Source organism: Poecile atricapillus, chromosome 11, assembly GCF_030490865.1.
Source record: "Poecile atricapillus isolate bPoeAtr1 chromosome 11, bPoeAtr1.hap1, whole genome shotgun sequence".
NCBI lineage: Eukaryota > Metazoa > Chordata > Aves > Passeriformes > Paridae > Poecile > Poecile atricapillus.
In genome coordinates, this window is record NC_081259.1 from 3,168,790 (window position 1) to 3,276,662 (window position 107,873).

At 41.0% G+C, this 107,873-nt stretch overlaps 3 protein-coding genes across 8 annotated transcripts; 2 read left to right on the top strand and 1 right to left on the bottom strand.

Moving 5' to 3' along the window:
• Positions 1-5,545: 5,545 nt before the first annotated feature.
• Positions 5,546-49,645, bottom strand: ASB7 (ankyrin repeat and SOCS box containing 7). 5 transcript variants are annotated; one of them, XR_009278470.1, is made up of 7 exons: positions 49,555-49,645; positions 48,753-48,847; positions 43,232-43,330; positions 39,842-40,102; positions 32,884-33,489; positions 20,222-23,697; positions 5,546-5,628 (listed from the first exon to the last, which is right to left on the bottom strand). XR_009278470.1 is itself a non-coding variant. In XM_058847130.1 (6 exons), the coding sequence occupies exons 4-6, from the start codon at positions 40,050-40,052 to the stop codon at positions 23,558-23,560; spliced, it is 957 nt and encodes a 318-aa protein (XP_058703113.1). In that variant the 5' UTR covers positions 40,053-40,102; positions 43,232-43,330; positions 48,753-48,847; positions 49,555-49,645; the 3' UTR covers positions 20,083-23,557. The 5 variants fall into 5 exon arrangements, 2 of the variants coding, with proteins under 2 accessions (XP_058703113.1, XP_058703115.1); XR_009278472.1 differs by lacking the exon at positions 5,546-5,628 and adding an exon at positions 30,436-30,602 and having other exon boundaries at positions 23,576-23,697; XR_009278471.1 differs by lacking the exons at positions 5,546-5,628; positions 20,222-23,697 and adding exons at positions 27,984-29,668; positions 30,436-30,602.
• A 254-nt stretch (positions 49,646-49,899) lies between these two features.
• Positions 49,900-61,340, top strand: LINS1 (lines homolog 1). 2 transcript variants are annotated; one of them, XM_058847118.1, is made up of 7 exons: positions 49,900-50,007; positions 53,711-54,242; positions 54,336-54,425; positions 55,260-55,401; positions 55,649-56,239; positions 58,848-59,028; positions 60,014-61,340. In XM_058847118.1, the coding sequence occupies exons 2-7, from the start codon at positions 53,838-53,840 to the stop codon at positions 60,912-60,914; spliced, it is 2,310 nt and encodes a 769-aa protein (XP_058703101.1). In that variant the 5' UTR covers positions 49,900-50,007; positions 53,711-53,837; the 3' UTR covers positions 60,915-61,340. The 2 variants fall into 2 exon arrangements, with proteins under 2 accessions (XP_058703101.1, XP_058703100.1); XM_058847117.1 differs by lacking the exon at positions 49,900-50,007 and adding an exon at positions 50,220-50,680.
• Positions 61,341-61,455: 115 nt separating this feature from the next.
• Positions 61,456-104,690, top strand: CERS3 (ceramide synthase 3). Its single transcript, XM_058847119.1, has 11 exons — positions 61,456-61,935; positions 76,004-76,186; positions 77,684-77,801; positions 79,716-79,834; positions 83,356-83,413; positions 84,248-84,298; positions 85,187-85,279; positions 85,477-85,605; positions 87,154-87,260; positions 88,555-88,711; positions 101,154-104,690. The coding sequence occupies exons 2-11, from the start codon at positions 76,005-76,007 to the stop codon at positions 101,283-101,285; spliced, it is 1,146 nt and encodes a 381-aa protein (XP_058703102.1). The 5' UTR covers positions 61,456-61,935; position 76,004; the 3' UTR covers positions 101,286-104,690.
• Positions 104,691-107,873: the final 3,183 nt, after the last annotated feature.

Sequence of the window (107,873 nt, forward strand, 5' to 3'; positions counted from 1 at the left end):
TACTGAACAACCATTTAAATATATCAGAACAGCCAGAAAAGAGTGTTTTTCTATGACACAGCCCAGAGGTTGTCTGGTGCTGAAGGTCACTTCCATCAGCACTACAGCTGGAGCCCCTTGCTTATTTTCAGATTGTCCCAATGCTGCCTCCTGTCACCTCCTGGCCTCACATCCTCCCTCCCTCCAGCCAGCACCAGCCCTGGCACAGTCAGCCCCAGAAAACCAAGCCCAGTACCAGCCCTCCAATGACTTCAGAGATTTTGGTGCTGTCATGAGAGCACAAGTGGCAACCCACAAGCGGGAGGAAGAGGGGATGTGAAACCTTTCTTTTGGCAGCATCTCCATTGCATCAGCTTGGACTGCTCACAAAACACCACCTGAGGGACTGAAGTCAGCATCTGTTTTTTGTGAACTCAACCTTCTGCAAAGTTATGCAAACAAGAAAAGACTTTGAGTGGGGATGTAACAAACAAGTTCATTTTTCCAAGCCTCAAAATAAACAAAAATTTGCTTCTTTTTCTTCATGTTCCAAACCAAGATTCAAAGAGATCCTCTTTCATCCATCATCCAGTTAATCCATCCTTGTTGCTAATGTGAGGAGATACGTCCTATGGGAAAGCACATGCAGCTTTTTAAAAACATTGTGCTTTTTAAAATTTGTTTTTGAACTAAATCAGAGATTCCTGAGCATTTCTATGGTGACCTGGGCAGCTTTGCTCATGGCTGCATGGCTTCCATCAACATTCCCAGCAGCTTTAGACTGGAAAGAAGATACAAAGCTATTCCCTTTCTCCACTGAACATTGCCTAAAAGTTACCTGCTTAGTTAAACCAATTCTGACAATTCCAGTGGATAAAAATCCTTTTCAGTTTCTGCACCAACATAAGTTTGTTAAAGTTTGTCTTAAAACCAGAAGACTTTGTAGAACACCAATCACAGAAATATCTCAACACTTGAGCCCACGACACCACATCTATTATTAATATAACCATCATTTAGAGCTACAATCAGACATGGTAACAAAAATGTATCACAGTAGTTGTTCATCTGCAAATCATATGTATTCCTCCAAAATAAACGAAGCGTACTCCTCTCTCTCCTTTCCAGCCCCCTGTCACAACCCCCACAACCAACCTCAAGCAGAACAAGCCATAATGCAGAACAAAAACAAAATAAAATTGAAACCTGGTAAGGCCACATTCTTGGGGAGAAGCCATGTGTGAGATATTTTTGCTTAATTATTTCAAGCAATGTATGGCCCCTTGGCTGTCACCAAGGTTGGCCTGTCAGGGTAATGTCATGAGGAACTATTGTGCAGAGAATCACTAGATACTTCAAGTCTTTGAGACCCTGCTAATCAGCTCATGTTTCATATTCTTTTACCAACTTTTACACTGAAATAGAGCCCTTACTGGTTTGTATCAAGCCCTTTTTCTCCTCTTGTAGGTGTCAGAGAGAAGGTTGGGAGCAGAGATGTGACCCTTTGCCAGTTTGTACGTACAGGCATCGCTGCTGCCACTGGTTCAAAAGCAGGCTTTCAGTCTCACCAGACCCACAGAAAATGCAGTGTAAAGTCAGATTGCAGATAAACAGTGACTGCTGATTATGGCTAAAGAAATAACTCAGCAGGAGGGAATTCCAGTGCCTGGGCTCCAGCCCGTCACGCCTCAGTGCCTCGTGGATCTGGCTGGGAAGACAGGTGCTTTCAGCCCTAAATTATACAGGATATTGAAAAAGCACCCACTGATGATACTAGAAAGGGAGCTGTTTGCTTTCCAAATAGTTCCCCTTTGAGCTGAGCTGGGGTTTATTATCTGGAGGGAATAATGACACGATTTTTCCTCCGTTACACAGTGGAGTACATAATGCACATTGTGTAAGGAACCTGCTAGATGATGTAACTCTGCTTCCATGAGAGCTCCAGCACTGGAGAAGGCAAAGGAAAGTCTAACTCTAACATACCAGAACACCTTGCTGGCTAGGAAGTTTCCAAATAACTTTTTAAGTGCATTAGCAAGAACAAAAAAAATCCTAACCCCAAGGCAGAGCTCATTAATGAGGTTTAATGTTTCTAAATGAAAGAAATGAGAAAGGTAAGGATAGGGCTGGTGTCCTGAGTGCTGCAATACAAGGACAAACCACTTTATAGAACATAAACAGAAGCTGCAGAGGGTCACACAGAAACCCCACAAGTAAGAACTGAAGAACTTCAGGCGAGCACAGAAATCTGGCAGTTCTTTAAGATGGAGAAACAGAACAGCAGAATGGAGCTTCAGGTGGCACAAAGACCCATCCTAAGGAAAGAGAAAAGAAACCCAGAGCAACCCTCACTGCTAGGGCTGATTTCAGACAGTCCATTTTGGGGAGGAAAGTGCTGGCAAAGGGAAGCAGGGAATCTACAGTATTTACAAACACCATGTGAAGAGGTAGAGAGTGTAATGGGAGCAGAGCAGAACATCCCCTGTGGAAAGGGAGGGGGTGGGAAATGAAGAAATTTGCTAACTTCCTGGAATAAAGCTTTTTAAATGTCTTAACAAGGCATAGATCATGACTTGTAAAATGTGGAAATAATGCCTCTGAGAGTAAAGGGAATATGAGCATCAGTCTCATTCCTCCTGTGAAGTGCTATGGCAGCGATGCAGCAGCTGCCCGGGGAGCTGCACGCACTTGAAAACAAAGCCAAACACAGCTGCCCTGGGTAAAAACTGCATCCTGTGTTGTATTTTCAAACCAAACATTTAAAGAGGTTGCTCCCTTTGGAAGTATTTCATTTCCTTTGCAACACGGTAGCAATACCAGCATTCCCAACTGATACAAACAAGAAGTCATGATCACAGAATGGTTGGTAAAAAGCCCATCTCATTCCACCCCCTGCCATGGGCAGGGACACTTTCCACTATCCCAGGCTGATCCAAGCCCTGTTTTATCTGGCCTTGGACACTTCCAGAGGTGGGGCAGGCACCAGCTTCTCTGGGCAGCCTCAAATTAAAACTAATAAATGGATCTTGTAGTTAACCAAAGAAGAGAAGAGTGTCTCAGGTAACAAGTCTAAAGCTTAGCAGCAAGGGTAACCAAATCCAAGCTTCGGCAGCTGCTTCAGCTCTGCCTGTGTCAGTGTCCCTCCTGCAGGCACAGGCAAGACCCCACAAGCTCATGTGCAAAGGGAATATCCCTCATTATTTTCCAGCTACTGAAAAATCCAAGATGTGCAATACCCAGTCCGTTTCCTTTCCAGTATAAAGTCTAAAATTCTTCTGTGTTGAAGCATCCAGCTACTGGTCTTACTCTTACTACTAGGAGTTGGAATAGGGGTATGATGACTACTTTTTTTTTGGAGACTTCTTCATCCCTCAAGTTGTGACTTTCGAACCACTTAAATCCCACAAATATTCCCATTAAAATGTTTATCCAAGACAAAGATTAATCAGTTGTTTCTTCACTTTGTTTTTAGGGCTCCTCTTGCATAGATTCTTGTCTACCACTCTTCTATCAGCTCAAGTGGTCATCCAGAGGGGACTGGACATGCAGGCACTTACATTCCAAGCTTCACTCCTCATTCCATGTACATGTCCTTTCCTTGTTTATATCTCAAAAGATGAATTTCTACCCCAATGTACATTTAGTTTGTTTATGGGAAGTTGCTTCTGTCTGCATGAATTTCCTAGTAGAAGTTTAGAAGAGTCCTGCTGTAACTGCTGAACTGTGAGGGGTTTGAGATGAAATGACCAAACCCATTAAACTTTAATTGACTGAAAGCAAAACACCCCACTGGAACAGCAGCAATAGTGCTTGAAGGAGCAGACAGAGCCCCTGGAGTAAGAAAATATCTCAACCTTGCGACTCCAGTGGCTGACTACATCTGATGGAGTGAGAAACTAAAAGAAGACAGTCAGGTATATTTGTCACCAAATAGTCCTGTTTCTGCCCCTTTCCCCAAGAAGTGAGCCACTCATTTCTGGCTGAAAACACCTCCTTCATCCCCGATTCCCTCCTACATCTGCTTGTTCGGAGGCTGAAGTCTCATCTCCACTCTGATTTCTCGTAATTTGTCAGCCCATTCCTTTAGCTCTTACCAAATTGTGAGAAGAGCTCAAGTCTTGGCATTCCCCATCCTCAGACACTGTGGATGGTCCATATTCATAACTGGCTCATAAAAATGAATACAAAAGGAATTCTTTTACCAACAGTGCAAAATCCTTCAGGGCATTCAAAACTGGAACTGTGGAGTGTTGCAAGAACAGGCTGCCAGGGAGTCCCCATCCCTGGAGGGTTTTAAAAGCTGTGTGGATGTGGCACTTGGGGACATGGGTTAGTGGTGGCCTTGGCAGTGGTGGGTCAATGGGTGAACTTGATGACCTCAAAGGCCTTTTCCAACCTAAGTTCTTGTGTGATTCTGTGAAAATGACACCGTGAATTTCATTGGTCTTTGAGCCATGGTGGTAACACGAGGTAACTCACAAAACTCACAGCTCACCCATGCTCTGAGCATGGCATCCAGCTCTGGAATTGCCCTTCCACATCTCAAGAGTTTATAATTAAACCAGAAGAGTGATAAAAATAGGCTGTATGCATAGAAAAGTGCACATGAATGACAACTGGAGGGTAAAGCATGAAGACTAATTGAATGGAAAAGCTGAAGAGTCAATTCACTCCTTTCTCATTACATCAACAAATTAGGGTAAAACTATTGAAATAATCAGTCAGAGAAGGAAAGTGTGTTTCCTGCACAAGAGTAATTTCATTGTGAAACTCATTGTCTGGGATGTTCCAGATCCCAGATTATGAGGGATTTGCAAAGAGCAGAAGCAATGGCAGATGCTGCAGTCAGGGCTGTGGGATGGAGCCACAACAAACCAGCAGCAGCCAGCAGGAGGGATCAGATATCCTGATGCAGGCCCTCATCTTAAACTCCTCTAAGCAGCTACTGTGAGTAGCTGCAAAGTGAGATGTCTATTATGATTAAAAATACATGCTAAGGGAGAGAACAGGATGTCCATGTTCCCTGTGCTTGATCCAAACCCATGGTAGATGGTGCCTGGGAGTCCCACAACCACCCCCTTCCTTCCAATGGGAAAACACACAAACTACTGTCATTTTTCCAGGTTCTGGGGAGGTTTAGTCTCTGTGTTGTCCTGCTCAGCACAAAAGGCTTTGCAGACCTGCTTTTGTTTATTAACCAACTTAAAAGATCAAGGAGCACCTGCATGACAAGGTTTTTTCACCAGTATTTTGCTACTTGCATGCATTTGCACTGTCTGAAATCTACAGACTAACCCACTCAACTTATCTTCTTTGTTTCTTTTCAATAATTTGTAAGACTTCAAAACAACTCTATTATAAAAACTATTAGCCCCATAATCAGGTGGTCTTGTTCTTGGCTTTCTACTTAGTATATTTCAGAAAACAACAGAAGACATTTCCAAAGGTGTTCTCATGGAATTTAAGTGCCATGTATAGAACTCCATGTATTTATATGTTCAGTGTATGACTTCAGGTTTTGCTTCCTACCTGCTACTTTTTATAGGGCAATAGAAGCATTATTTACCTTGAGTTTCTTCAAGGCTTTGGCCACAGCTCCTTACTCCTTCTCAGAGTGCTGCTCTGCTCCACCTCCATTCCTGCCTCCACCTTGTTTAACAAGAACATCATGTCATTTAATATTTCTGGATTCAAGGAAAAGAAAAGCACATTTCCTAAGATCCCACATGACAACACAGCTAATTTAGTGATAATGAAGATGACGCACGATGAAGGAGGTTGGAGGGGGCCAGGAGGTTCCATCTGCCAGGCAACTGCTCAGACTGACAAAGAGCTGCTGGTTTGAAATGAAGTGTTGAACACTTTTTAGAAGGATCCACTTTATTCACACCTGCTGAACCCAGAAAATTCCATAAAAAACCAGAAGCAGAGCGTGTTGCACATAGCAGCCATCCCCAGCCAAGCTGGGATCTCATTACCAAATACTCCACTGGGATTCTCCTGTGGGCAGCTCTCCATCCTTTAGGACTGATTTCCTTTGACATTTAGAAATCACTCAATATGGATCACAGGGCTCCACTTTCACAAAGGTATTAATTTCCTAAAAACCAGAATATGGATTTTACTCAGTCCCAGCCATCTCTCTGCCCATCCACCCACACTCCATGTCTCCTCCTAGGAGACAGCCTGTAAACACCAAGTCGAAACAGTCAATAAATATCAAGATAATTAGATACTCAGGATAGAGATAATTGGACACTGTTGACCAACTGATCTTACAAGAATGAGAAAGGACAAGCTCACATTTGCCAGACATGCTGAGCAGAGACTGCTGTGAATGTGACACACATCACAGGGTGGGTGGGAGCATTTTTGTCTTTTAAAGAGCCTCCCAAGCACAATTACCTGTGAGCAGCCCAGACAGGCAGGTCCTGTCTAAACATACCAGCACCTGGATTTCAGCAGTGGGATGAGGCATGTACAGCCCTTGCTTACATTTATGGTTCTGAAGATTTTGATGGAAAGTTGTTGGATGTGCTAAAAAGGTTTATTTATGTTGATATTGTATGTCCTTTTTGTCTCTAACTCTCCAGGTTTTCTTGGTTTGTTTAGAGGAACTCAAAACAGATTGCCCTTCTGGGAGGACCTGCTTCAACAAGAGAGATCCAGGTGTGTCTGCTCATGAGCATCCTCATCTCAGTGCTGGAGCAGCACCTCCATCCTCCCACCCCAAGGTACCAAACCCTGTGTTGCATCTTTCTTATATTCATCACCAAGGAAATACATATACAAATTCTTTGTCCAATATTTGCTTAATTTTAAATTTGGAATCAAACAACTGGCAAGTAAAACCCCTCTTGGTCTTGAGCTGTCTTCAACATCCAGTGAGTCTTTTTCCACTTTCCAGCACTGAGGCTGAGCCTCTCTTTAAGGTTTCTACTCTTGTGTTAGAACTGGACATAAACATCCACAGAAGGTAACTGCAATGAGTAACCAAAAATCATCTTCCCCACTGTGCAAAATGCAAGAATTGCCTTTTCCAAAATCTCAGCAATGCTGTCTTCTTCCAAACTATGGAAGCTCTCTGCTGTTCCCTAACCTTCACCTCCCTCATGGAATATTTGGGTGTTCTGGGTGTTTCAATATTTCCAATTAATGAGTCTTCCTATAGAGTGGGAAAAAAAGTCTTATTTAGAACTCTCTACTCTCAGTTGAAAAAGGTTAAATGACCTACATTTTTCTCACATCTTGGCCATCTCTCAGCCTCCCTCTCTCTCCTTGTCTGTGATTTTCACTGGCCTACAGAAGAGTTACCAGAAATCCTCATCTTGACTCATATCTTGCTGTTACTCATCCTTAATCACATTACACCTAGACTACTGATATATCTGCTTAAAATATTCCAGGAACTCTCCAGCTCACTTAAGCACTAGGGGTCTGGAATAATTTGGCCAGAAATGTCTCATTTTCCAGGAAATGGATGATGTCACCCCATTATCTGTCAGCTGCACTGCACTGCCCATCATCCTGGCCTTCACAGCTCTCTGCTGATTTACTCTCCTCATCCACCCACTTCAGTCCAGCAGACACAAGAAGTTACGACAGTTTGGATGAAATTTTACCATTTTCAGGTATTTTGCTAAAGCCATCAAAATGTACCCCTGTAGATTATCTTTGTTTTCCCTGGAGTGGAGGAAGAGTCAGAACTGACCTCCTTTGGGACTCTGGAAAGGTTGTGACCCTCCCAATCTCTTTGATTGGTCGATGCATCCAAGAAGTTTGTGCCAAGAAGGGCTTTGCTAAGGCACAATTCACTTCTGAAAATCCAATTGTGAGAAAGGCAAGGACATGGGAACAGATCAGCAACAGCAGGAAGAGGGGTCCTAACTCCTTATCTCACAAGGTTCTGGTTTTTTGGGAATAAGTAACTAACTAGAGTTTACTCACTGAATTCAGGACAACTAAACCACAGTATTACTCACAAGGAAGCCAGATGTTCTGGGCCTTCCTTACCTAGTAATAGCAGCAACATCTGGATTCTTGCAAATACACAAAATGACAGGGAATAGTGGGGAAGCCTGGATGATTTTTTTTTAAATTTGTAGGGTTTTTTCTCTACAGTAGTGTGTGTATATGGAGAGAAATAGATACCCTTTGATTAGGACAAGAAAGCATGACATGCTCAGGCAATGAAGAGATCCTGAACTGTGGTTTTAGCAGAGATGAAATTAAAATATAGCAAAATATCACCAGAGAAGTAAGAACAAAAGGAAGCATCACCAGGCAACCACACTGGGTCAGTGGGGCTGCTGCACCAACCCTACTGCTGTTCTTGCAGAGAGCCTACACAGAACAGAAGGAAAATCTTGGGAAAGCCCTGAGGAAGGGCCAGAATGGAATAATTCATTAAAAAAACATACACTGCAAGCACACAATGATCAAGTGTAGTGAGTTCCATCGGTCATTGCTGCAGTCCCTGACAGCCAAGCTCGGAGGGAACCAGCTCCAACACACGTGGCAATGGGATTACCAATGTTTCCTTAAAAATCCTGTTTAAGACAACTGCACAACAACTATCAACAAACACAGCATCACCATATTTCTGACTACACCTAAGGCTTGCATTAGGACAAGCTACCCAGCAGCTGTGCTTCAGGACAGCGTGCCTAAATAATTATTTCTGGGTGTATTGCAGACTTCAGTTTTTTTGTTTCACCCTTTTGGACCAAATTCCTTATTTATCCTCCTACTGTCCACAGCTTCTCTGGAAAGCTCCCCTGCCACTTGAAGCCAGCTGGTGTGACTGTGAGCAAAACACAATGACTCCTATTCTGGATCAGCTTTTACAGTCCCGCCCTGGAGGTCTTTCTCCTTTATCTCCAACTCTTCCTTACTTCTTTTCAACATCTGGGTAGCTCTCCTGAGGCTCCAGAAATAAGCACACACTATACATCCTGTTCCTCCACCCCCCAAGACATATTGTAATGAATACAGAAAACACATGCTCCAGGATAATTTGTTATCTCATGCAGAGCCATTAGCATCAGCTTCCTTCCCTGGATGGAGTCAAGTCAAGCTCAGAGACAAGTTTTCCAGGTTGCACACGCCACATGTCTCCTTGTTCCTTCCTTCCCTCTCCTCCCAGCAGGGACTATCCTTCCTGATTATCAAGCCCATGGAAAAAGAGCCAGACTTAGGAGGTCTCCCGAGATACTGATCTGCCTGTCCTATAATGCAAAGCAGCTTATTGGAGTCATTGGAACAACTCAAAAGCCGTAGAAAACCAACACAGATTTCACTCATTCCCAGCAGCACAACAGCACCTTGCAATTCCTGGTAATAAAAAGGTAACAGCACTGGTGGGACAGAGTTTGGGAGAGCTCCAGCTTGTCTCAGCTGAGGAACAGAGGGATTTCTCAGGGCTCTCACAGCTTACACCAGACACTGCAGACACAAGGGATGGGGGAGAAGGATGGAAATCACCTACTCTGAAAACCTCAGGGATAACTTTACAGTGAACCCAACAGACTGATAGGCTGTACACATGAAACTGAGGTCTGACACACTGGTCAACAGGCTTCCTGTCCTCTTTTTTTTGGGCCAGAAGCTACAAAAACCGCTAATCTCTCCCAGTTCCAGCTTGAGGAGCTGCTGTCTGTCTTGTGCAGGCACAACAGGCTCAATGCTTTCAGCTCTTGAGGTCACCAGATCAAGCCAGTGGCCAATACAGGTGACAACAAAAATTTCCAAAAGCTGGACAATTCTTCTTGTGAGTTTTATTGCAAGCACAGGAAAATCTTTCCTAATACAGGGAAGCTCCTGGCAAAATCAGAGTGCCTGGTAACAATTTGCTTCTTTCCTTTCTCAGACCTAAGTCCAAAGCCCACCAGTGGTGGTGGGAAGCCCCACTGACTTCACCAGGCTTTGGCACGAAGCCTCAGCACAAAGAGCTGATGGGGATGAAGTTCTGGAAGCGTAGAGGTGGCTAACAGATCCCAGAACATGACAAAGCACTTGGAGCATTTGCATACAAATGCTCTTTGCTTGTTTATTGCTTCATCTGCTCCTTGTAAGTCTTTTTAACACACCCTCTAATTCTGTTATTACAAAAAAGAGTGCATGCAAATAACTGCCTGAAGTGAACTCAAGCAGAGAACAATCCATTAACCACTGTGCTTATATTCAAAAAAGTGTTAGAAACCATCAATAAGGCATGGTGGTTTGAGGGGAAAACCCTCGGTATTCAGGCAACTGCTGCAAACACACAGCCTTGAGTTACACGAGCTGCAAGGCAGAATTCAAAATGCAAATGTTCATATTAAAACAAACTGCTAATTAAGAGCAGGCTTCATTATAGAGATTATGCATCTTTAAAGGCTCTACCAGACACGCATATTCCCAGCACAAACCAGGAGGATACACAGAAATACTCCCAGGCTGAGCCCGTTTGCTTCTTGTCCTTCCTGACCCTCAAACGGCCATTCCACATCTCGAATGTTTAGTCTGGAAAATTCGGGGTCAGCTTTTGTGGGGAGCCATGAGAAAGGAGCGGCCGTGGCAGGGCCAAGTGACACCGTGCCCTGTCCCCTGCCTGGGCGAGGACCGCGGGAGCGGCTGCCAGCAGCGATCCAGCGCCGATTCCCAGGCCTCTGACGGGCTCTGTGGGCTATTGAGCAAAAACAACTCACTCAAAAAATACCAGAGGTGACCCTGTCCAAGGATTATCTGCAAAATCTCCCTTGCTCCTTGTATTTTTAATGAAATAAAAGTATTTTCAATAGTAGAAATGTCAGGGTTTGGGCCAGATAAACAAGTTATAGAGAGCGAGTGCTGAGTTTCAGGGATGCAGACTGGAATAAAATTAGGAAAAAAGTGCAGAAGTCACTTGTCAGATTTTAATTTTGGAGAAATAAACTCAAATGTTGATGGAAGAAAAAAGTCTTTCTCAAGGCATGGCCTCATACAATTTCCATTATTTGCCTTCCTATTGCCACCTGTTATTTTGAGAACTGCTTAAATAAAAGAAACACAGAACCAGACCTATTATACATTATATTATTTCTCTAAATATGGCTCTAAAAATGGCTTTTAAAAACATACAGTTAATTCAGTGTAGAGAAACTTGATTTACTGAAATAACTTGACAGCCTGAACTCTGAGAGATTTTTCCAAACTTCAGAGATTTCTCTGCTGTTGAACATTGAGTCCAACACCTCCATACTCATGCCCAAAAGCAGGTGAACATCTTTTAAAGATACATTAGGTTGCTCTTTAGAAATTGTGCTTCAAGACAATCAATCCAAAATGAAAAATTGAAGATTTGCCACTTTTTTTTTTTTTTTTTTTTTTTTTTTTGAGTTGTATTAACCAGAAAAAACTGTTGGTATCAGCAACAGTTGAGCAGAATGAATTATGGAGAGCAAAGTTTGAATAACTGAATTCAGAACAGTACTTGCAAATCTGATGGCAACTCAAATGTTAACTTTTGACAAGGGCAGCCAGAGTTTCTTTTGGCATAAAGAGCCCATTGATGCACTGTCAGTTTATTCACGCAGATGCACCTATTCTACATCCATAACGTAGCGATAAAACTGCTCTTGTTTTCAACACCCTGCATGTTTTCACATCATGCTGAGAACAGAGAATGACCATTTTGCTCCTGAAACACACATTCAGGACTGAGAACAGGCATGTTTTCACCTCTGTATCTGCTGGAGACTTCTGTTTCAAAGAAGAGAAAATAAGTATTTCTTCTGAATGCATACAATCATCATTGAACACATTATCAAAAATGAAGGCTGAATCCAAATTCTTACTTAGAAGAACTGTAGAAATTTTGAAAAGGCACAGGGAAATAGGTCATAGCATTGAGGCAGTTCCTTCTTCCCTCACCTCCAAACAGAAGAAAAGTAGATTTGTGCTGGGTTTTTTTTTGAGATTAGCTAACAGTGATTTTTCCTTGTATGGTAGAGATTTCTACTATTACAGCTCCTGAAGACTTGGATCCCACAGCAAACCCCCAAGAATGAGTAATGGTCTCATTTTCCATCTGCAATACTGAGCAAGAGCCAAGGGCAACCCATTGACACCAGAGGATTTGGACCATGGGTTTCGGTTTTGCCTCCTGCTCTTGTCAAAGGCCACTGCTGAAAGCCTCCAAACAGGACTTTATAAAAGCGGCTTTTCAAGGTTCCATAGAAATTCAAATGAACTTATTTCCTTTGTCATGGATTTCTGAGTCATCTTTTCCAAGGGAGGGGAGAGGAAATATAATCAGAAAAGGGAATTATTCCTATTTTACAAGAGGGAGCAGATCTACCCTAGTCATCCTTTATCTTGTCATCTTCCTGACCACAGTATTGTGAAAAGCCCACAAGCAGAAATGGCAACAAACATCAATGAAATACTGTGTTCTTTATATCATTAAGTCCTGCCATGAGGAGGAAGGGAACCCATGGCATCTTTCAACCCTGCCTTTGTTACTCACACCACGCCTTCTGGAAAGCACAGTACACAAAATGTTATGCAAAACCAAGCCATTCCTGGTAGCTTAGCAAGAAGCATTCATTACATGGCAGAAAACTTTCATTTCAGTGCGTCCTTGTTGTCCGAGCTGACAAAATCTGAAAAAATCTGTCACAAGGCCAGAGCTGTCCTGTGGTGGAGGCATCAAACAGTCCTGCTCCCCTTTCCCACCAATTTCTTCACTGGGATACACCATAATTCCCAAAACCAGAAAGTTGGAAGCATGGGGAGATGGGTAGAATTGGGAGAAGGTTGTACCTAACTCTGGGTCCTACTAACACGTCAAAATGTGGGCACGTCAAAGGCTGAAGCCACAACCTCCAAAACATGCTGGTGTCCCTCTGCAACAGGTGGTGAAGCTGCTGAAACAGGGGTTATGGTTGCAGCTTTTGAACTCTTCCCTTTAAGAAACATTTTATGAGAAATTGTGTTTGTGGGAGCTGGCTATCATTACACCAGATCTTGGAAAAGCATAGTGCCTTCTAGTGAAAGCTTAAGCAAATATCTAAACCCCCAAAGCCCCCCCTTTTTCCAGTAACTGAAAGGAATTTGAATTTCTAGTCTGCACATTTCCTTCACTTTCCATCTAAAAGAGCATTTAGATACAAGGGTGTCAAGTGATATGAATCATCTTTAAAGCATTCAGTTTAATTAGACAAGGATAAGGAGGTTTAAACAAAGTCACTGAAATCTAATTCTCTGTATGAACTCCCATTATACAGAAGGATGAAATCAGTAAAAGTGAAAAAGCAAGGGTTTAGCTGAGCTTATTTGTTACAGCCACTACTCTTGAACAAAGTGGTTTTTATGGCCGTGAACCTCCACGGGAGCAGAAGTCAAGGTCGCAGTGACAATCCATCATTTTGGGGAAGAACCCTACTGTAACCTCACATCTGTGCGTGGCAGCAATAAGAGGCAGCTGTGAGTAGCCACTCTGAGAATAAATCCTACTCCAAACCCATGACATATCTATGCTGGGCTATGTTCTGGTAAGGCAGATGAGTCAAGGGAACTTCACCGAGCGTCAGCTCATCTCCTGCCTTCGGAACAGACGCCACCACCCCAAGATGGACAGCCAGCTGTGGGGCCAGACTTCATTTAAACACTACAATAAAACCCCTAAGTTTCTTAATAGTACACTAAACAGGCAGTCAAGGTTTCAATTCCAAGCAGATTTTTTTGGATGCAGAATAGTTGACTTTGCTGATTCTGTAATAGATTCGGGAAAAGGAGATAGGAGAGGATACAGATGAGGACAGGAAACTCTAAGAGACATGAGGCTTCAAGCTGTGCATTTTTCTCTGCATGGACAGAAAAAGACAGCACCTAATCGCTACCTCAATTCAGTATCAGTCCAGATTTGTTTCAACAAGAGTGTTTCCTCCAGCACCAGCTCTGAGTATGCAAGGAAGAATTTAATACAACTAGAGCAACCACCAAGGTTTCTGCCAACAGGGGCACTTCTGCTTGGAGCACTTGATGGTCTCTTGACCCTGAAGATCAGGGGAGAACAAGAATCCAAACAAACACCCCCAATCAAAGTCCACACATTTTTTATGCTCTTCTCTGGGCAACCAAGTGGCACTGCTTCTTTGTTACTTCACAACCACGAGAATCCTCCAGAGAAGGCTCTGTAGTGCCTTATCAGAATCAAAACAGCCTCAGGGAAGACCTGGTGGGTCTGTACCAGTAAAGAGCGTGGCATCAATACAGCAAAACCTCTGTGGGGAGTGAGGGAATCTCCAAGTCTGATTTTAAAGAGGAAGTCTGAATAGGAATCATTTACTACCCCCATGATTATACAAGAAAATGATATCATCAGCAAGATGAAAGACTGTACAGAGAGACAGCAACATTCATTACTTCCCAGCTGAAATCGGGACTCAACCTGGAAACAAAAGCTTCAGCTCCTCTGCGGTTGGGTAATTAAACACAGAGGGGGCTGAAGAGAAAAGGCTTTTCATTCACCATCATACAGACCTTAAAGGTGCATTCAGACTTCTTTCCTGTAGCTGAACTTTCCTCCAGCTACCAGGATAAAGTATTTGGCTCAAGTAGATGGAAGTCTGACCTTCCATCACCCACCGAAGAAACAGAACTTGTCCACATGGAGGTCAGCACTCCTGTAATACTTTGGGCTGTTAAGAGTTAGGGTCATTTCAGTCTTGGAGGTTTAGAACAACATTTTTGTCCGTCCAACAGCACAGCAGAAAGGCCTGGGGAGGTGAATTGTGGCACTTTTGCCAGAGGAAAGAGCTATTCCAACTCACTGGTGAGGTACAGTTCTGACTGAGCCACGGGCAAAGACTCTTTGTAGTGCAACACATGAAGCATTACACAGTCCAGATGTAGCTCTTAACAATGACAACCAAATTCTCACTGGAGGGATAGTTTTGCATGGCATAATTCACTACAAGTGAAAACTATGCGAGCCAAGAGAAAGATATAATCTAATTATTTCTGGTTTCTCAGGGCTGAAGGTGAGAGGGAAATTTAAAAGCAAACAAAGCTGCATTGCTCAATATGGAATGCTGCAATATAAAGAAGTGAAAATTAAGGCCCTGCACAAAACATGTCAATTTTCGATAGATATGGCACTAACATATATTAATATTTCTGACAAGCCAAAAATGTCAGATTTCTAAGCACAATATGAATCACATAAGAATTAAGAACAGCTGAGCCTGCACAACAGATTATACAAGTATTTATGAAGCACAGGAAATACTCAAAGCCAGAAAATTCAGCTGTATACCAATACAGCTAATAACTGTTATGCTCCATTATTGACAAGATAACTACAAATTAACAAAGCACTGGATAAAATATTGAACATCCAGCCAAAATATAGGGGGCATTAAAAATGCCCTTTAAAACAAGGAGTCTGTTCTCATTAAAAGTTGTTCTCTTACCAAGACTGAAGGAAGATCAAGGAATCATGAAAGCAATTCAAGTGGAGCAAAGTTCTTCTTTGCTCAAAATGGCAGATTTCAAAAATTCTGGCAAAATGGCTTGAGAAGAAAAATAATCAGTGTGCCCAAACTCGGGAAGAAGAAAACACAAACCACAAGATTCAATTTGTAGCAAAGATTATCTGAAGCTATTTATCAGATAAGATTGAAACTGCCCCTATCTGGGCACCTTTCAAAGAACTCTTATTTGGAATCATTAAAGTGTTTTCTACTATTGGCTGAAAACAACTGATGAGACTCCTAAAACACCCCCTTAATTTAATTTATTTGGACACAAACAAATTAAAAGCAGTTACAGGATATAGTATTAATAATGCAGATATGTCACTGTAACATTTTTTTGTGTCCTTAATCAGTTTGATTCATTAAAATAGTAACTGGTTGTGATGTGAAAGAACTTTGCTAAGTGTCAGAGTCTTAAAAAAACATAAGATAAATCAGTGATCTGGAATGAAACACTGGAATTGAAGTCAATGAAAATGCAGGGTAAAATGTTTTGGTTTTATGAAAAAAAAGTATTGAGTCTTTAGCCAAGATAGCAAAGTCCTGAGCAATATCACAAAAACTGACATCATGTTAGATTTTTTTCACTTAAGACACCTTTCAATCCACCTGCTGGGATGGTCTCCTTTGGAACAAGCAATGTCTCATTCCCCATCGTCCTCAGTGAGGTGTGGAACACAAGTTGTGAAGAGGGAAAGTCAGCATTGATAGCAAAGACAAGAACTGGAAGGAGGTGGGTGCCCACAGAAGCACAGACTGGTTTGGGTTGGGAGGGACCTGAGAGCTCATCTCATTCCAACCCCTGCCATGAGCAGGGGCACCTTCCACTATCCCAGGCTGCTCCAAGCCATCCAGCCTGGCCTTGAAAACCTCCACGGACGTGACACCCGCACACAAACACACCAGAGCTCAAGGTGAGGTGCTCAGGGAACCAGAAGAGGCCTGGGTTAATTTTCTCAGGTGGATTACAGATAAGCAGGGACAAAAAGGCCGCATGAGCCTCAGTCGTTTGTTCACAAGAGCAGGAGACATCAGGACTGGACTCCATCCAGCTGGGAACCTGCTCTGAATGACCTTTTGGGGTCAGCCTTGGAGATTGTGTAACAGTTTTGTTATTTTCTCTCTCTGTGGCACAATTTTAACAAACCTGTAATCACAGCACTAAAAGCTGGGAATGCGAGTACAAATCCCCATCCTTAATTGCTTTGCCTGGTTCAGAGTGGGAATTTTTAATTCAAGTCTTCCACACATCAGGAGGGTGCCTGAACCATCAGAAAACACAGTGATTTTTTTCTGGCTCACTAACCATTAAATAACTCACACAAAGTTGAAAAGGAACAGACTCAAATACTCACACAGATTATTTTATATTAAGGACGTTCAAACTTCTAAGCCCAACAACCCACATACCAAACATTTCTGTAAGATCAAAAGGCACATTTTCTGCTCTCTCCCTCACACAATCCCACACACATCTAAACTTCATCCTCTTACCAAACATCCTGGGCACTTTATTTTCAGACTGACTGCTCTCTAAAAATTATTTGGTTTTGCTTCCTAGCAGCTATATTAAAACCCATTATGAGATGAGAGCCAGGGAATGGATCTCAAGTTGGGCTGCTCGAGACAGACACAGCTTGGAAGTCATTTTCAGTAACCCACATCCTGCAGTGGGGTACTCTGAGGTTTGAAAATCAACCATTAGATGAAGCTGCATCTAAATTTCTATTACTCCATGCAAATGCTATAATTGGGTAGGAACAGATGAGAACCTAAAAATCCCACTTAGACTGGCTTGTAGGTGCACAAGACATAGACAGTGATTTTTTCCAGCATTACCTTTGGCTTTTCATGGACAAGGGAAGATCTGACAGCTCCAGACCCACAGCATCCAGAGATGCTATTCAAACTCACCACCTTGTATTTTAAACACACCGTGAACACAGACTGCAAGCAACCACACACTCAGCAAAGAACATAAGAACCTGCTGTTATGCTAATGTATATAAAATTCAATCTCTAATGGCTTCAAAATTAATTAAGCCTTTAAAATAAAATTAATTTACATTTCATTGCAGATCTACTCCAATCTGCTGTACTGGAGAAAAAGAAGACCTGTTAAGTTTCTCAAGATATGGAATGGAACATCAAACTGAAATTATCTCACCAACTCAGAACTAGATATCAGAGTTTAAGTAACTCTAGCAAAACAGGCAATGTTTTCAGGAGAAAAATAAAATTGTCTGCTGGTTGCTTATAAAGTTGGCTTGAACTACAGAATCCCTCCTAGTGCTCCTTCACAAAGTGTTTTGCAAATACCTTCCAAAAATACTCTCCTTGTTAGGCCATAAAACAAGCAGGACTGCAAGCTAACCATCCAAAGCAATTATTTGCTCTTTCACAGCAGATTAAATGTTGAGTAACCACCACCTTCAATGGAGTTACAATGGTCCAAAGTCAGAAGTGGGGAGAGAATTTAGAGGAACACTTCCATTAACTTCCCATTATTTCTGACAGAACAGGAGATGATCTATTTGGAGTCCATAAAGACCACAAATAAACTCTGCTTTTGCAAGTCAGAATAGAAGAGTTATGGCCAATGTTGTGGTCTTTAAGAAAGAATAGATGGTTCTGCTGTAGTTTCTTACAGACCTACATTTTCTCCTCAAAGTATTTACTCTTGTACAACCCACTGCCTTATAAGCTTCTTTTCCTTCACCTTTCTCACTCCTTTCAGGACTATTTAATGGATGCTGAGGGGTCTGTAAAAACATTGCAACAGATCAAATCAAGAGTGAGGGAAATACAGACCCTGTAGCACCCACCACTCTCAGACCCACTTGTTTTAAGTCTACACCAACTCTACCACATGAGAAACCTGCAAGTCTGAAGAAGGCTCAGAAATGCTTCCAGACCCTTTACAAGCACCTCTGCAGATGGTCAAATATCCTTCTTTCAAACATGACAACATTCAGAACTTACCTGGGACCTCACAAACAGCAGCTAGCAGCACTAGAGAGCCCAGATGTGGAGGAAACAGCTGGAGCTCTGACTTCTTCACTAGACAGCTGAAGACTTCCCAATAAAAGTCAGCATAGCTTTCAATTCCAGCTTTTTGCTGTTCCAGCTGCACGTTGTGGCTCCCTGGGGAATGCTCTGGCTGAAGAACTCCTGGTAGCATGGTTTCATAAAGAAGTGAATATACCTGCTTTGTTTCTTACTGCCCTGGGATTAAATCACATGCTGAGCTTTACTTTGGCTAGTAAGTCAAGGAGTAGAATCCTACAGCAGAGACTCAGTGTGCCAGTGACAAAGGAAAAAGCAAACTTTAGCCTATTCCAATTTCCAAGAACAGGATAAAATCTCTGAGGTAGTGGTAGCCCCAACCAAAGCAGAGGGGAGAGACTTGAGCAAAGAGAATTTAAATGCCTCACTCCAGCCTGTCTGGGAAAAGACAAGCAGAGTCTGTTCTTTCCTCTGATAATTTTTCTTTCAAAGGTTCTAATTTTTTGCTATTCATTAAGGGGAAAAAAACCCCAGGTTTTGCCATATGAAATAAGTACACTTCTCTATCACCCACTTCTACCAATATACATAAAGATTGTATATTCTAAACACATCATTTGTCAACAGCTTGTAAATCAGGTTTTTCCAAGCAGTAATATTAGCCATTAATTGTTTTAAACTTCACAAGTGAACACTCAAACAGGAAACATGATACATAAACAGGAACAAAGTCTTTAGCACAGCATTCAGTAAAGTCAGCCAATGCCTGGCCAGTGTGTTAGAAACCAGCAGCAGCAGCTCTAAACATAACTGCTGGTTGAACAGTGAATGTTCTCCCAGTGATGTTTGTGCAGCTTGCTACTCAGCAATGGAAACAGCATTTTTTCCCCTACTACCCTTTAGCAGTAATGTCTTGAAATCTAGTCTCCTTCCTCTCCAAATTTGCAGAGTCCAAAACCTTTCTGCAACTTTTGGTTGTACATTTTTCTCATGACTGAACCCAAACGTTCCCGTTTCCATTTGTGTGTCAGGAATATTCATATGCATCCCCCTTTTTTATTAGCAGTAAATAGACCATAAAATGCAGCCTCTGTTGGTTATTTTTGTATCTTAGTCAGGGCATGAGCTTGAGGAGGAAAGGTGAACCTGTCAGAAAACCCTGAAGTGGCTGTGCTGGAATCTGAGCAGGGAAAACCCAACCACTCACAGTTTGGGACCAGTTTGTTCCCCCTTCCAAAGCCCAGCTCTAGAGTGAGTTTTGTTTCCCAGTGAGGGTGGGGAGGCCCTGGCACAGGGTGCCCCTGGATCCCTGGAAGTATCCAAGGCCAGGTTGGATGGGGCTTGGAGCACCCTGGGAGAATGGAAGTTGTCCCTGCCCATGGCAGGGGGTGGGACAAGATGAGTTTTAAGGCCACTTCCACCCCAAACTATTCTATGAGGGTTTTGTCCACATTTACTGGTAAAAAAATCACATTATAACTCATGAGACATCTGAACTCCCATTTGTGGGGGCATTTTGAGTCCCAAATGCATTACAGAATCATGTACCCCAGAGAAGGAACAGGAGTATAAGAGACAGACAAACATTGAGAGAAGATGTGTAAAGTGGTATTATGTTATTAAAACATTACATTAGAAATAAACAGAACATAAACCAAAAATAGGTTTTAACCAGGTTTAACTTTTTTTTTTTTTTTCTTTTTTTAAATTCAAATTGACCCAACGCAAAAACTTACATTGCAAAGGAAGAACAAAATACATGATGGTATTGGTACCACAGCATTGCATGGAAGCTGCACTTGTGGGCAGGTTTTTTCCTCCAAACCAGCCCATCCTGGTAAAGATGCCACATCTTTTCTTTTGCCTCTGGATATTTATCTGAAGAGTTTGTCCAGATGTGTTCTCCTATGATTGCCAACCACAGCCAGAAAACCGAATTTTCCACGCTATTCCAAGGAAGCCAGAGTTATTCCAAGCATGAGTGATAGTGAATTTAAAAAAAAAAAAAAAAAAAAAAAAAAAAAGAAAACAAACCCAAAACAAAACAAAAAACCCACTTGAGCTTTTCAAACTAACAAGTATTGTCTATAATGTAAATAGTTTAGAAATATGGTAATTAAATAATCTAAAAAACACTCTTACTCTGCTGTACATTTATAAACATAAATATTTACAAAAACTTTCTGCTTTGTTTTAAAGGATGAGGTTTGCAGTTTGTTAATGATCAGAGTCTTTTACTCATATTGATTCTTTGGTGTGTTTGCCAATTTTTTAAGGTTTATTAAAAGTGTTCAACCGTGAATTTTAAGGTAACGAAATGAGGCTACATCACAAGTCTCTATTATGCACTTCTCCTTCCACATTCTAGTCCAAATGAAAAACAAAGGTCAGTTTGTTCTTCAAAGTATTTGTGCACAATATTGAAAATAATAAAAGAAAGGCCAAATTCCCCCTTACTGAAATTTGGGTAGGATTATCAATGAATAATTGATATTAATTGAATTAAGGTAAGAAACCAGCTACAAGAGATGGCTTAGCATTGCAATAAAAGGGTGAGGGCTTCCCTCCACCCTGGGGAGAGGAAAGGATGAAAATTAATTTAAGAAAGGCTTTTTACTGGCCTGAAACATATGTGTGTTCCCTTTTAGATGTCAGTTACTTAAAAGAAATAACCAAAAAACAAACCTCAAACAATAAATAATGGAATTACACATTTCTTCATTAAATAGCATTCTTGTTACCAACAAAGTCTTTCATAATTCTCTTCAGTCACAGCAACAGACAGAACAAATAATTTGCCTTAATATAGATTGCAACTAAAATATACTCTAGATTACCTTAGAAAATATTACTGTAAAAATTCAGTGGGGAAGGACATTGGTTTAGACCAACTTACAAGTGTAGTGAACAATACTAATTCTCTTTTGTTTTTTTATAAAGAAAACAGTTTTGAGATCCTGATTTCATGTCAGAAAACGGAAGATTTATGTTAAAACCTGCCAGTCTGCCCTGTCTCAACACTGGAGAGCTCAAAGATTGGAATGGCTGATCTTCCCTCCACAGGGGCCAAGAGACTCGAGCTCCTGCTCACACCCCACAGCTTGTCCCTACTCCACAGATACAACCAGGAGGAAGCACTACAAGCTCTACAACCCAGTGCAGGGTGTTAGGCTGGACTTGCTCACATTACTGAGATGTGAACTTTTGGTCACTGCTCCAGCAGCTGGACTTGAACCGGTACAAGCTGGAGATAAAAAGGTTCAACACCCCATTCCCAACCCTCTGAGCCATGAATCTCCAAAATCCCTTATTGTTTGGAAACCTGATGCAATGCCAGGCACAATAGGGACAGATAATCCTCCTTGCCTGCCATGGTTCCGGTGCATCCATTAGCAGCAATAAAGTTCATTCTCAAGGAGCTGCAGTCCAGGCTTATCAAATATTAAAAGGAACTAGCAGAGTTAAATATTATGAGTTTACCTGCCTTACCTTGCTTTTCCTATTTTTAATACTAAGTGTTTTGAAAGTGACAGTGTGAAAGTTAAAAGCCATCATCATTCCTTTCATCTCCCACTTCGGTTGGTGCAATTGGTACAAAAGCATTCCTACTATCAGAGGGGCTCTTTTGGAGCCAGGCAGATGCCAAAATAAAAGTAGAGAACACTGGCAAGAATCTTATGCTGAGGCTGCAATGTCTTGAAAATAAAGAGAGGGAAACAACTGCACATTTTGGCCCAATCTTTTGATCAAGAAATTAATTTTTTCCTATGATCAGAAGCAAAACTCTGCAACAGATCTTTTAATACCTGGTTTGAAAGACACATTCAGTAGCCAGATTTCAGCACTCCTCTCAGTTTCTGCTTTCAGATTAATGGTAAAAATAGAACTTTCAATGTCAGTGGGGCTTTTCTTCTCAGTTAATAACTTATGTGCACTTCCCACTCTCTAACCTGAAACAAACGTAATTTCAGAGCAATCAAAACAACCCCTGCACTGCTTTTAAAACAGAAGAGTTTGGCCAATTTACTTTGTTTTCTTTTAAGTGGACACAATTTGGCTGAGAACCCGTAGATAAAATCCAACTGAAAGTGAAATAAAGCAGGTTATACATTCATGAAATTCAGGGAGTAATAATGAACAGCAACTGCTGCATCATTTCTGTAATATCACATCAACACTACAGTGACGCAGCAGCTCCTGCTCTCACAAATAATGCACTGAGCCTAAATGAGGAACAGTGGGGGGAATCACACATCAAGGGAAAATACATCAGAGAGATTATTGCACAGGAGGCACTGTATGAGCAACAGAATACACTGGCTTCAAAAAATCTAAATTTGTTTCCTCTTAATGTAAAAAATACAGAGGCTACGCCTCTCTGTAGTGTACTGTCACTGGTAAAAACAGACTTACAAACAGCCCATTCAACAGGGAACGTTGGGAAAGAGGGCCTGGATTTTCTGGGCATCCCAACTACAGTAATTAGGAAAAGGAAAATACAAAAAAGCCAATGTATAGACCCTCAAATTGAACAGGGTAACTGCATTTTTTTCCTCAATTTCCAAATTCATACAGTACCCGAGGACAGGTCGATTATCCACTCTTCCTTCTGTCCTGCAAAAACAAACACCTGGCAGAGACAGGGGTCCTAACAAACGGGGCTCTGGAGGTATATCTGTATCCTTTTGCAGGACTGGTGCCTTGATTTCCAAACTTTTATGTTCTTGCATCATTGCTCAGCATGCCAACTCAAACCAACCACTTCCCTCGAGGGGCTGCCTTCCATCTCCACGGCAAGTCTGCACACATAATGTGAAAACAAACAGAAAACCAACAGCAGTTTTTAAAATGCAATATTGTATAGAAAGCTTGGACCTTGTAAACTTGGACCAAGAAACCAAAAATTAAGACCTTCTAGCGTGTGGTATAAAAAACCCAAGGAAGTGTATACCTGCCTTCTGACTTCACAGAAAAATCAGAATTTGCATAGGATATACTTAATGCAAGGCAACAAGCCTCTTCAGTAACTGGAATAGAACTAAACTTGCTCAGAGTTCCTCTCTTCATGGATATCAGATATCATCAAATTTGTGTTTTAAGTAGTCTTTCATGACCTTGGCAATGGGTAGTTCATCAAGTAGTTTGAGGTTTTGAAGGCCTATACACTGACGGATTTTAATTCGGCATAGATCTTGCAAGTTTCTGGGCTGTCCTGAAAAGACAAAAGGAACACATAAAAATAAAATGATCACATTTCAAATGTATTTTAAGACATCATTTACTCTGTAAAATGACAGGGGTTTGCTATTTCCTAAGAGGAAAAGGGAAAAATTACAAAATAATTACAAGTTAATACCTTTTTAATGAACTCAATGAAATCAAGGGATGAATCCTAAATACATTTTTACATGCACATAATTTTACTGATGCCAATGCAAAGAGATTTCATCCATGTGAGGATTCCCACCAGGTGGCAACATATGCTTATGCATTACAGAACAGCAGAACTCCTCCATTTAACTTTTTGTGGAGTTTTTTTCTATCTTGGGGGGAAAAACCCCTCAGTCTTGCTTTTCTTTCAAACAATGAGACAGAAACTTCTAAGTTCAGCTGTAACAGGACTAGGAAGTTTCCTTAGAAAGTGAGGATTTATAAAAGTTATTCCAGGATTGTGTGGCAGAGTTAAAGATTGGGGTTTTCTTTCCCTTCTAACGAAAAGATAAAGCCTTCAGGCTTTGGATGCAGACAAACCCTCATCAAACAGAAAGGGATGAAAATGTGAATTAACCACTGTCCACAGAGGAAAAGTTTTACTGATACCACACAAACTTCAGCATTCCTGGCAAGGACTTTCCAAAATAATCAATTCTCTTTCAAGCTCATTCCTACCAGGAAACTACTCAAAATCAAACACCTTAAGTAACAGCTGGGGTTTGGCCCCTCCACCCAAAATAATCTCAGAAAATTTAATCAAGTCATATATCTGAATGCACCCAGCAATGGATCCCAAGGAAGAAAGAAAAAGAGAACAACAGAAATTGAGAAATCCTGCCCCAATAAACCCTTCTAGCTTTCAGCACTGCTGCCTTTGGGCTTTCCTAGCCCAGAGATTGCACACAGATCTATGTCTTTAATAGCTGTGAATAGCTTGCCCTTTGTAAATCTGTCTAGTGTTTTTTGAACCCATTCATACTTTCAGTATCCAAAACATCCTGTGGCAACAAATTTCACAATATAATTAGGCGTTGGCTGGAAAACTACAAAGTAATTTTATTTATTTTAGATCTGCTTCCTGATGGCTTTGTTGCATGCCTGCCATTCTTTGAGTTATAAGGAAAATAATGAATAATTGTTCCCACGCCAGTCATGATTTTACATACCTTTATATAAACCTCCATCCTCCACTCTAGCTTGGTACCTCTTCCCAAAGCTGAAATCTCCAGTTAATAACCCCCAACATGGGAACCACTCCAAACCTCTGAACAAACTGCCTGCCTTTGTGCATTTTCCTCATTCTGCTACAGCTTTTTTGGAGTTATTCCAGTAACACATCAAAGCTGTGCTAATCAATATTTTGATCATCGACTTAACTGCGTAAGCCTCTTTTTCTTTATTTCTTTTTTCCTCCAAGCCAAGACTTGGTTATGAGACCTGATGACTGTCAAATTCAAAATACTCAGCACCCTGAACAATGTAGGTGCTTCTGTTGGTATCTATAGAAATGGGCTGACAGACAGGTAGGGATTTTTAGACACTGGGATTTATCTTAAGCACTAAAATTATCCAGGGCAAGCCAGCAGAAGTAATGCATGAAAATAGTCTCAGTCTGCTTTTAAAGAAATTAGGTTTGAAATTAAAAAACCATGAAAATTTGAGTTTCCTTTATGTAAGTTGGAAATACTTTTATTATACTTATCACCACCTAAATGTCAATTTATTTTTAGCTAAATCTTTCATCCATGACTTAGAACACAAACCAATGGTTATTTTGTCCACCAGTGGTTTCTTCCTGGCATTTTTTTTTTTTCTACCTGAAGGAAAGAATTTAGGCAACCTGGACAACAGCAGAATGTTCAAATTTCAGGGAAAGGAAAGTTATTTTGGTAAGAAAGCAAGCAATCTTACTGATGATAAAGAAATAGTTCTGATGCTTTCAAACAGGGTTCAGAAAGGATTCACTGTTTCAAAAGTTCACTGCAAACAGCAGCAATAGGAAAGATAAAGGACTAGAGGTCTTTGTGTATTTTCTGTAGTAGAGTACACAATAAATCAGCTATGAGACACTGATTTCTGGTTTCAGAAATAAATGCCTTTTAATTAACATCCTACGTGGTTTTCGAGAACATAAAGGAACAGACAACTTAAAATACCCAGAAGAAATTGGTCATCAGTTAATTCAAAAAGACCCGATTATCAAATGTATGACATTTTCCCCTGATAAGCCTAAAAAATATTTCCTGGGAATGTGTTAACAATGGACATTTCCAGTGTTAAGCACCAGTTGCTACATCTAGTGGCTGCTGGTGTCTTAGGTCACGCCTTGCAAATTCCAGGGTTATTAATGCATTTGTGATTTATTAGAAACGGTGTCTGGAACACTTACTCATTCTTGGTTGCATCTGAATGAAAAAGAAAAAAAATAAAGGATTACGGACCGATGTCAGTGAACCTTAGTTTGGCAAATGAAAAATGTTATTAGTAACTTGGCAAAGACAAGTTAAATGATGAATAAAGTTCTCTTTAAAAACGATTAGGAAGTAGCAACTTTGGCTATATCCTGCATCACAAGTTTGGGAAGTTATTTAGGTAAATAAGCTGGAAAAGAAGATAATTAAAAGAGAAAGAAACAAAAAACCCCACAAACATGAAAGGTACAATTGGCCTAATTACCACTATCATGCAAAACAGCCACATAAAACTACTGATCACCTTAAAAACATCCAGCACATCCCTGAAGGGCCACCTTGTTGCTGTTATTCTGGATTTGCTCATGTGTTCACCAAATTATTACATACTGCAGTCAATTTATTTTTAAAGCTTTAAAGCAGTCATCAAATAAATAAGAAGTATTAATTAATACTTCTTAATACACGAAAAAGAGGCATAGTTCATCTTTTGCCTTCCAGAGCTTGTGCTCTGTGCTGGAAGGGAAAGCAGAAATCTACCAATGCAATTCTTGTGTACAGTGTCCCAAACCTGTCAGAAAAGCTTCTTCCAAACAAAAGAAATGTAAACCATGAGCTTAAAGAATTGAGAGGAATTGCTTTTAGATTTTTTTTAATCTAGATGCAGCAGACTTCAGTATGTATAAAATGAAAGCATTTTCCTAAATCAGTTCTTTAGCTGCTAACAAGTAAGTTTTGAGCTTTCCCCCACTTAAATAATTATTTTACTTAAATAATGAAATGAGCCTTTTAAATTATTTTTAAAAGAATCAACCTTTGCTGAAGAGGAAAGGGAAAAAAACATGTTTTAACAGCAAGAAATTATTGCAATTTATCTGAATTTCCACTCAAAACTCCATTCCTTTTCTTTTTGCAGTTTCAAGATTTTTCTGGTATGATATCTGAGAGTTTGCTGTTCTATCCCAGAGGCAGACAAAATTTCCATTTAGGATTTACTGCCTGGCCAAAGAACTGTGTCACTGTTAAAACTGCTCTGCATTTATACCTGTGCCTTCCCTCTGCAGACAATGTTTCCCAAGAAATAAATCACTAACTCACCCAGTAACTCTGTATTTAAGGACCATTAAGGCATATTTGTGATGCCTCTGACAACACTGTTCTTTGGGGACTTTCATCCAGTACTGTAAAGCTGGAAAAGGGGAATCCCTACCCATTTCCTCCACTGCAGATTCAGAGCAAAAAAAATGCATGTAAAAATACAATGCAAAAATCATGAATTGACCTTTCTGTTACCCAAGAGAAAACTTGGGAATAACTGAAATGAATAAATTTTAGGCTGCAAGAAGATCCCCTCTGATGTATTGTTCTAACTACTAAAAGAAAAGTATTTTAAAGCAAACAAGCAATGTTACTGGTTTGAAGTGGATAAGCTGTTTCTGAAGAAATTAAAAAATGAAAAATAACATCAGTGACATATTTCAGAAGCCGCCCACAGTTTTCTCTACAATATTAATGCATCTCTCTGAAAAACCTTAGAGTGGTATTTCTCAGACTGAGCCTCTGCCCCTCCTGGGAATTCTGAAAGGCTGAAAACAGTAGCAAGAAACCATTTGGTAATTTCTTTTTAGCTACAAAGGGAACTTAAAAATAAAAATCTTCAGAAACATTTTACAGAATATGTTGAAACCAAGCTGATGTATGCTGGCAACAGCTCAGTTCCTCTAGAATATCAGGAAAAGTATTTCTTTCTGCAGCAAACCCTTAAATCTATCCCTTATTTCACAGCAGTGAAGGAATGCAGCTACTGCCAGCAATTAAACTGAGTTCTGAATTTGTTGGCTTTTTTGAGGTGGGGGGGGGGGGGAAAGAAAAAGATAATTGAACTTATCAACTGGAAACTCACACCCACCAGCCACAAAACACACTGGGAAGGATGCACAAAACCAGGATCATAGGGAAAGGTTGGGATCACCTAGGAAATGACTGAGGCTGAGCCGAACGGGAACTCGGCTGCTCAGTGCAAGAGGTCTCAAGTTTAGGAAATGCACTGGCTTGTACTCTGTAAAAAACAACAGCAGAATAATTGGAGAGGATATCTGGTTTTCCAGCATTCAAAACATTAGAAAAAGGTAGCATCAAAAATCTATAGGTCTAAAATATTAATATCAGGCATGCAGGGATGAGTGTAAAATTACACAGAGTTCATTGAGAGCGTGAAAAGATTCCTCCAGCTCGACAGGACATGGAGAGCTTTGATTCTTTCTAACTGGATATCATACAAGTTATTTTAAAAGTTCTAATTTAATTTTGTGTTCAGTATGCCTCTGCTAGAATGTCTGAGCCTGACATATGTTTTCATTGGTCTCTGAAAAATAATTCCCCACAATGAGTTTTAGATGCCTATTAAATTTCAGTCTATCTGGCACAGAAATTATGTGCTATTTTGGACTGAAAAGTCCTATATGAAAAAGAAGAATGTCAGTAAGGCTCAATGTTACACTTAACAGGTGTTTTTAGCAATGAAATTAGGATTTGATATGCTCACAAAGGTATTTTTAAAAAAATTTTTGTGCCATCTCTGTAAATTCACTGAAATTGCTATGGAAATTCAGCTGAGAATGTCAACACCATAATGTTTATCTATTTTTAGGAGACAGTAAGTAAAGTACTCTGAACATCAAGACAGGCTTAAGATGCATTGTTATGCTGTTTTAAAATTATTTTTGCAGAGTACAGCACAGGTGTACAAATGGGATTAGAGCACGGCTGTACCTTAAATGCCACATACAAAAACAGTCTTGAATTATTTTTTTTTTTACATAGGCCTCTTAAAATATTCTTTTAGAGTAAATAACTGTATATAGCTACACTGTATGATTCAACTATTTCAACTGTAGAGTAGAAAATTATAAAATAATCCCTTATCCTAGTTCCCTGTGTAACTGGGTGACAAAGCAGACTTCAATCATCACTGCAAGATTTCCAGCAGCACCCAAGGAAACAAGTAAAGCCTGAGATTCCAGTAAAGATCTTCTATGTTATTACAAACATGAAAATACCATTTCCTTTGCAATTATCCATGAAATAAAATATGTAGAAATCTACTTAATTCACTATGACACTCCTGTATTCATAAAAGTGAAAACTACGCAGAGAGAAACTTTTTAAAATCTTCTTCCAGTTAAAAAAGCAATTCTAGTGAAAAGCTATCTCAATTTAGCCAAGGGATAGAAACAAAAGATGTATAAGAATTTCCTTAACAGAACTTCTGTCTCACTTATTCTGCACATTTACAGCGCTATATAAATTTAAACACAAAATTACACTCTCTAGTCAAAGCCAAAGATCTGCCCTTTGAAAAATTAGAAAAAGGAATGCAGCTGAAACACTTGTAGTTAAATTCACTGGGTGACCTTTAGATGTTGTTCCAGAAATGAAGTGAGTTCTTGGATACCTGTTGCCACACCAGCCACATCACACTGCTCTGGCCAGATCATTTCCTGAGCTCTCTGCCTCGACACAGAGCAGCAGCTCCTCACAGCCTCTCCTGCTCCTGAGCTGAACACAGATTCAGTTAAAGGAGGGCACTGAGGAGGGGGAAGTTTCCAGGCTTTTTTAAAATTCCCTTCCTTAGAGATTCTGTTTGAAATTTCTAATATCTTGAAGTCTATTTACGCCCTTATGTATTTTTCTAACACTTGCATTTTTTCTAATTCCCACATACATTTTATAAGTTTTAATATTCTCAAATCCCAATTTCAACTTCAAAACAATTTCATCCAGGGCTGTGATTGCACACTAATTTTATAAATATGTACACTACCAATAAAAGTCGCTATCTATCTCTATCTTATATATATATCTCATATGCACTCACCTCTATTTTAATTTGCATTAGTGCATTCCAAGCTTAACACATTAACAGTCCTGAAGAGGCAGGTTCAGACCAGGTGAAAGTTGAAACATTTACACTGCTCTAAAACAACTCTTTATCAAATGATCTTAGGTATTATGGTGGCTGCCAATAAATGTTTTTTGAAACAGGAAAGTGTAATACAGATAAGGAGAAGGAAGGTGATTAATAAAATCATTGAGCAGTTCTCATCTCCAATTTTTTTTTTCCCCAGAGAGACTTTGCTTATTTTTGTATTGTAAAAAAGAGAAAGGGGAAAAAGAAAAACACACAAGTCTGAACACCAAGTCAACAGCAGACTCATGGTCAAAAACTCTGTTGTTCCTAACTTCCAGCTCTGTGCTTAAATACTGAAACACAACTATAGAATAACTTCCTCTTGGAATTATTCTAGGAGCAAAGGAATCTCTACCTGTAACCAGGAAGAATATCAGACCTTCAGGGTCAAACCCCAAAATCCAATATCTTCTTGCAGACTCTCAGGGCCAATACTGAGTATTTCTGAGAGCTTGGTTTCTTGCCTGTTACTCCCAACCGGGGACCTGGGCTAAAGGCTGCCATTATTACCGATTACAATACCTACCAAAACAAAAAGAAATTCACAAATGATGTTTTCTGAGAAATTGAAACTGTACAAATACGTTTTCCAAGTATAAAAAAAACCAGCTATTCACATCTTATACGAAGATTACTAAATAGTACCCCATTTATATGCAGCATGCAACTGCTTTCACTTGAAGACGCAGATCGGTTTGTTAACTTTGATAATTTATATCTATTAATCTTTAGTCATAAAAATGTTACTCTACTGTAAAAATAAAAACTATTTCCTGTTTTACTATCAAATATACTCTTCGAAACTTCAGATGCAGATATAAAACTTACAGCTATGGATTTCTACATAAAGCACTTAGTCTAAGATTCAAATAAACTGAAATTCCCATTAAGCCCCACAAACAAGGCACTGTTGCCTACCTCAGAAAAGTTTCAGGAAGAATTCCAATAGAAGAATTGTCCAAAAATTTTGTAAGTTTTTTTTTTTTTCTAGGAAATACATTTTGCAGTAGGCTCATAAACAAGATTCTTCCCCAAAGTGCTACAGCACGAGATCTCAACAATTCCCTGTACAGTCAGATTTAACTGGGAACTCCACTACCAAAATGCCAGCTTGCTCTTTATCCATCTCATTTCTTATACAGCATCTTATTAAAGTAATTATTCATGAAAAGCAGGGAAGACAGTGTTTGGATATTTATAAAAAGGGCAGCAGAGTTTGTTTACAGTGGTTTGTAAACATACATTGATAATTATTTTGCTCAGAAGCACAGAGCTGAAGTGTTTTTGTCAGCACTGCTTTCCCAGTTCTCCCTCCAACAGCACAAAACTGGGATAGTTCCAACACTGTTACACTGGCCACAAATTAAAGCTATTTTTTTTTGTAGCAGAATTTACTTCTCACTTAACAACCCTTAAGGTATGAAATCTGCAAGCTGAAAGTTACAGCAGCTGTTTCCACTGGTCTTCAGACACTGAGGAAACACGGGAGCAGCCTAAGCTTTCATGCTTACTTATACATCCAAAGACTGGAAAACTGCAAGTCTGGATATTATATCATCTGCTGAAATCCCTGACTCTGCAACTATACAGTGAGAGGCTTCCAAAAAGGAAACCAGAAAGAAATGTGTTTGAATGAGAAGGGACATGCAAATTAAACCAAAATTACTTAATTGCTTGTATTTCTTATTATCAACTTCCACCTTTCCGGAAATTCTCTTTCAATTTCAGATATGAACAAAAACAACACCACAAATCATGTAGAAAAAGAAAGGAAATTCCAAATGCTTATTTGTGTCAGCTACTGACAACAGATCTCAGCTGATTCACTTCCAGCCCACACTGACTTTCAGTTTCTTTCCAGAGTATATAGCTCATCTAATTCTCATTAAAAAATTACCACATTAAAAAAAAATAAATAAAAGGAGCTGTAGGAGACAAAAAAAAAAGATATATGAAATACCCCATCCCCTGTAGTGTAGAGATCATTCTAGTTGGGTGATCATTTACCAGGCCATCTTAACATGTTTGAATTGGCAAACTCTGCTAAATGCTTATCAGTAATTCCTAAATGCTTCAGGCAACACTATGATTATGAAACATTAGTACAGCATTCCATGTTGAGAGAGGAAAACTTTCAGTAGATCTAGTACACCAAAAAGTGGTAATCAAAAGTGATCTGGATATTAGGAGCCCAATACTTTTTCTAAATATCAGAAGTCACGACGAGTTAAAATCTCTCGTATTTCAAAGACATCAACAAAATCAAATCAAAGCTACACAGCACATGAAACCCCTTCAAGTTGCAGGAATGAACTGTGGCATTTTGTTGTCTGGTTTAGGGGAGGGAAGGAGGGAATGTGGGAGAACACAAAGCAGCCAAAGCTCTTTTCTGCCCTAGTTGTAGTGCAGATGAAAAAGCCATCAACTGCCGAGGATTTGCATGGCAGTAAAAAAGTAAAAGAAAAGACACTAAAAAAACCCCTAAACAAACAACAAAACCAAACTCAAAAATCTTTTGTGCTAAGGCCAAAAATAAAATGAGATTTTACAGTTCACTCTTAAAATGAATGCTTCCCGTAAATATTTAAACAAAACTAATTTAAATGAAGTACACTTAACATTAGCACCTTTGCCGAGTAAGAGATTCCCAGTATCACAATCCCTTCAACTTCCCAGAAATTTTCTAGTGCATTTAAATAGCATCAAGGGGCAGAAAGGAAGAATTTTTTTTTTCTGGGGCTAAATTCAAAGAAGGCTTTTAGAGGACATTATGTCCTGTGATTAACTTCTCTTACATACATACTTGTCACTTCTTGTAAGAAATCCAGACAGGGTCGGCTACTTCCAGAAATACTTATTGAAACAGCCAGTGGGGTCTGTCCTTCATAGTTCCTTGTGTTAGTGTCTGCTCCGTAATTATACAACATTTGTGCACAAAGCACATCATCTCTAAGAGCAGACAAGTGTAAGGGTGTCTGTCCATCTTCCAAGCGCCCCAAGTTTGTATCGGCCCCTCTCTGGAGGAACATTCGGCAGTACGAGTGATTGCTTTTGATCACAGCGTATCGTAACAGGAAACCATTCTGAATGTCGATGTTGGCATTGTGGTCCAGGAGGATTTTCACACAGCTCGACCTCTCCCGGATAATGGCCAGCTGGAGTGGTGTAGTACCTTTATCACTGAGCGGATCAACCTCAGCCTTGAACTCCAGGAGGAGCCTGACAAAGGAGTCTCTGCCGTAGTGAGCAGCGACGTGCAGGGGAGTCCAGCCGTCGTTGCTCTTGGCGTTAATAATGTCACTTCTGTAGTCAGATTCCAGCATCAGGCGTGCAATCCTCGCCCGGCCATGCATGGCTGCGTAATGCAGAGCGGTGAAGCCTCCAATTAAGTCCTTAACTGTGGGATCAGCTGAAGTTAAAATAAAATTTAAAAAATAATTAAAAGGCGTTACGGTAATCTGGTGCTGAAAAAAATATTAAAAAAATATTCAAACGGTAATTGCTAGTCTTTCCAGGCATAGCATGACAGGATTTTTTGTACTTCAAGCTAATTCTTGCTTTCATGAACATGCTATTTTTAAGACAAAGTTAAAATTGTATTTAAGAACGAGTTACAAAAAAAAAAATATTTTTCTTTCACATACATATGTTTCCATTTGACAAATACTTTTCTACATCTTCCTAGCACTCTTAGGAATTAATTACTAATTACTCAAATCTCTCTGTCCATCCAGTTTTCCCCCAGCTCTACAATATTACATTTCTTTCTCAATGTTCAACTTTTTATTTTCCCTTGTGTTGCTTCTTGGTCTTAAAAAGAAGCATGTGTAGAAACATCTGCTGACCCAAATTGCGGATGTTTTGTGGTCTGGCAGCATTGTATTGTTTTTAGGGTGTAATGCTGTATTAGGTAAAATGTTTCTCTGTGGTCTGCAGGATTTCCAAAGCATGTAGGATATAAGTTATTTTAGATTATCTTGATAAAGTCTCTTTCCATACATGATGTATCTGTTCTGAATTTATAGTTTCACAAAAATTGAACATAAAAACCCACTTCTTAAAGGAGTCAGATAAACTGTTAGTGCAGAGTACAGGTAATACAGATTTATTTCCCCTTCACACAGCACAAACACTCAGACTGATTTATTAATTTAAAAATTAAAATAATCCAACCAATTTGCCTAATTTCCTCAGGACACCCAAACTTGTATAGCAAATGACTAATTAATTACCCAAGGCAAAGTGCCATTTCTCAGCTAGAGAACAAGCCAAGCTGTGAGGTTTCTCCTTCCACCACCCATGGGTGCTGCTGTTGGACACTAAAAGGTACAAAATACAGCGTGGAAATTTGAATGCTTTCCCAACCCATGCTAGATACCATCTTCACCACAAGACCTGCTCTAAGTTAAGTTCAAAATACAACATTAATTGCAGGCTACCCTAGACTGAGCACACCTGAACTCCCAAAGGTACAAGCACAAAACAGGAATGAGCTTCCCAACCCACTGTGCTCATATCCAAATAGCACCAAGCCAGATATTATACCAAAACGAAAAGACTGGAAGGAAGGAGTAGAGAATACAGCTGCAAAGATGATCCAGCAACTTTAAGGATATTTCTAAATGGAAAGAGAAGATGGAGAGGAAGGAAACAAATTAACTAACATAAAAAATTCCAACATACAAATGAATGCAGCCTGGCTACACAGAGAAATAAGATTCAAGATCTGCCTCTAGTGCACAGAATAGGAATAAACACAGAAGTAAGGGGTATATTAAGGAAAGTTAAGTTCCTTGCTAGTGACAGCTTTCCTCATCTCTTTTGAAAAGCAGAAGTTTCAGTGCTTTGAAAAGTCACACTAACCTGAGCTAAAGGAAAGAATGAAGCACCCACAGCCCAGCAGGAAAATGCAGCCAGTGACTGAATAGTGTTCCTAACCTGCACTGTGATCATGTCCAAAATGCAGCAAAGAATCAGCACAACCCACACAAAGATAGTATTTCAAAGTGATGCTGCTCCCAGGGTCTCTTTCTTCACACTGCTCAGACTATCCTACATTGACTTCTGAGTGGTGATAAATAAAGTGGGTAACAGGCATGAGAACAGGCAGAGGGATGATACAATCTGAAGGGCAGAACTGGGGGGGAAGATGGATATAATGGGAAGGAGACAGCAGCAGGCAGAGTCTTTCTCCACAAAAAAAGATTTTTGAAAGAAATAATGTTGGAGTTGTACCTTCTCTCTCCCATACTATGTAAGGCATAGAAGGCATCATTTCCACCCCCAGATGAGGTGCAGGTCACTGCCACAAGCAGTTTAATCAATGCCATTTCCAAATTCAAGCAGATATGGCCCAACTTTTATATGTGCATCTATATGCACTTTATACTGGTTGTAATCCAAAACAAACAATTTCCTGGCAACATAAGGATGCCTTTTCCCTATAGTTTTAAGCACCTTTCTATACCTTCCTTATTCCCAAAATATCATTGCTTTTGACCACTAAAGTGAACCAAAAACTTACTAAATCATGTAAGAGAAGTTTCTTAAGAAGGATAGGAAAAAAAGCCTCACAGTTGGGCAACCAAGCAACACAAACAACCAACCTTTCCATAACAAACCCCCTAGGAAAACCTCGTGAAAAATATACTGTAATTCCCATTAAGATTATGGATTTCTAGTGAGTCAACAGTCTGCCTCTGGATTAGAGAAACTATTTTAACAGGGTTGAAACTTCTTTTGCTATTCCATTAATGTCCTGCTGCCACCTCCTGGAAAACTTCCGAACTTCACAAGGGCTTTTAGCAGAGGCTGGACCTGCATGAAATTGCAAACAAATTCCATCCACTCAGTCCCTGTATTAGTAAAAGTAACACCCCAAAGTTGATGGTGCCTAAAGAAATTGTGCTGCTGTGGGGGTTTTGTCTGTCTGTGTTTTTTTAAAAGATTCAGTATTGGTACCATGTTGTAAAGTAACTCTCTCCCCCTGGAACATGAGCAAGGTAAACATTAATTTGGAATGACTCTCAGATTACCTTTTAGAATCTTCAGAGGGGCAAAAACTACCTGCCAGTTTTAGCTAGAAAGGGATCCAGCCAGCACTTGCCAATGGTCCTCTATCTCATCTCCATCCTGTCAAACAGTTTGTTCATTCCAAGCTTCCCATTAATATGGGGAGAGCAGAATGTAGAAACATGAACAACTGCATTTGGTCACTTCTAATGTTCTTAAATATAAAGCAGAATATAATGGCAGAAACCTTGAACAGCTTATCAAGGGTACCAAATACTGCAATCAAGCTCAGTCGAGATGGAAAATTTGTAGCACTGAATGATATTGAGATTATTTTATTTCATGTGAAAGTTGGGTACCTAAGCTAGTTATTTAAAGTCCACTGCTAATAAAACTCTTTCTAATACTGTAATCTAGAGGATATATAGATTCATAAATAGAAGACTCATATTTCAGAGTTTCAATTTACAGCTCAGTGGGACAGTTTTCCTTTTTCCTTGACACCTTCCTTAGGTCACTCTATCACAGTAACTTGGGAAGCCAAGAAAGCAATGCTTAAGCAATGCTTCTGGCTTCATTGAGTACTTCTATTATTTCAAGCTTATTTCCCTCAGCTAGGGCTTAAATCTAACCACAAGGTTTAGAAGCATGGCTACATGCAGCTTCTGTTTCAAATTTCCTAAGATAACACTGATACAGAAGATGTCCAGGAGAGCATTACTGTTCAGAGACAGAAATGCTTTAGGAGCTTAGGGGGAGTGAGCCTTTGGCATTCTCTAGATCCTCCCAGATTCCGCTTGACCTTACTAAAATTTAGATACCTTGAAGCCAAGACTAAAAATAAATAAATACGGCTGCTTGGCTACTTTCTCTTACTATTTCATTTCTAGGAGCTTTAGTGAATTATTTCTTCATTTTGAGTAACCAGAAATTGCTCTGTTAATACTGAGAAGGTATCACCAGCAGACAGCTAACTAGACACTTTCAAGATTTTAACTTGTTGTAACATTAATAGTGATGATTTGAAATTAATAAAACATATTTCTTGGCCAGTGTTGGATTGTCTGTCTCTATACAACATATTAAAAATTTACAAAGTACACTAAAGGGAAAAAAGGCTTGTTACACAAAAATCCAAGATTATTAAAAACTACACTCCCTGTTTTGGTGCTGCTTTGTGACTCCAGGGATGGGTAGGTGATGGCTTCACAGAATCTTTACTTCAATAAAATCAGACAAATGCACTAAGAAAGTCAAATTCACTATTTCTTATGAAAACTAAGTTTCTCCATGGTTATGATGAACTTCTGCATTTCACCAGTTGCTAAGTAATATTTGTTATGTGACCTATCCCCTCTGTATGTAGTTGGTATTTCTGCTGGCTTCATCATTTAGCCTGGACTGTTTTTTCTGCATTTTCCCCATCTATGTGTGCTCTTTCCTCAGCAGATAATAAAAAGCTTCCTGCTGTTCCACCACCTCCACTCAAATCAGCCAATCTGCATGCACAACACTGTCCTCTGGCTCTTTTCTTTGCTGGTGAGCAATGATGGAAGAGAAAAAGCAAAAGCAGGAGGCGGACAGGTCATGACTCCCATAAGAATCTACTTCTTATTTCCAGGTCAGTGACCAGATTCCTTCTCAGCCTTTATTAGCCCAACTCACCCTCCATCCCACTAGCAGGCTATGCTGGGAGCCTTCCAGCATGTCAGATCTGAGGCACAGCACTCTACCCTCAGCAACAGCCCACTGTGGTTTTCCCAGTCCTATTTTCCCCATGAAGATATTCCCAGCTCTGCTAAGCTCCATCATCCCTCGAGACAGCCACAACCACCACCAGCCACCCCTTCCTTCCCATCTCAATTCCCTCTTTCCCCCAGAACTCCACAGGCTCCCTATCACTGTCAATTTATTACCAATATGTAGTTAAATACTCTCTATTTTACCATAAGATTCAAAACAGAAAAGGACTCTTTCCTTCACCCCAGTATCTTTGTTTTTGTTCCACAGTGATTAAGCACCAGCAGCTAAAAAAAAATCCACTCCAGAAGGAGAAAAGCAGAGACCACATGAAGAAAGGTAGACACAAACCTCTCCCTAATGAGGGTGGCATGATTAACTCAGCTTGTAAGAGTCAACTCACTCACTGCTTAATAACTCATTTGTGACATTATTATCTGATAAATACTCATTATTTTTATGCCTCTGTTTTGAGGGAAAACGAGGCAATGCACCAGGCAGTGCCAATTTTCGGGAGCGAGGCTCAGCTGCAGGGAAGCTGCTGTGGATGACTAAACCTCACACTATTTGTTACTCAACTTTCTCATCCCGGTGATTCAACTCGAAGCTGCCTGAGGACAAAGGTGTTTCATTACAGGCAGTTTTCATGAGGCATCACATTCAGCTGGTACTTTGTATGGGAAAGAGTAACAACAAAAATAAAAACAAACCACTGCATCAGCAGCTATGTAATATGAAAATACATAGGAATACAGAAGGGATTTGCAGTTTTTTATCATCTTTAAACTTACAGATAGAAAATTAAAAGCAATGTATGTGACTTAAAGCCTTAAACTTTTGAACTATCAAACTGAGAGCTCGAGATTATCCACATATATTACTTTTAAAAAGTAGAATTTGAAGTTATATATTAGTAGCTTTTTTCCCCCTTCCAAGAAGGCCATGAGGGTTTGCCCTTTTTATGTGGTTACAATCTGTAGTAGGTGCATCCACAGAGTCCAATTGCTCAGGCTCTTAATTTCACCACTGCTCTTAAGGAACAAATCAGTGACTGTGCCACTACCACAGCCTGTTAATGCCACTCCACTTTCAGGATGATCCATACAGCTGGCAAACCCAGTGACAGACACGAGGGGTCCATATGGCTCAGATACACAAAGCATCAGAAAGATGATTTCAGTTTCCTTGGGACTGAAAACCTCATAATTCATTTGGCAAGTACAGTGCTAGAATAGAGGATGCTGTTCTTTAAGAGCACTGATCAGAACGTGGAGAACATCTACTGATTTCCTTTCCAGTACCACTTTAAAAGATTAGGATGATCCCTTTCTAAAACTTCAGATGGCCTTGGAAGATGATAACGCAATGAGAAATTCTGACTGTACCACCTGAGGGATAATAATCATCACCCACATGATTATCACTTAAATCAACAAAATTCAGTCAGTTCTTGAAATAAAGCTTCATCATGGCTGGATGCAGGAGAGCTGTAAACTCACTTGCATTAGCTGACACTAAAGTCCTTGCACAAAGAGGACTGTTTTCATAAAGTTTAACAGATTCTGTTAAACCCTATATTAAACTTAGTCTTTAGTGCAACTGGTTAACTTGCTTTAAAATTCTGAAACAAACTTCCCTAGGATTTCAATTCAAGGATCTGTTTTCCTCTAATAACACCCCTAACAGAGAAGAAAAGCCTGTAGTGAGTGCTGTGAGTGCATTTCATTTTATAATGAGTCCTTCTGCCCTATTTTCATAATGCTTATTCATTCCTTGAACAATTCCTAGGCAGTGCTGGGAGAAAAAAAGTTATTAAGATATAAAGCTAATCTATGATGTCATTCAGAGAGTATGCATCAGAAATAAACAGAGATTAAGAACAAAAGAATAAAAAACAATTATGAAAGATAACCAGAAGTATTTGGTATCTAATTAGTGCTGGAAAGCCCTGCAGTGGAAATCAGTATAGAAAGGTGTCAGGTAAAGATTTTTCTCTGTAGGCAACTCACCTCCATGCTCCAGAAAAACACGGACACATCTCTCCTTGCCTCTTGCTGCAGAGAAATGAAGCAAAGTCCAGCCATTGGCATCCCGACCGTTTGGAGAATATCCCTGCTCCAGCATCTTGCGCACGGTGTGAACATCGCCGGCAGCCACAGCAGCCTGGATCTGCAACTCTTCCTGTAGCTCAGGGTTCCTCCTGCAGTGGTGGTGTAACATCCTAGCTGAGTCTGGCCTTTACAGGAGCCTCATGAGCTCACACGAGTCACCTTCAATCAATGGCAAACAGGAATAAATTAGGATTGGGATCAGAAATGGAAAATGTAGGATTAATGAAATGCAATGCTAAGACTTCTCTGTATGCTGAGAAAAGTGATGTTACAAAGAGGATAGACCCCAAATGATCTCACTGTTATTAGCAAAATCATAGTATATGGTGACATCACCGAACTGCAAAAGAAAAAAACACTCACACATTATAAATAGTAAATGTTTTCTTCAGAAATGACAGCATCAAACAGCAGTTCACAATTAAAGTACCTGAGCAATGAGCAAACTGAAAAATCTCCAGAACCCACCACTCATTTCAAAATCAGACTGTGGTTAATATCACTACCTCCAGAGACACTGGTTAAATGGATTATCCAAACTATGGAATGGATGATCCAAGCTGTTACAGGAAGCACCACTGCACTGATATAGTTACTGAACTACAATACTCTTTTATTTTTCTAGAAATGCACCCCTTGTAAGCTTCAGTGGAAATATCTTACCAATAGAATCCTGTGACCTACTGCATGTGAGTATTAGTAACACTAATGTTCAAACTGAAAACTTTAATTATCTTTTTTCCTTTTTTTTTTTTTTTTTTTTTTAATTAAGAGTCTACTCTTTGTATTCTGGCTTGAGCACTTCTTAATTAGTACATAGAGGCTGCAAACAACTCCTACATTCCAAAAATCAAATACAGGGATAATAATATATGAGACCTGAAAATACATTGAAGTGCACTTACAGTAGTCCTGTCAAACACCATGAGAACATACATCAGAATAATTCAATTTATAATTACCTTGATAGAGTATATGAGAGCTGGGCCAAAAGGGTATCTAAAATAGCCACTGTAAAAGAGCCTAGAAATAAGCACAAACTGGGAAAGAGAGAAGTACTGTGTACTCCATGCTCTGTTTGAAAAATACCATCTGCAGTTCTACTTGGGGGCAAGAAAATGAACAGGTATTTAGGGATTTCTCCCCAGTACACAAAGTTAAATGATTGCATTTTCACATACATTATGTATTATATCCCATAGTCCTAAAATGGAATATCAGAAGAAAGAGTAAAAGCAGGGTATGAATAAGGTAATGTTGAGCAATAGGAACCTCAGAAAATATTCAAACATGGATGGATATTAACACAGACCTAGAAGATTAAAAATAAGAATGTATTTAAACTCTTGCAAAGTTAATCAAGATTAAAGTACAAAGAAAAGTTCTAATGATGAAAATGAATTTTAAGCAAAACCTGAAATTTACAGTAATTTTTTGGTTCATTAGGATGTCAACACCCAGCATCACCTAAACCTTCTTTTAGGCATGACAAGGATTTTCAGATCCTCGTGATCCGTAGGTCATTCAAAAGACACTGCAATCAACCCCCAATATCCCACTGGACACCTGTTTTTCTGTGATCCAGATATACCCACAGTCAAGAGAAAAGTGAAAACATCAATCACTGCCAACTTTGCAGACAAAGGCACAGTGTGTATTTGCTCTTCTACAGCCTCCTCGTGCCCATGGCAAAGAAGTTATTTATCTGCTTTTTGGAGATATATAAACTCATAATTAACAGGTGCTCCACTGACCCTACTTACCCTGCAAATATGGAAATTACACACAGCAAATGCCTGCCTTTGACATTTATAAATGCTTCAGCTTACCATGTATGGCAACAATCACTACTTCAGCATAGGGTTATTAAAGAAGACTTTTTAGCTCCATATGTTATACATGGCTTAGGAACTGGCTTTGTTTTGTTTCATAGTGTGAACTTCATTATCTGAGACTGGAAGGAAAGGGGATTTACAAAGCAGCAACTGCCAACTTGACTTCTGCAGCATATTCCAAAAATCAGAGTTGGTTAATCTGATACAATGAAAGTATTTCTATTGACTCTAATAAGCTTTTGCTAAGCTCTTTTCTAAACTCCAATTAGCACTTCAGAACATGCTCACCCATAAGACAGCAAGCTTGACTTCATTCTGCATCACACCACTAACAGCACTGGTAATAAAATTCCTGCTGCAAGAGTAAGATCTACCTTTGGATTTGCAGGAGAAAACTGACAGTAGACTCTAACTGATGATGAGTCATGCAAAACCCTTAAAAAATAGTAATTCAGACTCTGTCCCTTTTAGCCCTAGTTTCTGAATACCTACAAAAATTTCATGTCTTAATTTAAGACATGAAAACTTTTTTTTCAAACTGAGAATATCTGATCCAAACTAAATGTAAACAAACTTTATGATGCCATTTTTACAGTCCTCTCTCGTAAAGGACCAATACTTGCAAGCCCTCACATGGTCCTGAAAACTAAGGTCAGGCTAGCTGCTCAAAATGCTACAGAAAGAGATGGGATGACTAAAGAGATGAAGTGAAATGGGATTTCTCATCTGAAGGGCCAGCAGTATTCCCCCTATAACTCTCTGTGAAGACAGTTGGTTGAGGAAAAGCAGAGCTCTCTCTCTCACACTTCTCAGCTGGTGGGTATATTTGTAATGCAGCATTATAAAAAATTGGCATTGGCTCCATATGTTGCATGTGACTAGCAGAGCTTATTCAAATTAGCTGGTACTAAAGTACATAAGTACTAAAACATACAAAGCAGAAGACAAAGTCAGGCAGCTCCTTTTATCACTTGCACAGTTTCTGTAAATATCCACTCTTCCATCTCACCCCTATGGCAAGCAATGAAATTCAAATGACAAGAATACTTAACCATAACATTAAAGGTTTCAGGATAGTTTTAGGTACACACCAGCTTTGAAAACATTTTTACTTCTGCTCCATAGATCATTTAAAACTCCTGCTTGCAAAGCCCCATTTAAGACATCAATCTTTGGAGAAGAGGAGGACTACTGGAAGTAGCCCTTTGGCATTTAATATTTAATGTTTTGCAACTGTAATCAATCTCATTCAGAACTCAGCATGCATTTGGGTTGTTACATATTGACTTTCTGCATGCAAGTAAAAAAATGAAAGGAAGCACAGGGGGGAAAAATATACCTATATATTCTTGGTTATAATGATTTTATAGTGCCATGAAAATGGAGGACAATAACAGTTACTTAATTGATTTTGCAAGTACAACAGGATAAACTCAATGTGGTCCTGAATTACCTTATGAGAGGTTGTTACTCTTTGATGGATGTCCCACTCTTCATTGTCTTCACTGTTCATAATCTTCTGTGCCCATGTGTGTGAAAAAACCTGCTACCCCTTAAAAAAAAAAAGTATTTCTTGTTAGTTGTAAAGAATAAAAGTGACAGGTTTACTTACTTCTTGTGTGAGAATGCTACATTTTAATGCAGCTATGTCAGAGAAAACCCAAAGTGTGTTTTCCATCATTATCAGAGTCTTCCAGAGGTTGGGTTGGACAGAGTTTGCTTCTGCCATATGAGCAAAAGGCTACAGAGAATATTTTATGGAAGACAAGAGAAATGATGGAGGTGCTTCCTCTCTGGAGTAAACCTTGAAGAAATGGTCTACACCCCTCTCTAATAATTACGTGTATCTGCTCCTCCTGCATAGAACAAGAATGGATGCAAAGGTCACAGTAGGTATTTCTGCCTCACTCCTCAACATCTCCCTGTGGGAGTCAGATGCCAGGAAAAACATTCAGGATCCATTTAGTTCTTCCCAAACTACTTTTGCGGGTTTTTTATTTGTTTGTGGGGTTTCTTTAATTGTTGTTTTTGTATGGGGTTTGGGTTGGTTGTTTTTTTTTAAATCTCCATCCCATCTCAGCTTCCCTAAGTAAAGAATAAAACCTGAGCCCATGGAGCACTGAGTTGTGTCCTTCAGCTGGATTTGCAGAGCCACCAGCCTGTCTCCTCTCCCTCGTGTGGCAGCTCAAGCTGACACATGCTGTGTTTCACAAACAGCTAAAGCCACCTCTACAATACAAGAAAACCACCAGCTCAAAAAACTTCACCTTTTTCTTCATGTAGAAAAACTACCATTTTAGAATCAAGGTTTACCAAATGCCAGTTACAACCCCTGTGCAGATTCCTCCTTCAGACTAACCCCTCCTTATTCCCCCTGTCACCTGCAGTTAATGGGATCAGTCCCAGACCATTCTCCTGTACTCATCACTGTTATTTCACCAATTCTTTGTACACCTTTATCTGACCTTTCATTTCCTTTGGTTGCAAACTTTTAGTGAAAGGCCCCCTTATCTCATCTGAGCACTGCAATAATATAATAAACAATAAAACCATTAAATACTTAATTGTACAGCTGATCACACAAACCCAACTGTGACTTGTTTCTTCTGCAAACGAGTTGCACCAGAACAGTTCCATGAACTACGCAGCTCTTAAGATTAAGTTGAAATTTCTGCCACTTAATGCAACATAAAATCATGCTTTCGCATTGATAGCTCAAAAAGGAGGATGAAAAAAAAGCCCTTTTCATCCCTCTTATGCACATTTTCCAAGAGCTTTGCTTCCCAAGATAAAGCATACAAGGTCTTCAGATATGCTTACAGCCCTGCACAAAACTGCACTGCCATGACCTAATTTGATCACATTTCTAGCCTTGTTTTTTTGCATAGATGATCAGTCGTTCACCTTTTTTTTAAAATTTTTGCATGATTTTCACTTTAAAACCCACACATTTTTTATTAGCTGATGCAAATTAGAATTGCACTGACTTCACAGACTACAGACAAGGTAACAGATTGCTCCACTAAAAAAGTAACAAGCTTTTTCCCCCCAAAGGAAAATTAGCTGCATATGGCAAGAGTAAGATCTGCAACTTTAATAAAAATAAGTCATATTTAGTGAGAGTAAAGCTCCCTCACTCAATGACTTAACAAAGTTTGATTAAAACACTAATAATTATAGTAGAAGCAGCACTAAATAAAAATAATAAGACAAACATCCTCATTATCTATTGATAATGTCTCATGTTGTCAAAGAGATCTTAGACTTTTCCACATCAATGTGTCACTTCTTTAAAGTCACTGCAAACATCATGTGGAAAATTAATTCCAACATATGTATACACTTACTTTAAAGAAAGTTAAAGGTTGGTACAAAAAGCAAGACCTCAAAATTTAGTATTTTGCTTGTTCACACAGCCTCACAGAAAGACCTGATTCCTAAACTCTGAGATTACACATCCAAGAGCAGAATAAGGACCATAAGTTACTGATGTCAGCCTCACAACAAGGGAAGTGTACCATTACACATGACATTTAGTATTTGGCATAGACCTAATCAGTGTAGATCACAGCTGCCTGTGGTTGAAGTATTCCGAGACACTTAAATCAAATAAACAACAGAAAAAAGGAAAGCCCTGTGGAATAAGGATAATCACATCAACCTTCATTAGTCTCACAACTCACTTCTCCTACCCATTGCAAAACTCAAACAAGCTAAATGTGTTCTCACTCAAATGGCATTTTAAAAATGGTCAATATATTTTTGACAAACTAAACAAACTAAACACAACCATCATCTTCAGCTGTCACTCATGCTCCTATTCCAGGAGCTCTTCAGACAAGAGAGTAGGGCAAACAATTGTGTTGTCATTTGCCTTCTCACATCACAATTGTGAAGTTTCCAAGTAACATGTGAAATATCAAAATTTCACAGAGCCTTATAATCTTGAATATATTTTCTGCTGAATGTTCCATGCTACAGCCCAGACAGACACCAAGTGAGGTATCCCTGTGGCTGAGATGAAAATCACCAAGCAACACATGCAAGTTTCTGGGCCTGAAAGCAATGAGTTAACAGTGCATGAATCCAAAACATTACAGAGGAACTGCTGCTTCAAAGGAAAGAACCCTTCACTCCTCACAAACTGTCATTAAAAATTACAAGTTTCTCATGAGGGCTCCCATAAGGCCAGCTCGTAGCTCAGATGTACTAGATTTAAAATAACCAAAAGAGTTAATCCACAGGTGCCCCACCAACTTCAGGTGTTCACAGAACTAGAGATGGTGGTGTTACACACTAATAAGCAGCTGTGGTGTTGTTACATTCTGCAGGTGGGTGAAACTGAAGCACAAGAGGTGTCATTTTACTTCAATTATCCATCTCCCAGAGAGGTTGTGAGGTCTGACTTTGGGCCAGATGGAGAATCAGAGAGATCCCCCAGCTCAAGCAACCTCAGATCTGCAAACCTGAGGGAAACTTTGCCTTCAGAAAGCACAGCAACTACTCACCATCCCCAGCACCCCCACCCATACACTGGCAACCTTAAGCACAAGCACAGCCCCATGAATAAAATCCTGCGATTCCTTCTGAAGACAGGACCTCAATGCTGATGCTAAAACAAGGCCTTAAAGCTCTTTTTTCAGTAGGGAATGCTGCATCAGGTTCACACAGCCAGAACCTCCTCCCTCAAGATGTGCTCTGACAAACTGCAGGGAGCTTGTGCTCTGCAGCATGCTTGGAGATCCTCGTGTACCAAGCAAAAAATATCAATTCTCCTCCAACTTACAGCAGTGCTATTACTAAGTTTTAAACAGCAAAAGTCAGATGGAAGCTTAGCCTTGTAAGCCATTAATTTGTAGCAAGTGTTAATTGCTAAGATTTATGTATTTTCATGTGACTTACTATCATTAAAGAACCCAAACATCAACATTGCATGGAATGAGAGAAGCAGGAACCAATGGTGAGTTCAAACCACACTAAAGAAGCCACTTCAGCCCTAATTATCACAGCACAGCTGATAAACCAACTGAGTGCTGCTTACAGAGTTTGTGTCATTCAACAATCTCTAGAAGTACATTTGATACATATTTCTATTTAATAGAGCCTAAAAGAATCCAAGTGGACAAAATTTGTTTTATGTCTTTAGGGGACAAAGCAAGATTTTCACTGTGATAATATCATTCTGTAAGCATTGCTGGAACAAAACAAAACCATCCCTCAGACAGCACATTTCCTTTAAGGGTTGAGAATTCACAATGAGGAAAAACAAACCCAAAATGAGCATATAGCCTGAAAACTAAAGCTTTCTTTAAAGGGCTGCTATATTTGCAACAAGCTGCACTTCTTCATGGGATCAAGAGCAGGACTTCAGTACATCAGTGATCTCTGTGCCTTGTTTCAACCATGTGCAAATTTCTGCCAGAAGTTAATTCCCTGATTCCTATGAACTCAATTCCAGTCTCTGCATCTGAATCAAACTTTGCTGCACTGGAATTTCACACTAGGAAGGAACTCCACAAATCAAATGAAAACTTAGGTCTCCTGTTGAGAATAAATCCCAAAGACCCCATGAATTGTCGACACCAAGAGGTGTCCTGTTGAAGCAGCTACAGATCTGACATGAGAGGTGCTGGGTAGGGAAAAGGGAGTTATAATAAACTTAATTCAGATGAAACAGCTGTGCCCTAACTGCACTGGTAAGTTTGTACTGATGCACATCTGTCTCACCTATTAGCAGGAAAATCCCTCCTGGAATCACACTGGGCATGTCCACATGTTCTGCCATTACTCGTGGGTTATCAAAATGACACGGGAAACTTCTTCCCTGCACTTCCAAAGCATTGCTAAGAATTTGTTGCACTTGTGTTCTGGAGGGATTTTCTATTTAATCTTCAACACAGAGCAACTACTTTTTGTCTTAATCTAAAGACATCTGTATTGGAAAAATGATCCAGCCTTAACCAAGGCTGTTGGCAACAAATACTGCTCTTTCTCCTGCAGGCTAATGCTCAAAAACAACTGATTGCCAACAATGAACAACGTTTTGGTACAGTCAGTGACATCTCTGAAAACACAACACAGACCAGAGGGACCTCTGTGGACGGCATCTTTGCCAAAAAACCAAACTCACCTACATTTGAAACAGTTTAAAATGGCTTCAAGACAGACTCTGCGTTAGAAGAACACGCAGAAACTCCATCCTTTGGAGCACGCTGACAGCAGGATGCAGAAAAAGACTGACTGACATCATTCACCCCCCCCACTCTCTCTCCTAGGATCCATCTCTTCATCTCACCACGTAAAACACGCAATTCTCCCTACGAACAGCTCTCCCCCTGAAACAGAACCTCCCTCCTACCAGCAGGATTGGTTTTGATGACTCCTTTCATTTTTTCCCCTTAAGCACCCAACAGCATCATCTTCTTCTATGATCTCAGCCCAAAAAGTAAGTACTTGTAAGCAGACACCACCCAATTAAATTAATTTCAATTTTTGCAGCTCCGTTACAACACACACACAAAAAAGTGACCCATGCAGGAGTGAGGTATGACTAAACCAATATAATGCAATTACCATGACCTAGCCCAATAAAGATTTTAGAATCAAAACAGAAACAGAAGCAGTGCTAAACTCATAAATTTATAGGAAGACTTAAAGAAAAGACCATTTTAATGACCTAGAGCAAAGTAATTTTAAGTGACACCCCTGAGATGGGGACACAAAAACCCCAATAAGTACCCATAATCAAAATAACATCCGCAGAATAATTCTGGAAAATTATAAAGTGTTACAAGAGGGACTGTACTTCAAATGGAATTCAGAGCTTTCAAACTTTAAAAGGTCAACAGCAAGTAGGTTTTAAGAGAACAAAGAAATCTAATGCTACCTATTCAAATCCATAAAAACACAAGAGGCCCCAATTCCAGCCAAACCATGTGTCTAGGATGACTCTGAGAGTCTAAATGAATCATCACCTTTCTGGGGGTTTTTTGAGCGCTGCTTTCTCTCTTCTGTGTTATTTTGTTCTTTGGAGTCACTATTTTTAATTCTCCTTTAAGGCAGCTTAAACCTAGAAAAAAATAAAATAAAAGTAGAACTGAGCCACACAATGACATAAAATAGAGAAATGAAGAAGAGAATTGGTTAATACAAAAGAGATAGCTGGGTAATATAGGAAGAACCTTCACAAATTTGGACGGAAAGGGGTTATTCATCAAAACCGGGATCTCTCCTGGAAAAGGAGGGCACTCTCTCAGGATACTAAGGAGTTGAAGGGATAATAACGGCAGGACCGCTGCCCTGTCAAGGCAGCTCCTCCAGGGAATGGAAGTAAAGATAAGTGCTAAAGAATGGGACAGGAAGTAACCCAGAAAGCTGAGCTGCTGGGAAACCAAACCTCTCCCTCGCAGGAGTTCACACTCCAGGAGCCGTCAGCAGCACACACACACACACACGCACACACACACACACAAAAAGCCGGCCAAGCCCCGGCGCACAGCCCCAAGGCCCGGCGGCCGCCCAGGCACCCGGGGCGCCGCCGGGGGCTGGGGACGGGGACCCCCCTCCGCGGGCAGCCCCGGGGGCGGCCCGGAGTCCGCCCGGCGAGAGGGCAGGGACGGCGGGGGGCTGCGCACCCCTTCCCAGGGGGGGTGGCGGGGGGTCCCCTCACAGCCCCGCACCCACCGGAGGGGCTGCCCGGTGTGGGCGAGGGGAGGCCATGGGGTCGCGCCCCCCCCCTCCCCGCGCCGCGAGAGACCCCGGGACAGCCGGGGTTACCTGCGTGACCCGCGTGCCGGAGCGGGGCGGGCCGGGGGCCCCGGGCGCGGCCGCCCCCCGCGCTGGCGGCGGCGGCGGGCGGGGGGTCGGGGGGGCCGAGCCGAGCGGGGACACTTCGCTCCGGGCCGCCCCCCTCGGCTCGCGGCGGGGTCGGCGGGCGGGGACTGACCCGCGCCGCGGCCAATCAGCGCCAGCCGCGCCGGCCCCGCCCCCGCCCGCGCGCCGCCGCCGCGCCACCATTGGCAGCCGGGCTGACGGCGGGCCCGCCCCCGTCCGCGCGCCGCCGCCGCGCCCCATTGGCCGCCGGGCTGACGGCGGCCCCGCCCCGCGGCTCCGCCCCGCTGCCGTAAAGCCGCAGAGGAGTGGGGGGGTGGCTTTGCGACAGGGGGTGGCGGCGGCGGTTCCGGCGCTGTGACGGAGCGGAGTTTGGGCCTCGCGGTCCTCCGGGGGCGGGTGAGTGGCGAGCGTTGCCTGGCAGCGGCCGCCGGGCAGCGGGGCGGGACGGGCCCCTGCGCTCCCCGGTTCGGGGTGACTAAGCGGGGCCGCGGGCGTGCGGGCGCGGGGACCGAGAGGCGGGGCCTGGAGTGAAGGAGGCGGGGCCGGAAGAGGAGGGGCGGGGCTGTTGATATGAGGGCGTGGCTTGGCTGTACGGGGACGGGGCCCTGGGGAGCGAGGCGGTGGCGGGAGGCGCGGAGCCCGTGAGGGGTAGCGGGCGGGAGAAGGAAGGGTCGCCGGGTGGATCTGGAGCTCTCCGCGATGTGCCGATGCTTGGCCGGGAAGCCTCGGCTGCCCTCAGTCCAGCAGGATGGAGCTGTGGGGGCTCTGGAGAAGGGGCAGCCCCGGGTGTCGCGTGTGGCGAGGGCTCTGCTGAGCACCCGGCGCTGGCAGTGAGGGGCCGCTGAGGCGGGTCCGGAGCTGCTCCTGCCGTCGGTGACTAAAGGCGCTCGGCAGAATTGCAGCCAAAGCATCCGGCGTGCTGAGGTGGCTCAGTTAACAGCGATTCCACAGCTCAGGTTATTTGCAGACTATGGAAGGAAATTACACTAATTGAGAGACGTTTACAGTATTTCAGCACTGAGCAGAAGCTTATTTTTTATTGAGAGATGAGCCTCCTAAGTTACTGCAGGTACAAGGAGTCCAAAGTGTATTTTATTCCTTAAATGCTACGATCATTTCATTGTAAGGTGATCCACAGCCTTCAGATTCATACCCAGAAGTAATGGACTGACGTTTCATTTCACTTTAGCAGACATAATTTTTAAATGAGAATAGAATGGGTTTTTGGATAGTGTTTCTCCCAAAAAAGGCCTTGAAGCTCATCTCATTCTATCCCCTGCCATGGGCATGGACAACTTCCACTATCCCAGGTTACTCCAAGCCCTGTCCAACCTGGCCTTGGACAGTTCCAGGGATCCAGGGGCAGTCACAGCTTCTCTGGGTACCCTGTCCCAGGGCCTCCCCACCCTCACAGGGAACAATTCCTTTCTAATTTGATGGGACTAACATTATTGATACCACCTTTTTTTTATTTTTTTACTAACACAAATTACTTATGACACACAGTAACTTGGAGATATAAGTGAAGCAGTATAAGTTTAATTTTGATTTTAAAGCATTAATAATTATGAAAATAATATATTAAATCCTATTTATTTGGGTTTCTTACTTTCTGCATAGTTTTCTGTGTTTTGCCTGATCACTCTGTACGTAAGGTTTTCAGAACTGTTTCCTGTTGTTTATGCAGGAGTCTGGCTCTGTGAGGCATTGCCTTAATTGGTTTTTAGATGTTGTCATGAATAACTCAGATAAATAATACAAATAAGGGTTGGAGTTTGTCACTACTTTTCTTTGCTCTTCAGCTTTGAGCTTTTCACTCTCATGCTGTGTCTGAAACAAATTTAGTCCTTGTCTGATATTTTCTCCCTCTTTGAAGTAAATGCCTTCAAAATAAGCCCCCTCACTTTTCATTTCCTTCAGTGACTTTTGTTTGTGAACTGTTGTCATGTGTGAGTGAGACGTATCTTAGAGATGCTTTGGTAAAGTTTGCAAATTAATGGTGGAACATAAATGTGTTATGGGAGGATCCAGGAAAGCACAGCCAATATCACGTGGAGAAGGTGAAATCTCGCAGTGGATGTCCTAGAAAAGTTCTGAATCTCTTCTGCCTTAACCACCTTGCTGGATTGTGTGAATTTGTACATGAGATCCCTGAATTTACCACCTAAGGTGATAATTCAAGTTGATCTCAAATATAGAAATAAATGTGTTGAGATGATTTTGCTTTATTAGGTATTCATTTAGGAATAAAACTCAAGGCTAGGGACAATAGCTATATAAAATATTCAGAGTGATTTCTGAATAAATTTTATGAAGTTTCAGGTCATAAATTTCCACCTCAAGTAGAATTCTGAAAAGATTCTGCAGATGAAGAGGGAATTTATTGCCTGAAATACCAGACTTACTCTTAACATCCAACAAAATGTGGAGTATGTGAAAGGATGGGGGAAGGGTTCTTGGTTCTATCAGGTGAGGAACATGCTGTAACATTTTTGAGTTTTCAGGTCAGCTCTTGCTGAATTTGTCTTTAAAAATACCACACCAGAGGGAATTGTAGATCACTCCTGCAGGCAACTTCATGCTCTCAAATTTTAACTGCTTTTCTGAGGGAGATGCTTCCTGATGGTGGGAGAAGTGATGAGTCAGGGTAGCACATCTTGGTCTACCTCTAATCTTTCATGCCTTTGGGAAACCATTTTGTCAATACATGCTTCAGTTGAAATGAAGAAATCAAGTTGTAAAAATGAAGGTGTAATTTTCAATGTTTGATGTTGTTTTTAAAACTTGTGAAGATTATAAACTAGAACAAAAATGCCTCATATACTGACTTTTACGATTCCTTTGTTTTCTAATATTCTGCTAAAAAGAAGTAGTGATTTCACATATTTGGTCTGATGACAAATGCAGGTAGAATTGATACATAGATGGGAAGATCTTTAGAATTTCTTTCTGATTGGAAGACTAAACTGTTTTCTTCCTTTGGTAAGAAAGGGGAAATGTAGTATTTAAATAAAAGCCAGCTACAGGTGGATGGCTGCAGGATTCTACCTGGTTGATTGTGCCAGACTTAGAGATGGGGATCCAAAAAGTATGTAAAGTATGAAAATACCTAGAAGCAACTTAAGTCCCACTCCTAACTTCACCATAGATACAGGTAATATGTTCATTGGTTTTAATTAAGAGGTCTGGTTAGAAAGAGTGTTAAAACTGCTCTAAAAAATAAATATTACAGATGAGCATCACTTTTAATGTAGGTGAGAAAGAAATCCTGATGTTCTTAAGTTGTTTGTTTTTTTTCTGAGAAGATGGGTTATCTGTCTGGCTATTTACATATTGGATAGAAAATTGTGAGGGCTTAGGTGCTCACATTTCATGCAGAGATTTAAATTCTTAATAGCTCTTCATTTGAAGCTGTAGCAAATATTCCAGTGCTGTGATTGAAAGATATCTGCCACTGACATAGGGATAAAGATATGGGGTTTTTTTACCTTTCCTGAATATGTTCAATTGTTTTTGTTGACTCTTAATACATTCTACACTTTCTTTTTAAATTATTCTTTAATTTTCAGCTTCTTAATTGCTGTGCCCTTGAGGTCAGCCTACCTTGAGCCTGTGTACAGAAAAACTCAAGACTTGTGCTTCCTTTGGCTTACATTTTTTTTTTTTTTTGAGAGCTGTTTCCAGTTCCAGCATCAGTGGAGCAATGATCATTGCCAGTTCAGAGGAAAATTTGCAGCTGAAATTTTATGCCTGTTTTTGGAGGCATAATTCACAAAGGAATTTTGATTCTAGTAGTTTTAGCAATGTAGAGAGATTTAATCCAAGTTCTCATATCTTTAGAAGTAGCCCCTATAATAGTCATCTTTGGGTTTGTTAATTCCAGCAAATGAATTTTGGTGTTGACAATATAGTACTGCAACTGTGAACTTCTTCCCAGCACAGTAATTCTTCATTTTAATGTCTCACTGGGACAGTTTTGTGCAGCTGAATTTGCATTTTCAAAATAAGTTTAATAATGGTAGCATTAACTCTAAAAATGTGTTGTTCCTTTATATTTTCAATTTGCTTGCAAAGTAACAGCAAAATGTTTTATTTATAGGTAACTTAGAATAGAAATGCCCAGTGGTGCTTCTACTTCTCTTACTGGATGAAAGCAACTTGGAAGTTGATTTGCAGTGAATAATCAGTGAAGACACACAGCATTTTCTGGAATATTGCATGATCTCATGATGAAGATCTCTCTCCTGCAGCAGATGTATAAGGACGTCCTGGCAGGCATTCCCCTAGCAAAGGAAAGCCATCATTATTGCTCTTTAATTAATCTGTGTGTTGAGCAGCCACCAGGAGATGAATGCTGTCATCAGAAGCCTCTGCCATCTACTGCTGGTGGCATTGGGAGCCATCAGGACACTGATATCTCAGATGTTGTCCCTGCAACAGATGATTTGTCCAACAGCTTTGCAAACATGAGCTCATCGTTCTGCCCACGAGAGGTGATGCTGCTCCAGCTCACCTTGATCAAAATGATGGTGGCAAAAGCAGAGTCCCAGGAAATTGAACTCCACACAAGACAGAAGTACTGTGAAATCTTTGTTCTTCTTCTGAAGGAGGCAAAAATTGACTCAAAATTGGTAACTTCTAAGAGATTATTTAATTTTTGTTAGGAAAGAAGGAAAAATAAAAAGGGATGTGCCTTAGATATTTTTCCTTTTTTCTGTCTCCAGATTCACCTGCTTGGTTATGACGATCGGCTGCTATCTCACATGGCCTCACAAAGTTTAGCATCTCTTGTGTATTTGCAGCTGAAGGAAGAGGTGAGTGTGACATAACTTCAGAGCTCAAAAAATGGCTTAGTGAACCTGTGGCTTGTTCCATTTGACTCTACAGCCAACTTTATAGTGTTTGTATTTTCTGAGAAACTTTGTTAGCTGTGTTAGGAGGAGCCTGGAGTATGGAAGGCAAGGAGATCTGATGTGTAACAAGTGTGGAGTGTCTTTATAGATAAAAATCTGGAATTTTATGAAACTCATTTAAGGTAAAATGGGTGTATATGGCAATAATCTCTTTAAGGTTGCAATACAGATACTAAAAAAAGAGCCATGATCTAGACTATCAGTATTTTTACTGGTTGATGCAGTAGATAAAAATGAATAATAGCCTCTTGGAAGTTAATCAAATGCTTTACTGTATCTTCTTGTCTGAATATTCTAATTACTTGAGGTTTTTTTTAAAATTTGCTGTATATTTAGTTGAATATGTATTGCAGTCTCCATAGTAGCATCCTGAACACAGATTTATTTCATAATTATGTTTGTAATATTTCTTGCCAAGTTGTCTGGGAATTATGAATTCAGATCTGGTTTGTCTACAGAATTATCTGATTTTGGGTATATCACATGACATCAGGAGGTTTGGTGTTCCCTTTTTGGAACGTACAGATAATTTCAATTGCATACATGTGTTGCTTCATGTTTGTAATTAAAGACGTAATTAATGGCCCAGGACAGACATTGTTTCTACCTGTGTTTTGTCTGTGCCTACATTAGAATCTTCTTAATGTACAATTTAAAATAATTTTATTATGATTTAATGTAATTTGCATAACAACTGAGACCATATTTGATTGGTTTTTGAATTATTTTTCTTAGGACGCCTTGAATGTCCCGTGGCTGAGCTTTACCCTGAACACGCTGTTGGGGTTCCCCGGGAGTGCCCGGGTGGCCGATTGCCTGCGCACTCTGGCTGCGATTCTCAAGGAGACGCTGAAGGACGCGCTCGTACCCGGAGCAGGTACCGGCGGTGCTGCGGCGGTACCGACACGCGGGTGCCGCCAGGAGGAGCAACTCACCCGGAATTCTTCGGGAATAGTTCGGCTCCTGGACAACCTCTTCCCTTCTTTATACCGGGGGTGACGAAGTGCTTTTAAAATGTAGTGGTTTGAACATATTTATATTCTGAAAGTAGTCACAAGACCGATTTATTTCTTATTTACTGCTTTGTTTGTGTTAGGTCAATAAGATGCCTCTTGTTGCCGTAGGGGTTCTGAAGAAGCTGTTGGCTCCACTTGATGCGGTGCTTGAAGGATTTTATAATGCCATCCTGCTCCATCATTTTGACAGTCACCACTACACTTCGCCTTATTCTGAAGATACAAACAATCTGATCAGTTTTATAGATCTGCTTGAAGCACTCTTGGCTTCCAGAATTGAACTGGATTTACCTCTCAGGTGCCAGAGAATTTTATTTTTGAAAGTTTCTTATGTCCTCAACGTTATTAGCTCGTCAATTCCTTATGTAATCAAGAAGAAATTCATTTTGCTTCTTAAAAAATGTGTCCTTTACAAGTCCAGAGAAGATGCTAAAAGTGGATCACTGTTCTCACAAGCCCCATCTTTGTGTGAGGATATGCTTGCACTGAGTAATGCTGTTCTGCAGGTTGTGAATTTGACTTGGCTTAATCAGATCCCACTCAGTGGAAAGTCCAGCTACTTTGGAAGCAGTGAAGCTGCTCCAGGACATGATTCTCAGGGTAGTTCTGACCAAACTGTTCTCAGAGTCTTAAGTCTGGTTTTGCTTAAAGCACTGGAATTCAAGATTCACAACTCTGCAACAGAAGCAGAAATCAAAGGTAACAGTCCATTTAAATTTTGTTCATTAAGCAGCAAGAGTTTGAGCTTTCAGATTTTGTAGTCATAGCTCATTAAGACTGTAAATAGATTTCAGCTGATTTAGTGGTTGTGGGAGGGAGCTGTGTCCTGCTAATTAGTTGTCTCCTTGCATTTTTATCAAATCCTTAGCCCTGCAATATGTTGGGCTTGAAACAGCTGCATTTGGGATTGAAAATTTTCCTGTTAAGAACATTAAGCCAGCTTGAGAACACCAGGCTCTTCAGCTGGAAAAGAGTCCATAGCACAAGCAGCAGCTCTAATCAGAGTGGGTAACTGAAAGGAACTGCAGGTAACACTCTTCCCTTTTCTAAGGTGGAGGTAAAACTTTAAGCACCATTATGCATTTATTCTATTGAAGGTACAAGGCATTACTGTCAGCCAAGTAATGTAATGAGGCAAAACCAGCTGTGGTATAGAAAGATGAAAATAAGGAAGCTCCAAAGTAAGGCACAGGGAAATTGTGGGACTTGACAGAATCACAGAATGGCTTGGGTTGGAACGGGCCTTAAAGATCATCCAGTTCCAGCCCTCTGCTATGGCAGAGACACTTTCCATAAGACCACCTTGCCCCAAGCCCCATCCAACCTGGCCTGAACACTTCAGGGATGGGGCAGCCACAGCTTCTCTGAGCAACTTGTGCCAGCCTCACATGGAAGAATTTCTTCCTAATATCCAATTTAACCCTGCCCTCTGGCAGTGGGAAGCCATTCCCCCTTGTCCTCTCCCTCCAGGCTTTTGTCCAAAGTCCCTCTCCAGCTCTTTGGTGCACCTTTAGACACTAAAGGGAAGGGGCTCTGAGGTCTTCACAGAGCCTTCTTTTGTCCAGGTGAACACAACCCCAACTCTCCCAGCCTGGCCCCAGAGCATCTCTGTGGCCTCCTCTGGACTTGCTCCAGCAGCTCCACATCCCTATGTAAGTGGTTGTGTTCTTCACCCTGACTGACAGGTCTGGCCCTTCCAGTTCCCGGGTGTGAGCATTCATTCCTCCATGGCTGCTTTGCTGTAGTGAGGGGCTGGCTTGGGGCAGCAGAGGGGCAGAGCTGCTGCAGTGCCAGGGCTGTGCCTGGCATGGCTGGGAATGCCATGGAAGCTGCGTTCCTGACGGGAGAGGCCGCGGTGCTGGGTCACACTGGGAGCCAGGGAGTGCCTTCTCCCTCCCTGTAAGAGAGCACTAGGGTGAGGCTTTTTGTCCCAGAGACCTTCCTGGAATCCCATCTTCCCACCTGCTCTTTTCCCACTGAAAGCACCTGATGCACATCTGATGCTGTATGAATGTGGATGTGCAGATTCTATGATCAAAGCAGCGTGCTGTCCCTGGATTACAGCCCTCAGGAAAGCAATGGAAAAGCAGTTCAGAAGCAGCATTTCTAGTCAGGCACCAGTGAGAATGGGCATTCCTGTATTTACTGATTATGTGGCCAAAAGTAATTTCTATACCTTTTTAAATAAAGGTGAAATTTTACAGCATTTTAAATGCATTGAGGGATTTTAGTAGAAATTCTAGATGTAAGTATTATTTTACTTTTTATATTTCTTGCTAGGTAGCAAGCCTAAAACCGATTTTTAATTCATCTGTGTGGAAGGGCTACAACTTCCATAAGACAGCTTGTGAAACTTTTCCCAGATTTTTGGAAGATGTTATATTTGTGATGTCATATGCATTCTTAAAGATTTTTAAGTATTTGTAAAGAGTGTTTTACTTGTGATCCACCTTCTGAAAAATGTATGGAGACTGAGATTGTGTAAGAACAAGTGAAAAGAAAAAATGTAGGCTATATCCATTTTAGATGTCTCTATGAATGTCCCTTCTCAAAAACATTCTTCTTTCTTTTGCAGATTCATGACACAAAAATGAGTTTTTAAATTAGATTCAAATACCCCAACTGTCAAGAGGAATTTCAATTTGAAAGTAATGGTACTTCCTTATTTTAGTGACATTACAGGAAGTGTTTAAAACAAGCACCTAAATGCTTTATTATGCTAACTTCCCTTTCGGGAAGCTGCTTGATCTTCTTGCTATTAACATGGATTAGAGTGGCTTAACTTTAATTAATTTCAATTTTGAGAGTCATTTCCAGATTCATAGGGAAGATTTTTGGTCCGAAGAGTAACTATTAATAACAAAGATAATTTGATGTTCCTATTATTTGCTAGAAGGAAAAATGAATCTTAAAGTCAAATGTTAAGGAAAATCACATAGTCATGTGGTAAATAAAATGTATTTCAACATTGCTGGAAAATTGTCTTCTTTTTTAAACCTTGAATGTGTGGTGTGTTACATCAGAAACTGTTCTGTGGTATCTCATTAGTATTGAAGGTATAAGATTTTTGACTTAAGGGAGAGAGTCTCTCTGTCTAATGAATACAAAGTGATTTTTATGAGTAAGCTACTGCATTAAAACAGCAAGAACTAATCTATAAAATTTGATGCTGCGATAAATCAGTTGAGCTAAGGAAAAAACTGCATTCATAAACTGTTATGCACTGTTAATTTAAAAAATAAAGAGTCTGCTTTGTTTGGCAATAAAAAATGTATAGCAAAGTTCATGGTTACTTCTTTTTTTTCAGGAGACTTTGAGAGTTCCATGTCCCAGCTGTTGATATTCTGGAGGAGTCATGTAAAGCCTTCCCCACAGTCTCACCCAGTTGTGCATCACTGTGAATGGCTCTCCTTGGTTTTCATGGAGCAAGATGATGACATGTGGGAAGCTGCTAAAGCTTTATTACTCATCTATTTAAAATTTGATAGGTCAGTGTATTTTATTTTTTTCCTGACAGAACTATGAAGAATTGTACTTCAGTGAGGTTACTGTGACATTCCCAGTGGTTGCTTTCGTTGGAAGGAAAATTATTTTTTCATAATTTAAAACCCCCCAAACCTCAGGATGATGTAATAATGTGTGGTATAAGAGCTGATAATTTAAGTCTTTTTTGGATGGAAATGGGAGTTGTGAAAGTTTCCTACTAAATAATTTATCGTATCCTGTAATTCAGGATAATTGACTTCATGTCTAAAATAGTGGTTAGACAGATAAAAAGCAAGATTGCTTCCTTACAACACTGAAGGCTTGACAAGAATGGGATATTAGAATTAAACTTTAATAATTCAGGTACTTCTGGCAAAGTTTATAAGGATTGGCCCTATGGGAATTCTAGCTACTTGATAAAAATGGTTATTGCTAACAACTGAAAAGTGTTCTTCATGGATTTGTCCTGCACGCACAATGCTTCATTGTTGTTTAAATTACCGTACAAGTTATTATTCTGATTTATACAAGGCCCTCAAGCTTCAAGTGGGAGGAGAGTGCAAGTAATACCTTACATACACACAATTATTAGACATTTAACTACAAGTAGGCTCCTCTTCCAGTGTGTGTAACATTCTGAAAGTTAGTCTGAATTCAGGTTAACAAAAATATTAAACTAAGATTGTTTAGTATTTATATTAAAGTACAGTTTATGTATTGTAAGTAACTTCATTTACTGCAGGAGGTTTCCTAAGGAGTGCCCTTTAAGGCCTGCTTTAAGTGCTTTGGCTTCCTGAGCTGTTTGATCTCCTGCTCCCACCTGCCTTCATTCTTTCTCCCTCTGATACAAAAACTTCTCTTTTTGTTCTTACTTTTTCACAAAATTTAAAAAAGAGCAAGAATCCATCTTCTGGATATTACTGCTTTAAAAAAAAATAAAAAAAAATTGCAAACTTCCATGAAATGATTTCCTGGCTTACTTTCCAGGTTGCGGTGTGATGCTGCTGATAACCCAAGCCAAAAAGAAGAGGAATCCTGGAAGTTCCTTGTACATGCAGGTGGATATAACCCACACTGTATATTTTTATTTTTTCTGGAAAAGATTGCATTTGATTCCACAGTACTTCTAGATTTTTTGATTTCATCAGAAACTTGCTTTCTGGAGTACTTGGTCAGGTACTTGAAGCTTCTTGGGAAGGAATGGCATCAGTTTGTAGATGTCTGTAACCATTTTGATACCAGGCACAGCACTTTCCACACAGTTTGTTCTGTCAAGCCCCCCATCCGAGAAAAGCAAAGCTTCGTGACTGGGGAGAGTTTGCAAAATGCTGTTTGTGAAGCAGAATCACAGACTCCGATGTCTTTGACTCCTCCTCACAATTGCCCGGTGTTTATAGCACAGCAAGGTGATAATGAGGCTGCTGAGTGGAACCAGTCTGACTCACTGACCACCACTGATAGCACGTCCCTGCTTGGTTCTCTTCAAAGCCTGGTTAATTATGACAGCTCAGAGGACTCAGAGGTGGAATCAGATGGAAAAGAGTGCTTGGTAAACACAAAACAATTGCCTTCAAACAATGAGGGTGAGGTGAGGAGGAGGGAAACTGGTTGCAGCTCCAGAGATGATAACCAGAATCCACGCACATCTGAAGTGTCACCTCTGAAACTGAAGGGATGTCGTACCTCATCCTGTCGGACTTGTATGGCATCTTCAGATAACATTGCTCCCCTAAGAGTAATGCTTTGCAAATCAACAAAGTGCTTGGAAGAGCTGCAAGAGGCTATTTCTAGGTTGCAGAGAAGAAATCTTTTCCCATATAATCCATCTGCATTGTTGAAACTACTGAGCCACGTTGAGAAGATGAGTAAATCCATGAATCTGCAATAATTCAAAGTGTTCTTGTGGGTTTTTTTTAACAAGTTCACCAGGGAATATTTCCATGAGATTAATGACTTCTAAAACTCATGCCTCTTCACTAGTCAGTGCATTTACCTCAGGCAGGGTAAACATGGATTTGGTTGGCACCCTAAAAATCTGGAATTGCATCCAGTGATATGATCCATGACCTGAGGTTCCTAAGCTCATTCATGATGTGTATGTCAATGTCCAGTAAATAAGGATTAATTTTTGGATATTCAACATTTTATAATAAATAACTCATATATTAAAATATATGACATTTAAAGTATTGTCAATTATACTTGATGTAATTCTATTCTTTAGTTCATGGCCAGGTTGGTAGTGGTTTATGGACTACAGGGCAAAGTTAATGCAACACTTGACTGCTTAGAAGTTGGGCTAAATAATATAGCTGGGGACAGTTTACTGTTTATCCTGTGAATATAATGTGTCCTGCATTGGTGCACTGCCCAAAGTGGACCTTCAGATGTTTATATTCTTTCAATTAAAATAAAAGGTAGATGTGAAGTTAAAGCATATATTGTCTATGGAAAACTTTAGTTGGGCATTATATCTTTAATTAAGCTTAGGTAATGCAGAAGTGACATTCCAACAGAATTTTTTGCATCTATCATGCATTTCCTAGAAGTATAGGATTTATACTTTGTAAGTTTAAATCAGAAAGAGAATTAGAAAGTGACTCCAGTGCAGTGGGACGGATACTGAAGATGTTAAATTATTATACTTATATCTTTTATTAGATGTGATTTGAATAACCTGAAAAGTAAGTGTCTGAGAGTTTGCCTGGGGGAGTGAGTTCAGAGCAGGATCCAAGGCAGGGTGTGCACTTAGCAGGAAAGCACCTGATGCTGCTGTGTTTAACCTGCAGCTTGTAATGAGCTGCCAAGGGTTAGGCACTGGGAAAATACTGGCAACAGGAACACTGGAAAAACCTCAGACCTCTTCAGAACTGTGGGAAGCAGCTTTCCTTTAGGATCTGCTCTTGAAGGTAAGTGCTCTGTTCTGATTGAGAACAAGTAAGTACGGTCTTCCCTTTGAGTAGAAATTTTGTGTTAAATTAATATAGATACTAACATGAGCAGTCTCTGGAGCAGGTTGCTGACTTTCAAATCTGTGGCTATCTTCTAGATTGGTCTTTAGTCCTGAGCTGGTGAAACAATGCAATTGGGAGAGGAAGAAAACTGGGTGTAGTTTATGGGATCCTTTAGCTGGCAGTTCCAGGGCTCTCCAGTGCCTATGAATTCACAGACAGGAAGGTTTGGACCTCAATCATACTCCTTCAGGATGACAGCAGTATTTTAGGTAGGAAGGAATGATTCTCTTCACTGGCATGAAGGAGATCTGAATATTATGGGTGTTTGCTGTACCATGGTTTCTTCCTGAGGCCACAACAGCTGTGGTGCAGAGGGCTGGGTGGGAATGTCAAGGAGTGGAAACCTTTCCATTCATGCCTGCAGTTATTGTAGTTAAGAACTAACTCTGGAGTTGTCCAGGGCAGCAACGTGCCTGTCTTCTCTTTATGTTTGAGCTCAGTTATGCTGTAGCTGCTGAGTTGCTCATTTCTGTCATGACTAAAATCCCTCTGGGCCTGTTTAGAGATGCAGTTCCAGACAACTTGGGAACTTTTCGTTTCAAACACAGGAAGTGCCATGGGTGAAGTGGTTGAGCAAGAGTCTCTCAAGTTCACACAATTTTCAGAGTAGGTAGGTACTTATGTTTCAGTGAAATCCTTTCCACTATCCTCACTCCTTTTCTAATCTGACCACTGCTGACTAGTTTATTTTAATTGAGTAATTTCATTGTTTGCACTGAACACAGGATTGTTCAGCATTTCTTGGTCTACACTTTGCAAGTTGGAAGTGTCTAAATTGCAGCAATATGATAAGCTGAGTGGGAAAGATAGAATGGTAATAATTTTGGGTAAGTCCTAGTCTTATTTGTCAGCAATTACTACAACTACATAAGCTTCTATAAAGAGTTTAAACATCTCAGAACTGTGTGTATAATGTAGCAAGAAATGTAGGAGCCCATAACCTGATTTTTTAAATGGAGCATATCTGATTGCAGCCCAATTGTATTTAATTCTTACAGACTTGAGGCTGATTGTGTGCCCACCTGATTATTAGAAGTGGTTATTCTCACATATTTCCCTTCTCAGAAAGCCATTGTTTTAATTCTCAGAATGTTTTAGTTGTAAAAGTGGGTAAATATAGTTTGTATCTGGCAACTAGATACCTTATTGTGTTGATATTTTACCATTTATGACCTGAGATGGAGTTAAATTGATGAGTAAAGGGTTTTTTTGTTGCACACAAATTGAGGGTGAGCCATGAAAGTGGATTGGAGTTCTTTGGCTGTTTGAGAAAACCAACCACAAAAAAACCCAGCACCTTGCTAAAGAATTTGTATTTTAATCAATTGGTGAGTATAGAAAGTGGTTTGGGTTAGGTTTTGGTTGGGTTTTTTCAATCATAAAAAGCTTTTAGGCACAGCTGTTATTTCATGTGCTAGAGCAAATGAATTCACCTGCAGAACCTGTTACCAATGTTCAGTTAGAACTCAGGAATTAGGTCAGTGATTACCAGGAGATCAATGTGCCTTACCTTTGGATATTGATAGCTGTCAACTTTTCTTGTATTATTTCAAAGCAAGACAGAACAAATCAGGTGACCTGTGGGGAGACAGCTTTCTGTCTGAGGATTCCTCCTGAAGTGTTCACAGTTTGCCATTAATGGAGTTGTTTGGTGGAGTTTACCTTCAACATCAATAGAATGAGTTAAGCTTTAATGAGGTAAGCACCAGAAGTTGCTTACAGGATGTGCTTTTCAAAAAGAACATTTTAAACTTTTTAGCTGAATGTTTGTAGAGCTTGACTGCAGCTACAGCTGAATCCAGGTGGTTCCACGATTGTGGTTCTTCAAACTGGATTTTCTCCAGTATTTTTATGGCTGCTTTCCATTCTACTTTTAAGACTCGCAGTACAAGTTTTAATCCTGTAACACAAGAATAAAAACCAACCTTGGGAACCTCTACACTTGCAGTAGCCTTGTAAAGCTGGGAATAGGGAGCCTTGGTTGTTCCCTGGTTTATCATTGTAGGATAGGTTTTGTTTGTACATCTTCCAGAGTCAGTCTGGGATGGTTTCTGAAGTCAGTATCAGGGATTTATCACAGTGTCAGTAGGAGTGAAAATATCATAACAATGACATTCCAGGTCATAACAATGTTACTTCAGTGTATTTTCCCTTAGAGTTATCCTAATGAGTTTGTAAATTCTTGCTGTATTTTGTTCAACCCTTCTGGGCCGCCTGGTTCACTCTGAAACCTTGTTGGAAGCCAATAGTGCGTGTCAGAATGGATGGCAAGCAGTCTTTTACTGTCACTACCTCCACAGCAGGCATGGACCTGGACTTAGTTGAGAAACATCTCAGGGATTTAAGCTTTTATAAGTTATTATCTTCTTAAATGTTGTGTAAATGACTTTATTGCTGATAACTGACAGATGCTCTTTAATGGACCAGCTGGCTTGGTACTGGCTTACATCAGGAATGGAAGGAATAAAATATATTTTATGGTAAAAATCTTGCATGGAGAATTACAATATCCTTAGTTAATTCTGATTCCTACTTTGCCTGTACTGTAAAACATGAGTTTTGCCAGTCAGCAGTGCCCTTTTAGGAGGGAGATTTGAAAAAAAAAAAAGTGAATTGTTGGAAAAAATAGCACACAATCTCAAAAATGAGCACTGCTGAATGTTGGCTTCCTTAAAGTTTGTAGGGAAGGTTTGCAAGTTCATATTCTGGAATTGTAGCTGCTAATTGGAGTTGTCCAAATATCTACCCCATCTCATCCTAGTTCTTGAGCGTTAAAAATTAATATTTTCTGTGGAACTTCTTTGAAGTTCCAAATGCCCTTAGCATTTGGAGAAAGTAATAGGCACATATTAATACATGAATAATAATTTGAAGTCTATTTTGCAAAGGAATGTATATTGATTAAGTGAAAAAAAGACAAACTACAGAATCCTATATCCTTATCCTTTCCTTGCTGGAAAGGAAAAGCTTTAACTTCAAGTGTAACATTCCAGGGTTTGTCAAATCTTGGAGTAACTTTGTCACTACAGGCCTTTCACGGCTTTTTCATGCAGGGATTTAACTGAAACAGAAATTTACCACTAGTGCTTGGCTTTCTTGATAATATTTATATTCTTCAAGAAATTGTGCCTTTCTGCTGACACCATTACAGCTACAGTGAAAGTCAGGCAAAGACCCATTAAGCAGCAAACACCAAACTCAAGTAATTTTTTTTAAAATTTGGTTATCTCCTCAAGGGAGAACCCAGTACTTGGTCACCTTCAACAGAGCATTGATCCCTGCTAAGGAGGATTTCTTCATCTCAGCTAAAATTACTGACCAGCATGATGCCACTATTTTCTGTAATTGTCACTTAGGAGCTGATGCAGAAGTGGGAATTATTGGGTGTGAAGCATCAAAGGAATTGTCTTTCAGTTTCACCAAGCAAATGCTCATATTTTATATTTTCTGTGGGTGGATAAAGATTGATGCTCCAAGAGTCACCCAGTAATGTACTCAAACAACATTTGCAACATTGTCTTACGTGCAAGTGTTACAAATTGTTGAGGTTTATGTTCATATGGTTGATAAACCAGTGGTTCCAGCTCCAAGGATCAACAAGGCATCTTTTTTTTTAATCCTATGTTATTTCTATGTTGGTGGAAATTGATTAAGAAACTCCTTGGTTTGATTGAATTAATTGTTAAATCTCTTAATATTGCACCCAGAAGATTGTGTGAATTAGTCTCCTGCGTTTTCAGACAGTGGCAGCACACAGGAGTGTTGCTTGGATGAATTTGCAGTGCTGTAGGTGGAGAGGAAAACATGAATTTTGCCTTTGCAAATGTATTGGAACAAACTTTGTGGAAGTTCCTTATATAGATAAGCAGTTATATTTGACTTTTCCTTAACAGAAAAAGGCTTTTGACAAGTATGGACAAGTTGATGCTAAGCCAAGGGAAAGGGAAAAAAGCCTTCTCACCAAAGATAATTTAAAGATAATTAGGATTTTGCATAAAGAATGTGTCACAACCAAACTGTGAGCAGATGAACTCTTAGCAAATGACATCTCTGTGCCCCTGGACATGAGAGGATTGTTAACTCCTGTCCGGGAGGCTTATTGATACATGGTGTGTTCAGCATGGAACACAGCCAAGGGTTTGTAACTTGAAAGGGAGAGCATAATTGTGGTGTTCCTGGCCTTGGTGGCTGAGAGTGTGAGGGAAATTGCTTGGAAGGCAGTCCCCAGGTAATGTCTTTTCCTGGAGCCTTTTTTCCTAAGGCATATCCAAAGCCTGTGGCAGAGTGGATCAGCAGTAGAGTGTGTTCCTTCCCTTCAAGGACTTTATCCTCCCAATATTGCTCCTGACATCCTCTCTTCATCCAAGTTATCTTTCATCTTCTTATTAAAGCCCAGATTCTCAAAGTAATGAATTTTCTTTCTGGCTAAAATTCATAGGAATCAAGTTCTGAAACAATAATTTCAAAAGATTCAAGTGATTTGAAGGTTTCAACCTGTGTGTTCAAATTTTCCTCATTTAATCCTGCAATGACATTTGTGGATGATAAATATTTTTTTGCCTTAATGGTTGCTGTGTTCAAAGTCAGGTATCTAGTCTCAATTATGACAGATGGCATTACTAATTAATTAGTAATGAGCCTCTCCTTAGTGAACCTCTCCCTATAAGGATCTGGATTATGAATCATACTAGGAAGAAATGTCTTGAGGAAAAAGCTTTTTGAGAGATTTTTGAGACTTTTTCATTCCTTTTATGTAAGAGAAGGCTGGCATATTAGGAGAAGGTGTGAATTCCTGTGAAAAGGATCTTAGCTTTTAAACTACAGATTGTAAGGATTTGGGTTATGATATTGTGATACCTGACACAATGATTCATTTTCAGGTTTTTGTTGATTCTTGAGGAGCAGAAAGTACAGGAATGTCAAGGTTTTTGACTTCAAACTTGAAGGAATTCCTGGTGGCAAGGAGATGGGTTTCACTGGTGATGAAGAGAGAATTCAGAGTGCAAATGATTATTAGATCAAATTGATTTCTGCTTTTCCTCCATGTATACATATGATTGAGATTTGATTAACACTCTGCCGTTGAGATAATCAGTTAACAAAAATGGTTAGGTACTAACAGACAGTATATTTAGATCATTTATTTTTGGCTCTCCAGATTAATTCCAGGAATTTGTTTTTGGTTTTGTTTTGTTTTGTTTTTTTTTTTTTAATATGAAGGGAAACAAAAGAAACCCTTAGGGGTTTTTGGGATGGTTTGGGTGTTTTGTTTTTTTTCTTCTTCCTCTACAGGTGCCACCACACACAACAGCTGATTCTAGAAGTTTAAGATTTAATACAGTCTCAAAGATTTGCCAGGAGCGTTTTCTCTAGTGAGAAAGTTTATTAATACTATAAACTCTCTTATGTAACTGCTTGGAACCTCAGCTGAAAGCTCACACCCACTGTGTGGATTCACTGTAATTTATTATATGAATTCAGCTGCCTGGAAAAGAAAGAGGGACATTTTGTGACACTTTCTGAAAGAAGTGAATTTTTCTTGCTTTGTTGTAATACTTTTTTTGCTTAGAATTTATAAATAATTCCTGGTGATGCGTAAAATAATCGAGTCAAATACATGTCTCCATTATCTAGTTATATTTAGTTATATTATTGTATTTAGTTATATTTAATTGTCCAGTGCATGAGTAGATATTATGCTGCAAGTAAGTCATAGTAGCACTTAAACTTTTAATTTTTTATTTTCTCAGTGAGATGTGCAGACTAAGGGGGTTTTTTTTTGTTTCATTTTATTTTTTTGCAGCATTCAAATTTAAGACCCCTGAAGGATAAGCACTACAGAGGTGCAGATATAATTGTAATGTCAGTGGGCACTTAGATCAAGGGGGTATGGTTAGCTTGTTATTTACCATGGAATATCTTTAATCTTGTAATAGTATCCTATGTAGGTGGTGCCAGCCTAACAAATGCAGCTCAAAAAGGATATAAAAACATGTGTCCCATTTTTCTTTTTTGCAGCAGTCCCACATTTGCTCCAGTCAAACAAACTTTTTTTTTTTTGCAATTTACCATAACAGTGAAGAAATTGTGGTTTTAGGCATAAGAGAGATGTTGCTGCCAATTACCTCTTCCATTCCTGGCCCAGTATTGGCCAAGTGATGTATGAATCAGCTTGCTCTAGGCTTTCCTAATTGGCACAGGGTTCCTAAATCTTCTGCTTGGTTCACAGCAGTGGCTCATTCAGATGTGGGAAAGTTTGGAGATCATTTAAAGCAGCAGCCAAGCCATGATCTTTTCTGAAATACCCTTTCATGTTTAATGTTTCTCTGGTGCATCAGGTTATTGAATAGCGCTCCCGGTTTTATGGCAGGACCAAAGATTTGCTATAGCCGCAAGATAGAATACCTAAAATTAAAGAAATGCTGTATGAAGAAACCCATGCTTTTCTCATGAGGGGAAATAAATTAAGAGGTTCCATATTGCCTGGGTTACATCTTTCTTGCCAGACTTAAAGTTTCAGATGGAAGTTTCAATATGCTCAAAAGGAGTTGTGGGAGGGAAGGCCTGCAGGAGGGAACCGCTCCAGTGTTATTCCCATGTGGTTTAAGGAGTCTTGGAGCCCCAAAGTACTGATGGCTGGGGGCCTTATCAGTTACTATTTTGTGTTTCTTCCATTCTCGTGCTCTTGCACAGCCATCTGCTCCCAGCTTCCTTCTGACAGAGTGCTGGCTGAGATGGAGCTTTGGCTCAACTCTGACAAGTCTGGTCCCATTTCCTGGGTTGCTGTTTGCTGACTGCAAGCAGGAAGAAAAGGCTAATAAAAGGTTCTCTGCTCCTGGCTCCTCTGTGAGGTTCTCTTCTCTCTTTGAAACAACACTAATGTGTCCACCAGAATGGAAAGTAATGCCAACATTTCTGAGAGCTGTTATTTGTTATTTGAAACTGGGGAGAGCTGCTGAGGAATGAGTTTCAGCTTGATTTCTTAGTCATGGAATGAGAAAAGAAATTAAACAATCAGATAGGTTAAGTAAAACTGACATGTTTCTGTGGTATCTCTACCCAAACACATGCTCCATGTGTGCTTTCTTCTGCTTTAGGAATTTCAGAAATTCCATTTTGGATCTTCTGAGGAACTGGAGGACTTGTAAAACATTCAGTTTTACTGAATGTAAGCAGAACAGGAAGTACTGCTGAGAATGGTCAATAGGAGTAGAAACCTTTCTCTAACTTTATTCAAAGCCCCCCACTTCATCTAAAACCTGTCAGAGTGAAGTGATGTTTTTGGTGCTCCATTTTCTGCACCCTCAGCAGGCTCAGCATCCTCCCGTGTGTGTGTGGAGCAATATACGGTGAGACAAATTCTCATCGTGCAATGAAACCCACGTGACTTCAAACATTTCTTCATTTGCTGTGTTGAAACGAGCAGGGAAGGCACTGGCATTACTGCTGCCGAGTTGCACGGAGTGATGTGGATGACATCAGGATTGCCTTCAGTCAGAAATCTTGAAGTGCAGCTTTGCTGGGTGGGTCTCAGAAGAATTTGAAAGGGTTCTGGAGATAGGGCGTGTTTACCTCGGTCAGAGTAGTGAGTGTGATGCCTCGTCCCTGCTAATGTGCTTCTGGTCTCTTTGACTGCAACATCAGAAAGGTAAGAGTTCCTTTTCCTGCCTTTTTTTCCTGCCCTGGTACATTTTGTTGGGTTTTTCCCCCTCTCCTTACATCAGCCTCTGTTCTGAATTGTCAACATGTGCTAGTCTCTCACATGGTTTCATAAGGGAAGAGTAGAGTAGCTCTTGAGTAGTCTTCAGATAAAGAATGGAATGACATTAATGAGATCTTATATTTTGCCACTAAGTATTCCAACCGATGAGAACTGCTTTCTATTGAAGGAAAAAAGACAATACAGGTTACAGTCATAGCTTTGCCTTTCTACTTGTACCATTATCCTGTTAAGTGCTTGTAAGAGCACTTCTTTCTGAACTGGAAGGGAGGAAATTTACTTAACAGGAATAAATGGGAACTAATGATAGAGAAGTGATTATATAAGAGAAAAAAAAATCTTAAATTTGAGTAGCTTGAAAAAGCTACTTCTAATTTTATTTTAATGTAAAATGCTAAGAAAAAAGTCCGTTAAGAAATTCAGTTTAACAGAGATTTGTTTTTTTTATAAGACTCATCTTTTGAAGCTCTGAAGAAACTTGTGCTATAAATAACACACCTAAACAAGCTGCCAGTAAAGATTATTTCATAATAATGCCACAACATTCAGATGGAAGCACCTCAATCATATTGTTGCAATGTATCTCTGTTTTTCACTACCTTCCTAGCTCAGCCCTTCAGCTGGGTCCCACCACTGATGAAGAAGCTGTGCTTTAGCTGAAAATTTCCCTTGCATTTGTTAGGACATGAAAAGGATGTCAAAGTGGCTGAAATAATGAAAGACCTGTTCCGTTCTGGCTCCTCCTTCAGCTGTCTTTGTGGATGGGGAATGTCAGGTTGAACTGCACAGGAAGGATAACCAGGAGAGAGCTGGAACAGGGGATGCACAGCAGACTTGGTTCAGCTGCTGGCTCAGGGTGGTGTGGAGATCATCAATAGGTGAGCTCCTGGCTCACACCAGGGCTGAAGATTCTGTTTTGGGAAGCTGCAAACAGAGTGCAGATGCTCCAGTCCTGTCCCTTCCTTGCCTTCCAAGGGCTAATTTAAAACCTTGAGTCATTCACTGGAGGTGGAAAAGCCAAGAGCCTCTCCACCCTCAGGTGTCTTCTCTGATTCTCATTATTCTGCTGCCTCCACATGTTCTGTGGTACCTCTGTGCTCTCACTGCTTGTCCTGACCTCTGGGTACCCTGTGCTGCTCAATTCTTCTCTGCCCTTAACCCTCACCTTAAATAAGTGACACACCTCTGGTAAAATCTCCATTATGTAGCTCAGCATTTTAGGTTAGACTTCAAGATTATATTTCAAATAAAGCTTTGGTAAGCTGCAAAAAACAATCCTTTTTGCATCTTTCCCCAATAGTAAAAACTTGAAGAAAAGTCTCATCATTTAAAAGATTTTTCTTTACATTCTGATAGGTATTACTAAGTTCTCAAAGCAACAAGTGTTGTTCCTTTAGGTTTGTTCAAACTTTTTGTGGATTATTCATTTATTAAGAATGTCTAGCTTGGATAGGGTTAGTTTTTTTTTCCCAGCAACTACTTCTGATCTCAAAATTATTGCAGTCACTTGAATTATTTCATAGCTCTTTATTCCACTCTGTTCATGTTATAGATTTTTAAAGCTTAAAAGTAGACATAGTTTGCACTGTAACTATACAGTGAGAGAACTGAATTTTACTTTGCTCAGCAGCCTGCCATCACCTAAAACCATTTTAGCTGCTCAAAAATTATTTACCTTTAAGTAGAGAGAGAGCATGGTGACTTGTACCCAGAAAATGAATTATTTCAAAGAAGTCTGGTTCACTTTTTTTGTGGGGTTTTTTTTCCCTCACAGAGAGCAGGAAAAATAAAAACTCACTTGCCACCTTAATTGAGATTTATTCAAAGTGCTATTTTTGCCTGCTCAATATAGTGCCCAAGTTACAAGGTAATGTGAAATAACAGTAAAAGAAGTAAAATGCAGTAATTGCTCTGTAATGAGGCACTTAAAGTGTTTACAGTTGAGATTTGTACAAGACAGGGAGTAAATGTGAAGTTAAAGGTCTCACAGGAGTCTTAATTCAGCTGTTTGAATTCAGTATTTTGGGATTTCATTGTAAGAAACTGAGTCCAGCAGCTCCTTTATTCTGTGCTGCCACTGCTGCTGTGTGTGGGCTGGGAGAGGTGTCAGTCACCCCTGCCTCAGGTTGTGGAGAATTCAGCTGGAATCAGATTTTCCCACTTGCACAAACAAGATCATACAGGATACAAAGAGGTGGCAGCATCAATCCAACATCCTTTCTTCAGTCCCTTCCTCCACAAACCTCAGCTCCATGTGCAGGACCCATCTCTGTTCAGCTGTTTCATGGTGGTAGATGCAGTTGGGATTCTTCACACAATGTCAAAAAAAAAAAAAAAAAAAGTCTGTTTGTAATAGAACACAAATCTGCAGCTGGAACTTGTGTGTTAACTCCTGGAAATATTGCTGAGTCTTCAGCTAAACCAAAGCCTGTGATATGGTGGATCTGATCTTTATTTGCTCTTTTAAAGCACTTGTATTTCATGTTGAGGATGAACAACCTGCAACACCTTTGCTACCTGTTTTGATATCTGAGGCTTGATTTTTCCCAACAGTCACTGCACCAACTTTACCAGTTCTGCCAAATTATGAGGGGAATAGGAGAATTAAATTCTTCTTGCTTTTTGCTGATTTCAGTCTTTCCCTGTTACACCTCTGGAGCCTCACTGAGGAGCCTAAGGGGATGCTTAGGAGAATCAAGGTTACATTCACTTGCATGTTTGTGTTGTTGATCCATTGGGTTTTGTAATTTATTCAATAAATAAGGATAGGAAATCCTCCTAATACATCCTGCAAACCTGGATATTGCCTTCTCTTACTTCTGGCTTTTGAAATGCAGTTTTTGCAAGCAAGCGAGAGCTTTTGTGCAGAGAATACAATCAAAGTATTTGGCTCAGTTTCTTTTTATTAATTCCTCAGACTGCAGCAGCCAGAAATTCTACTTCAAAGCATCTCCTGAATTTGTTTTGCAAAATGCAGCCACATATCTTTTCTCAAACCCAAATTTGCCCTTTTTTATTTTCTTTGCTTAATAACATTAAAAATATGAGGGCTTTCTTCATTGAATATATCCAGGATCCAAGAAACAGAGCATTGAAAGAAACTTCACATTGGTACTTCCCAACTGTGTGGGCTTTCCTTTAATTATAAAGGATGCAGTTCCTGAAGTAATCATTCCTGATTTTCCTGTTTTGCACTAGCCCATTAAAATTAGATTAAACTACAGAGGTGATCCTTCCGTAGCACGGAGGTGATTTGATTTCTTTATAATAAGAATGTGTTTTAAAATAGCTTTATTTTTGACTGACTTGTAGCCCCTTCCAGAGCAACAATTCCAGTTTTTTCAATACAAATGCTCCTGGAAGTGCTGGTCTATGGACAGGGACCTGGGAAGAGGCAGAGGTTTTTCACCCTAGGCTGGCCAGAATGAGTCACTCACTGTTGCATTTCTCACTCCTGCTTTCTTGGTGCTGCCACAGGCTGTGAGGAGAAGCTCTGAGCTCAGCACTCAGCCATAGGAGGTTTAGTCTGGGTAGGATTTCAAGTTTTTAGTTAGAGCTGGTCCCAAATCAGGCCAAACTTGACCTTTGCATCTGCTGCCCGTTCTCTGGAAGTGGCATTTGCAGGGGGGAAAACTTGTGAGTTTGTGCAAGTGAAAACCATCCTGAAATCCAGTATCTTCAGCACTGATCCCAGCACTGGGGCTGGTGGCCACGGCTGCCCCCTTGCCCCAGCTCAGGTCTGTGTTTGTAAGGAATTCCTCACCTCCCAGGTGCTCTGGGAACCTCGTGATGAGAGCTGAAGGGAGGCAGGAAAGCAGCCCAGCTCTTTAACTGCTGCTGTTATGAAGATGGAAATCTTCAATATTTTGAGGAATGGCCTGATTTGCTGCAGTGAAAACTTCCAGTTTTAAGGGTAATGAAACTTAAGAATAGGCTGCAGACAGATTTGGAATCTCATCATTGGTTTTGTCAGAATCACTTCAACAGCGTTCATCAGGGATGATCCAACCCCCATGGACCAGGCCAGTCCTGGTACAAATACAGGGATTACAGAAGGAAGAGTTTCAGAGAACCCACCTTTTGGTGAATCTGTTTAGTGTTTGTGAGGAAAGATTTCCCCTGAAATATGTGAACTCTGGATCAGACCTCAAATCCCAGAACTCCCTTATATTTTAAGATTAAGCATGTACTTATGAGCTTAGTTTAATAGTGCTATATTAACTAATTTAAGAGGTAATCATATGGTGAGGCATCCATGTGTGGAAGAAAACCATCAATTAGTGAAATCCCAGGAATCCAGTAAGAAAATATGCACTACTGGGCTTTTCTAAAGTTTAAATGTTTTGGGTGCCCATTCAGTCCCAGCCCATCTCACCACAAGGCAACTGTGAGCGCTCCTTCCACTGTGCTGTAACAGACTGGCCTGCTTTTATTAGAGCTTGTGATAGCTTGCAGTGCACAGTCTAGTTAATATATATATATATATATATATTAGGAAGCAGAACTGTGTAACAAGGCTCTCCTCTGGTCTTCTATTGTCTGCAAGCCTTTCTGTCTGACCCAAAATGTCACGTTTCAAAGCCCTGCTTCATTAGGATGGCGCCTGCAAGCTGCTGTTTAGGGTCTGTTAGCAGCCCTGGTATAAATCCCCACTTCCAGGAGTTTATAATTCAGCAGTAAAACATTGCTCTAGGCTGAAACTTGGCATATAAAGTCTCAGTGCGGGAACAATTGTGATTTCTCCTTCCTTTATTTTTGCATGTGCTTATACACAGACGATTCATTCAGGAGGTTTTTACTGTCCCCTTCCTGCATTTAAAAAGATTAAATGGCTGGGTTATTAATAGTTCAATTCTGACTACTGTGCTTGGCCAGTAAATGGATCTGCAGTGCTGTTAACCAGCTCTGCTTGATGGGTACAGGTCACTGTTTCCCAAACCTGCTCCAAGCTTAGTGGAAACAGCCCAGTGTGGACCAGCAATGGTTGTTTGGCTGTTAATTAACGTGGGCTCCAGTGGTAATTAAAGCTGTGTCTGGGTCCAGAATGCCAGTGGGATGCTCTGGGCATGGTGTCCTGATCCAGCTGCAGGCACAACTAAAATCCTGCTCAGATATGGAAGAACAGGAAAAGGCTTGAAGTGCTCCTGACCTTGGCATGATTTGATTTTATCTCGTGATCCTGTACAGAGATATCGCTGGGCAATCTTCTGATGAAATAAAGTTTTGGTTGAAATCATCCTCCCTACTCAAATGTTTCCTCATCAAGGCTATGTTTCAATGAAATCAGTTATTTCCTCACCTTTTCCTGGTTTACAGAAAATTTTAGCACGGAAAAAGTAATTAAAATTTACTATTCCTAGAAATCATGGAAAAACTATGTGTTTCAGCCTTATGGAAAATGTTATAGTAACCTCTATTTTTCTTCAATATTAGGATGTTTTTATAGGATATATAACATGTACTATAAAGTCCTTACAAATAAATGAGAACATCAACTTCTAAATATATAATGTAGACCACAAAAGTTTAAAAGGAGGCTTTTAAAAGAATTAAATACTTTAGTCAAAGTGAATTTTTTTCCTTCCAGGACTGATTTTAGACATTTGTTCCTGATCTAGATTTTGGTCACAGTTAAATCATATTATTTCCCACAATTCCTAGAAAAAGCTTGCTATGCACTATAATTTTTTTCCCACTTGTTCCTGTGCACAGGTGTTTGCAAATTCAGGGTATATTTCCATTAGCATAATAAACAGCAGTAATTCATCAGAAATGTCCTCATTACTATGGAATTGAGGCACTCCCTGGACTTTCTCATCTCTTTTCCACTCTTCCTCCCACTTATATTTAATTTATAAATTCAGCCTCAGGAAGATCAGTTCTAATTAGTCTTAATATGATAGATAACACATGAGTGCTGCAGGAGATTTGCCCAGGTACTAAGCAGTGCAGTGTGAGTGACTGAAAGGAGGCAGCAAGTGCCTCCCTGTGCAGATTTCAAAGGCCCTGTATTGCTTTATATCACATCAAAATTTGGCTTTATTATTTTATCTTTTGCTGGGTTATAATCCCACCTCCTTGCTCTAAACCAAGATGGTTTTAATTTCCTGTGTGATTTTTTTTTTTCCCCCCTGAGAACACTGACTTTACTGGCTTTACACAACAAGGCTCAATATGGTTTTTTTCATGCATTTTCTCTTTAACATGTGAGGAATAAATTAAATTCTCTCTTTATTTACTCAGCATGGTGTACATACTAAAGACACTCAACAGCTGGTTCTGGTGGGAGAATATCTGGATGCCCATCAACTGCACATGGGCAGATTTTGTAGACCGTGATGGGCTTGTCTTTCCCAAACCTCACCAGTTGTATGCCACAATCCCATATGCTTTTGTATTGCTGATCATCCGATTCTTCAGTGAAAGGTAAGAAACAGAAATGCAATTTGCTGCTAATGTTAATCCTCATGGATGCTGAAAATGAGATATCTGTAGATCAATGTTATGTTTTATAAAGGAGGATTAGTTGGTGGTTTACTAGGAAGATCTAGTACAGATAACATGGCAGGTGAAAAATTGGGAAATATTTTCATGATTAGGTATGTGTGGCTGTGGTCCAATCCAGAAGGAAAATATTTCTCTCCAGCTTTTTTAGAGCAGCATTTCTGATTATCTCCTTTCACTAGAGATACAATTAATTCAAAATCATTTAGGTTTTCTTTTTCTCTTTCAGTGGAAGGATAGAAAGATTTGTCCTGTCAAACAAACCTCTCATTTGGTCCTGGACCAGAACATTTGTGTGAGGCTGATAGATCCCAGGTGTCTCTCTGTGGCCAAGCTAAGCAGATTGAAGGGATCTCAAAGTTTCATGTGGACATTTTATGCAGATCTAATAAAGCTGGCTCCTTATTTCCCTTCACTTTGGCACCTAAAAATGGATTGCTTCTGCAGCTGGAATCTTAGGGGACAAGCAGAGGTTGGGTCCACAGAAGAAAGCTACAATCACGTTAAGATTTACAGTGTTTTGACTTATTTATTTTACCTTTTTTTGCTTTATTTTCTTCTCTTTTTCCTCTAAAAAATGTGATTAGTAGGTTTTTATAATTATTTCAGGATAGAATGAGGAAATTTGGAATGTCGTAAGTTGGACAGACTTAAACCAGAAGCAGATAAGATCATTCATGCTGGAAATCAGAAGTAATTTGGATCATATGTTCATAACCATTCCCAGTGTCTCCTGAGCAAAGGCTTGCCCAAGAGTGTCTCACTGCAGTGCTGTTGGACAGGACTGCTGAGGGTAATCAGCCCCACATCTGGCTGCAGTGACTCTGAGGACAGCTGACCACGCTATGAGTAATGAGGAATCACTGGCTGATAGCAGCAGGAGGGAGGGGGCTTTTCTGAACACCCTGCCCAAGCAGGAGGGCAAAACCTTTGGTGCCCTCTGCAGCAATTTGGGTTGGGAAAGGGAACCCACCAGTCCCAGGGAATGGCTGTGTGCCAAAGGCTGGATCCAGCCTGGGTGGTGGTGGCCCAGTAAAGAAGGTTCCAAGTGACTTTGCCACTGGGAGGAAGTTGCCCAGCAGCAATCCCTGAGCTCATGTGGAGAGAGCATCTGGTCTCCTTTCGCTCAACTCCAACACTCCTCTGATGGCCACAAAAGTCAGGATGTTTCCTTGAGTTCAACAGCATTTCATGGTTACAAACTGCATTCTTTGGGTCTTCTTTGTTGTGTAGCTGCTGATAAACTGTGGTTCCCTCTTGGGATTAGCTAGAGGGAGATCCCTTTTTCTCAGTGCACTGGCACATTCTATGGCAGATTAAATTGCATCAGATTTGTTTTCTTCATATCCTGGCATGAGAACAGCCAAGGCCTTGTAACTGTGTTGTATTTCTAAAGCTTTTCATGCTGTGTCTTTTCAGATATGTTGCCATACCTCTAGCAAAAGCCTTGGGTATAAAGAATGTAAGACGTGTGAAGCCACAGCCTAATCCTGTGTTAGAGAGTTATTTCCGGGAGTGCTCAAGACATCCATCCCAAGTAAGGATTCTCATTCTTCCAAACTTGTTTTGCTTTTGGAAAATCCCACTCTTACTGTTTCAATCAGCTCTCAGCAATGACATCATGGGATGAGTTCCAGCTGATTGACAGATGACTTAATTTATTTGGGTTTTTGTTGCTGTTCTGCTGACAAGGATATATGGCACCCGAAACAGAAAATACATTTAAGATGTTGAATTTTCTGGCATGCTGTTCTAGGTTAGACTGTTAATAATATTTCCAGTGAAGATTAGTGTTCCATCTTTAACTCATTCTGCCTGGAGAAAACTTCAGCTGATGTCTGTTGTTGGAGAGCAGGATCGTATTTACTACAGGCAATATCATCAGAAGGCTGGCATGGAAGCCTTTTGATCCGTTATGTTGCTGCATACTTAATCCTGGCTTATGTGAAAAAGAAAAGCAATCCCTCTATTACAGTGCTGTTTGTTTTTAAAATTGAACAAGGAAAGAAGACTAGCCAATGCTTGTCACCTCCAGAAATGAGGCAACTTGATTTTGGGTGGGAGGCAGGTACTTTGCTGTGAGTGCAGCCTCAGGAGGTTCACTTACCTGACTACAGTTCCCAAACAATTGGTAGTTTTCCTACACTGGTTTTGAAAAGAAATATGCACTTTCTAGTAATGAGGGATTTTGATAATTACTGATAATGCAACTTGGCATTTCCTCCCTAGCTCTGCTATTCCTTTGTGTCTTTTGCCTGATAACATCAGAAATAGATGTACAGGTGCTCACACACAAGCTCTTCTCTCCCTGGGCGAGTATCCCAGTCTCAGTTTCATTCCTTCCTTCTGCTTGAGTTCAGCTGGACATTTGATTTCTGAAAGGAAGCACAGCATTTTTAGACTCCTCAGAGCATGGGAAGGATTCAGGCTGCCTCCTTTAGGTGTCCAGCTTGGGGAAGCCTGGCTGGCAGCTGAGGGCATGTGGGCTCTGTTGTATGGAAACAGAGTCGCTGTTCCTGCAAGCCAAGTGGAGAGCTCGGAGCCAGCAGGGTGGGCTGGACACAGCAGCTGTTTGAACTCCAGCCCTCCCTGGCAGCTCAGGTGCCTTTTCTCGCATTCCAGAGGTTTCCCCGAGGGTAGGAGACTACCTGGACTGGCCTCACCTGGGTGGAGGCAGCGCTGCTGCCACCCACTATTTGCATTGGGAAGAAAGAACCTCCCCAGGGATGAGCCAAACGCTCTCCTTGCTCCTGAGGCAGCCCTGGGGAGGTCATCCCACACCTTCTGCACTTGGGGATGGAGGAGAGGAAGGAAGCACAAGGCTGCTGCATGTAGGGCATTGAGCAGCCTGAAATGCAGGAGTCTCACTGCCTTGTGCTGGGCACCTTGGGAGCACAGAGGATGCAGAGCCTGGGTTGTGGCACCCCAATGGCCACCTGCAGTTCTAGGTCCTGCTCCACCCCCAGTTCTGCTGTTGGAGGGGGGCAGTCTGGACCTTGCTCTGGAGGATTCATTGACTTGCTTTGGATTTGAGAACAGAGCTCAGTTCACTTTAATTGCAGGCCACTTCTCATCTGTGAGTCTCATATATAAACAAATTATTCATATTTATGACATTAGGTGCCATGTCCACGTGTGTTCATACATGGCACTTCCCCCTCCAGCCTAAGCTTTCATCTAACAGTAAAAGTTGCATCTCTAAAACTCGCAGGAGTGACCAGAAAGACAATAGAACAGTTTGTGGATCTGTTCATTTTGTGCCTGCTTTATTTATATGAATAAAAAACCAGGATTTCTTTTGAGCATTACTTTAAAATACCCCCATGCATATTTAATATTGGTAATATTTTTAAATTAAGACCTTACAATAACGGGAAGTTTCTCTGTGAACAAAATAAATGAAAGTGATGTTGGAGTGCATCTACTGCTAATGTTGTTCCATTTGTTGCAGTCAGAGATCAAAGGCCTTGCCAAAAAATGCAACTGCACCGTCCATTTGGTGGAGAAATGGTTCAGGAGGCGGCGAAACCTTGAGATCCCAACAGTACTCCGGAAATTCCAGGAAGCTTTGTAAGGAAAGAATGCTTTTGGTTATCATTGCTTTACTCTTCTGGAAAAAAATGATTGAGGTCCCCCCTTTCCAGAAGGCTGGGTCTGCCTGATGAGGGTTTTTGTTTCTGAATTCTGAATTTCTTCAGGTTTTATTCACCAAGTTGAAAGGATTTAGTAGCATTTCTCCAAATGATGGTTAAAAATTCAGGTTAACTGTTTATCCTGGAAAAAAAAACCAAAAACAAAACCTTAAAACATTTTACAGTTTTTTCCTTTGTGGAATAATGGATTTCTAGGTTCCTGGTACAAAGTGTAAGAGGAAAACATGCAGAGAATAGGAATACATTTTCCTGTCTGCCAGTAATCCTGGGGGAAAAACAATGCTTCCCCTGGTTTATGTTTGTACCCAGGCTGTCATTTTGGGATGCTGTCATGTGTAACCAGTCAGCTCAAGAGCAGCACTTGTGGCATCCAGACTAAAGGACAGGTGCCACAGCCTGATCATGGGATACTGTGTGAAACAGGAACTCAGACTCTCTGCTGAGAGTGGGCCAGTGAGCAGCTTTGAGTGATAGTAATGAATATGTAAGAAGTTTCAAAACCTCCTGCATATGATTTTTCACTTATGTGTGAGAACTTCCTCATACCTAAACACTTGAAGTGTGATCTAAAAATCTCATACAAATTGCAAATCCCCAAATGGGCCCAGCTCATCCCTTTTGGCTACTGACATTAACTGTACCAGTGTAAAGCACTTTCAAAAGCTCTGTGTATTTGGCTTTTCATTAGCATAATTACATTGGCAAAAATTCACCTGATTATAATATTGAGCCTCTGTTACTGTAGATCAGTTTAAGAAATGAGGGTTAAAAGTACAGCACAGAGCTCAAAGTTTATAGTTACTCTATCAAGATTATTTTCAGTGTTAATCAATGTGATGATGATTTAGTGGTGTCCTCTGTTAGGCATAAATCCAGATGATAGACAGAGGTGTGTCTCTTTGAAGTGTGAGTTGAGTAAATTCTCCTGACATGGTTTATGTCTGCTGTTGTTTTGGGGATCAGTTAATTTGGTTTCACAAGTGACAATAAGATTTCCTTCTACTGCTAAAAGACCTTCCTGCCATGCATGCCTGTCTCTAGTAACACACAGCTAAAGACTGAAATTCCAACTTGCTCGGCAGCTTGAGTGAGAATGAAGCAAACAGGTTTCTCTTGTGCAATTTTGTGAACCTTGCTCTGCTCTTTGTCAGTGAATTTAATTGAATATAATTCTCTAGGCAAAAAAATGAGGAACAGAACTATTCCACTCTAGTAGTCAGTGTTATGAGCATTATGAAACTTTTTGAAAGCCTGCAATCTCCAAGATCTTTTTTCTGAATCACAAGGAAAATCTGATGAGCCACATCTAAACCATACTTAGGCTATTAGTGCTCCCAGTTGAGCAACACTGGGGTTTGGAAAGCCCTTTGCCTGAAACCTTCACTGCCTTGTAAGACCTACCAGCCTTTAACTTCCCCTACTAAGCTCTTTTTTGTTACATTCAGTTCAAGGGGAAAGATTGCTGAGGTTAAATTAGAAAATCCTCTGGCACAGCTGTTGATCAGTGCTCTCTCTGATGGCCGGGATGAGAGTTTAAAATGCACTTAAGTAAAATCTGGTGAATTTGGGCGAGTTTTCCTTCAGATTTTATTCACCAAATTCATAAAGAAGCTTGGCTAAATGCAAAATGAGGCAGTGCTCTGACAGTCTTGCACACAGATTGAGTTCATCTGAAGTGCTGTTTATTGCCAGGTGTATTCAATATATAATGTGTAGGGCTGGGGACTAATAGCACAGTCTTGTTGGTGCTCTATGCTTTGAATCTAATCCAGAAAACCACTTGCACTTTACAATCAACACAGAATCAATTCTGCCATATCCACTGGACCACTCACACCTCTTTGTTTGGAATGGGAGGCATGATGGCAGAAGCAGCCCCTGTGTAGAGTCTGTCCCATGCCCCAGTGTTGCGTTTTTCAGCATCTCTTGGTTAACTCTGAGCCACTTGTGGGTTCCACTCTCCCCTTCCATTTGCTCTCTGAATTTCCACCATGTACCTCTGTGCTTTTCCTGTCCATGCAGTGCTGCTTGTTTTGCAGTGTTGTTTTCGAATCATCTGAGGAGAGACAGTTTAAAGTTGAGAAGAAAAAGTTGTTTATCACATGTGTATCAAGTGGCAACTTTATAATTATTTTCCTGACTTCTTTCTCAGGTGTGAGACATTATTTTGTCTCACCTCCAACATTCCACGTCCTCATCTTGTGTTTGTTGTTTTTCTCATGTAACACTGTCTCAGTCTTTGAACATCTCATTCTTTCTCCTGGAATATCAACCTCCAGGGGATGTGGGGCTGGGAAAGGAGGGGCTGCTTTCACCAAACAGGTTCTCCTCCTCTTCACCCATTTGGCACTTCATTAAGGCTTGCCAAAGACCACAATCTCATTTTATACATCTCTCAATCCATCGGTACAGTGTTCTTGTGGTGCTTTCTCCTTTTCAGTGGGTTTAGGTTTTCTGGGAGCTGCTTGCTGCTCTCCTCTGGGTTACCTCTTGTTCTAGAACAAGTTCTCACCAGGTCTGGGGCCATGTGCCTGTCCCTGTGGTCACAATCTTTCTTTGCAGGTGAAGTCCTGCAGTGTTTTCCTACTGGTCTTGCAGAGCTGCTCAGGGGAAAGCTCAGACTTGTTCCTGCCGAGGGGAAGAGTGGAAAGGAAGTTTTCCATCACCTGTAGAGGTGGGAGTGGGAATGCTTGGGCTGAGGCTGCAGCCACACCCAGTCCCAGGGACAATCCCTCCCACACAGGCTCCAGAGCTGGGAGCTGATTGCTGCCTCCAAATCACAGCATCCTGCTCTGACACCTAAAAGCAGCAGCACAGTTCACTGAGATGCTCAAGAGCTTTTTGCCTTTGCTGACTTTGCAGGCTGATGGTGCAAACCTGGAAGGTTTATCTGTCTTGCTGCATATCCATTTAATCCACAAAAAGCTTAGATCAGGCTAAATTCTGGAACACCTAGTCAAAGATGAGGTTATAGTTAATTGAGACCTTGTAGCAAGAGGTAAACTAACCCAGTACATGCTGGGTTCATAAGGCTCCTCTGTTGTCAGCAACTGGTGTTGAGAGAGATGAAGTGAATGAACCCAGGAAAAGGTTTGTGTTCTCAAACACTCATTTTTATGGGATTTATTATACTTGCTGTGGTCATTTTCTTGATCAGTTCAAGCCTGGCTGGAAGATTACTGCTATCATGACAATGAAAATATCTGTATTGTGATGATGTAAAAGAATTTCCTAATTTAGCAACTAATCAAACCTTAAATATTTAAATATTAATAATTCTGATACACTTAATATGTGGCAATCCTTAATACTGAGTGTGAGGCTACATTCATGTGAAGATTGTTTGTGATATACAATGATTTGCAGTAATTCTCGATCAGGACAATATCTTTATAAAATATAATGGTTTGTTCCTATTTTTTCATTTCAATTTTGCAGCTGGCGATTTTCATTCTATCTGACATCCTCCATTGTTGGATTTATATTTCTCTATGATGTAAGTTAACTTTTTTGAGAGATTGATACTTATTTTTAACAAAATATCTAGATTTTCTTGAATCCCATTGAAAGACTGTGGTTTCAGTGGCTCTGTGGGTTCAGATCTTTGGTGTATGTAATCTGGGCTGCAATATGCACTGAGATTTAATTTTTAAGTTAACTTTTGACCTTCTATGATAAAGGAATTTATGAGTAATCAGTATTTTTAATGCAAGCTTGAAGAAGTCACGCAGATGGTTTTACAACATGCCTTGTTAACACCTACAAATGCATCACATGGCCGTATTTTCCTCAGAGGACGCCATAAACCTTCTTTTTGGCAGCATTTTTGGGGGTCACAGCTATTTATTGAGGTGTTGCTGCTGAGTCAGAAGTTGGGAATAACAGAGAGAGTGGTGCTTGGAGCTCGGTGAGCCCTCCTGGGGTGTCATTAATGCTTCCCCGGAGCAGCGGAACAGATCCCGGCGTGTCTCTGCTCATCTGGCCCTTCTCCCCAAACACTGTTTATCATCCTCAACCACTGGTGTGTGTGACTGGTAAACACAGCAAATTTAATCACTGTGGCAACATATCTTGAGTAATTGCAGTAATAAAACACACACCCACTGCTTTGGATGATGAAATTGTGAACTGGAACGTTTCAGGTGTCCTGAAAAGAAGCCAAAAAGCTGGGAACAATATAATAAATCTGAGATGTAAGTTCCCTTTAGAAATTGGTGGAGAACAGTTATCAAGATTACAGCTTCTTAGCCTGCTCCACTTAGAGAGATTTTGAGTTAAGATGATAATTGTTGCTGAGCTGAGCAGTGTCTGACTGATGTGTCTTCCCCAGAAACCCTGGTTTTACGACATATGGCAGACGTGGGTTGGTTATCCGTTTCAGGTGAGCTTTTTGGCATCGGGCCAGTGGCCTCCAGGCATTCCAGGTATTTCCCCATTGGAAGGGGTAATCCACAGCAGCCTTTTCCCTCCACACAGACACCACCTAAAGAGGTGCGGCACCAAAGCCTCCTGCCTTTTTTGGGAAGTGCTGCTGACTGTTGCAGGACTTCCTGGGATCTGCCTGTGCTGCAACTTCCCCCTCCAGCCAGACCACTGTTATTTCCACCCACCCCGGGATACCAGTTACTCACTGGAGATGTTATCAGTGTTCCCAGATTCAGTGCAGAACCCCTGCACTGCTCCAGGCCCCGTGGTGCTTCAAGGCACTCTCATTTTAATAACTCTGCCCCATCCCACTGCCTTCTTATTCCTGTCCTAGGCAGGGACCAGGAATACAAATAATCCTGCCTCCCAGCTGAGTATTCCCAGCTCCTGGTACACACCTGGGAAATGTCTTGACCCAAGGGAGCAGCCAAGCTCTGCTCTCCCCTGGGCAGATCCATAGCATTTTAGCATAAATACCTGACATTTCAGTTTATTATGTTAATTGTTCACCAAAACAGAGGGGGTTTATTCGCAGTTGATTGTAATTAAATGCAGAAGGATTCTGCATGTTGTTCTGTGACAGAAACATGGAGAAAAAACATGTTAAAATCCAGAGGTGGGGGAGGAACTGTGGGAATTGAGAGTTTGGGCTGAGCAAAGGTTAAAATACTTGGCTCTCAGAACATCCTTCTTAATGAAGCCCAGGACGGGAATTTAATTTAGCTTAATTTTTTAAGCAAGACTCACCAGAGGACCAGAAGTCAGAAAAGGAAAAAAGAAATAATCTCACTCAACATTTACTTTTTCCTATTCTCAGAGTTAACTGTGTTTCTCTTCATCACAGACCTTGCTGCCATCCCAGTACTGGTACTACATGGCCGAGATCGGGTTTTACTGGTCCCTCATATTTACCCTTGGGATTGACATCAAGCGGAAGGCAAGTGCTTGTGCTCTCTTGTAGCTTGAACCTCCTCTCCCGTGAGCAGGGAAAAGGTGTTTGCAAGGAAAAACCGGGATTTTTTGCAGCCACTTGAGGGCAGCATCAGTCTGCGCCCGGCATCCCGCACCCATCCCTGGATCCCCGAGCTGTTGTGCTTGATCCGCTTTACCTTTTTTTCCTTCTGGCCCTCCCAGGATTTTATGGCTCACGTCGTTCATCACCTGGCAGCCATCGGGTTGATGAGTGGCTCTTGGTGTGGCAATTACGTGCGGCTTGGAACTCTGGTGATCTTCGTGCACGACACTGCAGATTTCTGGCTCGAGGTAACCCTGCAATCCAGCTCTTTTTTTTTTTTCTCTGTCCTGAGTTTTTTTGGTTGTTGGGATTTTGGTTTTGGTGTCAGTGACATTTTAATCTCTTTGCCACAAGCTTCATATAATCCCTTCCTATCCCCACAGGGACAAAGCTTTGCAGGTTTGTAACTTGTAAGATAAAAAAGAGCTTCTAGATAATTTAAGATGATCCTTTTTTACAGAATCCATTATGAGGAAGGAGCAGAAGTGAACTTTCTCAGTATAGAACAGGGACTGGAAATAAAGCTTCCTCCCTGGGTTATTCTTCTTCCAGTGATAAAATTAAAGCAGGTTGTCCACAGCATCACAGAATCACTGAGGTTGGAAAAGACCTCTGACATCAGGTCCAACCTATATCAGGTATCTTCTGGCAGAAGAAAAGTTTCTTCTCCTACACCAAAGGAAAGTCCCTTCCCTGCACTAAGTATCAGTGGAAGTGTTTAAGAAGAGTCCTACTCCGCACAGAGCACTGTGATCAGAGCTGCTTCTGGGTTTCTTGGAAGACAAACACAGTGTTTCCTTCACTAGAATTACCCTGAGTTTATAACCAGGTTTGAGAACACAGTTTCATCACCTCTTTTGGTGGCAGTGCCCGTGTGAACAGCCCTTGTAGGCTGTTATTTGTCCCTGTCCATTTCTGTTGCTGATACTCTATCTTGTATCAGAACAACTAATTGTGGGGTTGTGCACTTGGGATTGGTCCAGATTAAACAGGTTTTCTTGATGGGTTACTTTTAATCCTGGACTGCTCCTAGGTCAAATTAACTGTGTGGCCTTACAAAGAGTTGAGTTGACAACTGGTAGGGCAGCACTTGGATGGAAACTGGAGCTGAGCACCAGAACAACTTAATCCAGCTCTGCCACTCAAAAGAAGAAAAGAAGTTAATCAAACTGCTGTTTAAAATTTAGGCTTGGCACCTGCAGCTTTGCTCACACTTGAAAACTTTACCCAGGGTGGTTCCTAATGGAGCATGAGAGCTGGACAATTTATTTAGGGGAGAGGCAGCATGTACAGCCTTTATTAGTGGGGTAGAGACCAGCCCTGGGATCTGCTGCTCTCAAAAAAGAGGCAGGAGCTGAATTAGGCCCAGAGGAGGCTCAGTAACCAGCATGTCCCAGAACAGCTGTGTTTGAGGGGTCACTGCTACTCCTGAATGTGCAGGTGTAGCCAGCAGCTTCTCTTGGAATTCAGCCTGTTTGGAATCTGGTAGAAAAATGAGGAATTGCCTCTCTTCTAAAGAGCACTTTGTGTTTAAATTGTGGCACTTTATATTCTGGTCTGAGAGCTGTTCTTTAGGCCTTTGCAGAGTCCTTTCCTTCAAGATAAAAGGAGAAATATAAACAAAGAATCTAGTCTGATGCTGCTTTATTAGGAATCAGTAAAATGATTGCTTTGCATGTCAAACTGGGAGGAAATACTCTTCCTCCTTAGGTGGAAGATGAGTCTTTATTTATGAAAACACAGAATTTATTTCAGAGAATATTTATGATACGTTTGGGGGTTTTTATCCACTGCAGGCAGCCAAAATGTTTAATTATGCTCGCTGGGAGAAAACCTGCAACATGCTGTTTATCATCTTTTCTATCGCATTCTTCATCACCAGGATCATCCTGTTTCCCTTCTGGTAAGCAACATTTAATCCAGTCACAGGCTTTCACTTCATTCCCACTCCCCCTGAAAGTTTAGTGTTGGTTGTAATAGAAAAAGGAGAGGAATGGACTGGACTTGAAAATTCTGCTAGTGAGAAAATTGACAAAAACCTGCATTTTCTTTAAAAATTATGTAATAATAATTTTAAATGAGCCTTTTGAACCTAAATAAAAGCTTTTATGTGTTATGTAACTTGTTTTGTAAATAGTAGTTAAATGCTATGAGCTCCTGCATTTTCAGGGGGACTGAGCTCCTTAACTAAAAGAAATCCTTTTTCCTTTTATTCCACCCCTTCTGCTGTAGCTGCAAAGTCAGAATACATGACTGTAGTTAATTTTTTTAGAGCCTTCTTTCTGCTACCCAGTCCTTAGGTAGTGCCTCACCTCGCTCAGGTGAGGAGCACTCAGAGAAGTTTAGGTGAACCAATTAATTTATGAAGTCAGCACAAATAAATCTTAACTTGCTAAGTACTTGCATGCCTTTGGAGTGCTATGATTTAATCTGCTGTGGAGTATCCACATGGGTGCTTAACATGTTTATCTTTTAAAAAGTGTTTAATGTGTTTCACATTCACAGCTCTAATTTGCCCCTCCCTTCCCATGGACAAACCCTTAGAGACTCAAGCTGGTTAAATTAATAGTTCTGAACATTGATCAACATAAGGTTTTAATTTCCTGTAGTATTTTCTTTCAGAAATGCTGATGTCTTTTACTTTATTGTTGTTTTTTTAATTAACTGTACAAGTGATCTGCAATCATTTTGCTTCACTGAGTTTCTTGTTCTTCAGTTCTTGAGCTTGGAAGCGAAACATGATGAGATTAAAGGGACTCAAAAAACCCCAACTAATATAGAAGTAGTGAAGTCTGAAGATGGACAAAACATATGTTAATTAAAGAAAAGCCCTGTTGCAAAGCCTGTAGGATTTTCTCTGGAGTGTGGATTTCAGATTAGAGAGAATTTACACTAAAAAAAGGCATAGGCAAGCTCTGAGTTGCACAGTATCTAGACCACACAGAGATGAGGATCTGAAAAACAGGGACTTTTTCTAACCTCACTTAGAATACTTTCATGCCAGACTCGAATGTCTCATCTTCTGAAGTCTGTGTTTCAACAGAGATGCATAATCTAGTTAAGACAGGGCTTGTTAATTAATCTACCATCTTTGCAGAGCTTTTTAATATTAATCAGCTTGGAATATGAGATTAGAAATAAGTGTAAATAGCATAAGGAAGAGGTCTTACATCCTAACAATGGTCTTTGTTTTCTAGGATTCTTCGTGCCACACTATATCAGCCTACCTACTACTCCACGACTCCTGTCATAGCATATTTTTTATTCAATGGGATGCTATTAACCCTCCAAGGCTTGCATTTATATTGGGGTTACTTAATTTTCAAGATTTTGAAAAGATTCGTTTTCCTAAAGGTAAGAAATTTGTTTGTTCAGAAAGATGTGTGAAGTATCAGATGCCAATGTTTCCAATAGATTTCTTGGAATTTTATTGTTTTCCTGAGCTTTCAAGTCAGCATTTCTGATAGGGATCTGCAAAGCATAGAGATGTTCAAACGTGCTTTGCACCTCTCATTGTCACACCCAATGCCTTGGTTGGAATATAAAGGCTTCAGCTAGAACAGGGTTTTTTGCCTGTATTTGATGTTCTGTACCAATAGTAAATGAGAAATGAGCGTTCCCAACAACTGAAGCCCTAAGATGGTCCAGAACTCCTCAGGAATTCCTTTGTTCTGAGTGAAAGCAATCTTCTGTCACTGGACTTTGTAGCAACTTACCAAAACAGAAGTGAGTGATGAGAGTTTTGAATACATTTTTTTCTGCAGAATTTAAATTTCTTCAGACTTGTCTAAATCTGAGATCACCTAAACTTGAGCACTGGTTTTGGATCACAAAAACCAAATTAAGCATATCTGGTATTATGTTATGGCTCAGTGAAACACTGTCATCTTCAGTTGGAGCAGAGAAATAGTGCAAATCTGGTGCTGCCTAATCTGCTTTTACCTTGTAGAGAAAACTCATATGGGAAAAAACTCTGAAGAAAAATTGTCATTTATGTCTTGTTTGATTGTCTGAAGTAGTGACATTTTCACAAGGTCTTGTGCAGTGAAATGTGGAGTGAGGTGCAGGGTAGATAAAATACTTAGCAAAAAGCATTCAAGAGAAGGGCTTTGGGGAATGTCTCTAAGGTTTGGCACAAGTATTGACAGGTATATTTTTCTAGTTAAAATGAAATTTAAGTTGTGCTGTTGAAAAATGGTATTTTTTTCTGAGGCTCAAGAAACAAATACTTCATTAAACTGAGTGTCCTTTTATCTGAAACAGTTTATGCTGTGAAGCATCTTAAGGAAATAGAAATACTCCTTTCTCTGTGTATTTGTTGTTTGAGTGCTAACAGGAACCATCCTGTAATTATTGGAGTTTTGGATTCCGTTAGATCTTATGCAAACCGACAGCTGGGTATCCTAGGGAGACCCAACATCTACCCTGGAAGTTACAAAATCAGCCCTTGTAAGACAGCAAACAGCAGCACTGAAGGGACAAATCTGTGGAGAAATAGTTTATGTTGCTCTGCCTCTAAAACAAACTTCTATGTTTCCTTTGACACCGAGAATCTTGTACTTCTTGTGTGTCATTTACCTCTGTTTGACTAATCACCACATTATTTCTGGCCTGACTTACTGAGGTGTAAAGTGCTTTACTTCTTGTTTTCTTTTGTGATTTTGACCTTGTCTCTGTGCTGTTCTTGTTCCCTGTGCACAACCCCTCTTGTGAATGGAGAGACATCCTCTGCCTCCCAGCTGAGGAAGGCTTGGCAGAGCTCTCCATCCGTGGTTCAGGTTCTGAGAGCACAGTGCCAGAAGGTGCTTGGATGCAGTGCTGAACAGGACATTGCCAGGCCAGCTATATAAGGCCACCCTGCCCTGCCTGCTTATGTGCCTTTGTAAGGGGCAGAAATGTTTTATTTTGAGATAAGAGCTTTGTTGTGTTCGTCACTGCAAAAAAATGGGAAAGCACCAAGCCTGTGTCCCTACCACAGATTTTTGATTCCTTATACAGCTCTCTGAGAAGACGGTTTCCAAATAACATTTTTACAGTGGTAGCAGCAGCAGCCCGGGCCCTTTTCAGTCTGGATGACTTCAGCTGGCTTGCATGTACAGCCTGTTTTCCATAGCAGTGGCAAACTTGGCTGTGAAAGCAGCCGGTGCCTCCAGAGCTGGAAAGGCAACGTTGAAAAGAATGGTGTTGGCAAGGCAGTGTTTTTATACCAACATCTTTGTTATAGACATGCTGCACACAAATAGCTGCTGCTATTTTAGAGAAATACCAGTAGACCATCATCCTGGTGTTAGGGGTTTGTTTCTCTGCCCAAGACTGCCTGTTTTCTGAATGAAAACTTAGCAATTTTTGATATTTTTCTTGAAGCAACAGTTAGCTACTTCAGATGGAAAAATGAAGTAATGGTGTAACTGGGTATAGAGAATTCTGTGGTTGTTTAACTGAAGGAAGCTCTGAGCATAAAAGGGTGTAAGGAATTTTTTCAGTGCCCTCTGTGCCTTGATCCTGGGGTTTTGGGGTCACCTTGGGAGTTGGTGGCTTCCTCTGTGCTTTCCTCTTCCACCTGAGGAGAAGATGGCTTTTGACAGAGAGTGGCTGGTAAGAAGCTCTTCATCTCAGCTGTCACCTCCCCCCTGCACCAGTAGAGGGGACAGTTATCCTCAACCCTCTGGGATAACTGCTCAGCCAACTGACTTGCTTCAGCAAAAAAGAGCTTGGACTGAAAATCTCATGTTTTTCTTCCTCCCAAATACTGCAGCGAGAGATGGCTGAAAACCAGGGAAAAAGAAAGAAGGGGGATGATCTTCTGCCATCCCTCTGTGTCCTGTTTTCCCAGCCATGGGACTCCCTGGCACAGGGACTGGTGGCACAGGGCAGCACTGGTGGCCTCCAGGCTCATGGGACTTGTGCCACCTTTCCCTTGGTGCTCAGGGAATGCCCTAACAAGGGGGAGCTCTCCATCCACAAGCTCAGCTGTGCTCAGCTACTTCACACTAAGAAGCTTTTAATTTTCTATAGGGGTACAGAGGGTACAGAGTGTTTTTCCAGTCCATTATTCTTACCTGTGGAAAATAGAAATGTTCCCTAAACGTCCTTTCTTATGTGACATTTGTGACGTTGTGTACGAGTGAGGCCTGTAAGAAAAGCCCTTTGAGGTCAGACCTGTAGCCATGTAGCAGTTCTGCTTTGAGAGGAAGGAGGACATTCTTCAGTGTAATTTCTTTTCAAGTTAGGTCAGGCAATTGCAATGTTAGCTGCTGGCTGCCATCTTGATGTCCAAGGCCTTTTGTTGCTAGGAGACTCCGTGTGTTTCTGTAATATTGTTCAATTACATGGTTAAATTACCCACTTGTATCAAGTTTCAAGCACCACTGAAACATGTCTAGTCATCATGTCTGCACATATGAGAATATTTTAGGAAAATTGAAAAAGCATATAGAGAAGTATGTACATACGCACTGATTTAAAACATCTCGCCAGGAAAATCCCGTGGAGATTAAACATTTTATTTCCAAGGTCAGAAAAAGGGAGTGAATGACAGCAGCTTATAGCCACATTATTATGGCAAATTAAGATGTAAAATATATGTTAAACCCATTACACACTGAGTTCAGGTTTTGAGACTACGGTGCTTTAAATATTGAAAAATATGTGTAAGTTGTAGGAAATGGGCATGATGTCCACATGGCTCAGATACTTCAGGGCTGATGCAAAGTCCATCAGTGGAGGGTAATGGCAGGTTTCTAACAGACTGTCATGTGTCCAGGAATAGGTTTTCCTGCTCTTGTAATTGTTTTGCCACCATCAGACCACCTTCAAGGAAGGCAATGAGCTGCTCACTAATGGCTGCTGTTATTTAGGAGACGTCAGCAGCAGTTTTCTTGGATTTGCTGTGGTTCTTTCCTCTTCCCGAAGCACAAAAGACCTTGCACTGCTGTAGATCAGGATTTTGGACTTGTCATTCTTTAAAAACCTGTCTATGTTCGATATTCCTTTGGCATTTTGTACTTGGTTAAGCTTTTTAAAGACTGGTTGGGCGTATCCTTGTCCATGGTTTGTCAATTCCGTATTTGGCCCAAATTCCCAAGGCAACAGTGAGAGTTAGTGTTCAAAGAATGACTAAAAACAGAGTAGGGGAAACTGAAAATGATAAGAAAATACTATTTTGGGTTGAAATGAGAGCTGTGAAGTGCTTGTTATGATACTTCTGCTGTTCCCACCCATCATTTTTCTACTGCAGCATTTTTCCACTTTTTTTTATGCTTGATCTGCTTGCATCAAACAAATTGAAATTTAATGAGAATTAGCACATTCAGTGAGAAGTCATTTCCTTCAGAAAAATGCCATACTACAGGAGTTAAACAGAGGACAAGGTTTATTTCCATAAGATTTTGTTTTCTTACGTGTTTTGTCAGGCCTGTGCTGCCCAGTGGCTGTTGGGGTACTGCTAAAACAGACCTGGAGTTGCACTTGCCTGAATTCCAAGTGGCTGTTTTAAAAGCAGCAATACATTTTAGAGGATAATGATAATCTAGTGAGTTACATTTTCATGACTGGAACTGGGAAGTTGTGGAAAAACTTCCTGGATATTTTGTTGTTCCCTTCTAGACTGGGAAGGGCCAGTTCTGCTCTGGAGTTTGAGTTCTCTCAGTGGATGGTTTGCGCAAACATAAGACAGGTTGAACTAGATTAGTAAGGGTTGCTTTTTCTCCATGTTAAAGAATGTGGAGAAGTTGAATTTGTTGGTTCTCAACAGATGAATATTTATAGCTGATTTTCTCATGAGGATGGCTTACTAGGGGAACAAAATAAATGGGGGGAACAAATGAATGGCTTACTAGGGGAACAAATGAAAGCTTTCCCTCTTAGACATGAAAACCAGTCAATCTGGGAGACTTCCCAGTTGGTTAAAATTATTGCCCTGGGGACATGAGTTGTTTAATAGCCTGGAGATGGGAGTTAGCCAGCCTGGTCAGCAGTGTGGAGGCTTGTGCCCTAGTAAAGGGAAATTACTTCCTGTTATGACTTTCTTTCATCTGCATATTTCCCATTCTGCTCCAGCAATCTAGTTAAACCCAAAGCCTGGCTACATGTCTCACTTGATGCTGCCAAATTAATCTGAGGGAGGAGGGTGGGAGGCAGCAGAAGGAGCACAGAAGAGTTTGAGGTTTGGTATTTACAGGGACAGGCAGGGAGCAGAGAAGCTGAGGAGCCCTCCCTGCCCTTCCAGGGATGTGGAGTCAAGGCTGCCCCCAGCCATGGATATTGGCAGTGTGCAGCCCACCAGAGCCTGTGAAAGAGGAAAAGCCACCAGGTCTCACTGTGCCAATCCAAGAGCACTCTTTGGTCTCTGGGGCCTCAACCAGTTTTCCTGGCACTGGGAGTTAAAAGGCAGATCTCTGTTTAAATCTTTACATTTACTCCAGATTCTGAATGGGGTCAGCAGCTGAGCAGTGATTTCCAGGGAGGTGTGATATATATGCTTAGTGGATTGTATGTTATACCACACACTAAAATGTACTTCTCAGGTTTCAATACAGCAACAATGTTCTTTGCTAGATTTTTTTAAATTATTTTTTTTATAAACTCTGCTTAGAATCCCCATCATTCCACAACATTTTTCACTTGAACACTATATAAAAATCAGGTAAACCTTCAAAAACCTAGGTTAAAGGCTGTTATGACCCTTGTGGAGGAATGAACTAATGAGAAACTACAGAAAATAAATGGTGAGCGTTTGATGGTAATAGATGGGTAGTGAAGGTATGGAAGCACTGGGGCAAAGTACCCTTCCACAGCCCTGCTGTGCACACACAGGACTGTACAGGAGCAGCCTCAGTCTCCAAGCCAGAGTCCAACAAACTGGGGATGTGGATGCTCCCTTTGCCTGTCTCACGTTGGCAGAGCCGTGAACAGCTCTGATGCGCTGCAATAAAAGTCTGCCCTTTCCAAAGCCGCTGAGTTTGACTTCAGTAGGAGCTGCAGATGACCAGTGCCTCTAAGAATAGAAACCCAAGGCTCCATGCAATCCTGAGGCTTCCTGGCCTGGCCATTCCCGAGGGTTGATGCAGGGCCAGGCTCTCAGCTGGTAGGAATGAGCGCAGCTCAATGGGATTGTGTCAGTTTTCACCAGCAATGGATCTGGCCAAACAAGCACCCCCCCTCACTCTCTGCGTGTTTCCTGGCACGAGGCAACTCCACTTCTAGTAAATCCCACATCCAAATGGTTCTTTTGATGTGCAAGTTCCTAATTCAGAGGAAAGACAAATGTTGGTAAAGTTTTTGCTCTAAAATTAATTGCTTTACCTTGCTGTTCACAGAAGGGCATTTGCTGACAGTTTTTCTGGCTTCTCCTTTTAACTGCTTGCATCTTTTAATTTTCTAGCAGGATCTTTATGAAATGTTCCATTTCTTGCTCGTTTTATATATACACCTATATAAAAATTATATATGTGTAATAGTGTGCATATGTATTTATTTTTTCAATTGCCAAAAATCAATTCACAGAGTGAACCCCAAGCCTTACAGAACTTTTGATGCCTTCATTTACTTTTTTTAATATATTCTGCAGAGGTTTGAATTGTGACTGTGTTATGAGGTGAATAATTCTTATTTTTTCAGAGGGAGTTACTGAACTGCAATCTGGTGAATCGATTTTTAAAAATGACTGAAATAAAGCTAGTTAATGATAGGTTAATATCAATTGAGAAAGAAAGTTGTTCTGTCTTGTATTTAAAGAAAATGTTTCCCTAGGAGGACCTAGGAGTGCTCCATAATCATAATTACATGGCAAGAAGGGAGGAAATCCTTTAAAGGAGCAGTTTGTCCTCTGTAACAAAACTGAAGTGAGTTTTGGTCAGGCACAGGACGCTGCAGGTTCCCCTCAGCAGGAAGCACAGAAGCCTGAGCAGGCAGGGATGGGTGTGAAGCAGCTCCAAGGTGGGATTTGTCTCATGTAATTTAGGCTGTGCCTACCACAATTTCCAGGGTTCCTCTGTATCCAGCGGAGTAAGAGTGGTGTCCCCATCTCTGTGTCATTTGGCTCAGTAAGGAAACTCCATAAAACTTCATTCACTGGGTGCTACTTAAAGTGTTCCATACCCAGCCTTGATATCAGGGTGGCTGCAGGGACTGTATGGGAGTGATTTTAGGTATTGCAATGTGAATTTAGGAAAAAAACTTGTTAGGTGAGTGACTGAAAATGAGATTGATGTTTAAGTATGGATACACAGTTTAGATGCATCACAACAGGAAAGAAATGGTCTCTTAGGATGCAGAGAAATGTCCCTGCTGGACAGAAGTGCCTGTCACATACCTGTGTGTTGTGGTCTCAGTTCACAGCACTGCAAGGCTTCTGCAGGAATCCTCTTTAGCAGCTGTGTTGTTTCAAAACATTAATTGAGGGCAGTATCATACCTCACTGAGAACAGCACGAGTGTCTGATCAGCTGTTTTGTAGCCAAAACAGCATTTCTGAGGAGTAAAAGTGCATGTTCTGATAAAAGTTCATACCACTGAACTCCTTGGCTTAAAGCAAGTTCTGTCCTAGGGTAAAAAAAAGTTCACTATAGAGAACAGCATCAAATGCCTATTATATTGTTCTTTGTTTCTTTGCCAACTGTGGATTTAAAATTGGAATAATTCAAAAAGCAGTGGGACATTATGACTCACTCGGTACCTCCTGGGCTTTTGACATTATCGTAAAGCCCCGTACGCTGCAGCGCGCGGCTCAGTCCGTGGATTTCAGTAACTCAGCCAGCAGACTCGGCTGGAACCACAGAGAACCTGATTAGCTGTAAACAATGACTTGGTTCTTCACAACACTCAGGGCATTCGAGCCCCAGTTCCAGGTGTGCTGTGCTGAGTGACACCACCAGTGAGGTTTTCTTGGGGTTAAATTTATCCTGTCAGTCAAAATCAGGGACCTGTTCTAGTAGCAACAGCTAGTTCTATCAGGCAATTCTTTTCAAGAATTGTGGAATTAGTGGAACTTCTAATTTACAAGTCTTCTTTGAGTTCCCTCTGAAAACTGTCAGAGGAAAGCTTGGGGAATGGATATTACATAGAAGAGATAGATTAAATAAGAGGACTTTTTGCCACAAGATGTCCAATACAATTAACTTGGAAAGTCTGCATCTTCATTTAAAAAATGCAGAAAGCAAAGTCCAACTGTGCATCTTCCATGGAAGATAAACATTATTTATGTTGCCTAGTGTGTATGAGCTGAAAAGGGAAATGTATTTTCCAATAAAATCTTCCAGGCTGGAAATACAGAAGAGTTTGTTTGAATCCAAATGTATATTGCTAAGTCTCAATAGGAAAGTAAAGACTTATTAAGTCATATGTCAGCTGAGTTGAATTATTGATGTTGAATTCAACATGTTGAACTCGGAGATTCATCAACTTTATAGTATTATTTGTTAGAAAAGTACCCCCTTCTATCTATTTGGACTGACTTTTTATAATCCCTCTTGTTTATTATCTCTTTTATTTGAGGCAGTGGTTCCTGACCTGACTAATAGCTTTCATCTTTGTACTTCAAGCTGTTTCCATATGTGCAGGTGCTGTGGAATTTACTGTCTTTACATTGAAAAATCAAGATTTAGTCAATGTGTTTGTGGATGTTTAAATGAAAATATTTTTAAGGTAGAATTAAGGTATAAGGTTCTGATTTTGATAGAAGATTTAAGAGTCAGAAAATTCCAGCTAAATGTTAAGTATAAGTATTTGAAAATCCAAAAATATAAATTTCACCAGATCAGAAAACAAAATTCTGGAATCAGTTCTAAATTGTTTTAATACATCAGTACTTGATAGGAGAAATCCAGTTAACTGTGTGGATGTAAGCTATGCTTAGCCCAAAAAATTAATTTGTTTTAGTCTTGTTCAGTCAGGGGCCAAATAGAAATCTTCTTATGCTGCTGAGAAGCCTGGAGTCAGTGTTGATCCCACCAGGTGAGTTAGGCCTGGAACATCTCCCACCACTCACATGGACACAGTTGGAATCATGGAATGGTTTGGGTTGGACAGGATGTTAAAGCCCATCCCACCCCCTGCCATGGGCAGGACACCTTCCACCATCCCAGGCTGCAATATATTTTTGCCTTTTTAATGCTGCCTGGCACTGTCTTTCCCTCTGCTCTTCCACTTTCCATCTGAACTACCCTGCTGTGGCAGATAGGGAGCTGTGGCTGCAGTGTGAGCTCAGCGTGCACTGGACAAAGATGGCACATTCCCAGTAAAGGGGGGCAGGAGGGAAGGGTGGTGTCTGCCCAGCCCCACCTCAGCAGCGAGGTTCCCATGGTGTCACCAGCCCAGGGGACAGGAAAGCAACGCTTCCATCAGTTGTCAGCACAGCCATGTCCTTCTGCTGCTCTCCTCAGCTGCAGCAGAGTGCAGGGCCAAGGGCTTGTCAAGAGGGAAGTGATCTCTGAGTGCTTTATTGAGAGACAAACTTGTACAATTAGGAGTGAATTCTCTGTTAGTTTAGATGGAGATTTGAGCAGTATTTTTCTGCTTACAAGAGACTGGAAGGTGGCCTGTGAATTCTGTTCATCTCTTAACTTCCAGAACTCTTTTTTCCATGGTGAAGTCACTAAGAAGGTCCTTTACTGTTCATGTAGTGCTAATGACTTCAATGATACATGTTCTAACAGCAGTGAAATGCAAGAAGCCAAAACTACCTTAACAAATACGGTTCATTTAACTAAAAGAGGCAGACTGAGCAGCAGGTGGAAGGGTTAAACAAAAGGAAAAAAGATTATAAAAGTTTGCAGCTTTGGCTTCACTACAAATGGCTCTCTTGCAGACTTTATAGCATTAGTGTTGCTTCTCATAAACCTTGAAACCATTCATCCATTTAGAAAGATTAAATTGGTTAGTCATCCAGAACAGAAAATGTACACATCCATTTTGTCTGTTACCCAAAACCAGCTGAAGTATAATAAATGCAGTTGATGCCATTAAACTAAAGCACTGAGTATTAATGATGGCTTCAGCTGTGGTATTTACAGTTTGCCAGCTCTTGTGTTCCTGATAGTGTATTCATCTGCTGCTGCTCAGGGACAGTCAGAGCAGAGCCTTTGAGTTGGAAAACATCAGTATAATATATGATGTGAGGGGCTCAGAGAAAGCATCTTGGTATTAAAGTGGGGAAAATGCTAGAAATGTTACAATTTTTGTTATGATTAGAAGGTCAAAGTTAAGAGGCACAAATTTCACTTAGGATATCTTAATATATTTATAATGGTCTGTTAAACAGTTTGCAAAGACAGGTTTGTTTGGATTTCCAGTTACAGATGAAGCTATTGCTATTTCAAGTTCTGTCACTTAAACAAGCCAGACAAAAATGGCCAGACTCTCCTAAATCAGGAATTTGTAGAGGCACTTGGTCAGGAAGCAAGTTTATTATTACAAAATATAATAAAAATTAGATTAAATTTAGCAGTATTTTTCCTTGATTAATATCAGGATTTCAGAAGTAACACTCTTCCCCAGAATTAAGAAAATTTGCAGGGATTACTTTAGAATATGAAAAAATTTAATCCTGCTGCTTTGAAATCTGTAAGATGTTCTCTCAAAGGCAGGGATTTACAGTGGGCTGGAAAAAACATGACACGTTTTTTAATTACTACATATAGAGCCTTTAATCAGAGCATCCAGCTTGACAGCATTAAAACCAGGAAGCCAACTCTATCTGAGTTTCCAGTTCCATGCTGGAAATGCCAGCTCATTCCTATAGGAAACAGGAATCAATATCACATACTGGCCATCATTCAAAGCAGAGCAGTTTGCCAGCTGCTCTTAAGCACATGCTTGAGCACCAGCAGCTTGTGTGCAGCACAAGGAGAGACTCCAAATGAAATACCACAAAGTTCCCTGACATTATTCCCAATGAGTCCCAAAGTGCTGTTCCCTGCCACTGCCCACAGTGCAGCCTCAGGGAGATGAGAGCAGTTCCAGGGAGTGCAGTGGATTTGGCAGCAGACACTGCTTAGGATTAGTTTCCTTTTACATTTCTGGTGGCAGAAAAGCAACAATCTTCCCCCCACCCCCTCAGCATTTGTCTTTTAATGCAAATACAAATGGCAAAAATACCAGGAGGGAGTGAGGTGATCTGAAAGAGCCAGAACCTCATAAATTCTGTGGGAAAGGTTGTCTTGCCTTTTCTCTAACTGATGGCATGCCAAGTTTATTTTACAGTATTTACAGTAAGATTTGTTTGTTTTGATACCCTTTGTAAGTTGTTAGGGAAAAAGCAAAAGAAAATCTCCAGGAAGTTTATAGTTTGTGATGAGGCAGAGTTCAGGCTTTAATTTGCTTTCTAGCCCTATGCCTTTTACTAGGAGTGTAATATATAAAGGGATATGAGATTGCAATTGGATGAGTTATTACTGGGCTGTTATTTATTTTCTCTGTATGAATTTGGTGCTTAAGAAAGACCTCAGAGCAGCACGCTAAGGAAGTGGAATTGTTAGTTCATTCCAAGAGGAGATACAGGAGGGGTAGGAACAACCCTGGTTTCTCCTCCCTGTGTCACTGCTCTGACCTTGGCACATCACAGGGAGAACGAGCAGCCTCTGCCTGTGTAGCTGAGGTCCAGATGGATGAAACAAGGGCAGATTTATCCATGATGGAGTGGTCCAAGTGTGGCTGTGCAGGCAGGGGATGGTCTGTGCTGAGCTCCAGCACATGGCTCAGGAGGCAGAGCTCTGCCATGAGAAGCCCCAGCATCCTGCAGGACAAAAAGACACAAAAAGTGGTGCCTGTTCTCAGGAATCAGGAAGAAGGAAGTGTTTTCTGGATGTACATCTCTAACTAGAGCATCCTGCCCTGAGTCTGTGGAGCAGGTTACTTACTGGTGTGGAAAGTCTTCCAGGTAGGTGAGCTCTTGTGAACTTGTTCCACTGAAGGGAAAACAGGGGTGTTTGGGTTTAATGCTGAAGCCTTGATTGTTTGAAACAAACTTCTGAACGCATTGTAGGGCCTTGGGTTGTGGCAGGAGTTGAGAAATAGGAGACTAATGGTGTATTTTATGTGCCGTAACAAACAGCACAGCGTGGTCTCACCTCTCCCTGAAACACAGGGAGATGTGATGACTTCTCTGTGTGGTGGAAACATTCACTGTTCCCATTTTTGACTGGGATGAAGCATGATTGCCAAATGCTAGGAGCTGTCCCTATGGAGCTGGGGAGGGATTTTCCTGAGGGCAGCCTGCCTCACTCACCCCTTCTGTCCCTGCTCACAGAGCAGCCGTTCTCCTCCCGGGCAGTTCCCTTAGCAGGGTGATAAACCCAAGATGCACAACAGCTGGACAGACACAGCCTCCCCTGTGCCAGTGTTGACATGCTGTGTACAACACTGAGCAGGAAAAGAGCATTTTAGGGTCAGCAAGTGTCTTAGAGCAAAGTTGGTGCCAGGAGATGCTGGCACAACTCATCACTGTTTAGCTTACACCTGTCAGAAGTAGGCAGCCTCTCAGCTCCTGTGTTTGGGTGAGTGTATTCATCATATTTAGCTTTTAAACAATATTCTTTTCATCTTCGCTGCACTTCACAGCTGTTAATCCCACAGTACCCAGGGAATAATAGTCACACTTTACAGGGAAAACCAGAAATGAACAAGAAGAGGTCAAGTGGCTGGGCCGAGGTCATGGAAGCAGTTTTGTCTAAAGAACATTTGGTTCCTTCAAAACTGAAGTGTTAACAATTGATCTCCCCTTGGATGTCAGCCTCCTTTTGGGGGCAGGGTGTGTTTCTGGGGGGCAGTAGAATTTGTTCACAGTGCTTTCTTCTCCCTAGGACTTGAAAGACGATCGGAGTGATGAAGAGGAGGAAGATTCTGTTACAGACACTGAAGAGGAGTCCACAAAGAGCGGCAACAAGAACAGCAGTGGGTCAAGCAAACACCTCCTAAGCAGCAGTCACCACTAGCTCTGTCCTGCCCCACCTCCTGCAGTGATTCCTGCTCTGGTTTTAGCCCAACCTACAGAACAGGATTTAAGTCAAAAGGCTTGTGAGAGACTGTGATTGATTTATTGTTGGCTACTGGACCTGGAAAAAAGCCCAGTTCAGAGGGGAGGGAGAAATTGCATAACATGACAAAATGTGTTAATGACCCACTTTTGGAATCATTGCAGAGTGTGTGGAAAGATGTTTGGACTTGCTGACTGACAGTGCTCCACAAGGGCAAAGCTCAAGAGAGTCAAGTAATTTAGTGTCCCGTTGAGTCTAATGTTGTTTTTCAATCTGATATAAGATATATTTCATCAAACAATTTAAATCACAGATGTTTCGTGGTAGGTAGGTAGTGTGAACTCCATTAGGAACCAGAATTACTCAATGTGGGAAAAATTTGACAGTGCTGTACAGCGACTGGCATTTTATCTTTGCTTTTCAGTTTAAACCCTCATCAAAATGGGTATTTTTCTGAGTTATATTTCATTTCCTGGAGGCCAGGGGAAGCAAACATGGAGGAATTCAAATTACTTGTCTGTGAAAGGTTAGCTTCAGTGAAGAAATATAGTCTTTCTCTGAAGTGATAGCTGAAATATTGTGTCAAGGAAGTCACTGTTAAAACAGCAAAACTCAGCCCCAATTCTCCATTGAGCTCCAGGCTTCTCAAATGTCTTTCAGTCATTTTGGCCCAGTGTTAGAACAGAAGGTGCAGAGAGGAGAGAAGAGGGGAAATGGAAATTGAGTCTTTTCACAGGTTCTTGTGCACTTATCTGTCTTCAAAAGTGCCAAACACCCTCTGCTCCTTGCTCATCTTCAGACCAGAAAGTTAAAATCAGATCTTGTCCACTCCCTTCTCACGACCTTATCTCACAGCTTTGGATACTGCCTTCTCTGGAGCAAAGCCACCAAGTTCTGCTTTGTGGTTCTGGAGTGTTCAGTGCAGGTAGTCGGGCACTGGGGAGCACAGGACTGACACAGGATGTCACACTGTCACTGCTGTGGCTTCATTTGATACCAGGATCTGTATTTCCATCTCTGCTCTTTTATGAAATGGGGAATCACATCAGCTAGACCCAAACTTGGATGTATGTGACTTCAGCCACATGCTGTTGTTTATTGCTGTAACCAGTGAGCAACAGCTCCTCTTACCCGAAGTGCCTCTATCCTAAATTTGCACTTCTGTTCTAACACAAGTGGGGCTGCAGCAGCATTTTCAGTCCCAGGGCTCTCCATGGAGAGCCCAGGCCTTGTAAACAGGGCGGTGCCAGTCCCATTTCCCTCTGCATTAGCTCACAGGGTCATAAAGGATTTGTGTCATAAGTCTGGGAGGCGAGAGGCTCTGCATGTGCTTCTACAGTAGCTGAGATCATCTGGGGACCTAAATCCAGTAGCCTGACAGAGGCCAGGGGACCACTCCTAGAGCAGCCTCAGTGCAGAGCGTTCGGCTCAGAACGGCTCCGTTCCCCTCCGGCTGCTCCAGCAGGAATTGGTGACCTACGGGAAGCGTTGCAGGACTGACTTGTTTTCCCAAGATTTCCTTGGCAAAGGGGATGTAATTCAGTGACTGAAGCATTGAAAGAATGGGAAATGTTTGGGATCTCAGATATTAAGAAACAAGTGGGCTTCATGCAGTTACAAGAAGCTGTAGGACAGCTTTGTTACAGAGGCTTTTATTAATTTTACTTTAATAATTTTTTACTTGTTTTTTGGACCATTTTGGACCTAAATGTGTATGTTTTACCACAAAGGGAATTAAACTGGGGAAGAAGCATGGCCTACAGCTTCTGAGAAGGAAGGGAGACGTGTGGTGGTGGAAAAAGACCCCTGTCCTGGTGCTTGTAGTTCCTTGGTGCCACTTGAGCTGAGTGGGCAGAACCCTCTCAGCAGCCTTTGGCCACCAATGCCCCTCCTGCACAGATGAGAACACCTTAAATACTGCAGGGGGAGAGTATGGGGAGTGTAAGCACTGATGGCAACATGTAAAGCAACTGGAGAGTTTGGCAGAGGCACAGTTCTTATCGGGGCTCTTTTATTGCCTGCATGAAAAACACTTTCCTAACAAAACGTGGAAATCCGGCGTCTTGGAGGATTTGCACTCCCTTGGGAGAGACAGCAGTGCTTTCTTCAAGATGTAACGGGGTTTTGGGAGGTGGCCAGGGTATTATCATATGATTTTGGTGCCAGAAGCTTTCTTCCTATGACTAGGAAAGGAATTTAGTAAAGGAAACAAAGAATGTTGTCGTCACAGGAATGAGCCTCTGAACAACTACTGATTTTTAAACTGGAATTTATAGTCTCCTTGAGGCCAAAACTTGCCTTTCCTACTCAGGACAAATCTCCCACTGAAGCCAATTAATTCTATTGGAGCCTTGCCTAGGAAAAATTTTGGATTGCAGTTATCCAACCTAATTGCAAGAACTTTTGTTCTAAGTAGATGTGAAACTGAGATCTTAAGGGAAGAACAAAAGGTGGATAAATACACTCAGATATAAAACTTTGAGGCAAATTCTGGGTGAGTACAGAAGAATATGGAAGAAAATAACATCCTGAAGGTGAAGATTGAGTCTGGGCAAGGAAATAACATTGCAGTGGGAGGGGGGTGGAAGGCAGACAGGCCATGGAGGGCCCTTCCCAGGGATTACTGCCACAGGCGACTGAGGTGATCAGACCTAAAGTTTCTGAATGTAAACTACTAGGTCCTGGTAATAAATACCCACAGCACAGAAAGAAGTGGGAATGGGCTGTCACAGTGTCCCCTGTTAACATCAGATTGGTCATTCCTGGAGTTATGTGCATTTAATTTCCCCTTTTTTACTGATTGAAACTCAGAAACAAGAAGCTGAGGTCAATGGGGCACAATTTCTGCTAAAGGAATTTATGTCACGGTGCTTCAAGATTTTCAGTCTATTCAATGCAATGCAATGAAGATTCAACATTTTTATAATCTTCTTGTGCAGAGTCTCAAAGTGCAGGTGCAGAACAACTGTAGGTGTGTATGGGAGCACAGACAGACTCTGACATTTTCTTTTTACCATTTCACAAAGTGTGTCCTAGTTCAATGAATAGACACTGCATCTGGCTTTGCTGTGTTGCTTTGACCATGCCAAAATATTTCTGATAGAGCTATAGACTGAAAATCAAATCTTAGTCCATAAGACTCAGGGGAAACTTCTGTTTTGTTTGATTTCTCTGGATTTAGTTCAGGTATTCCTGTCTGTGTGAACTCTGCTTCCTCTGTACTTGTGTCAGATTTACCAGCCTGCTCTGGACGGGGTTCACAGATCTCCTTCACTCCACAAAACTCATTTTGTCAATTCATGTTATTTGGTATAATTATCTTTTTTTTTGTTCTTTATGCCACTGACTTTGGTCAGTTGAAATATGCACTACAAATAAATATTTTTTAAAAACAGGTGTCTAAGTAATGATTTCCTTGTTTCCTCTGCCTTGCAGTGTCCTCCTCTCTGCTTTCCATTCCCTCCAAGCTTTTCAATGGGAGCATCATTATTTCAGGAAATAACTCCTTAGTCTTCCAAGTTTTTCTGTTGCCTGGAAAAAGCTGGATCATCCACAACCTTCACAAGAGCTAACAGCACTGTCTGTAACTGAACTTATGTTTTTCTGAACAATTAACAAACGGAGAGGAAGCAAAATTAATGGGGGCATCACCCATCCTTCGTATTATTCAAGCTTTATGCTTTGATAAAAGTATTTGTGAATGCTCCTGAGTGCACCAGGAATGTTACACCTGTTTTGTATCTCTACCCAGCTGGGTTTTGAGGTGCACATTAGAGTTGCTAAGGAAGTTTTGTGTGTTAGGACTGAGGTGCTACTGCCCAGCAGGTGTTGTGGGATTCAGTGGCTCATCACAAGCGCCTGTGAGACAGCTTAGCTGTGGATCTTCAGCTGGCAAAAGCAGGAAACCTCTACAGAAAACAAGGGAGCTGTGCTCATTTGTATCAACTGAAAAACTGCTCCATATTTCTTCTTTCCATTTCTGCCTCCCTGGTTGGGAAGATTGCAGAAGTTCTGATTTACCATCTCTTCCCATGGGCAATCAAACAGAAGGGAAGGTGTTTCAGCCCAAATAATGAACTGTAGCAGAACACTTTGGTTTTATTAGCTGAATTCTTTTTTTTAAGCTTACGAGTAAGAATAAAGTAGATGGAAAACAAACCGAGCAGGGCTGTGTGAGTTTTGGCTACAAACAACTTGCAAACTGTGAAGAATAAAAAAAAAAAAAGTTGCTGAATTTGGAAGAAAAACACCATCTCCATAGGCACTTCCCCCAGCTGTGGGTTTGAAGAGCAGCAGATCAGCAGGAATGACAGTCCATGCTGAGCACACGGATGCAGCCCAGGTGTGAGAGCTCCAGAGCAGGTCCAGGGCTGTCAGCTGCCCCGGAGCTGGGAACCTCTGATGTGGAGCAGCACATGAGCCACGAATGTACCTGGAGCTGATTTCACTCAAAATCACTGGAAATTATTGTTCCTGGTTCCCTGGCAGTTTGATGGATGGCTCCCTCCAAGGAAAAGGTGATCAAAGCACTGTGATCTTCACCCAGGCTGGCTACAGAGAGCCCCTACAAGCGGGGCTCTGAGAGGTTATTAGGCTGGAGAACCTCTCTGGGGTACCTGAAGTTTCTACCTTAATAGAAGACAAGGCTGAAAGCACAAACCTGAGCTTTAACACACGAATCTGCAAAAACAAGGCCATAACAACCCACACAGGATAATGTTGTTGATGTTCCAATAGTCTGAAGATTTATGAAAATAGCTTCTATTTACTCAGCTGGAGTCAGCCCTATTCTTCTGAGTTTTGTTACCCCATAAAGCATTCAGAGGAGACCCCATAATCATTTCAAAGTCAGAAACATTAAGTGGAATAACAAGTATAAACCCTCTCCACAGTGACTTTGAAGTGCAAGAAGCATGGCCTTGTAGCCATAGAGCTCTGTTTTGAGCCAGGTGGGAAGAAACAGGTCCCAGGCAGTTGTTTCAGGTGGTGAAAAGTCCATGTTTTTCCTAACACAAAAGAAGTTGGTCTAAAAGAAGTTGAGCAGGGAAATAAGTGATTAAATTTCCACTGAAATTCACAGGAGTTTTTCCTATGATACTGGTGAGAATTAGACCCAGATCTCATGTGAACAGGACAAGGACAGCATGGCACTGCATTCTCCAGCCCTCAGCAGGGCACAGCTCCAGGGTTTCCTCTTCCTACAGCCCAGAGCAAAATCCTTCCTGGAAAAGGAGTATTTCTGTTTGCAAGACACTCACCTGAGCACAGCTCTGTCTCTTCCCAAGCTGGGCTTGTATCCTTCGAAACACCTTCTGATTTTCCTGGGAAATTTCCCTGACTGATTTTCCTGGGAAATCAGTCCTCCCCTTTTCAAGGCAGAATCCTCACTTCCAGTGAGCACCCTGCTTTGTGTCCCCTGTCTGCTCAGGATCTGAGCAATGCCTGGGCCGCTGATGCTAAAGCCCACAATCCAAGGCAAAATTTACCAGGAAGAGGTGAAATAGGAGCCGTGGTCGTCAGGACGGACTCAGCCCGTGGGTGCAGCAGGAGAGGGCTGCTGAGCCAGGGGAGAGAATGGAGCAGAGGGAAAAATGGGAGCAAAAATGGCTGGGACAACACAGCAACAGCATAAACACAGACCTGACATCACCAAGAATCACAAAGCAGAACAGTAACAATATTAGGAGGAACAAGTCCCAAGAGAAGGAGGAAGAAAAAGACAGTAGCTCTGTATCCTGGGGATCAGCATTCCGAGCAGCAGCAGCCAGCGTTGCCTGGACTTGGAGATGAACTTTGCAGCCAGGACAGCTCCTTTTCCCCGAGCACCAGCGGCTTCAGACTGAGCCCAGCCAAAGAGCTCCCAGAGCAGGAGTGAAGCAGGAGGATCTGGAAAAAGCTCCTTTACGAAGTTCCCAGTATGTGAGTGAGGGGACAAGGAGGGACTGGGTTAGGACTGGGCCAGAGCAGCCACGAGTAAAGCCCAGCAGACCTGCAGCTGTGGCAACGATCCCACACTTCACCTCCAGTTGCTGGGCGAGCCTGACTCCCCCTTGGACCTCAGAGCTGGTTTTGTGCTTTTCCTGGCTGACTGGAAATCCCAGGAGTCCTAGAAGAGCTCCTGGAAGATTTGTGTGTTTGCTTTCTACAACAAAGAGCAGGAGAAAGCTGCTAAAAGGTCTTCCTACTGCACCTATGGGTAAGTCTCAGTTGTAATGGGCTCTTAACAGAACAGGACAAGTCCTAGGATTTAATAAGAATCTGTGGGAAGCAGGAGCTAAATCTTATCAGCTTGTGCTAAATCTTATCAGGCTGTGCAAATCCTACCTAGTTCCTTTGCTGATTTAAAGGAGGAATTATTCAGCAACCAAAGAATGTCTCATACATTTTCCCATTGCAAGGGCAGCGAGGTCACGTAGTGGTTGTGTGTTCGCAGCTTCTTTTATCCCTTTAGGTCCTGCAAGGATGGCACTTGAGGAGAGAACAGGACTCTGTAGCAATGTCCCCTTTGGCCTAAGGGTAGGACTGGTCTATAACCCTGACTATTGT

Bases quoted from the DNA above. Each gene is read 5' to 3' on its own strand.
- LINS1 (XM_058847118.1), top strand. From the start codon at position 53,838: ATGATGAAGATCTCTCTCCTGCAGCAGATGTATAAGGACGTCCTGGCA. The intron at 54,243-54,335 runs GTAACTTCTAAG...TTCTGTCTCCAG, and splicing joins CAAAAATTGACTCAAAATTG to ATTCACCTGCTTGGTTATGA. The intron at 55,402-55,648 runs GTACCGGCGGTG...TTGTTGCCGTAG, and splicing joins CGCGCTCGTACCCGGAGCAG to GGGTTCTGAAGAAGCTGTTG.
- ASB7 (XM_058847130.1), bottom strand. From the start codon at position 40,052: ATGTTACACCACCACTGCAGGAGGAACCCTGAGCTACAGGAAGAGTTG. The intron at 33,490-39,841 runs GTGAGTTGCCTA...TTTTAACTTCAG, and splicing joins TGTTTTTCTGGAGCATGGAG to CTGATCCCACAGTTAAGGAC. The intron at 23,698-32,883 runs GTATGTATGTAA...TTGTCTTTTCAG, and splicing joins TTTCTTACAAGAAGTGACAA to GACAGCCCAGAAACTTGCAA.
- CERS3 (XM_058847119.1), top strand. From the start codon at position 76,005: ATGGTGTACATACTAAAGACACTCAACAGCTGGTTCTGGTGGGAGAAT. The intron at 85,280-85,476 runs GCAAGTGCTTGT...TGGCCCTCCCAG, and splicing joins GGATTGACATCAAGCGGAAG to GATTTTATGGCTCACGTCGT. The intron at 85,606-87,153 runs GTAACCCTGCAA...TATCCACTGCAG, and splicing joins CTGCAGATTTCTGGCTCGAG to GCAGCCAAAATGTTTAATTA.